The sequence below is a fragment of the Pleurodeles waltl genome, chromosome 4_2, assembly GCF_031143425.1.
Source record: "Pleurodeles waltl isolate 20211129_DDA chromosome 4_2, aPleWal1.hap1.20221129, whole genome shotgun sequence".
NCBI classification, from domain to species: domain Eukaryota; kingdom Metazoa; phylum Chordata; class Amphibia; order Caudata; family Salamandridae; genus Pleurodeles; species Pleurodeles waltl.
This window is the reverse complement of record NC_090443.1, coordinates 1,064,740,857-1,064,846,831: the sequence shown is the minus strand read 5'-3', so window position 1 is coordinate 1,064,846,831 and position 105,975 is coordinate 1,064,740,857. Positions and strand designations below refer to the sequence as shown.

The 105,975-nt window shown below is 48.7% G+C and overlaps 1 protein-coding gene across 1 annotated transcript; it reads left to right on the top strand.

Annotated features, from left to right (window-relative positions):
* Positions 1-7,671: 7,671 nt before the first annotated feature.
* Positions 7,672-69,930, top strand: LOC138293762 (uncharacterized). The gene is given in 5 exon segments (XM_069233103.1): positions 7,672-7,887; positions 14,754-16,681; positions 18,741-18,836; positions 68,149-69,376; positions 69,378-69,930. Coding segments are annotated over 4 exon segments (3,357 nt in total). The 5' UTR covers positions 7,672-7,887; positions 14,754-14,784; the 3' UTR covers positions 69,514-69,930.
* The last annotated feature ends 36,045 nt before the right edge of the window (positions 69,931-105,975 follow it).

The window sequence follows — 105,975 nt, the reverse complement described above, 5'->3', positions numbered from 1 at the left end:
AACATTAGGGCCACCTTTAGTGGAACACTTTGCTGAATTGAACCATCCCACTGTCTCTCTACGCTAGATGGTGATTGAGAAAGTTTATCACAACTCTCGAGGAGGTGATCTAACAAGGGCCCTGAATCTAAGAGCTTTGTAAATGGATTCATTCTCTGAACTCAGTAGAGAATGGCTTGAATGAATATGAAGAAATCTCTAGACAAACTGTGAATTTGGCAAATGGCTGAATTCTCCTTTTTTGAGGTTTAGGTTCTTGGTTCTGCACTGGGGATTAATTTAAATACATTGGTAATTAATCAGATATGTTTAAATACTGGAAGGTTTAGTTTGTTTAATGATTGGTTTAGCTTTTCTATATTTTGGTAATAGAGATGCAGGATTGGTTTGAAATCAGTTTGCTATACTGCGCCCTTAATGGTGGAAGGGAATAGTTTTAATTTGTCTAAATTAGTCTAGTTATTAGTGTTGTCTGTTTGCTCTGAACGTGGTGTTATTGGCATCATTGTCTAGTCATGTTTTCAGTTGGTCCCTATCCATCATATACAGGTTATGAGGACTGCTGGTATTTCACATTCTGTTAAGTCAAAGGATATAAGAGATTGTATGTGTCTTGTACTGATGGGAGGATGGTTTTCCCTCTGCTGTTAAGATGAACTCTTTCGGTTGGTGCGCGGAGTAGTGAGAACAAGTTGTTTTCCTCTCTCTCAGCTGCTGGGCCAGGATGCTTTGTTTTCTAGTTTAAAGGTAACTAATAAAGCCATTGAAGGGAAAAGACACATACATTACTGCGATTGCTGTCCCTTATGTTGGGCCTGGGGGTGCTGTTTACATTCTTCCTCTGCGGAGATTGTGCGCTGGTTTCACATGGAAAGCTGCCTTAATAATGGATGGTTTTCGGTGGCAGCTGGAATTGTTTAACTGAGCGAGCTGAACATCGGACACTTTGTGCAATGAAGGAGCCCTGTAGGCTCTGTTTACATTCCTTAGGTGCCTTGTGTGTGTGCCGTGGAATGTTTACATCTGCTCTTTTAATGGACTGGTGTTGCTCTAAGTGGCACACACATCTGTACTTAAATCGGGCTCTGGTAGGAAACTGAAAGTGTTTAATTGTAATGAGGCGTGCGCACACTGAAGGCTTTGTGTAACGAAGTGGGCGAAGATGTGAAGGTTTTGTTTACGTTTCTTGGTTGAGGCGAGAATGTGCCGCTCGGATATTTAGAACTACTTCAACAACATATAGCGGGTTCTTAAGTGGTACACATATTTTTATTTAAATTGGGCTCTGCTTAATTGATGGAATTACCCTCATTGTTAGTTGGCAGCTGGGACTCATTTGTCACAGTACGTGAACTTGTGTGATTATAAAAGGGTGATTATAAAAGAGGGATTATAAAAGGGTGCTGCTGGAAAGGCTGTGGTTTGCTCTGCGACGCTCAGTCTACTGAAGGCTCACACATGAATGAAGGTAAAATGTGGTTCGGCGTAAGAGGGAGATGTAAAAGTTCTGTGAGGTTTTGGGAACTGTTTTGAGAAGTTATTGGATGTCAATATAAAGAAGGTTATATAGTTATAATATGAGGGCTTGCTTGTCTGCATACGGGGAGCAATATGGAGAGGCTTGTTCCCTTGGAGTGCATTATGAGATGTTGTGATTGAATATTTAGTAATATGGGATTTGTAGGAATGGGATAGTTGGTATTTGTATTATAAGGTTTTAGTGATTGTTGTAAAATATATAAAGAGGATATTATATGAATATTTATTGAGTGGTATTAATAAGTGAGGGAATGAGAGGATATTGTATCATGCTTTAGTGATTGATATTGGTATTTATTGAGTGGTATGTGACAATGTGTTGTGTTTGGTTAATATTTTTAGGGTGTATTGGATTTGATTGGTGACCTGGTATATGAGGAGGAATGATAATTTAAAATCAGGTGAGTAGGTGGTTTTTCTGTTGGTTTCTTATTTATAAGGGTTTGAGTATGATAGATTGGGTTGTTTTTGTGATGTTAAATGGTGCCATGTGGCTTATTATTTTAGATGTGATCTCCTCATAAATAGACAAGTAAAGGAAGTGAAGAAATTTGACGATATATTTAAGGTAAGTTGTGATTAATTTCGTTAGACAATATAGGTGGTTAGGATATTAGTGATGGTTTTTGATTGAGTTGTTGTGGTGTTTTAGGGACTCCCATCGTATTAGTCCTGAAGAAGATCCATTGTGGAGCTGGGATTTGGCCCAAGATATAGAGGGGTCGAAACATCAACGGATATATCATAGTCTGGATTGGTCTCTGCATAGGATCTTTGGAGGATTTAATGAATTGATTTAGACTCTCTGAGAATTTGGAATGGAGTTAATGCAGCAAACAAAAAAGAACCAACCGACTGGTTTTAATGTTTTTTATATAGGTTTTTGATTCAATGGAATATGTATTCTTCTTTTTATCTATCACAAGCACTTTTTCTCACACTATCTGTCCTTCAGTGTGTTGTTTTAGTACATGGGCTGTCCATATAGGATGAATATATTAAATTGATATTTACGTATAAGTAAATAAATGAATATATATATATATATTTATATGAATAAATAGTTTTTTTGCTTTCACCTATGTTGCCTTATGATGTATAAATAATTTGTTTATCTTTCCCCATTAGGGCATTGTTGTATGTAATGATTGTCTGGCATGGGGAGGCAAGGACTTACCTCCACCAAATTTGGACAGAAGGGCCACTGGACTGTGGGAGACACTTAGACCCAGCTCCTGTGTTCCAGGGACCATGCTCGCCAGAATGAGAGGGGACCCAGAGGACCGGTGATGCAGTCTTTTGGTGCCTGCGTTAGCAGGGGGAAGATTCCGTCGACCCACAGGAGAGTTAGTCTTGGATTCCAGTGCAGGGTGAAGGCAGACAGCCCTCAGAGCATGCACCACCAGGAAACAGTTGAGAAAGCCGGCAGGATGAGGCGCTACAATGTTGCTGGTAGTCGTCTTGCTACTTTGTTGCGGTTTTGCAGGCGCCCTGGAGCAGTCAGCGGTCGATCCTTGGCAGAAGTCGAAGAGGGAAGTGCAGAGGAACTCTGGTGAGCTCTTGCATTCGTTATCTGAGGAACAGCCCAGAGGAGAGACCCTAAATAGCCAGAAAAGGAGGTTTGGCTACCAAGAAAGGAGGTTTGGCTACCAAGAGAGGTAAGAACCTATCAGGAGGGGCCTCTGACGTCACCTGCTGGCACTGGCCACTCAGAGCAGTCCAGTGTGCCTCCCACACCTCTGAATCCAAGATGGCAGAGGTCTAGGACACACTGGAGGAGCTCTGGGCACCTCCCCTGGGAGGTACTGGTCAGGGGAGTGGTCACTCCCCTTTCCTTTGTCCAGTTTCACGCCAGAGCAGGGCTGAGGGATCCCTGAACCGGTGTAGACTGGCTTATGCAGAGATGGGCACCCTCTGTGCCCATCATAGCATTTTTAGAGGCTGGGGGAGGCTACTCCTCCCCAGCCCTTCACACCTATTTCCAAAGGGAGAGGGTGTAACACCCTCTCTCAGAGGAAATCCTTTGTTCTGCCTTGCTGGGCCGGGGCTGCCCAGACCCCAGGAGTGCAGAAGGGGTTGGCGGCAGCAGCAGCAGCTGCAGTGGAAACCCCGGAAAGGCAGTTTCGCAGTACCCGGGTTCTGTGCTAGAGACCCGGGGGATCATGGAATTGTCCCCCCAATACCAGAATGATCTTAGACATGTTACATGGCCATGTTCAGAGTTACCATTGTGACGCTACACATAGGTAGTGACCTATGTGCAGTGCACGCGTGTAATGGTGTCCCCGCACTCACAAAGTTCAGGGAATTTGCCCTGAACAATGTGGGGGCACCTTGGCTAGTGCCAGGGTGCCCACACACTAAGTAACTTGGCACCTAACCTTCACCAAGTGAGGGTTAGACATATAGGTGACTTATAAGTTACTTATGTGCAGTGAAAAATGGCTGTGAAATAACGTGGATGTTATTTCACTCAGGCTGCAGTGGCAGGCCTGTGTAAGAATTGTCTGAGCTCCCTATGGGTGGGAAAAGAAATGCTGCAACCCATAGGGATCTCCCGGAACCCCAATACCCTGGGTACCTAAGTACCATATGCAAGGGAATTATAAGGGTGTACCAGTGTGCCATTGAGAATTGGTAAAATTAGTCAGTAGCCTGCAGTGACAATTTCAGAAAGCAGAGAGAGCATAAACACTGAGGTTCTGGTTAGCAGAGCCTCAGTGATACAGTTAGGCACCACACAGGGAACAGATATAGGCCACAAACGTATGAGCACTGGGGTCCTGGCTAGCAGGATCCCAGTGACACATATCAAACATACTGACAACATAGGGTTTTCACTCTGAGCACTGGGCCCCGGCTAGCAGGATCCCAGTGAGACAGTAAAAACACCCTGACATACACTCACAAACAGGCCAAAAAGTGGGGGTAACAAGGCTAGAAAGAGGCTGCCTTCCTACATTGGGGAATTCAAACCTAGAGAAAAACCCAATCATAGCTGGTGCTATATTTTTAGTGGTCATACTACTTAAGGGGATGGCTTCAGGATATCTTTGTAGCATAGTCTACTAGAACAAGGATATACATGTTGCCTCTCGAGGATGGAGTCAGGGGTCCCACCAAATCCATGCCTACCCGTGAGAAGGGAACATCTATGATAGGCAGTGGAAAGAGAGGTGCTTTTCTATTTCCTTCTGGATTAATGAGCTGACATTTTTGTCATTTTTTACAAAACCGGCGAATGTCTGAAAAGACGCCTGGCCAGTAAAACTGACGTAACAAGTACTCTTCCGGCTCTGATGAATGAGCACCTGTGAAAGCTCTGACGAATGAGCTCCTGGGAAAGCTTTGATGAATGAGCTCCTGTAAAATGTTTGATGAATGAGCTCCTGTGAAAGCTTTGATGGAGTGAGCTCCTGTGAAAGCTTTGATGAATGAGTTCCTGTGAAAGCTTTGATGAATGAGTTCCTGTGAAAGCTTTGATGAATGAGTTCCTGTGAAAGCTTTGATGAATGAGCTTCTGTGAAAGCTTCGATGAATGAGCTCCTGTGAAAGCTTCGATGAATGAGCTCCTGTGAAAGCTTTGATGAATAAGCTCCTGTGAAAGCTTTGATGAATGAGCTCTTGTGAAAGGTTTGATGGAATGAGCTCCTATAAAAGCTCTGATGAATGAGCTCCTGTGAAAGCTTTGATGAATGAGCTCCTGTGAAAGCTTTGATGAATGAGCTCCTGTAAAAGGTTTCATGAATGAGCTCCTGTGAAAGCTTTGATGGAATGAGCTCCTGTGAAAGGTTTGATGAATGAGCTCCTGTAAAAGGTTCGATGAATGAGCTCCTGTGAAAGCTCTGATGGAGTGAGCTTCTATAAAAGCTTTAATGGAGTGAGATCCTGTAAAAGCTTTGATGAATGAGCTTCTGTAAAACCTTTGATGAATGAGCTCCTGTGAAGGGTTTGATGAATGAGCTCCTGTGAAAGCTTTGATGAAGTGAGCTCCTGTGAAAGCTCTGATGAATGAGCTCCTATAAAAGCTGTGATGAATGAGCTCCTGTGAAAGGTTTGATGAATGAGCTCCTGTGAAAGCTCTGATGAGTGAGCTCCTGTGAAAGCTCTGATGAGTGAGCTCCTGTGAAAGCTCTGATGAATGAGCTCCTATAAAAGCTGTGATGAATGAGCTCCTGTGGAACCTTTGATGAATGAGCTCCTCTGAAAGCTCTGATGAGTGAGCTCCTGTGAAAGCTCTGATGAATGAGCTCCTGTGAAAGCTCTGATGAGTGAGCTCCTGTGAAAGCTCTGATGAATGAGCTCCTGTGAAAGCTCTGATGAATGAGCTCCTGTGAAAGCTTTGATGGAGTGAGCTCCTGTGAAAGCTCTGATGAGTGAGCTCCTGTGAAAGCTTTGATGGAGTGAGCTCCTGTGAAACCTTTGATGAGTGAGCTCCTGTGAAAGCTCTGATGAGTGAGCTCCTGTGAAAGCTCTGATGAATGAGCTCCTGTGAAAGCTTTGATGGAGTGAGCTCCTGTGAAAGCTCTGATGAATGAGCTCCTGTGAAAGCTTTGATGGAGTGAGCTCCTGTGAAAGCTTTGATGGAGTGAGCTCCTGTGACAGCTTTGATGAGTGAGCTCCTGTGAAAGGTCTGATGAGTGAGCTCCTTTGAAAGCTCTGATGAATGAGCTCCTGTATGAGCTCCTCTGAAAGCTCTGATGAATGAGCTCCTGTGAAAGCTCTGATGAGTGAGCTCCTGTGAAAGCTCTGATGAATGAGCTCCTGTGAAAGCTTTGATGAATGAGCTCCTGTAAAAGGTTGGATGAATGAGCTCCTGTGAAAGCTCTGATGAATGAGTTCCTGTGAAAGCTTTGATGAGTGAGCTCCTCTGAAAGCTTTGATGAGTGAGCTCCTGTAAAAGCTTTGATGAATGAGCTCCTGTGAAAGCTTTGATGGAGTGAGCTCCTGTGAAAGCTCTGATGAGTGAGCTCCTGTGAAAGCTTTGATGAAAGAGCTCCTGTGAAAGCTCTGATGAATGAGCTCCTAGAAAAGCTGTGATGAATGAGCTCCTATAAAAGCTGTGATGAATGAGCTCCTGTGAAAGGTTTGATGAATGAGCTCCTGTGAAAGCTCTGATGAGTGAGCTCCTGTGAAAGCTCTGATGAGTGAGCTCCTGTAAAAGCTTTGATGGGGTGAGCTCCTGTGGAACCTTTGATGAATGAGCTCCTCTGAAAGCTCTGATGAATGAGCTCCTGTGAAAGCTCTGATGATTGAGCTCCTGTGAAAGCTCTGATGAATGAGCTCCTGTGAAAGCTTTGATGGAGTGAGCTCCTGTAAAAGGTATGATTAATGAGCTCCTGTGAAAGCTTTGATGGAGTGAGCTCCTGTGAAAGCTTTGATGAGTGAGCTCCTGTGAAAGCTCTGATGAATGAGCTCCTGTGAAAGCTCTGATGAGTGAGCTCCTGTGAAAGCTCTGATGAGTGAGCTCCTGTGAAAGCTCTGATGAGTGAGCTCCTGTGAAAGCTCTGATGAGTGAGCTCCTGTGAAAGCTCTGATGAGTGAGCTCTTTGATGAGTGAGCTCTTGTGAAAGCTCTGATGAATGAGCTCCTGTGAAAGCTTTGATGGAGTGAGCTCCTGTAAAAGGTTGGATGAATGAGCTCCTGTGAAAGCTCTGATGAATGAGCTCCTGTGAAAGCTTTGATGGAGTGAGCTCCTGTGAAAGCTCTGATGAGTGAGCTCCTGTGAAAGCTTTGATGGAGTGAGCTCCTGTGAAAGCTTTGATGGAGTGAGCTCCTGTGAAAGCTCTGATGAGTGAGCTCCCAGAGGGAGGTCCCCTGATCACACCTCTGACTGGAGGGTGCAGGATGGTTGGGGCACGCAGGGGGCGCTGAAACACCCCAATGGAGGCAGCTAAAGCGCTGGTGATCGGACTTGTTGGCGCTATACAAAGTGCAGCCGCGGTTATGAGGCCCGGAGACTCCAGTGAAGCTCGCCCAGCGGCCCAGGAAGGGCCACAAGCAGCCACCGCGAGGGCCCAGACAGGGGGGGACACGGCGCGTGCGCGGGGTCACGCACACTCTGGTAACTGCTTCCGGACCCCGCGTGCGCCGGAAGCTACGCACAGATGCTGTAAGAAGCCGGGCCCGGGAGACCGTTCCGTGGCTGCTGGTGCTGCCTCTGCCGCCGCTGACCCGGAAGTGATCCCACTGCCAGGCCAGAGGGGCGGGTCCGAGGCCTGTGAGGGTCTGAGGAGGAGGAGGTGAGACTGGACAGGACCTGCTGCTGGTGCTGACTCTGCCGCCGCCGACCCGGAAGCTGAACCGTTTAACTTAATTTCCAGCAGAGCCGGGAGCAGAATCCTCGCGGTAAGGAGGTGAGTCTGAGGAGGGCAGAGGGAGGGGGCAGGACCCGGTGCACTTTAAGGGGGGGTGAGTCTGAGGAGGGCAGAGGGAGGGGGCAGGACCCGGTGCACTTTAAGGGGGGGTGAGTCTGAGGAGGGCAGAGGGAGGGGGCAGGACCCGGTGCACTTTAAGGGGGGAGGTGGGTGAGTCTGAGGAGGGCAGAGGGAGGGGGCAGGACCCGGTTCACTTTTAAGGGGGAGGTGAGTCTTTATTTATTTATTTATTTAATGCGTTTTTATATAGCGCGGACTGTACCCGAGGGTGTCAGAGCGCTTCACAATAGGCAAAGTAGAGATACAAGAGGAGAAGAATTACAAGTGAGCCTGTTACAAAAACAAACGTTACAATACATGAGGCAATAGTGATAATTGTGCAAGTATCAAGATCAAAAAAATACACGAGGTAGCAAACGATACGTTACGAAAGGAAAAAGTGACGTGTGCAGGTTACAAGAGCAAATAAAGTACGAGTAGAGGTAGAAAAAATTGCAATAAATGGTAGACACTCAAAACACTCAAACAATAGTTCCGTTACATGAGGCAGTGGTGGCCGTTGTGCATGTATCAAAAGTAAACAAGATATAAGAGGTAGCAAATGATACGTTGTAAAAGGAAAGGTGCTGTGTGCATGATACAAAAGAGTACAAAATACAGGTAGAGGTATAATACTGCACTAAATGGCAGACACTCAAACACAAAAACGCCCTGGGAAGGCACTTCTATAGGCGTGGAGAACAGAATTTCCTATAATGGAAGGACTTCCTTCAGGAAACAGAGAACTAGAATTAAATTTGGAAGTGTCTTTGAAGGAGGAGAGCTTTGAGGTCAGTTTTGAAGGCCTGGGAAGAGGTGGTGGTCCGAAGCTGAGGCGGAAGTGAGTTCCAGATTCTCACTGCGTTGCCTGAGAAGGATTGGGCCATCGATCTTTCCTTCTTGAAAATGGGAGGTTCATGCAGTAACTTTTCTGCATTACGTGATGGTCTGGAGCCCCCAGAGAGTTTCAGTTTATTCACCAGGTAGCGAGGGGAGGAGGAGTGCAAGGCTTTGTGGGTGATACATGCAGTTTTGTAGATCGATCTTGCCTCTATGGGAAGCCAACGGAGGGTGGATAAAATGGGTGTGATGTGGTCGCTTCTTTTGGCCCCATATATGAAACGAGCTGCTGAATGGGGAATAGACTTCAGGGGGGAAAGGTGGGATTTGGGAAGGCCAGTAAGAAGAGAGTTGCAGTAGTCCAATCTGGAGAGAACCAGCGATTGGACCAGGGTTTTAAGGTCATGCTCCGGGAAGAAGCGACGAATCCCCCAAAGAAGGCGCAGTTGGTGTCGAGCAGACTTTGCAATGGAGTCGATGTGGGAGAGTAGATTGAGTTTTTTGTCGAGAGTGACACCAAGGGATTTTGCGCTCTCGACAATGATGGGCTTATTGTTCATTAGATTGATCTGATCCATCCATGTTTGCACTGGGGGATGAGAAAGTGAGGAGGAGAGGAGGAGGAATTCTGTTTTGGAGGGATTCAGGATCAGTTGATGAGTTACCATCCAGTTTTGAATGGAGTCGAGAGTAGAGCTAAGGAAGGAGAGATCGTGAGTGGAGGCCACCTTGAGGTAGATCTGAGTGTCATCCGCATATAGATGATAGTGGATCCCGGATTTACTCAGGAGATTTCCCAACGGTTCTAAATAGAGATTGAACAGTGTGGGTGCAAGTATGGAGCCTTGAGGAACACCTTGACTGACCGCTAAAGGAGCTGAAAGACTGTTCGCTATTTTGATCATTTGGGATCTATCAGAGAGGAAGGAGGCAAACCATTTGAGCACAGTGCCCTCCATGCCCATTCTCTGTTGAAGAGTGTTAAGGAGAGTGTTGTGATTGACAGTGTCAAAGGCTGCAGAAAGGTCGAGAAGAATTAGAAGACACGACTCCCCTGAATCGAGTATCCGCAGCGCGTCATCAATCACTAGCAGCAGGGCTGTTTCAGTGCTGCAGTTTTGAATGAAGCCGGACTGGAAATTGTCAAGAAGATCATTTTCCTTGATATGGCGAGAGAGTTGTTTCACTACACATTTTTCTGTGATTTTTGCAAGAAAGGGTAGGTTAGTGATGGGACGGTAAGTGTTGAGGTCGTTCGCATCAGCAGTGGGTTTTTTAAGCAGAGGGGTGACCTGCCCAGTTTTGAAGGAAACAGGAAGGGAGCCTTGACTGAGGGAGAGGTTGACCAGAGTGGTCCAATAGGAAAGAGAATTAGTATAGAAGTCAATGGCAATGGCACTAGGGATGGGGTCAAGAGAGTGGTTAGAGGGCTTTGTATCGAGGATGCATTTAAGGAGAGCATCGTCAGAGATGGGGTCAAAGTTTTGCCAAATGGTTAAGGATTTGCGCTCCTCTGTAGGGGTAGGATGAATGACCTGATCTACAAGTGATTTTACTTTTTCGTCAAAGAATACAGCGAATTCCGCTGCTTTCTTTGTGGAATCTTCCAATTTGGAGGTTGGGTGAGAGCTGTTTGGGTTCTTGATGAGGTCGAATAGTTTTTTGGGTCTATTTTTGGCTGAGTCAAGGAGGGATTTGTAGTGCGACGCTTTTCCAAGGAAGATGAGCTTGTGGTACTTGGATCTTGCTAAACGAAGAGTGGCCAAATTTTGAGTGGAGGGCGCTTGTCTCCATTGTTTCTCAAGGGCTCTTAGGAACTTCCTTTCTTGATAGAGGGATTTGTTGAACCAAGGTGCCGAGGGAGTGGGCCTTTTCTTTTCGCTTTGGAGCGGAGCGACACTATTGATTTCGACTGCAAGGACTGTGAGGCATTGGGAGGTGAGTTCGTTAACATCTAGGTCCGGGTCTAGCCTTGGAAGTGATAGCAAAGCAGAGTCACAGAGGGTGCTGAGGTCAATATTTTTTGTGTCACGGAACCAGGAAGTAGCCCTCTTGGGCTGGCCAAGAGTTATAGAGTGTGATAGGTGAATAGAGAATGGGATGAGGAGGTGGTCTGACCAGTCTACATGGATAGGGGTAGCGATAGTCAGCAAGCCTGCTTTAGAAATAACAAGGTCCAGGATTGAGCCTTTAGAGTGTGTTGTTTCTGTGCAGTGTTGGCTAAGATCGTTTGCAGAGAGGAAGGTGGCCAGCAGATTCGCATAGGTGTCTTGAGGCGAGCCCCAATGGACATTGAAGTCACCCACGAAGATCTGATTGTCATTTTGCGTGTATTGGTCGCTGATGCAGTCCGTGAGTTCCTCCATAAACGAAGGGCTGCTACCAGGTGGGTGGTAAATAACATGGAATCTGAGAGGTGCGCGGTGGTGCAATTGAAGCTCAAGAGATAGGCATTCAAAAGTGTGGAAGGAGCTGTTAGGAAGAGCCTTAAGTTGAAGGGAGTTTCTAAAGATGACTGCAACACCTCCCCCAACTTTGTCAATTCTGTCATTTCTAAGTATAGAATAGCCTGTGGGTACCAGGAGATCAAACATAGAGTGAGAGGTATCGTTGAACCAGGTCTCTGTGAGGAAGAGCATGTCAATATTGTGCAAGTTGATGGTATCGGAGATTTCAAGTTTGTGTTTTATTGCAGATCTGCAGTTGTGGAGCAAACAGCGCAGCTCTGACACAACTGTTTTGGTGATGGGGGCACTTGGGCTATGAGGGGTGATAGGGATATTGTACTTATATGAGGGCGCTCGGGATTTAGGTGGGCGAGTGGTTCTGACAGAGGAGATGGTCGGAATAGAGTAGATAACAGGGTTACTGGGAAGTGAAAGTGAAGGAAGGGTGGCATTCGAGTGCTTGTGTGGATTTGCAGACGACAGGCTATGCTTAGCTATAATGGGATGTGGGGGTGAGGTGCATCTCGTGGAAGGGTGAGTGGTTGTCAAAGGAATTGAGGTGTGTGGGAAAGTCGAGATCTTGGAGCTTAAAACTAAAATGGTTGCTTCAAGTTGGGAGATGGCGGTGATTAGAGAGCCTAGCTTATTTTCCAGAGAGAGTGAGGGAGAGCACGGCATGTTGGGTGGCTCGAAGGAAACAGGAGGGGGTGCACTAGGCAGTGTACGGCAGGGAGAGGTGGGGGAACGGGAGGGGAGTAGGGGTATAGGGTTCAGAGGTGGGGAAAGGTTTTGGATGAGAGCAGGAGTTGGTGCATCAGGGGTGAGAGGAGAGTTGTCGTTGTTGGCATTGCAAGAAGGATAGGAATTAAGGGCAAAATTAGGGGGCGATAGGAGAGGAGTGGGGTGGTGGGGCGGAAGGAGAGGAGTGGGGCGGTGGGGCGGAAGGAGAGGGGAGGAGTGTGAGGAGTCATAGGGATTAGGGAGGTTTGGAAGGAAGGGATGGGAGGGGGTTGGATAGGTCCTGGTCGCTAAGTGAGGTGGCTGTGAGGGAGCGGGTATCAGGCAGAGTGGGGGGGACTGGGAGAAAGGGAAGTTGAAGAAAGGAGGTGATTCTGCTCGGACCGAGGGAGGGAAGGGGTTACCCAGGGAGGAAAGGGGGTAGTACAGCATTGCTGAAGGAGAGTGGGGAGGGAGAGAGACGGAATGTAGTTGTGGGGAAATCGGGGAACAAAGTGAGGGGAGGAGTGGGTGGAAAAGCAGAGAGGAGGAGGGAACAAGGGGAACGTAGGGAACATAGACAAGGGGAGAGGGCTGGAGGAGAGGTGGTCTATGGAGGGGGGTGGCCGAAAGGGATAGGGGGGAGGAGATGAGAATGTAGTGCCGGGACGGTGCAGAATGGACGAGGAGCGTGTTAGCTAGAGGTAATGCTGAAGTGAAGAGGGGAGGGGCAAACTGTGAGGGGGGAAGAATAGGAGGGGAGGTCCGAGGGGAGAGAAGAGGGTCGGCCTGTGCCTCCCTAGGGTGCAGCCTGTTGGAGAGTGGGGGGGTCAAGGGAGGAGAAAGGGAGTAATTGGTGGAGCTGGATGGAGAGTCAAGGGATAGCCCGGTCGCAGGGGAGGGGAGTAGGGAAGGGAAGAGGCGGTCAAAGAGAGAGAGATAGGTGTCTTTGGCTTGTATCATAACATTACCGTTGTTATAGAGTGAGAGAGTGAGGGAGCCGTTAAAGCCCGCAGAGGGGGACATTTTTAGCTGTTTCCCATGAGGGATAGAGGAGGAGGAGGTGACTTTAAAGGAATTGTAAAAGCTGGTAGACCAAGAGGGTATGTCGTGCGTGAAGAAAATTAGATCGTTTTTGAGCCCCCCATACCGACCATTGTAAAACTGATCGACAAAAAGGGAATCAGGGAAACATTCAATGGTGTTATGCTTGAAACGTTTTGCTGCAGTTTTGGTCAGGTTAGGAGGGTAGATGATTTTGTAGCAATTAATTCCAGACTTAATTCGAGCGGTGGCCATGTTGGGAAATTGTGGAGGAGGCGGGTGGTGGGGATGAGGGAAGGGTGTTACTAGGACGGTGGTGGTGAGGAGAAGAATGAGTGCAAGAGGGGGGCACAAAATCCAGGCGTCGGGTGACGGATCCTGAGTTATTGAGGAGACGGGAAAGTGAGGCGATTAGGGATAGATTGATACTTCAGAACAAGGCTGATTCAATAAGATAGGACTGCAGATGGAGTGGTGTAAGAGGTAAATCACTGTACTTATCATCCTGAGATATAAACCATATAAAGCACAGCATCACAATAGGTGTCAAACGCATTATACCAGTCTGAGGAGGGCAGAGGGAGGGGGTAGGACCCGGTGCATTTTAAGGGGGGAGGTGAGTCTGAGGAGGGCAGAGGGAGGGGGCAGGACCCGGTGCACTTTAAGGGGAGGAGGTGGGTCTGAGGAGGGCAGAGGGAGGGGGCAGGGCCCGGTGCCTTTAAGGGGAGGTGAGTCTGAGGAGGTCAGAGGGAGGGGGCAGGGCCCGGTGCACGTTAAGGGGGGAGGTGAGTCTGAGGAGGCCAGAGGGAGGGGGCAAGACCCAGTGTACTTTAAGGGGGGGGGGTGAGTCTGAGGAGGCCAGAGGGAGGGGGCAGGACCCGGTGCACTTTAAGGGGAGGTGAGTCTGAGGAGGGCAGAGGGAGGGGGCAGGACCCGGTGCACTTTAAGGGGAGGAGGTGGGTCTGAGGAGGGCAGAGGGAGGGGGCAGGGCCCTGTGCCTTTAAGGGGAGGTGAGTCTGAGGAGGTCAGAGGGAGGGGGCAGGGCCCGGTGCACTTTAAGGGGGGGCGGTGAGTCTGAGGATGGCAGAGGGAGGGGGCAGGGCCCGGTGCACTTTAAGAGGGGGATGAGTCTGAGGAGGGCAGAGGGAGGGGGCAGGACCGGGTGCACTTTAAGGGGGGGCGTGAGTCTGAGGAGGGCAGAGGGAGGGGGCAGGACCCGGTGCACTTTAAGGGGAGGGTGGTGAGCCTGAGGAGGGCAGAGGGAGGGGGCAGGACCCGGTGCACTTTAAGGGGGGAGGTGAGTCAGAGGAGGGCAGAGGGAGGGGGCAGGACCAGGTGCACTTTAAGGGGAGGGGAGTCTGAGGGGGGCAGAGGGAGGGGGCAGGGCCCGGTGCACTTTAAGGGGAGAAGGTGAGTCTGAGGAGGGCAGAGGGAGGGGGCAGGACCCGTTGCACTTTAAGGGGAGAAGGTGAGTCTGAGGAGGGCAGAGGGAGGGGCAGGACCCGGTGCACCTCAAGGGGGCAGTGAAGTTACAGAACCCAGACTCCCCCTTTTGTTTATATTTTTAGACCTACAATGCCTTTCATAATATATCAACTATATACGAGTATTGTGCACTTTTATTGGTTCATATCTTTCTGGTTTATACAAATTAGGGGTTTCCTCTGATCACACTGGGCTTATTGAGGCAGGAAGGAGTATTTTGACCTAATTGTCCTCTGATGACGTTCTCTTTTCTTCCCCTCTGCAGACACTTGAGACTTAAACATCATTATATCGGAATGGGGAGAACGCAGGCTCCAGGAAAGAAAGTGAAAGTGCAGCGGTCACCTCAATCTGTAAGAGCCATACTCCCATCTTCTCCTGTCCATGACGTCTCAGCTTCAAGATCCCGAAATAATGCTCAGATGGACCTTAAGCTGGAGTCCCTTTCAGGGAACCTGTCCCACATTATCCTCTTATCCATGCTGGAGCAGTTGGAAGCCAAACTGGATGACTTGCAGAATACCCTAAAGGACGTACCGTCTAGAGTCGCTGGGTTTATGGAGCAAATCTGGATTGCAAAGAGTCAATATCCCCTTCCAAATGCTGGGGTGTCTTTGGAGATGGTTTGTCCAATGAGCATTAGAGATTGTGCTGTTAGCCAGTCTCCTGCGACACCTCAGCTGGACAGGCCAGGTGACCCAAGCTTGTGTCTTCAGCCAGTGTTTGCTGATAGGCATGCACGAAAGCAGGACTGTAGGCTCTCCTCTCCAACCTATGTTAAAGTGCGCCCAGATGAGTCAAGTCTTTATCTACAACCAGTGTTGCCAGATCGACGTGACCCACTGCAGGGCAGGAGCATGCAACCTGGGTTTTCAGATGTACATGAGTTGCAGCAGGACCAGTACATGCAACCTGGGTTTCCAGATGGAAATGAACTAAAACAGGATTGTACTGAATCCAGGTGCCCTCAGACAGATCATTCAGTGAGATCACTGAATGGAAAGCTGTGTCTTCAGCAGGAATTTGTTGATGGGCAGACACCACAGCAAGACCACAACATACAGCCAGTGTCCCCAGAAGAGAGGGAACCAGATAAGCACCTGAAGCCAGAACCATCCCCTTTGTCTGCTAATAGTTGGGACCAGCAACAGAACTTCTGCCCACGCCCACTATTTCCTGCTGGAGATGAGCCACCGCAAAACCACTGTAAAAAGCCTGTTTTACCAAATGCAAAGGAACCAGATGAACAAGTGCAGGAAGAGTTGATGTGTTTTGATTGCCAAGATCCCCAGGAGAACCAGTGCCTACAACCTGTGTCACCTGATGGAAAGGCACCATGTGAACACTTACAGTCTGGGTTATTGTCTCTTGATGGCTTCGGGTCACAACAAACCCATTGCCTACAGTTAGCATTTCAAGATACCCAGAGTCAACAACACCTGTGCTTGAAACAGGAATTTCCATACGCACAGGGTCCAAATGTGGACTACGAGCTAGAGTCTTTACATCGAGAGCTAGAATCAATGCGTCCTGAAGCACAGGAACCAGATCAGAACTACAAGGTGGAACCACTACACCCTGTAGAGCAGGATTCAAATCAGAATGACAAGCTAGAACCACCCTGGTGTGATGCACGAGGTTCATATCAGAACGACAAGCTAGAACCACCCTGTACTGATGCACATGGTTCATATCAGAAAGAGAAGCTAGAACCACCCTGTACTGATACACAAGGTTCATATCAGAACGACAAGCTAGAACCACCCTGTACTGATGCACAAGGTTCATATCAGAACGACAAGCTAGAACCACCCTGTACTGATAAACAAGGTTCATATCAGAACGACAAGCTAGAACCACCCTGTACTGATGCACAAGGTTCATATCAGAACGACAAGTTAGAACCACCCTGTACTGATGCACAAGGTTCCTATCAGAACGAGAAGCTACAACCACCCTTTAGTGATGCACGAGACTCGGATCGGAACTCCGTACTCGAACCACTGCGTCCTGAATCAAAAGATCAGCATCAGAACTACAAGTTAGAACTGCTCTGTTCTGATGAGCGGGGTCCTTCTGTGCCCCCATCATGCCTAGGACTGGATACAACTACTGCTGATCAGGATGCCCTTACAAACTCAATGGAGAGAGGAAATACAAAATCGCATATATTGCTGTTAAAAGCCTTCCCAGGTATGTGTTTCGGTATAAACGGACACTCAAATGCATACTAACTAGCTTCTCAAAATGCATATTGTCAGATTTCAGTAAGTCTCCGAGGCGAGGAATATGGTTTGGGAGAACCCCCTGAGCGATACTGACCCCCCAGAGTACGAGTACACTGGGTTCAGATGTGTCCCTGCAGTCCCCCCTTGTTTCTAAACGGCACTGCAGCCTTCCTGTGCAGAAACAGCCCTGGTAATTGGACTCTGCATGAGACAAGTAGAACAGTAGCTCTTATCCCTCCTTTTTTTTAATTCACATTCCAGGCGGAAGAACTGGGAATATCGCTATTTATTTGAGGAATCACTGGCAGAAATCAAACTTCATTGTCAGATGCAAGTGATGTGGTATTCCTTGAGAATAGCCAACATGCACAATCTAGAGAGTGAATTGTGTTTCCTGTTACCCAGTTACAATGGGTAAGACACAGCCCTGTCCAGTTCCTAATACAAAAACCAAAGTATGTACTCAGCCTCAACAGCAGAACAGTGATGTGCTTGCCTCTGCAGGGTTCTCCAACTCAGATACACTAAGTGCTTTGTTATGTGTCACCTGTGAGTTCACCCATCCGACTTTAGCTCAGTCCTAACTGTGTTTTTAATTGCTTTATGGGCAGGACAAACATAGCAGTGATCTTCCTTCAACTGCATCCTGCCTTTAGAGAACTCTTTTTACCAATGTAAATGTCATTGCATCATCACTTGTAACATGCTGAGTTAGGGTTTGCATGGCTGCAGTGTCAGTTACAGATTGTGGGTCTAACCATAGCTTGCAAATTTCAGTGGTTTGTCGGCTTTTAGGTCTTAACCATAAATACCATAAATAAATGCACCCTTGTTTTTTAAGTGAATTTCTGATGGTCTTTTTGTATAGACCTGTTAAGGTGTTATAACAAAACCAACTATACCTTCATGTTAACCTTTCTCAGTGAAAATATATTAGGGATAAAACGTTCATTATAAGGATATTGCAAGTCAACGAGGAGTTCCATAACCATATAGAAGAATTTCACGAAGGCAGAGTTCCTTCATAAGGTTTTTGTCAGGCAGTCACCTGATATTCCTGCAAGAGTGAGCTGGAGTGCGAAGCTAGGTCCCCACTCTACCATCTGGCACAATCCACCCGACCCAGAAACAGTCAAGGCAACTCTAGCCCCATGGGGAAGAGGAGAATGGGGAAAGAAAATACTGTTTCTGATTTTAAGCTCTCTGGATTCTGTCCAGGAATTTTTGTTCTTCTGCTACATCCTGAGGCAAGGTACTCTGGTTACTCATATACGTACAGCTATAGTCCCCCTCCCTAAACCTAGAGTGATGTATGGTACCTTTGTGATCTCTCTTCTCACTTGAACCTGCTTTCTCAGTAAGTGTTCTGACAGGGAGTGCGTATATTGACAGAAACTCTGGAAGTGGCAAACCTTGAGAAAGATAGACAGGAGTGGTTATTTTACAGTGACACAGATATGCGAATATTTGTACCACTTAATTGGGCAAGGAACAGGATACATACCACAGTGCTATTGGACCATGCTAGAAACCTGTGAACCGACATTCTAAATGGGGTAGACAGTTACCAGTTAAGGTATCAGAATAAGCAATCATAAATCATGTGTTTAAATTCAGAGTACATAAACCTTTTGGTTTGTCACAAAAGTTATAAAATATGCAGTGAGTTAACCCCCTCACATTTCTTTTCAGGCCTTATATATATCAACACTACATGCAAAATCACGATCGTATGCCAGTAAATATTAATAGATGTTCCCACACAGCATGCTTTCTCAATATTCAGGCTGACTTCTGTTTACAGAAATTGTTAAACGATTTTCATAGTTTCACAGGATGCCCAGTGAAAGTTATAGGCTTCCAGAAGATTCACAGAGGAAAATATTAGGCTTAAAAAAACTAGCTCTATAACTAAATATGAACAAGGACACGATTAGTAAGATAACAAAATTGCCACCATGCACACATATTACCGCCTTTACATCTTCTTTTGTTGTGAAAATGTCTATCTTTTTTTTCCACAGGAGGAGCGAGGCGTGGGGCAGCAAGGCAGCGAGGAAGACGTGAACCCGAAGAAAAGAAAACTCCTACACCGAGGATGCCAGAATGCCCGGAAACAGGTGAGTCAGAAACTGACACAGGATTACCTGCGAGAGGGCTGGAATGTCAAGCACTAGAAAGCGGGCAAACTTAAATAGCTGATCACTTCCACCTCATCTAACATGGCCGTCTCACATCACAAGACCGCTGCCTGCACATAACATCGCCCGGTCTTTGTTTCCAGCCCCAGAGGGCTGCAGAATTCACTGGCCGGCAGGTACAGGGTATGGTCGGTACAAGCCCGACAGTACATCCCCACCCCCCAATAGTCCTGCCTGCAGGGTTTGGTTTGGAAGGTTATCTGTTATGAAAAAGTCATACAAGTCTAGCAGCATGCACAAGACCAGGTCTGTATCCTTTCCAGTCAATCAGATAAGATAATTTGTTACATGTCCTTTTAGAATCCAGGGTGGCTTTAACTTCCAATTCTGGTTCTTTGTTTGTCAACAGGGCTGGTGGTTTCTGTGAGAGAACGGTTCCAGGGGCAACAGGCTTCTATAAATTAATGTGAAATACGGGATGAACACGCATGGTTGTTGGCAGGTCCAATTTCATGGCCACATTGTTTATCTTTTTTAAGATGTTGAATGGTCTGATGTATCAAGGCTGAAATTTTCTTGAACCCTTCACACAAATATTTTATGTGGGAAGGCAAACGTCTTGATCTTCCATTAGTAGTAGACCTGGTTGACGATGTTTATTTGCTTGTGCTTGGTACTGTGTCTTGGCAATAGACATATTGTCTTGTGCCTTGCAATTTATTCTTTTTAATTGGTGTCCCCCCTGACGTTTTGCCTTTGCTGATGCTATGTTTTGATTTGAAAGTGTGCTGAGGCCTGCTAACCAGGCCCCAGCACTAGTGTTCTTTCCCTAACCTGTACTTTTGTTTTCACAATTGGCACACCCTGACATCCAGGTAAGTCCCTTGTAACTGGTACCCCTGGTACCAAGAGCCCTGATGCCAGGGAAGGTCTCTAAGGGCTGCATCATATCTTATGCCACCCTGGGGACCCCTCACTCAGCACAGACACACTGCTTGCCAGTTTCTGTGTGCTGGTGAAGACAAAACGAGTAAGTCGACATGGCACTCCCCTCAGGGTGCCATGCCAACCTCACACTGCCTATGCAGTATAGATAAGTCACCCCTCTAGCAGGCCTTACAGCCCTAAGGCAGGGTGCACTATACCATAGGTGAAGGCACCAGTGCATGAGCACTGTGCCCCTACAGTGTCTAAGCCAAACCGTAGACATTGTAAGTGCAGGGTAGCCATAAGAGTATATGGTCTGGGAGTCTGTCAAACACGAACTCCACAGCACCATAATGGCTACACTGAAAACTGGGAAGTTTGGTATCAAACTTCTCAGCACAATAAATGCACACTGATGCCAGTGTACATTTTATTGTAACATACACCCCAGAGGGCACCTTAGAGGTGCCCCCTGAAACCTTAAGCAACTACCCATGTAGGCTGACTGGTTTTAGCAGCCTGCCACACTCGAGACATGTTGCTGGCAACATGGGGAGAGTGCCTTTGTCACTCTGTGGCTAGTAACAAAGCCTGCACTGGGTGGAGATGCTTATCACCTCCCCCTTGCAGGAGCTGTAACACCTGGCGGTGAGCCTCAAAGGCTCACCCCCTTTGTTACAGCACCACAGGGCATTCCAGCTAGTGGAGTTGCCCGCCCCCTCCGGCCACGGCCCCACTTATGGCGGCAAGGCCGGAGGAGATAATGAGAAAAACAAGGAGGAGTCACTGACCAGTCAGGACAGCCCCTAAGGCAACCTGAGCTGAAGTGACTCTGACTTTTAGGAATCCTCCATCTTGCAGATGGAGGATCCCCCCAATAGGGATAGGAATGTGACCCCCCTCCCCTTGGGAGGAGGCACAAAGAGGGTGTAGCCACCCTCAGGGCTAGTAGCCATTGCCTACTGCCCTCCCTGACCTAAACACACCCCTAAATTCTGTATTTAGGGGCTCCCCTGAACCTAGGAACTCAGATTCCTGCAACCTAAGAAGAAGAGGACTGCTAAGCTGCAAAACCCTGCAGAGAAGACGGAGACACCAACTGCTTTGACCCCAGCTCTACCGGCCTGTCTCCCCCCTTCTGAAGACACTGCTCCAGCGACGCTTTCCCCAGGGACCAGCGACCTCTGAATCCTCAGAGGACTGCCCTGCTCTAAAAGGACCAAGAAACTCCAGAGGACAGCAGCTCTGTTCACCCAAGACTGCAACTTTGTTTCCAAAGAAGCAACTGCAAGACAACTGCGTTTCCCTCCAGAAGTGTGAGACTTGCAACTCTGCACCCGACGCCCCCGGCTCGGCTTGTGGAGAAACAACACTTCAGGGAGGACTCCCCGGCGACTACGAGACTGTGAGTAGCCAGAGTTGCCCCCCCTGAGCCCCCACCCCGACGCCTGCAGAGGGAATCCCGAGGCACCCCTGACCGCGACTGCCTGACTCTCAGATCCCGACGCCTGGAAAAGACCCTGCACCCGCAGCCCCCAGGACCTGAAAGATCAGAACTCCAGTGCAGGAGTGACCCCCAGGAGGCCCTCTCCCTTGCCCAGGTGGTGGCTACCCCGAGGAGCCCCCCCCTTGCCTGCCTGCATCGCTGAAGAGACCCCTTGGTCTCCCATTGATTTCCATTGTAAACCCGACGTGTGTTTGCACACTGCACCCGGCCGCCTCCGTGCTGCTGAGGGTGTACTTTCTGTGCTAACTTGTGTCCCCCCCGGTGCCCTACAAAACCCCCCTGGTCTGCCCTCCGAAGACGCGGGTACCTACCTGCTGGCAGACTGGAACCGGGGAACCCCCTTTTCCATTGAAGCCTATGCGTTTTGGGCACCACTTTGAACTCTGCACCTGACCGGCCCTGAGCTGCTGGTGTGGTAACTTTGGGGTTGCTCTGAACCCCCAACGGTGGGCTACCTTGGACCCAAACTTGAACCCCGTAGGAGGTTTACTTACCTGCAAAAACTAACTAACTCTTACGCCCCCTAGGAACTGTGAAAATTACACTGTCTAGTTTTAAAATAGCTATATGTGATTTATTTGAAAAGTACATATACTATTGTGATTATTCAAAGTTCCTAAAGTACCTACCTGCAATACCTTTCATTTAAAGTATTACATGTAAAATTTGAACCTGTGGTTCTTAAAATAAACTAAGAAAATATATTTTTCTATACAAAAACCTATTGGCCTGGAATTGTCTCTGAGTGTGTGTTCCTCATTTATTGCCTGTGTGTGTACAACAAATGCTTAACACTATTCCTTTGATAAGCCTACTGCTCGACCACACTACCACAAAATAGAGCATTAGTATTATCTCTTTTTGCCACTATCTTACCTCTAAGGGGAACCCTTGGACTCTGTGCATACTATTCCTTACTTTGAAATAGTGCATACAGAGCCAACTTCCTACATTGGTGGATCAGCGGTGGGGTACAAGACTTTGCATTTGCTGGACTACTCAGCCAATACCTGATCACACGACAAATTCCAAAAATTGTCATTAGAAATTGATTTTTGCAATTTGAACTATTTTTCTAAATTTTTAAAAGTCCTGCTAGGGCCTTGTTTTAGTCCCTGTTAGCATTTCTTTTAGAGTTTAAAAGTTTTGTGAAAGTTTGAATTAGGTTCTAGAACTAGTTTTAGATTCTTAAAAAGTATTCCAACTTTTAGAAAGATAATGCCTGGTGCAGATCAGAATGTGGTGGAACTTGATCTCACACCTTACCTCCATCTTAAGATGAGGGAGCTAAGGTCTCTCTGCAAGATAAAGAAAATCCCAATTGGCTTAAGACCCAACAACAGCTCCAGGAGCTTTTGGCAGAGTTTGAAAAAGCCAACCCCTCTGAGGATGACAACCCAGAGGATGAGGATAGTGAACTGGAGGAGAATTCCCACCTTCCAGTCCTAACTAGGGAACCCAGGGACCCTGAATCCCTGATTCCAACTGTGTTAGTCAGAGATGCTGCTTCCCTCACAGGAGGGGCCAGCACCTCTGAAATCACTGAGGATAGCCTCAGTGAAGATGACCTCCTGTTAGCCAGGATGGCCAAAAGATTGCCTTTGGAGAGACAGCTCCTAGCCATAGAAAGGGAAAGACAAGAGATGGGCCTAGGTCCCATCAATGGTGGCAGCAACTTAAATAGGGTCAGAGATTCTCCTGACATGTTGAAAATCCCTAAAGGGATTGTGACTAAATATGAAGATGGTGATGACATCACCAAATGGTTCACAGCTTTTGAGAGGGCTTGTGCAACCAGAAAAGTAAACAGATCTCACTGGGGTGCTCTCCTTTGGGAAATGTTCACTGGGAAGTGTAGGGATAGACTCCTCACACTCTCTGGAAAAGATGCAGAATCTTATGACCTCTTGAAGGGAACCCTGATTGAGGGCTTTGGATTCTTCACTGAGGAGTATAGAATTAGATTCAGGGGGGGGCTCAAAAAACCTCGAGCCAGACCTGGGTTGATTTTGTGGACTACTCAGTGAAAACACTGGATGGTTGGATTCAAGGCAGTGGTGTAAATGATTATGATGGGCTGTACAATTTATTTGTGAAAGAACACCTGTTAAGTAATTGTTCAAATGATAAACTGCATCAGCATCTGGTAGACCTAGGACCAATTTCTCCCCAAGAATTGGGAAAGAAGGCGGACCATTGGGTCAAGACTAGAGTGACCAAGACTTCCACAGGGGGTGACCAAAAGAAAGGGGTCACAAAGACTCCCCAGGAGAAGAGTGTTGAGACATCCAAAAACAAAAATAGTAAAGAGTCTTCTTCAGGCCCCACAAAACCTGCACAGGAGGGTGGGCCCAGAGCCTCTTCACAAAACAATTTTGGGTACAAGGGTAAAAACTTTGATCCCAAAAAGGTCTGGTGTCGTAGCTGTAATCAGCCTGGACACCAAACTGGAGACAAGGCCTGTCCCAAGAAAAGTACCACTTCCAACTCTACTCCAGCTAACACTGGAATGGCTAGTCTCCAAGTGGGATCAACAGTGTGCCCAGAGCAAATCAGGTGTCACACTGAAGCTACATTAGTCTCTGAGGGTGGGGTGGATTTAGCCACACTGGCTGCCTGGCCTCCTAACATGCAAAAATACAGACAACAGCTCTTAATTAATGGGACAAGTGTAGAAGGCCTGAGGGAAACAGGTGCCAGTGTCACCATGGTGACAGAGAAACTGGTTTCCCCTGGTCAATACCTGGCTGGACAAACTTATCCAGTCACCAACGCTGACAATCAGACTAAAGTACATCCCATGGCTATGGTAACTTTAGAGTGGGGAGGGGTCAATGGCCTGAAACAGGTGGTGGTCTCCTCAAATATCCCAGTAGACTGTTTGCTTGGAAATGACCTGGAGTCCTCAGCATGGGCTGAGGTAGAACTGAAAACCCATGCAGCCATGCTGGGTATCCCTGAACTGGTGTGTGTCAAGACAAGGGCACAGTGCAAGGCTCAGGGTGAAAAAGTAGAGCTGGAGTCTGGAAAAAGGGCCCAGCCTACCAAGAGAAAAGGAAAGACAACTGGGAAACCAGCTGCAACACAACAACAAAAAGAGAACCTCTCTTCTCAGGAAGAAGTTCTGCCATCTGGGGGAACTGAGCCTATGGAGTTAGAGCCTTATCAGGTTGAGCTCTTAGGCCCAGGGGGACCCTCAAGGGAGCAGTTGTGTAAGGGGCAAGAAACCTGTCCCTCTCTTGAAGGCGTTAGGCAGCAAGCTGCTGAAGAGTCCAAGGGCAAGAAAACTGGAACACATAGGGTCTATTGGGAAGATGGACTCCTTTACACTGAGATCCCAAACCTGGTGCCACTAGGAGAGTGGTAGTGCCTCAGGAGTTTAGAGAGTTCATACTGATCTTAGCCCATGATATTCCTCTTGCTGGGCATTTGGGACAAACCAAGACGTGGGAGAGACTAGTCAACCACTTCTACTGGCCCAACATGTCCCAGAAAGTCAAGGAGTTTTGTGTCTCCTGTACCACCTGTCAAGCCAGTGGTAAGACAGGTGGACATCCAAAGGCCCCCCTCATTCCACTTCCAGTGGTGGGGGTCCCCTTTGAAAGAGTGGGTGTGGACATAGTGGGTCCACTTGAACCTCCCATAGCCTCAGGGAATATGTACATACTAGTAGTAGTGGATCATGCTACTAGCTACCCTGAAGCTATTCCCCTTAGGTCGACTACTGCCCCTGCAGTAGCCAAGGCCCTCATTGGTATTTTTACCAGAGTGGGTTTTCCTAAGGAGGTGGTGTCTGACAGAGGTACCAACTTCATGTCAGCATACCTGAAACACATGTGGAATGAGTGTGGAGTGACTTATAAATTCACTACACCCTACCATCCACAAACTAATGGCCTTGTTGAGAGATTCAACAAGACATTAAAAGGCATGATCATGGGGCTCCCTGAAAAACTCAGAAGGAGATGGGATGTCCTCTTGCCATGTCTGCTTTTCGCTTACAGAGAGGTGCCTCAGAAGGGAGTAGGGTTCTCACCCTTTGAACTTCTGTTTGGCCACCCTGTAAGGGGACCACTAGCTCTTGTGAAAGAAGGCTGGGAGAGACCTCTTCATGAGCCTAAACAAGACATATTGGACTATGTACTTGGCCTACGTTCAAGGATGGCAGAGTACATGGAAAAGGCAAGTAAAAACCTTGAGGCCAGCCAACAGCTCCAGAAGTTTTGGTATGACCAAAAGGCTGCAATGGTTGAATTTCAACCAGGGCAGAAAGTCTGGGTTTTGGAGCCTGTGGCTCCCAGGGCACTTCAGGACAAATGGAGTGGCCCTTACCCAGTGCTAGAGAAGAAGAGTCAGGTCACCTACCTGGTGGACCTAGGCACTAGCAGGAGCCCCAAGAGGGTGATCCATGTGAACCGCCTTAAGCTCTTCCATGATAGGGCTGATGTGAATCTGTTGATGGTAACAGATGAGGACCAGGAAGCTGAGAGTGAACCTCTCCCTGATCTCCTCTCGTCAAACCCTAAAGATGGGTGTAGGAAAGTACCATCTTGCCTGGCATGTTACCCCCATATTTCACTGTATATATGTTGTTTTAGTTGTATGTGTCACTGGGACCCTGCCAGCCAGGGCCCCAGTGCTCATAAGTGTGCCCTGAATGTGTTACCTGTGTTATGACTAACTGTCTCACTGAGGCTCTGCTAATCAGAACCTCAGTGGTTATGCTCTCTCATTTCTTTCCAAATTGTCACTAACAGGCTAGTAACCAATTTCACCAATTTACATTGGCATACTGGAACACCCTTATAATTCCCTAGTATATGGTACTGAGGTACCCAGGGTATTGGGGTTCCAGGAGATCCCTATGGGCTGCAGCATTTCTTTTGCCACCCATAGGGAGCTCTGACAATTCTTACACAGGCCTGCCACTGCAGCCTGAGTGAAATAACGTCCACGTTATTTCACAGCCATTTACCACTGCACTTAAGTAACTTATAAGTCACCTATATGTCTAACCTTTACCTGGTAAAGGTTAGATGCAAAGTTACTTAGTGTGTGGACACCCTGGCACTAGCCAAGGTGCCCCCACATAGTTCAGGGCAAATTCCCCGGACTTTGTGAGTGCGGGGACACCATTACACACGCGCACTACACATAGGTCACTACCTATGTGTAGCTTCACAATGGTAACTCCGAATATGGCCATGTAACATGTCTATGATCATGGAATTGCCCCCTCTATGCCATCCTGGCCTTGTTGGCACAATCCCATGATCCCACGGGTCTCTAGCACAGACCCGGGTACTGCCAAACTGCCTTTTCAGGGGTTTCACTGCAGCAGCTGCTGCTGCCAACCCCTCAGACAGGTTTCTGCCCTCCTGGGGTCCAGCCAGGCTTGGCCCAGGAAGGCAGAACAAAGGACTTCCTCAGAGAGAGGGTGTTACACCCTCTCCCTTTGGAAAAAGGTGTTAAGGCAGGGGAGGAGTAGCCTCCCCCAGCCTCTGGAAATGCTTTCATGGGCACAGATGGTGCCCATTTCTGCATAAGCCAGTCTACACTGGTTCAGGGACCCCTCAGCCCTGCTCTGGCGCGAAACTGGACAAAGGAAAGGGGAGTGACCACTCCCCTGACCTGCACCTCCCCTGGGAGGTGCTCAGAGCTCCTCCAGTGTGCTCCAGACCTCTGCCATCTTGGAAACAGAGGTGCTGCTGGCACACTGGACTGCTCTGAGTGGCCAGGGCCAGCAGGTGACGTCAGAGACTCCTTCTGATAGGCTCCTTCAGGTGTTGCTAGCCTATCCTCTCTCCTAAGTAGCCAAACCCTCTTTTCTGGCTATTTAGGGTCTCTGCTTTGGGGATTTCCTTAGATAACGAATGCAAGAGCTCATCCGAGTTGCTCTGCATCTCTCTCTTCACCTTCTGCCAAGGAATCGACTGCTGACCGCGCTGGAAGCCTGCAAAACTGCAACAAAGTAGCAACGACGACTACTGCGACACTGTAACGCTGATCCAGCCGCCTTCTCAACTGTTTTCCTGGTGGTGCATGCTGTGGGGGTAGTCTGCCTCCTCTCTGCACTAGAAGCTCCGAAGAAATCTCCCGTGGGTCGACGGAATCGTCCCCCTGCAACTGCAGGCACCAAAAAGCTGCATCACCGGTCCTCTGGGTCTCCTCTCAGCACGACGAGTGAGGTCCCTTGAACTCAGCAACTCTGTCCCAGTGACTCCCACAGTCCAGTGACTCTTCAGTCCAAGTTTGGTGGAGGTAAGTCCTTGCCTCCCCACGCCAGACTGCATTGTTGGGAACCGTGTGTTTTGCAGCTACTCCGGCTCCTGTGCACTTTCCGAGGGAATCCTTTGTGCACAGCCAAGCCTGGGTCCACGGCACTCTAACCTGCATTGCACGACCTCCTGAGTTGTCCTCCGAAGGCGTGGGACTCTCTTGTGCAACTTCGGGTGAGCACCGTTTCACTCCACTTCGTAGTGCCTGTTCCGGCACTTCTGCGGTGCTGCCTGCTTCTGAGAGGGCTCCTTGTCTTGCTGGGCGCCCCCTCTATCCCCTGACGCAATTGGCGACATCCTGGTCCCTCCTGGGCCACAGCAGCATCCAAAAACCCTAACCGCGAGCTTTGCAGCTAGCAAGGCTTGTTTACGGTCTTTCTGCAGGACTCTTCACGACGAGGGACATCTATCCTCCAAAGGGGAAGTTTCTAGCCCTTGTCGTTCTTGCAGAATCCTCAGCTTCTACTGTCCAGTAGCAGCTTCTTTGCACCCACAGCTGGTATTTCCTGGGCATCTGCCCACTCTCGACTTGATCGTGACTTTTGGACTTGGTCCCCTTGTTCCACAGGTACCCTTGTCTGGAAATCCATCGTTGTTGCATTGCTGGTTTTGGTCTTTCCTGCAGAATTCCCCTATCACAACTTCTGTGCTCTTTGGGGAACTTTAGTGCACTTTGCACTCACTTTTCAGGGTCTTGGGGTGGGCTATTTTTCTAACCCTCACTGTTTTCTTACAGTCCCAGCGACCCTCTACAAGGTCACATAGGTTTGGGGTCCATTCGTGGTTCGCATTCCACTTTTGGAGTATATGGTTTGTGTTGCCCCTATCCCTATGTGTCCCCATTGCATCCTATTGTAACTATACATTGTTTGCACTGTTTTCTAATACTATACTGCATATTTTTGGTATTGTGTACATATATCTTGTGTATATTTGCTATCCTCATACTGAGGGTACTCACTGAAATACTTTTGGCATATTGTCATAAAAATAAAGTACCTTTATTTTTAGTATATCTGTGTATTGTGTTTTCTTATGATATTGTGCATATGACACTAGTGGTACTGTAGGAGCTTCACTCGTCTCCTGGTTCAGCCTAAGCTGCTCTGCTAAGCTACCCTTTCTATCAGCCTAAGCTGCTAGACACCCCTCTACACTAATAAGGGATACCTGGGACTGGTGCAAGGTGTAAGTACCCCTTGGTACTCACTACAAGCCAGTCCTGCCTCCTACAATGGGTTAGTAGATGGAGTGATCTATTCAGACACCCTCTCTGACCAACAGGAATCTGACTGCAGGAAGGTCCTGCAACAGTTTGCTGAGCTCTTTTCCCTAACCCCTGGTCAGACACACCTGTGTACCCATGATGTGGACACATGAGACAGCATGCCTGTCAAAAACAAAATTTTCAGACAGTCTGACCAAGTTAAGGAAAGCATCAAAGTGGAAGTCCACAAGATGCTGGAATTGGGAGTCATTGAGCACTCTGACAGCCCCTGGGCTAGCCCAGTGGTCTTAGTCCCCAAACCTCACACCAAAGATGGAAAGAGAGAGATGAGGTTTTGTGTGGACTACAGAGGACTTAATTCTGTCACCAAGACAGATGCCCATCCCATTCCAAGGGCTGATGAACTGATTGATAAATTAGGTGCTGCCAAATTCTTAAGTACCTTTGACTTAACAGAAGGGTACTGGCAAATCAAAATGGCACCTGGAGCAAAATAAAAGACAGCATTCTCCACACCTGATGGGCATTATCAGTTTACTGTTATGCCCTTTGGTTTAAAGAATGCCCTGCTGTAGGAAAGTACCATCTTGCCTGGCATGTCACCCCCATTTTTCACTATATATATGTTGTTTTAGTTGTATGTGTCACTGGGACCCTGGTAACCCAGGGCCCCAGTGCTCATAAGTGTGCCTGAATGTGTTACCTGTGTAGTGACTAACTGTCTCACTGAGGCTCTGCTAATCAGAACCTCAGTGGTTATGCTCTCTCATTTCTTTCCAAATTGTCACTGACAGGCTAGTGACCATTTTTACCAATTTACATTGGCTTACTGGAACACCCTTATAATTCCCTAGTATATGGTACTGAGGTACCCAGGGTATTGGGGTTCCAGGAGATCCCTATGGGCTGCAGCATTTCTTTTGCCACCCATAGGGAGCTCTGACAATTCTTACACAGGCCTGCCACTGCAGCCTGAGTGAAATAACGTCCACGTTATTTCACAGCCATTTTACACTGCACTTAAGTAACTTATAAGTCACCTATATGTCTAACCTTTACCTGGTAAAGGTTAGGTGCAAAGTTACTTAGTGTGAGGGCACCCTGGCACTAGCCAAGGTGCCCCCACATTGTTCAGAGCCAATTCACTGAACTTTGTGAGTGCGGGGACACCATTACACGCGTGCACTACATATAGGTCACTACCTATATGTAGCTTCACCATGGTAACTCCGAATATGGCCATGTAACATGTCTATGATCATGGAATTGCCCCCTCTATGCCATCCTGGCATTGTTGGTACAATTCCATGATCCCAGTGGTCTGTAGCACAGACCCTGGTACTGCCAGACTGCCCTTCCTGGGGTTTCTCTGCAGCTGCTGCTGCTGCCAACCCCTCAGACAGGCAGCTGCCCTCCTGGGGTCCAGCCAGGCCTGGCCCAGGATGGCAGAACAAAGAACTTCCTCTGAGAGAGGGTGTGACACCCTCTCCCTTTGGAAAATGGTGTGAAGGCAGGGGAGGAGTAGCCTCCCCCAGCCTCTGGAAATGCTTTGTTGGGCACAGATGTGCCCAATTCTGCATAAGCCAGTCTACACCGGTTCAGGGACCCCTTAGCCCCTGCTCTGGCGCGAAACTGGACAAAGGAAAGGGGAGTGACCACTCCCCTGACCTGCACCTCCCCTGGGAGGTGTCCAGAGCTCCTCCAGTGTGCTCCAGACCTCTGCCATCTTGGAAACAGAGGTGCTGCTGGCACACTGGACTGCTCTGAGTGGCCAGTGCCACCAGGTGACGTCAGAGACTCCTTGTGATAGGCTCCTTCAGGTGTTAGTAGCCTTTCCTCTCTCCTAGGTAGCCAAACCCTCTTTTCTGGCTATTTAGGGTCTCTGTCTCTGGGGAAACTTCAGATAACGAATGCATGAGCTCAGCCGAGTTCCTCTGCATCTCCCTCTTCACCTTCTGATAAGGAATCGACCGCTGACCGCGCTGGAAGCCTGCAAACCTGCAACATAGTAGCAAAGACGACTACTGCAACTCTGTAACGCTGATCCTGCCGCCTTCTCGACTGTTTTCCTGCTTGTGCATGCTGTGGGGGTAGTCTGCCTCCTCTCTGCACCAGAAGCTCCGAAGAAATCTCCCGTGGGTCGACGGAATCTTCCCCCTGCAACCGCAGGCACCAAAAAGCTGCATTACCGGTCCCTTGGGTCTCCTCTCAGCACGACGAGCGAGGTCCCTCGAATCCAGCGACGCTGTCCAAGTGACCCCCACAGTCCAGTGACTCTTCAGCCCAAGTTTGGTGGAGGTAAGCCCTTGCCTCACCTCGCTGGGCTGCATTGCTGGGAACCGCGACTTTGCAAGCTACTCCGGCCCCTGTGCACTTCCGGCGGAAATCCTTCGTGCACAGCCAAGCCTGGGTCCACGGCACTCTAACCTGCATTGCACGACTTTCTAAGTTGGTCTCCGGCGACGTGGGACTCCTTTGTGCAACTTCGGCGAGCACCGTTTCACGCATCCTCGTAGTGCCTGTTTCTGGCACTTCTCCGGGTGCTACCTGCTTCAGTGAGGGCTCTTTGTCTTGCTCGACGTCCCCTCTCTCTGCAGGTCCAATTTGCGACCTCCTGGTCCCTCCTGGGCCCCAGCAGCGTCCAAAAACGCCAAACGCACGATTTGCGTGTAGCAAGGCTTGTTGACGTCCATCCGGCGGGAAAACACTTCTGCACGACTCTCCAAGGCGTGGGGGATCCATTCTCCAAAGGGGAAGTCTCTAGCCCTTGTCGTTCCTGCAGTATTCACAGTTCTTCAGCCTAGTAAGAGCTTCTTTGCACCAACCGCTGGCATTTCTTGGGCATCTGCCCATCTCCGAGCTGCTTGTGACTTTTGGACTTGGTCCCCTTGTTCCACAGGTACCCTCAGTCAGGAATCCATCGTTGTTGCATTGCTGATTTGTGTTTTCCTTGCATTTTCCCTCTAACACGACTATTTTGTCCTTAGGGGAACTTTGGTGCACTTTGCACTCACTTTTCAGGGTCTTGGGGAGGGTTATTTTTCTAACTCTCACTATTTTCTAATAGTCCCAGCGACCCTCTACAAGGTCACATAGGTTTGGGGTCCATTCGTGGTTCGCATTCCACTTCTGGAGTATATGGTTTGTGTTGCCCCTATCCCTATGTTTCCCCATTGCATCCTATTGTAACTATACATTGTTTGCACTGTTTTCTAAGACTATACTGCATATTTTTGCTATTGTGTATATATATCTTGTGTATATTTCCTATCCTCTCAGGTAAGATACTTTGGCATATTGTCATAAAAATAAAGTACCTTTATTTTTAGTATAACTGTGTATTGTGTTTTCTTATGATATTGTGCATATGACACTAAGTGGTACTGTAGTAGCTTCACACGTCTCCTAGTTCAGCCTAAGCTGCTCTGCTAAGCTACCATTATCTATCAGCCTAAGCTGCTAGACACCCTATACACTAATAAGGGATAACTGGGCCTGGTGCAAGGTGCAAGTACCCCTTGGTACTCACTACAAGCCAGTCCAGCCTCCTACACCTGCCACCTTCCAAAGGTTGGTGAATCAAGTCCTTGCTGGCTTGGAGTCCTTTAGTGCAGCTTATCTTGACGATATTGCTGTCTTTAGCTACAACTGGCAGGATCACCTGGTCCACCTGAAGAAGGTTTTGAAGGCTCTGCAATCAGCAGGCCTCTCTATCAAGGCATTCAAATGCCAGATAGGGCAGGGAACTGTGGTTTACTTGGGACACCTTGTAGGTGGAGGCCAAGTTCAGCCACTCCAGCCTAAGATCCAGACTATTCTGGACTGGGCAGCTCCAAAAACCCAGACTCAAGTCAGGGCATTCCTTGGCTTGACTGGGTATTACAGGAGGTTTGTGAAGGGATATGGATCCATAGTGACAGCCCTCACCGAACTCACCTCCAAGAAAATGCCCAAGAAGGTAAACTGGACTGTAGAATGCCAACAGGCCTTTGACACCCTGAAACAAGCAATGTGCACAGCACCAGTTCTAAAAGCTCCAGATTACTCCAAGCAGTTCATTGTGCAGACAGATGCCTCTGGACATGGGATAGGAGCAGTTTTGTCCCAAACAAATGAAGATGGCCTTGACCAGCCTGTTGCTTTCATTAGCAGGAGGTTACTCCCCAGGGAGCAGCGTTGGAGTGCCATTGAGAGGGAGGCCTTTGCTGTGGTTTGGTCCCTGAAGAAGCTGAGACCATGCCTCTTTGGTACTCACTTTGTAGTTCAAACTGACCACAGACCTCTCAGATGGCTGATGCAAATGAAAGGTGAAAATCCAAAACTGTTGAGGTGGTCCATCTCCCTACAGGGAATGGACTATATAGTGGAACACAGACCTGGGACTGCCCATGCCAATGCAGATGGCCTTTCCAGGTTCTTCCACTTAGAAAAGGGAGACTCTCTTGGGAAAGGTTAGTCTCATCCTCTTTCGTTTGGGGGGGGGGGGGTTGTGTAAAGAAATGCCTCCTTGGCATGGTTACCCCCTGACTTTTTGCCTTTGCTGATGCTATGTTTTGATTTGAAAGTGTGCTGAGGCCTGCTAACCAGGCCCCAGCACCAGTGTTCTTTCCCTAACCTGTACTTTTGTTTTCACAATTGGCACACCCTGGCATCCAGGTAAGTCCCTTGTAACTGGTACCCCTGGTACCAAGGGCCCTGATGCCAGGGATGGTCTCTAAGGGCTGCAGCATATCTTATGCCACCCTGGGGACCCCTCACTCAGCACAGACACACTGCTTGCCAGCTTGTGTGTGCTGGTGAGGACAAAACGAGTAAGTCGACATGGCACTCCACTCAGGGTGCCATGCCAACCTCACACTGCCTATGCAGTATAGATAAGTCACCCCTCTAGCAGGCCTTACAGCCCTAAGGCAGGGTGCACTATACCATAGGTGAGGGCACAAGTGCATGAGCACTGTGCCCCTACAGTGTCTAAGCCAAACCTTAGACATTGTAAGTGCAGGGTAGCCATAAGAGTATATGGTCTGGGAGTCTGTCAAACACGAACTCCACAGCACCATAATGGCTACACTGAAAACTGGGAAGTTTGGTATCAAACTTCTCAGCACAATAAATGCACACTGATGCCAGTGTACATTTTATTGTAACATACACCCCAGAGGACACCTTAGAGGTGCCCCTGAAACCTTAACCAACTACCCGTGTAGGCTGTCTGGTTTTAGCAGCCTGCCACACTCGAGACATGTTGCTGGCCACATGGGGAGAGTGCCTTTGTCACTCTGTGGCTAGTAACAAAGCCTGCACTGGGTGGAGATGCTTATCACCTCCCCCTTGCAGGAGCTGTAACACCTGGCGGTGAGCCTCAAAGGCTCACCCCCTTTGTTACAGCACCACAGGGCATTCCAGCTAGTGGAGTTGCCCGCCCCCTCCGGCCACGGCCCCACTTTTGGCGGCAAGGCTGGAGGAGATAATGAGAAAAACAAGGAGGAGTCACTGACCAGTCAGGACAGTCCCTAAGGCAACCTGAGCTGAAGTGACTCTGACTTTTAGGAATCCTCCATCTTGCAGATGGAGGATCCCCCCAATAGGGATAGGAATGTGACCCCCTCCCCTTGGGAGGAGGCACAAAGAGGGTGTAGCCACCCTCAGGGCTAGTAGCCATTGGCTACTGCCCTCCCTGACCTAAACACACCCCTGAATTCTGTATTTAGGGGCTCCCCTGAACCTAGGAACTCAGATTCCTGCAACCTAAGAAGAAGAGGACTGCTAAGCTGAAAAACCCTGCAGAGAAGACGGAGACACCAACTGCTTTGGCCCCAGCTCTACCGGCCTGTCTCCCCCCCTTCTGAAGACACTGCTCCAGCGACGCTTTCCCCAGGGACCAGCGACCTCTGAATCCTCAGAGGACTACCCTGCTGTAAAAGGACCAAGAAACTCCAGAGGACAGCGGCTCTGTTCACCCAAGACTGCAACTTTGTTTCCAAAGAAGCAACTTCAAGACAACTGCGTTTCCCGCCAGAAGCGTGAGACTTGCAACTCTGCACCCGACGCCCCCGGCTGGACTTGTGGAGAAACAACACTTCAGGGAGGACTCCCCGGCGACTACGAGACTGTGAGTAGCCAGAGTTGCCCCCCCTGAGCCCCCACAGCGACGCCTGCAGAGGGAATCCCGAGGCTCCCCCTGACCGCGACTGCCTGACTCCCAGATCCCGACGCCTGGAAAACACCCTGCACCCGCAGCCCCCAGGACCTGAAAGATCGGAACTCCAGTGCAGGAGTGACCCCCAGGAGGCCCTCTCCCTTGCCCAGGTGGTGGCTACCCCGAGGAGCCCCCCCCTTGCCTGCCTGCATCGCTGAAGAGACCCCTTGGTCTCCCATTGATTTCCATTTGAAACCCGACGTGTGTTTGCACACTGCACCCGGCCGCCCCGTGCTGCTGAGGGTGTACTTTCTGTGCTAACTTGTGTCCCCCCCTGGTGCCCTACAAAACCCCCCTGGTCTGCCCTCCGAAGACACGGGTACCTACCTGTTGGCAGACTGGAACCGGGGCACCCCCTTTTCCATTGAAGCCTCTGCGTTTTGGGCACCACTTTGAACTCTGCACTTGACCGGCCCTGAGCTGCTGGTGTGGTAACTTTGGGGTTGCTCTGAACCCCCAACGGTGGGCTACCTTGGACCCAAACTTGAACCCTGTAGGTGGTTTACTTACCTGCAAAAACTAACTAACTCTTACTGCCCCTAGGAACTGTGAAAATTGCACTGTGTCTAGTTTTAAAATAGCTATATGTGATTTATTTGAAAAGTATATATGCTATTGTGATTATTCAAAGTTCCTAAAGTACCTACCTGCAATACCTTTCATTTAAAGTATTACATGTAAAATTTGAACCTGTGGTTCTTAAAATAAACTAAGAAAATATATTTTTCTGTACAAAAACCTATTGGCCTGGAATTGTCTCTGAGTGTGTGTTCCTCATTTATTGCCTGTGTGTGTACAACAAATGCTTAACACTACTCCTTTGATAAGCCTACTGTTCGACCACACTACCACAAAATAGAGCATTAGTATTATCTCTTTTTGCCACTATCTTACCTCTAAGGGGAACCCTTGGACTCTGTGCATACTATTCCTTACTTTGAAATAGTGCATACAGAGCCAACTTCCTACAATTGGTCTACACACTCTATCACTATGGTTGTGGTTAAAGTTGGGTTCACATCAATTGCCAACATTTGAGGATGATAGCTGTAATTGCAGTGAAAGGGAGTATGACCAGTTGAATTGTTATTGACATTGTTGTACTCAAACTGAGCCACCCAAAGTCAACCATTCCACTTCACTTTACATCAACTGACATCGTAAATACTGTTCCAAATACTTGTTTACTCTCTCCGCCTGTCCATCAGTCTGGGGATGATGGCTGGAGGACAGCCAGACATCCATCTCCAATAGACGACAAAAGGCTATCCAGAAATTTGATATGAACTGAAGGCCTCTATCTGAAATGAGTACAGATGGAAGTCCATGTAACCGGATCATATCTTGAAGAAAGACTGAAGTTAGATCTTTGTATGTGGGTAACATTTTTGAATTGAATGAAATTCATCATTTTAGTAAGGTGGTCAATACCACCAATATAGTGGTATAGCCTTTCAAGGTTTTTGGTAATTTTTCTATGTAGTTTAAATAGAACAGGCAAAGGAGTTAGTAAGCCTGCTAGGAATTGACAAGAGATTTTTCTTTGAGCACAAACAGTGCAATTCTGGATGAAAATCCTTGTGTCTGTGGAGACGGTTGTCCATCTAAAGTATAGTCTTGCCAGTTCTAGAGTCTACTTCTCACCCAGATGTCCTGCCATTGATTGTGTGTGGCACCATTGTAAATCATGTTTCTGTAACATGGCAGTGGTAACATATAAGGCACCCTGTATCAAAATCATTGATGGACTGTCCTTTCTGTGTGTGACTAATGATATTAAAATCTTCCTTTCCTTGTTCTACTGATTCTTGTTGTAGGACGTCTTTGCCTGTGATTCAGCTCCTTGAAACCATTCCCATTGAATGATGTAAGGGCACTCGTAGGGAAATCTATGTAATCATGGCCTAAAAATGGAAGAGCATCTGCCTTGCCATGACTGGAACCAGGCTGGAATGGTATTACAAAATCATAATTGTTAAAAAATTGAGTCCACTGTAACTGTTGTGTAGACAAGGCACAAGCAGAGTTTAGGAATTTTAGATTAATGTGGTCAGTCAGAATAGTAATAGTATGGAGGCATTCTAATAGGTAATCCCTCTGCCTTTCTCAAGCCTTTTTTATAGCAAACAACTCTCTATCACGTACTGCATAGTTCGCTTCTACAGCGTTCAGTTTGTGTGAAAATTAGGCAACTGGGTACAATTCCCCTGTACCACTGTCTCTTTGTGAAAGCAGCCCTCCCACTGCCTCTTGTGAGCATCTGCTTGATGTAAGGTTGAGTAGGATCTGTATGTTGTAAGATGAGTGACTGTATGAAACATTTTTTTGAGATGTGAATTTTCAGCCTGCATGTCCCATTGAAACTTAATACCCTTTCTTAGCAATTTAGTAATAAGGGAAACCAATGTTGAGAAATGATCAATGAATCTCTGATAAAAATTGGCAAAACCCAAATAACTTTGAGCTTCTTTCACACTTTCAGACTAACTCCACTTTACTATAGCTATGACTTTTTGGGTGTCCATTTCAATCCATTGTGAGATTACATATACTGGAAAATTCATTTTGTGCACATGAAACTCACATTTCTCCAATTTAAGGTCTAAAATGTATTCACACAATTTCTGGAGATCATTTTTTACATTCTGTACATGTTCAGTGCGTCATGGTCTGCACGTCGCTTCCCACCGTTGTCTGAAGAACTTGAAGGAGCACTTGGTCTTCTGCTCGTTCTGGACTGACCAAGATAAGGGCGACCCTTTCTAGTAGCCACAAAGCTGCTTGACTGGAAATGCCTAAGCAGACCGTACCCCCCAGAAGGAGTCCCAGAGGGGAAAAAATCCCAAAATGTTTGGAAAAACCTCTACACTGGAACTCCTGAAAAAGAGGAAAAAGGATAATAAAAAAAGGGAAAAATTGAATAATCCCTACCAAGAACAACAGGAACTAGAGAAAAATACAAAGAAACAGGAGCGAGGATCACCACAAAGCGGAAGTGTTTGCAACGCAAGGAAACTTTTATACCAGGAGACAGGAAGTGACAAACAGAAAGCAAGAGTGACACCATCTTGGATTGGGAAGGCCACATAGGAAAGAATAGGAAAAAAGTAGCAGTATAAAAGGAAAAAGAAAAAAGGCATGCTGGGAAAAAAGAACACCAAGAAGAAGACAACATGGACACCAGAACAAGGAAAGAAGTAAAGTGGAAAGAAAAGAAGAAGAAAAAAGGAAGAAAGAAGAGGATTCCCCCCAGGTAAGGAAGGGAAAAATATCAGGAAGACAAGCTGGGAAAGCGGCTTGACGGGGAACACGAAATGTCCTTTCTGGGCCACGCTGCGAGAGAAGATATCCAGAAATGCGGGCCGTGGCAATGCCGTCACTCTGATACTTGGAGCGGCGGCCCGACCGTGGCTCGAAGCAAGGACGCCGCATTAGAGCACGGTGTCACAGTAGGTCCCTGTGAGAAAGTAGCCTCTTTCTAGCCTTGTTACCCCCACTTTTGGCCTGTTTGTGAGTATATGTCAGGGTGTTTTTACTGTCTCACTGGGATCCTGCTAGCCAGGGCCCAGTGCTCATAGTGAAAACCCTATGTTGTCAGTGTGTTTATGTGTCACTGGGATCCTGCTAGCCAGGACCCCAATGCTCATAAGTTTGTGGCCTATATGTGTTCCCTGTGTGGTGCCTAACTGTCTCACTGAGGCTCTGCTAATCAGAACCTCAGTGGTTAGGCTATCTCTCTGCTTTAAAATTGTCACTGCAGGCTAGTGACTAATTTTACCAATTCACATTGGCATACTGGTACACCCATATAATTCCCTTGTATATGGTACTGAGGTACCTAGGGTATTGGGGTTCCAGGAGATCCCTATGGGCTGCAGCATTTCTTTTGCCACCCATAGGGAGCTCCGACAATTCTTACACAGCCCTCACAGAAGCAGGCAGCACCCGCAAAAGTACCTGAACAGGCACTTGGAAGAGGAGTGAACCGGAGCTCACCCAAAGACACAAAAGGGAGTCCCACGACGCCGTAGGACAACTCAGAAGGTTGTGCAATGCAGGACGGAGTGCCGGGGACTTGGCTGTGCACAAAGGAAATCCTGGAAAAGTGCACAGGAGCCGGAGCAGCTGCAAATCACGTGGTACCCAGCAATGCAGTCTAGCGTGGGGAGGCAAGGACTTACCTCCACCAAACTTGGACAGAAGAGTCACTGGACAGTGGGAGTCACTTGGACAGAGTTGCTGAGTTCCAGGGACCATGCTCGTCAGGATGAGAGGGGACCCAGAGGACCAGTGATGCAGTCTTTTGGTGCCTGCTTTAGCATGGGGAACATTCCGTCGACCCACAGGAGATTTCTTCGGAGCTTCTGGTGCAGGGTGAAGGCAGGCTACCCCCAGAGCATGCACCACCTGGAAACAGTCGAGAAAGCCGGCAGGATTAGGTGCTACAATGTTGCTGGTAGTCGTCTTGCTACTTTGTTGCTGTTTTGCAGGCGCCCTGGAGCAGTAAGGGGTCGATCCTTGGCAGAAGTCGAAGAGGGAAGTGCAGAGGAACTCTGGTGAGCTCTTGCATTCGTTATCTGATGAGATACTGTGAGATGCTGGCCTGGCTTACAGTGGGTACCTTCTGGTACTTACACCTTGTGCCAGGTCCAGTTATCCCTTATTAGTAGAATAGAGGTGTTTCTAGCAGCTTAGGCTGATAGAGGTAGCTATAGCAGAGCAGCTTAGGCTGAACTAGGAGACATGCAACGCTCCTACTATACCACTTATATCATATAGCACTTATATCATGAGAAACATAATACACAGAGTTACTAAAAATAAAGGTACTTAATTTTTATGACAATATGGCAGAAGTATCTCAGTGAGCACCCTCAGTTAGAAGGTAAGTAATATACACAAGTTATATGCACACAAACCCAAAATAGGTAAGTAATAGTTAGAACAGTAATGCAGGCAATGTAGAATTACAATAGAATGCAATAGGTAGACATAGGCCTAGGGGCAACAAAAACCATATACTCCAAAAGTGGAATGCGAACCACAAATGGACCCCAGGCCTATAGGAGTTTGTAGAGGGTCGCTGGGACTGTAAGAAAACAGTGAGGGTTACCAAAATATCCCACCCCAAGACCCTGAAAAGTAGGAATAAAGTACCCCTAATACCCCAATACGACACAGTAGTCGTGATAGGGGGATTCTGCAAGAACAACAAACACCAGCAAAGCACTGAAGCCAGATTCCTGGACCTGAAGACCTGCAAAGCAAGGGGACCAAGTCCAAGAGTCACGATAGTGTCCAGGGGGGGCAGGAGCCCAGAAAACCCCGGATGAAGGTGCAAGGAAGCTGCCTCCGGATGGAAGAAGCTTTGGATTCTGCAGCAACGAAGAGAGCCAGGAACTTCTCATTTGGATGGAAGATGTCCCACGGCGCGCTGAAGATTGCAGATGTGTTCCCACGCAGAAATACCGCAAACAAGCCTTGCTAGCTGCAAGGGTCGCAGTAGAGGTTTTTGGGTGCTGCAAGGGCCCAGGAGGGACCAGGATATCGCCACTTGGAGGAGGAGGAGACAGAGGGGGCGCTCCGCAACTCCGAGAGCCCCCACAGGAGCAGGCAGCACCGGCAGAAGTACCGGAGCAGGCACTTGGAAGACCAGAGGACAGCGGTCGACTCCGAGTCACAGAAGAGGGTCCCACGATGTCGGATGCCAACTCAGAGAGCCGGGCACTGCAGGACGGAGTGCTGAGGACCCAGGCTAGGCTGTGCACCAAGGAAGTCTTGGAAGAGTGCACAGAAGCCGGAGTAGCTGCAGATCACGCAGAACACAGGAATGTCGTCTGGCTTGGGGAGGCAAGGACTTACCTCCACCAAACTAGGACTGAAGAATCACTGGACTGTGAGAGTCTCTAGGATGCAGCTCCTGTGTGCCAGGGACCACGCTCGTCATGATGAGAGAGGACCCAGAGGACTGGTGATGCAGAACTTTGGTGCCTGCGTGAGCAGGGGGAAGACTCCGCCAACCCACGTGAGATTTATTTGGGATTTCCAGTGCAGGGTGAAGGCAGACAGCCCTCAGAGCATGCACCACCAGGAAGCAGTCGAGAATGCCTGCAGGATTAGGCGCTACAAGGTTACTGGTAGTCGTCTTGCTACTTTGTTGCTGTTTTGCAGGCGTCCTGGGGCAGTGTAGGAGGCTGGACTGGCTTGTAGTGGGTACCAAGAGGTACTTACACCTTGCACCAGGCCCAGGTATCCCTTATTAGTGTAGAGGGGTGTCTAGCAGCTTAGGCTGATAGAAAAGGTAGCTTAGCAGAGCAGCTTAGGCTGAACTAGGAGACGAGTGAAGCTCCTACAGTACCACTAGTGTCATATGCACAATATCATAAGAAAACACAATACACAGATATACTAAAAATAAAGGTACTTTATTTTTATGACAATATGCCAAAATTATCTCAGTGAGTACCCTCAGTATGAGGATAGCAAATATACCCAAGGTATATGTACACAATACCAAAATATGCAGTAACAGCAATAGAAAACAGTGCAAACAATGTATAGTCACAATAGAATGCAATGGGGGCACATAGGGATAGGGGCAACACAAACCATATACTCTAGAAGTGGAATGCGAACCACGAATGGACCCCAAACCTATGTGACCTTGTAGAGGGTCACTGGGACTGTAAGGAAACAGTGAGGGTTAGAAAAATAGCCCACCCCAAGACCCTGAAAAGTGGGTGCAAAGTGCACCTAAGTTCCCCAAAGAGCACAGAAGTCGTGATAGGGGAATTCTGCAGGAAAGACCAACACCAGCAATGCAACAACAATGGATTTCCAGATGAGAGTACCTGTGGAACAAGGGGACCAAGTCCAAAAGTCACGATCAAGTCGGGAGTGGGCAGATGCCCAGGAAATGCTAGCTGTGGGTGCAAAGAAGCTGCCACCGGATGGTAGAAGCTCTGGATTCTGCAAGAACGACAAGGGCTAGAAACTTCCCCTTTGGAGGATGGATGACCCATGTCGTGAAGAGTCGTGCAGAAGTGTTTTCCCGCAGAAAGACCGCAAACAAGCCTTGCTAGCTGCAAGGGTCCCGGTTAGGGTTTTTGGATGCTGCTGTGGCCCAGGAAGGACCAGGATATCGCCAATTGCGTGAGGAGACAGAGGGGGCGTCCAGCAAGACAAAGAGCCCACTCAGAAGCAAGCAGCACCCGCAGAAGTGCCAGAACAGGCACTACGAAGTGGAGTGAACCGGAGCTCACCCGAAGTTGCACAAGAGAGTCCCACGACGCCGGAGGACAACTCAGGAAGTTGTGCAATGCCGGTTAGAGTGCTGGGGACCCAGGCTTGGCTGTGCACAAAGGAAATCCTCGAAGAGTGCACAGGAGCCGGAGTAGCTGCAAAACACGCGGTTCCCAGCAATGCAGTCCAGCGTGGGGAGGCAAGGACTTACCTCCACCAAACATGGACTGAAGAGTCACTGGACTGTGGGAGTCACTTGGACAGAGTTGCTGAGTTCAAGGGACCTCGCTCGTCTTGCTGAGAGGAGACCCAGAGGACCGGTGATGCAGTTCTTTGGTGCCTGCGGTTGCAGGGGGAAGATTCCGTCGACCCACGGGAGATTTCTTCGGAGCTTCTAGTGCAGAGAGGAGGCAGACTACCCCCACAGCATGCACCACCAGGAAAACAGTCGAGAAGGCGGCAGGATCAGCGTTACAAGGTCACAGTAGTCGTCTTTGCTACTTTGTTGCAGTTTTGCAGGCTTCCAGCGCGGTCAGCAGTCGATTCCTTGGCAGAAGGTGAAGAGAGAAATGCAGAGGAACTCTGATGAGCTCTTGCATTGGTTATCTAAGGAATTCCCCAAAGCAGAGACCCTAAATAGCCAGAAAAGGAGGTTTGGCTACTTAGGAGGGAGGATAGGCTAGCAACACCTGAAGGAGCCTATCAGAAGTAGTCTCTGACGTCACCTGCTGGCACTGGCCACGCAGAGCAGTCCAGTGTGCCAGCAGCACCTCTGTTTCCAAGATGGCAGAGGTCTGGAGCACACTGGAGGAGCTCTGGGCACCTCCCAGGGGAGGTGCAGGTCAGGGGAGTGGTCACTCCTCTTTCCTTTGTCCAGTTTCGCGCCAGAGCAGGGCTGAGGGATCCCTGAACCGGTGCAGACTGGCTTATGCAGAGGCCCATCAAAGCATTTCCAGAGGCTGGGGGAGGCTACTCCTCCCCAGGCCTGACACCTTTTTCCAAAGGGAGAGGGTGTAACACCCTCTCTCTGAGGAAGTCCTTTGTTCTGCCTTCCTGGGCCAAGCCTGGCTGGACCCCAGGAGGGCAGAAACCTGTCTGAGGGGTTGGCAGCAGCAGCAGCTGCAGTGAAACCCCGGGAAAGGTAGTTTGGCAGTACCCGGGTCTGAGCTAGAGACTCGGGGGATCATGGATTTGTCTCCCCAATGCCTGAACAATGTGGGGGCACCTTGGCTAGTGCCAGGGTGCCCACACACTAAGTAACTTAGCACCCAACCTTTACCAGGTAAAGGTTAGACATATAGGTGACTTATAAGTTACTTAAGTGCAGTGGTAAATGGCTGTGAAGTAACGTGGACGTTATTTCACTCAGGCTGCAGTGGCAGGCCTGTGTAAGAATTGTCAGAGCTCCCTATGGGTGGCAAAAGAAATGCTGCAGCCTATAGGGATCTCCTGGAACCCCAATACCCTGGGTACCTCGATACCATATACTAGGGAATTATAAGGCTGTTCCAGTATGCCAATGTGAATTGGTGAAATTGGTCAATAGCCTGTTAGTGACAATTTGGAAAGCAAAGAGAGAGCATAACCACTGAGTGTTCTGGTTAGCAGAGCCTCAGTGAGACAGTTAGTCATCACACAGGGAACACATACAGGGCACACTTATGAGCACTGGGGCCCTGGCTGGCAGAGTCCCAGTGACACATGCAACTAAAACAACATATATACAGTGAAATATGGGGGTAACATGCCAGGCAAGATGGTACTTTCCTACACCTTCTTACCGAGGGTACTCACTGAGATACTTGTGGCATATTGTCATAAAGATAAAGTACCTTTATTTTTAGTAACTCTGTGTATTGTGTTTTCCTATGATATTGTGCATATGATATAAGTGGTATAGTAGGAGCTTTGCATGTCTCCTAGTTCAGCCTAAGCTGCTCTGCTATAGCTACCCTCTATCAGCCTAAGCTGCTAGAATCACCTCTACTCTACTAATAAGGGATAACTGGACCTGGCACAAGGTGTAAGTACCACTTGGTACCCACTGTAAGCCAGGCCAGCCTCCTACAAACTCTACTTCCAGTATCTGTGTGGGACTTGGTCCTGACATTGGGGTTTGTGACACATACTGTCTGTCAGTGTGCTCAGTCATGTGGGGGGGGGGGGTTGGTAATGATAGCTGAAACATGGTCCACGTCTGCATGGTACAGATTGAACTTTTCTGCATTTACTTATTGCCAACATTTAGGCACACAGGACTCCCTTTATGCACAGATTTGACATTAAATTAGTTATCAGGCAGTTGCATCCATACTTCACTTTGTTCACAATTTAACACAGGGGGCAGTGTTACAAGGGTGATATGTGTTTTATTGGTTGAAGTGAGTGAATAGTGCTATTTACAGTGATGGCAAGTCGTAAGGGGTAGGTGTCCTCAAGACCAACATGGTGGCAACCTTGTTGGTACTAACGATGGGTCCCTCTTTTCTTACATTAGTTCATATTGGCTCCTAGCAATGTGTGGTGGCTGATTTTGTGGGATGGTTGCTGTGCAGATTGTTGCAGAGTTACTTCTTGAAGGGGGCCTTGTTCTTTGCTGGGGTTCCAGTGCCATATCTTGGCCTGAGGGTCCATTTGGGCGCTTGCTGTTGATCTGCAGGAGATGAGATGGTAGGCCCTTGGGTTTCCTGTAAGGGTAGTTCCTGGGATGTTTCTGCTGATGGTGTAATCTCATGGTGGGTGTCCGGTGCTGTTGTGGGGGCCTCTTGTCCTGTGTGGGTGTCAGACTGTTTTTGGACCAGCTGCAGCAGTGCTCCTGCCATGGTGGCCATTGTGGCGTTGTGCTCTTTCCACTGCTCCATGGCCTGTTGGTGGTGTTCCTGCTGCACCCTCTGACTGTGCTCCAGGGTGGACACAATCTGTGCCAACCTGTCATGGGTATGCTGGTAGGCCCCCAATACCTCTGATATCACATCCTGGGCTGCTGCATCCACCCTGTGGCCTCCTCCCTGGCCCACTGCCACCCTGGCACTTGCCCTAGCCCCCTGTGCCTGTGTCCCCTGCACGGGTCTGGCAGTACCACGTGTACTGGGGCCCTCGCCTTCCTGCATGTTGGGAGTGGGAGACTGTGGTCTCTGTACTTGTGTTCCACCAGTCTGTGGCCTGGATACACTGGTATGGGGACGCTTGCCCTGGGCTGCTGGTCTTGACTGGGTGGTAGGGGTGACAGTGGTTTCCTGGGTGGGGCAGCTGCATGGTGAGTGTCCAGGACTGTGTTAGGGGCCTGCCCGCTCATCGGTGTCCAGGGATCCTTCACCAGTGTCCTGTGAGGTGGCTCTGTCTCCCTGGGGGGCAGTGGCACTCCTTGTCCTGTCCTTTAGGGTTGCATGGGTTGTGGTGCCTGTTGGGGGACATAGAAATGTCTGTTACAGCTGCATGAATGTTTGGGGTGAAGAGGACTGGGCTATTGTGTGCTGGGGTTACTTTCCGTGGCCTTACAGGGTGCCTTTGTGTGGTTGACACTGCATTTAGCATCGACTGTGGGGTTGCATTGTGGTGGGGAGTGTCGTTCCTTTGTGGGTACTTGCAGGGGTAGGTGACTGTGCACAGGGGGAGGGATGTGGGACTGTTAGTGGGTTTGTGGTCATGAATGGGGGGTGGATTTAGTGGCTGATGCCTGGGTGGGGTGTTGGTTCTGGTGGGTAGGGGTGGAGTGTGGTGTTGCATGCATTACAGGTATGGTGTTTATGGGGTATATGTTGATGACTTACCCAAGTCCATTCCTCCAGTGAGTCCAGTGAGTCCCTCAGGGTGCAGGATGGCCAGTACCTTTTCCTCCCAGTCTGTGTATTTTGGTGGTGTTGGTGGCGGTCCTCCCCCAGTCTTCTGCACTGCGATGTGGTGCCTTGATGCCATACCTCTGACCTTTCCCTGCAGGTCGTTCCATCTCTTCCGGATGTCGTCCCTGGTGCGTGGATGGTGTCCTAATGCATTGACCCTGTTCACAATGGTCTGCCATAGCTCCATCTTCCTTGCGATGGGTGTGTGCTGCACCTCGGCCCGAATATTTGTGCCTCTACCTTCAGGATCTTGTCCACCATGGTCCTTCACTCCCTTTCGGTGAAGCGTGGATGTTTGGGGGGTGACATGGTGAGTGTAGTGAAGGATGTCGGGGCTGAGAACGCAGTGAGGGTGCTCTTCTGTGGGTCGGTGTGTGTCTCCTGTATGCTGGCATTCAATGCCTGCCTCTGGTGCTCTCCGTCTTATTGGCCTGGTTTCGTTGCAAAGTATTGTGTGGTATGTCTGGGGGTGTTTTATGGGGTTGTGGATGTGTGTCAGGTGTGTGGGTTACACGCTTCTCCAATGTGTGCACTTCTTGCTGTTAAGTCCACTTGCCGCCCTTGGCGGTCGGAGCCGCCAATGGTCGTTTGGCCTCCACTGTCCACCGAGGTGATTTGTGCATCATTATTTGGAGGGCGGGATGTGGGTGTGCTTGGTGGTGGCGGGGTGGGGAGGTCCGGGATTCCCGCCGACAGGGTCATGGCGGGGAGTGGTGGTCTGTTGATTTTTGGCAGGGTTGGGATTTTTGTTCATTATATGATGGGTTTCCATTCACCGCCAATGGCGGCATTCTGTTCACCGCTGCCACGGCGGTCGGCGGTGTTTCCCGCCGTGTTCATAATGACCGCCTAAATGTATTAGTTTTACCAGTTTGACTCAATCAGGATGGCTTCAGGTGTGCCACACTTTTGTCGTACGTAAGACTGTTAGCGCTCTAGTTCTTCCTTATAACACTCTGGGAGGCTGCAGTAGGACACAGGGGAATCACCTGGCCCGCTGCTCCTGTTGGAAGTTCATGTTTTACTGAGAATGTCAAACTTCATTCTCCTATGGCTGAGAAAGTTAGCGTGAATTTGCTGAAAATATGCTCTCATTTTAGCTTCTAGAGCACCTTCCATCACCTCTATGAGAAAATCATGAGAAAACTGTTTTCTCTCAAACATGGTTCATGAACTCCCAGAGGATAAAATCACCTAAAATGAGTATGGTAGCAACAACAAATGATTTGTATTGTAGCTAAAATCTGTTATCACCCTTTATATGATTCTCCTTTTTGTTACCCTCCAGACCTGCCATTCACTACAATGTATTTCATCGGGGCTATCATGCATATTGATCCCAAGATGGCTGTCATCACTTCTTGGTTGAAGTGCTGACAGCCAATCAGGTCTCACCATGTGACCTGTGCTTAGGCTCCGCCCAGATATAGAAATTTGGATTTCCTTTAATATCTCAAAAGCTACTCAACAGATTTACACCAAATGAGAAAATTGCTTTCTGGGACAGGAGCTCCCTTACGGCCATATTTGGTATAATTCCGTTCAGTGGTTCGGGCTGCAGTTGTTTCCAAAATCTCTATGGGAAATAAAATGGGAAACACACTTTTTTTACCCCTTCCCCTCTTTTTCTTTGCCCCTGCTTGATGGATCACCCCAAAACTTTCCATGTACAAGAACCCAAAGGACACTTAAAAAAAAAAAAATGTAATGAAGATTCACCTAAACATGCCAAAGATATAGCCAAGCCAAAAACCCGCTTTCCCTATGGAAAGTAGGTCCTAACTATAACTACCTACTGATGACGCCACTAGGTAATATGGATATACATGCACAGTTTTCTGCAAATATTACATTGATATTATCAATGATGTTGTGAAAGATGACATGATTGCCATCATTTGTGGGTTTATTAGCAGTGCATGGCGAGGGGGTGGGTTATAGTTACCTTAGGGCACGAGTTACAGTTACATGAGGTAACTTTAACTATAACTGGTAAATGTGTGTGGTTTGGTACATTTAAAATGTGAGCCTAACTATCACGTCCCTGTAACCTTTGTTTTTTTTAAAGTGAATTTCTGTGTTTTTTTTTAATTCTATTTCCTCACTATAACGTCCCTCAAACCTTTGGTTTTTTCAGTGAATATCTATGCTTTTTTAAATTTACAGTAATTTTAATTACTATCCAACCACAACGGCGCACAGCCTTCGGCCTTACATGGCGGCAGCTGGCCACCTAAGGCCAAGCCTTTATATGCACCCAACAGTGCACGGCCTTCCCTCGTGCCAAGACCTGGCCTGCAGCCAACATCCCCTAACCGCCCAAACCCAAGCTGTGCACAGCCCTTTCGCCATGTGCGGCGGGAGTTAGTCGCAGCTTCTCTGGGTGTGAGAGGGTGTATCTGCGGGTGAGAGTGGCTGTCAGATTGTCTGTCTTGGTGTGAAACTGCGTACATCAGTGTTTTTGAGTGGGTGCTTTATTGTGTGTGTGGGTCTGTGAATGGGTGCATGAGGGTGTCAGTGGGTCTGTGAGTGGTTGCATGAGTGTCTGAGTGGATCTGTGAGTGAGTGTCTGAGTGGGACTGTGAGTGGGTGTGTAAGTGTCTAAGTGGGTGTGAGTGGGAGAAATTGATTGAAAGGGAGACAGAAAGAGAGAAAGAGTTTTTTAGGCTTTAATAACTCATATACTTAGAATGAGATATTTTTGATGGATTTAACAAAAAAATGTATCTAATATATTTTTTATTTAAAAAAAAATGGAAATGAGTGCAGCCTGATTCGAACCCCCATAGCGAACTTCACACTGAGCTATAGGAGCTTGCTTTTTTTTTTCATTTATTTACGGGCTATGTGGGACCGCGAGGGAGCCCTCAAACGCTCCTATGCATTCCCAACTTTCTTATTTAATTATTATTATTATTTTTTGTCTTTAATTTTTTAAAGACCCCATTAAGGTCTATGTGGGACCGCAAGGAAGCTCTCAAGGGCTCCCTGCGGTCCCTACTTCTTTTCTTTTTTTTAGATTTTTGTAAAAACAAATTTGAGTAAAAAGCCCTTTACGGGCTTTATGGGACTAAGAGGGAGCCCTCTGGGGCTCCGCCGCAGTCCCTACTTTTTAATTATTTATTTATTTAATTTTTTTTTTTTTAATTTTTTTTTTTTAAATATTTTTATTTAAAGGCCCTCACGGGCTACCTGGCACTGCGGGGAACGCCCTAAGGCTTCTCCTGGGGTCTGGTTTGACAGCAGCTCCCTGCTGGCTGAAGCATTTCATCTCAGTCCCCGCATTCGCGCAGGGACAGAGATAACACTTAGGATTGTGACAGCGTACCAACCTGAAGGGTTCACTGTGCGTGGCTGCACCTGCAGCGCTGCAGCCAAACCACAGTGAACAGCTGTAGCAGAAGCTGGCCCTGGGGGCCCCCAGGACCATCAGTGGCTCCACAAGGGGGGGCCACATGGCCCCCTTCCAACAAGACCTTAGCCCCGGGGGAGGGGGTGGTCCCTGGGGAGAGGGGTCCAATGGAGACCCCCTTTCTTTTTGTAAACATTTGCCCCGGGGTTGGTGGTCCCCAGGGCAGCAGGGGATGCTCCGCGTCCTGCCTGCTCCAAACATAATGTTGCCCCGGGGGGGAAGAGGGGGGTGATCCCTAAGGCAGTGGGGGGAGGGGTGGTGGCCATCCCGCTCAAAATAAAGTGTAGTCCCAGGGGTGATTGTCCCCGGGGCACACCTGGGGCCACAGGCCCCCCCCCCCCATTAAGTACGAGACTGCCAGGTCCAGGAGGCCACCTCCCACATACTAAAAGAGCCTAGGGGATGTAGTGGTCCCTTGGGCGGGGGGCACTGTAGGAAGGTAGCCTCTTTCTAGCCTTGTTACCCCCACTTTTGGCCTGTTTGTGAGTGTATGTCAGGGTGTTTTCACTGTCTCACTGGGATCCTGCTAGCCAGGACCCCAGTGCTCCTAGGTTTGTGGCCTACATGTGTTCCCTGTGTGGTGCCTGTCTCACTGAGGCTCTGCTAACCAGAACCTCAGTGGTTATGCTCTCTCTGCTTTACAAATTGTCACTAACAGGCTAGTGACCAATTTTACCAATTCACATTGGCATACTGGAACATCCTCATAATTCCCTAGTATATGGTACTGAGGTACCCAGGGTATTGGGGTTCCAGGAGATCCCTATGGGCTGCAGTATTTCTTTTGCCACCCAAAGGGAGCTCTGACAATTCTTACACAGGCCTGCCACTGCAGCCTGAGTGAAATAATGCCCAAATTATTTCACAGCCATTTTACACTGCACATAAGTAACTTATAAGTCACCTATATGTCTAACCTTCACATGGTGAAGGTTGGGTGGCAAGTTACTTAGTGTGTGGGCACCCTGGCACTAGCCAAGGTGCCCCCACATTGTTCAGGGAAAATTCCCCGAACTTTGTGAGTGCGGGGACACCATTACAACCGTGCCCTACACATAAGTCACTACCTATGTATAGCGTCACAATGGTAACTCCGAACATGGCCATGTAACATGTCTAAGATCATGGAATTGTCACCCCAATGCCATTCTGGCATTGGGGAGACAATTCCATGATCCCCCGAGTCTCCAGCACAGACCCCGGTACTGCCAAACTACCTTTCCCGGGGTTTTACTGCAGCTGCTGCTGCTGCCAACCCCTCAGACAGGTTTCTGCCCTCCTGGGGTCCAGCCAGGCCTGGCCCAGGAAGGCAGAACAAAGGACTTCCTCAGAGAGAGGGTGTTACACCCTCTCCCTTTGGAAAACGGTGTCAGGGCTGGAGAGGAGTAGCCTCCCCCAGCCTCTGGAAATGCTTTGATGGGCACAGATGCTGCCCATCTCTGCATAAGCCAGTCTACACCGGTTCAGGACTCCCCCAGCCCTGCTCTGGCGCGAAACTGGACAAAGGAAAGGGGAGTGACCACTCCCCTGACCTGCAACTCCCAGGGGAGGTGCCCAGAGCGCCTCCAGTGTGTCCCAGACCTCTGCCATCTTGGAAACAGAGGGGTTGGGGGTATACTGGACTGCTTTGAGTGGCCAGTGCCAGCAGGTGACGTCAGAGGCTCCTTCTGATAGGCTCTTACCTCTCTTGGCAGCCCATCCTCCTAACCTGGTAGCCAAACCTCCTTTTCTGGCTATTTAGGGTCTCTGCTTTGAGGAATTCTTCAGATAATGAATGCAAGAGCTCATCACAGTTCCTCTGCATCTCTCTCTTCGACTTCTACCAAAGGATTGACTGCTGACTGCTCCAGGACGGCTGCAAAACCACAACAAAGTAGCAAGACGACTACCAGCAACATTGTAGCGCCTCATCCTGCCGGCTTTTCGACTGTTTCCAGGTGGTGCATGCTCTGGGGATAGCCTGCCTTCACCCTGCACCAGAAGCTCCGAAGAAATCTCCTGTGGGTCGACGGAATCTTCCCCCTGCTAACGCAGGCACCAAAAGACTGCATCACTGGTCCTCTGGGTCCCCTCTAATCCTGACGAGCGTGGTCCCTGACACACAGCAACTCTGTCCAAGTGACTCCCACAGTCCAGTGGCTCTTCAGTCCAAGTTTGGTGGAGGTAAGTCCTTGCCTCCCCACGCTAGACTGCAAAGCTGTGTTCCCCATGATTTGCAGCTGCGCCGGCTCCTATGCACTCTTCCAGGATTGCCTTTGTGCACAGCTGAGCCTGGGTCCCCGGCACTCCTTCCTGCAGTGCACAACCTTCTGAGTTGTCCTCCGGCGTCATGGGACTCCCTTTTGTGACTTCGGGTGGACTCCGGTTCACTTTCCTTCCAAGCGCCTGTTCATGTACTTCTGCGGGTGCTGCCTGCTTCTGTGAGGGCTCCCTGACTTGCTGGGTGCCCCTTCTGTCTCCTTCTCCAAGTGGCGACATCCTGGTCCCTCCTGGGCCACAGCAGCATCAAGAACCTCTACAGCGACCCTTGCAGCTAGCTAGGCTTGTTTGCGGTCTTTCTGCGCGGGAACACCTCTGCAAGCTTCATCACGACGTGGGACATCCATCCTCCAAAGGAGAAGTTCCTAGTCCTTTCTTGCAGAACTCCAAGCTTCTTCCAACCGGTGGCAGCTTCCTTGCATCTTCAGCTGGCATTTCCTGGGCTCCTGCCCACTGTCGACACTGTCGCGACTATTGGACTTGGTCCCCTTGTCTTACAGGTACTCAGGTCTGGAAATCCACTGTTGCTGCATTGCTGGTGTTTGTTCTTCCTGCAGAATCCTCCTATCACGACTTCTGCGCTCTCTGGGGGTAGTAGGTGCACTTTACACCTACTTGGGCTATTTTTCTAACCCTCACTGTTTTCTTACAGTCCCAGCGACCCTCTACAAGCTCACATAGGTCTGGGGTCCATTTGTGGTTCTCATTCCACTTTTGGAGTATATGGTTTGTGTTGCCCCTATTCCTATGTGCTCCTATTGCAACCTATTGTAATTCTACACTGTTTGCATTACTTTTCTTGCTATTACTTACCTAATTTTGGTTTGTGTACATATATCTTGTGTATATAACTTATCCTCATACTGAGGGTACTCACTGAGATACTTGTGGCATATTGTCATAAAAATAAAGTACCCTCCTTTTTAGTAACTCTGTATATTGTGTTTTCTTATGATATTGTGCATATGACACCAGTGGTATAGTAGGAGCTTTGCATGTCTCCTAGTTCAGCCTAAGCTGCTCTGCTATAGCTACCTTCTATCAGCCTCAGCTGCTAGAAACACCTCTTCTACACTAATAAGGGATAACTGGACCTGGCACAAGGTGTAAGTACCTCTGGTACCCACTATAAGCCAGGCCAGCCTCCTACATCATGGCGCTGGCCTTTTTGAAAATGTAGTGTGGGCAGGGGTCGGTCCGGGCTCCCGAGTGGATGCTGCTCATGGTGGAGAGGGTGTTGTCTGTCGTGAGGGGGGTCCAGGTGTGCAGGAGTCAAGGGGATTCAGCTGATCCTGGTGGGGGTGTAGTTGGTGGGTTCAATGAGTGTTGGGGTCTGAAACTGTTGTAAATGTCCTTGATCTTCCTGTGGAAGAAGGTGGCCAGTCTGTCGCAGAGCTCCTGAGATGGAGGTATGTCGGTGGTCTCGACTTGTGGTTTGGCGAATTCTTTGATGGCGCTGAAAAGTTCTGTAGTATTGTGAGAGGTGGAGTTGATACGGTCCTGCAGGACATCCTTCCTGGTACACCTGATCAGGCTGTGGTGGGATCTTGTGGTGGCTTTGAAGGCTGCCAGGTCTTGAGGGGATTTGTTGTTTCTTCACTTCTTCTCCAGCCTCCTGAATGAGCACTTTGATTCCTGGAGTGCGGGGATGAACCAGCTGGCTTTTTTGAACAAGTGTTTCCCTGTAGTCATTCGGAGAAGGGCCAGGGTGTTGGCGCAGTTGGTGATCCATTTGCTGACGTTCTGGGCTTAGGTGTTGGTGTCTGTTGTGTCGGTGGAGGAGAGTTGCCGAGGGTGTTGGAGAGTTGCTCCTCTGAGATCTGGTTCCATTTTCTGTAGGTGGGGCATATTGCACGGGCGTGCGATGTGAGCGTGGAAATGGAAAAATGGATGTAGTGGCAGTCAGTCCAGTGTAGTAGCGTTGAGTCGCTGATGGCGACTGTAGGAAAGTACCGTCTTACCTGGCATGTTGCCCCCATTTTTACTTGTGTGTCAGTTTGTTTTTGCCTGTCTCACTGGGATCCTGCTAGCCAGGACCCCAGTGCTCATAATGGTGGCCTGAATGTGTGTTCCTTGTGTGGTGCCTAACTGTGTCACTGAGGCTCTGCTAACGAAAACCTCAGTGCTTATGCTCTCTCTGCCTTTAAAATTGTCACTGCAGGCTAGTGACCATTTTCACCAATTCTAATTGGCACACTGGAACACCCTCATAAATCCCTAGTATATGGTACCTAGGTACCCAGGGTATTGGAGTTCCAGGGGATCCCTATAGGCTGCAGCATTTCTTTTGCCACCCATAGGGAGCTCAGAGAATTCTTACACAAGACTGCCACTGCAGCCCGAGTGAAATTACGTCCACGTTATTTCACAGCCATTTTACACTGCACTTAAGTAACTTATAAGTCACCTGTATGTCTAACCCTCATTTAATGAAGGTTAGGTGCAAAGTTACTAAGTGTGAGGGCACCCTGGCACTAGCCAAGGTGCCCCCACATTGTTCAGGGCAATTTCCCTGGACTTTGTGAGTGCGGGGACACCATTACACGCGTGCACTACATATAGGTCAATACCTATATGTAGCTTCACAATGGTAACTCCGAATATGGCCATGTTACATGACTAAGATCATGGAATTGTCCCCCCATGCTAAATCTGGTATTAGGGTGCCAATCCCATGCATCCCCGGGGCTCCAGCATGGACCCTGGGTACTGCCAAACCAGCTCTCTGGGGCTTTCACTGCTGCTACCGCTGCTGCCAACCCACAGACAGGCTTCTGCTCTCCTGGGGTCTGGGCAGCCCAGTCCCAGGAAGGCAGAACAAAGAATTTCCTCTGAGAGAGGTTGTTACACCCTCTCCCTTTGGAAATAGGTGTGAAGGGCTGGTGAGGAGTACCCTCCCCCAGCCTCTGGAAATGCTTTGAAGGACACAGATCGTGCCCTCCTTGCATAAGCCAGTCTACACCGGTTCAAGGTTCCCCCAGCCCCTGCTCTGGCGCGAAACTGGACAAAGGAAAGGGGAGTGACCACTCCCCTGTCCATCACCACCCCAGGGGCGGTGCCCAGAGCTCCTCCAGTGTGTCCCAGATCTCTGCCATCTTGAATGCAGAGGTGTTAGGGCACTATGGAGGCCTCTGAGTGGCCAGTGTCAGCAGGTGACGTCAGAAACCCCTCCTGATAGGTGCTTACCTCTCTAGGTGGCCAATCCTCCTCTGAGGTCTATTTAGGGTCTCTCCTGTGGTCTTCTCTTCAGATAACGAATGCAAGATCTCACCAGAGTTCCTCTGCACTTCCCTCTTTGACTTCTGCCAAGGATCGACCGCTGACTGCTCCAGGACACCTGCAAAACTGCAACAAAGTAGCAAGAAGACTACCAGTGACATTGTAGCACCTAATCCTGCTGGCTTTCTCGACTGTTTCCTGGTGGTGCCTGCTCTGAGGGCTGTCTGCCTTCACCCTGCACTAGAAGCCAAGTAGAAATCTCCTGTGGGTTGACTGAGTCTTCCCCCTGCTACCGCAGGCACCAAATTTCTGCTTCACCGGTCCCATGGGTCCCCTCTCATCATGACGAGCATGGTCCCTGGAACACAGGAGCTGGATCCATGTGACCCCGACAGTCCAGTGATCCTTCTGTCCAAATTTGGTGGAGGTAAGTCCTTGCCTTCCCACGCCAGACAGTAATCCTGTATACTGCGTGAACTACAGCTGTTAGGGCTTCTGTGCACTCTTCCAAGGATTCCTTCGTGCACAGCACAGCCCAGGTCCCCAGCACTCCGTCCTGCATTGCTCAACTCGCTGAGTTGTTCTCCGGCTTCGTGGGGCCCTCCTTTGTAGTGATGAGAAGACCGCCGTGCTCAGATTTCCTGAACCCATGTTCAAGTGCCTCTGCGTGTGCTGCCTGCTTCTGCATGGGCTCTCTGTGTTGCTGAGCGCCCCCCCCCCCCCCCCCCACTGTGTCCTCATCCAAGTGGCGACCTCCTGATACTTCCTGGGCCCAGGCAGCACCCTTTTTATTCAACTGCGACCTTTGCAGCTAGCAAGGCTTGTTTGCGGTCTTTCTGCGTGGAAACAACTCTGCATCCTTCAGCACGCCGTGGGACATCTTCTGTGCAAAGGAGGCAGCCATTTTGCACCTTCATCTGGGGTTTAGTGGGCTCCTGACCCCCCAACCCCCGGACACTTTCGTGACTCTTAGACTTGGTCCCACAGGTCCTCAGGTCCTCAGGTCCAGGAATCTGTCTTTGGTGCTTTGCATCCTGTTGTGGTCTTCGCAGAATCTGCTATCACAACTTTTGTGTGTTTCTGGGGAAGTAGGGTAACTTTACTCCTACTTTTCAGGGTCTTGGGGTGGGGTATCTTTGACACCCTTAGTGTTTTCTTACACTCCCAGCGACCCTCTACACACTACACTAGGCCTGGGGTCCCTTCGTGGTTCGCCTTCCACTTTCAGAGTATATGGTTTCTGTTGCCCCTAGGCCTATTACATCCTATTGTATTCTACAGTGTTTGCACTACTTTTCTAACTGTTCACTTACCTGATTTTGGTTTGTGTGTATATTTTGTGTATTTTACTTACCTCCTAAGGGAGTATGGGCCACATGTAGCAACATTTAGAATTGCGACACGCAATTTGTGAGTCGCAATTCTGAATGTTGGATGGGCTCCCTAACACCATCTGCGATTCGCAAGGGGGTCGGAAAGGCCCACCTCATGAATAATCATGAGGTGGGTCGCAATTTGCGACCCCCTTGCGAATGGCGGCCCTCACAGAGATGGTGGCCTGCTGCGGACAGCAGACCAGCATGTCTGTGACTGTTTTTTATTAAAGGAAAACGAAATGCATTAAAAAAACGAAACGTTTTTGTTTCATTTTTTCAGAGCAGGCAGTGGTCCATAGGAGACCACTGCCTGCTCTGAAAAAATTTTTGCAGTGACATTCTCAACGGAAGGGGTCCCATGGGACCCCTTCCCTTTTGCGAATGGGTTACACCCATTTGGAAAAAGGTGCAAATTGCGATTGGTTTGCGACCGCATTCGCGGTCACAAACCAATCCTGCGTTGCGACTCGCAATTAGGAAGGGAACACCCCTTCCTAATTTCGACTCGCAAACGTGTTTTGCGATTCGGTAACCAGGTTACCGAATCGCAAAACGGGGTTTGTGCATTGCGATGTGCTTTTTGCACATCGCAAGCAGAGAAATTTGCAGTTTGCGACGTGCAAACTGCTTGCTACATCTGGCCCTATATCTTTTGTGATATTGTTGGCACATTGTCACTAAAATAAAGTACCTTTATTTTTAGTAACTCTGAGTATTGTGATTCTTATGATAGAGTGCTATATGATATAAGTGGTATAGTAGGAGCTTTGTATGTCTCCTAGTTCAGCCAAAGCTGCTCTGCTATAGCTACCTCTATCAGCCTAAGCTGCTATAACACTACTAATAACGGATACCTGGACCTGGCACAAGGTGTAAGTACCACTAGGTACCCACTATAAGCCAGGCCAGCCTCCTACATTGGTGGTGCAGCGGTGGGATATGTACTTGTAACTGTGTTACCACTTTGTCATTGGTGCTTTTCATAAGAAAAACATATTCCAAATACTTCAACATATACACAGTTAACCTAAACAGTTTAATTTTCTTTCTAAAACCTTTCTTATTAGTTTCTAAAAAGTTTTGAAAAGTTTTGAAAAGTTTGAAAAGTTTTCTCTGTTCTTTAAAAAGTTTCTAAACTTTTTTCTCTCTGTCTTAAACTCTTTCTTTACAATCATGTCTGCAGTAGAACTTACTCCCACAGTTGTTCAGGCAACCTATGGTAGTTTAAACTTTAAAAGTTTGAGGGGTCTCTGCATAGAAAGAAGTTTAAGCATTGGTAAGAACCCTACCAAAGATGTTTTCCTTAGCCTTCTCCTAGAAAGTGACCAGAACTAGTCTGGCCCAGCCCAGGATGAGGAGGTAGAGGAGGGGGGTATCCAGCAAGAATTAGGGGAGGGCCCTGACGACTCTGGGGAGTGTACATCCAAGGACCTGCCAGCTAACGGGCCACCTAGTGACACTGGTAGTGGGAGGGGGTCACATCCTAGTAGGGAACCTTTCACTCCAAAAGGCCAGGTAACTAGGGTTCAGGTAGTTAGAGACAGGTCCACTTCTGCCAATTCCCATATCACCTCTGTGTCTCAGAACTCCCAAGCCTCCCATCCTGAGGATAACACCCTAGACAGGGAACTCAGAAAGCTGAGGTTGGAAAAGGCCAGACTGAAGCTAAGACAGCAGCAGTTGGCCTTAGACAGTGAATCTCTAGATGTAGAGAGGGAAAGACCGAAGTTGGGGTTAGTTCCCATGGTGGTAGCAGCAGTGTTTTTAATAGTAATCCTGTAAGAGAACAAGATTCCAGAAACCTGCATAAGATAGTCCCCCCTTACAAGGAGGGGGATGACATTAACAAGTAGTTTGCTGCACTTGAGAGGGCTTGTATGGTACAGTTGGTCCCTCAAAGGCAGTGAGCTGCTATCTTGTGGCTATCTTTCACTGGTAAGGGTAGGGATAGGCTCCTTACTGTCAGAGAAAGTGATGCTAATAATTACAACGTATTGAAGGATGCACTCTTATATGGATTTGGCTTAACCACTGAACAATACAGGTTAAAGTTCAAAGATACCAGAAAAGATTCCTCTCAAGACCGGACAGACTTTGTAGACTGTTCAGTGAAGGCCTTGGAGGGTTGGTTACATGGCAGTAAGGTGACTGACTATGAAAGCATGTATAATCTAATCGTGAGAGAGCATATTTTGAACGATTGTGTGTCTGATTTGTTGCACCAGTACTTGGTAGACTCAGATCTGACCTCTCCCCAAGAATTGGGAAAGAAGGCAGACAAATGGGTCAGAACAAGAATGAACAGAAAAGTTCATACAGGGGGTGGCAAGAATGGCAAGAAGAAGGATGGTAAGTCTTCTGACAAGGGTGGGTACAAAGATAAAAAGCATTCTGAGTATTCATCAGGCCCACAAAAATGGGGGTGGTGGGTCCAAATCCTCTTCAAACAATCCCAAAAAGCCATGGTGTTATTTATAGAAAAGTAAAGGCCATTGGGCAAGTTATTCCACCTGTCCAAAGAAAAACACCAAGGCTCCCACTACCACACCCCCAACTGCGTCCTCTAGTGCCCCTAGTATTAGCAGTGGTGGTGGGAATGCTACTACAAATAGCCAGTCAAGGGGTGTAGCTGGGCTCACCATTGGTAATGTAGTTGGGGTTGGTCTTGTTAGGGAGACCACAGAGGCTGTTTTAGTCTCTGATGGTGGTATAGACGTTGCCACCTTGGTTGCTTGTCCCCTTAATATGGGTAAGTACAAGCAACTTCCCCTAATAAATGGTGTTGAGGTTCAGGCCTACAGGGATACAGGAGCCAGTGTCATTATGGTGATTGAGAAACTGGTTCACCCTGATCAACAGCTACTTGGTCAGCAGTACCAAGTGACTGATGCTCATAACCACACTCTTAGCCACCCCATGTCTGTTGTGAATCTCAACCGGGGGGAGGGGGAGTTATTGGTCCAAAGAAAGTTGTGGTAGCCACTGATTTACCTGTAGACTGCTTACTAGGCAATGATTTGGAAACATCAGCTTGCGCTGAAGTGGAGTTGGAGGCTCATGCAGCAATGCTGGGCATTCCAGGGCATATCTTTGCTTTGACAAGGGCTCTGGCCCAGAAGCAAAGAGGACTGGGAAGCTTGGATCCTGGAACAATAGACCAAGTGCTCCCAAAAGCTAGGGGTAGAAAGGGTGAATCCTTGCCCACTATCCCTCCCTCTCCAGAAGATTCCCCTTTTGAGGAATAGGAATCCTCTCCCTGTGCAGAACCTACACCATATGAGCTGGCAGCAGACACTGCTGAGCTTTTGGGTGCAGGGGGGCCTGCTGGGGAAGAGCTGAGTGTGGCACAGCAGACCTGTCCCACACTAGAGGGTTTAAGACAGCAAGCTGTCAAACAGCAGAATGGGGATGTCACTGATAGCCGTAAGGTGTATTGGGAAGACAACCTCCTTTATACTGAGTCAAGGGACCCTAAACCTGGAGCTTCCAGGAGATTGGTCTCTCCCTTTACAGTATAGGGAGTTTCTTCTAACCTTGGCACATGACATTCCTTTGGGCATGTGGGCCAGACCAAAACTTGGGACAGACTTGTTCCAATGTTTCACTAGCCTCACATGTCAGGGGACACTAAGGAGTTTTGTAGCTCCTGTGTGACCTGCCAAGCCAGTGGCAAGACTGGGGGCACACCTAAGGCCCCCTTAATTCCACTTCCTGTGGTTGGGGTGCCCTTTGAAACGGTAGGGGTTGATATAGTGGGCCCCCTTGACCCTCTAACAGCTTCAGGCAATAGGTTTATCTTTGTGGTAGTGGACCATGCCACTAGGTATCCTAAAGCAATTCCCTTAAGGACCACTACAGCTCCTGCAGTGGCAAAGACCCTCCTGGGAATCTTTTCCAGGGGGGGCTTCCCTAAGGAAGTGGTGTCAGATAGAGGTAGTAACTTCATGTCTGCATACCTCAAAGCTATGTGGAAGGAGTGTGGTGTAACTTACAAGTTCACTACTCCTTATCATCCACAGACAAATGGTCTTGTTGAGAGGTTTAATAAAACTCTCAAAGGTATGATTATGGGACTCCCTGAAACACTCAGAAGGAGATGGGATGTCCTGTTGCCATGCCTTCTTTTTACTTACAGGGAGGTACCCCAAAAAGGAGTGGTCTTTAGCCCCTTTGAACTCCTCTTTGGGCACCCTGTAAGAGGTCCCCTTGCACTTGTGAAGGAGGGTTGGGAACAACTTTTAAAAGCTGCAAAGCAAGACATTGTGGACTATGTACTTGGCCTAAGATCCAGAATGTCTGAGTACATGAACAAGGCCAGTAAAAACCTTCAGGCCAGCCAAGAGCTCCAAAAACAATGGCATGACCAGAAGGCTGTTCTGACCCAGTACCACCCAGGACAGAAGGTGTGGGTATTGGAGCCTGTGGCCCCAAGAGCACTCCAGGACAAATGGAGTGGACCCCATCTCATTGTTGAAAAAAAGGGGTGAGGTTACCTATCTGGTAGACCTGGGCACTGCCAGGAGTCCCCTTAGGGTGCTCCATGTCAATCACCTCAAACCCTAATATGACAGTGTTGACTTAACCCTGCTCATGGCAACTGATGAAGGGCAGGAAGAAGAGAGTGACCCTCTCCCTGACCTCTTCTCCACCACTGAAGCGGATATCTTAGTGGAGGGAGTGGTATTAGCAGATTGCCTTACTGCTGAGCAGAAGGACTACTGTGTAAATCTCCTAGGCCAATTCTCTGACCTCTTCTCACTGATTCCAGGCACAACTACCTGGTGTGACCACACAATCCACACTGGAGACAGTTTACCTGTCAAAAGTAAGATTTATAGGCAGCCTGACCATGTCAGAGATTGCATAAAACAAGAGGTACAGAATATGCTGGATTTAGGAGTGATTGAGCCTTCAGAAAGCCCTTGGGCTAGCCCAGTGGTGCTTGTCCCAAAACCTCTGTAAAGATGGTAAAAGAGAAATGAGGTTTTGTGTTGACTACAGAGGTCTCAATCAAGTAACCAGAACTGATTCTCACCCTATACCCAGGGCAGATGAGCTAATAGATACACTGGCTTCTGCCAAGTATCTAAGCACTTTTGATTTAACTGCAGGATATTGGCAGATTAAATTATCAGAAGATGCTAAACCTAAAACTGCATTTTCCACCATTGGAGGGCTGTCAACATCAGGACAGTGCGCGCTCTACGGGTGACAAAAATGCAAAGACCCAGTCTTTATGCAAGAGCATAATTCATGCATTGTGTTTATATGCAGTATATTAACCTTTTGCATTGCGGAGTTCAACCTTGAAAAACACTATTAATGATGTTTGCATAACTGTTCATTTGCAAGGGATTGCTGCAGGCTTATTGAGTGTGTCAGGGTGTGGTCCCTTTCTAAAACCTTTTAGAAGCTTTCCCTGCAGCATGACCGGGTGTGGTTTATGGGCTGGGTGTAGGAGGCTGGCCTGGCTTATAGTGGGTACCAAGGGTACTTACACTCTGTGCCAGGTCTAGTTATCCCTTATTAGTGTAGAAGAGGTGTTTCTAGCAGCTGAGGCTGATAGAAGGTAGCTATGGCAAAGCAGCTTAGGCTGAACTAGGAGACATGTAAAGCTCCTACTATACCACTGGTGTCATATGCACAATATCATAAGAAAACACAATATACAGAGTTTCTAAAAATAAAGGTACTTTATTTTTATGACAATATGCAAAAATATCTCAGTGAGTACCCTCAGTATGAGGACAAGTTATATACACAAGATATATATACACATACCAAAATTAGTTAAGTAATAGCAAGAAAAGTAATGTAAACAGTGTAGAATTACAATAGGTTGCAATAGGAACACATAGGTATAGGGGCAACACACACCATATACTCCAAAAGTGGAATGCGAACCACGAATGGACCCCAGACCTATGTGAGCTTGTAGAGGGTCGCTGGGACTGTAAGAAAACAGTGAGGGTTAGAAAAATAGCCCACCCCAAGACCCTGAAAAGTAGGTGTAAAGTGCACCTACTACCCCCAGAGAGCACAGAAGTCGTGATAGGGGGATTCTGCAGGAAGAAAAAACACCAGCAATGCAACAACAGTGGATTTCCGGACCTGAGTACCTGTAAGACAAGGGGACCAAGTCCAATAGTCGCAACAGCGTCGAGAGTGGGCAGGAGCCCAGGAAATGCCAGCTGAAGATGCAAGGAAGCTGCCACCAGTTGGAAGACGGATGTCCCACGTCGCGATGAAGCTTGCAGAGGTGTTTCTGTGCAGAATGACCGCCAACAAGCCTTGCTAGCTACAAGAGACGCGTTAGAGGTTTTTGGATGCTGCTGTGGCCCAGGAGGGACCAGGATGTCGCCACTTGGAGGAGGAGACAGAGGGGCCGCCCCGCAACTCAGGGAGCCCTCACAGAAGCAGGCAGCACCCGCAAAAGTAAAGCAAAACACAAACGCTGTGGGATAGCGTAACTGGATGGACGGAATGCGGAACCAATCAAACATTCACCCCCAGTCACAGATCTGGGTTCAATCCATCCATTATTTTGCTCACCATGCCACCCCAGTTTGAACCCAGCCATATGCAAATCAGTCTTGACCCTGTTCCTCATGGGAACAGTCCAGCCCGAACTGCCAGGCCAGGTTCTCCCTGGACCGGAAACAAGCATCCTGGGACCGGTTTCGGGGTAGCACCCCTCATCAGCCAGGTTAGCTTGAATCCAGTAGCACAGTGAGCCCGGGACCCACGTCTGGGCATACCCGGCGCACTTAGGGCGGTAAAAGCAAAGCAAAACACAAATGCTGTGGGATAGCGTACCTGAACAGGCACTTGGAAGGAGAGTGAACCGGAATCCACCCGAAGTTACAAAAGAGGGTCCCACGACGTCAGATGCCAACTCACCGAGCTACCAAGAGAGGTAAGAGCCTATCAGAGGGGGTCTCTGACGTCACCTGCTGGCACTGGCCACTCAGAGCATTCCCTTGTGCCCCAGCACCTCTGAATCGAAGATGGCAGAGGTCTGGGACACACTGGAGGAGCTATGGGCACCTCCCCTGGGAGGTGCAGGTCAGGGGAGTGGTCCCTCCCCTTTCCTTTGTCCAGTTTCGTGCCAGAACAGGGCTGGGGGATCCCTGAACCGTTGTAGACTGGCTTATGCAGAGATGGGCACCTCTTTGCCCATCAAAGCATTCCCAGAGGCTGGGGGAGGCTACTCCTCCCCAGCCCTTTACACCTATTTCCAAAGGGAGAGGGTGTCACACCCTCTCACAGAGGAAATGCATTGTTCTGCCTTCCTGGGACTGGGCTGCCCAGACCCCAGGAAGGCAGAAACCTGTCTGAGGGGTTGGCAGTAGCTGCAGTGAAGGCCCCTAAAAGGCAGTTTGGCAGTACCCGGGTTCTGTGCTAGAGCCCCGGGGGATCATGGAATTGTCCCCCCAATACCAGAATGGTATTGGGGTGGCAATTCCATGATCTTAGACATGTTGCATGGCCATGTTCGGAGTTACCATTGTGAAGCTACAGATAGGTATTGACCTATGTGTAGTGCACGCGTGTAATGGTGTCCCCGCAGTCACACAGTCCGGGGAAATTGCCCTGGACGATGTGGGGGCACCTTGGCTAGTGCCACGGTGCGCTCACACTAAGTACCTTTGCACCTAACCTTCACTAAGTGAAGGTAAGACATATAGGTGACTTATAAGTTACTTAAGTGCAGTGAAAATGGCTGTGAAATAACGTGGACGGTATTTCACTCAGGCTGCAGTGGCAGGCCTGTGTAAGAATTGCCTGAGCTCCCTATGGGTGGCAAAAGAAATGCTGCAGCCCATAGGGATCTCCTGGAACCCCAATACCCTGGGTACCTGAGTACCAAACACAAGGGAATTATATGGGTGTACCAGTGTGCCAATGTGAATTGGATAAAATAGTCACTAGCCTGCAGTGACAATTTTAGAAAGCAGAGAGAGCATAACCACTGAGGTTCTGGTTAGCAGAACCTCAGTGATACAGTTAGGCACCACACAGGGAACACATATAGGGCACACATTATGAGCACTGGGGTCCTGGCTAGCAGGATCCCAGTGACACATGGCAAAACAAACACACATACAGTGAAAAAATGGGGGTAACATGCCAGGCAAGATGGTACTTTCCTACATGGATTCTTACCTATACTTAAACCTCTATCCAGGCAGAGAACCCTCAAACTTTTGTAGTTTGCACTCTCATAAGTTGCCTGAATAACCTTTGGAGTGACCTCTACTGAAGATATGATAGAAAAAGGTTTAAGGACAGTGAGAGAGAAAAAGTTTTAGAACTTTAGAAAGCACAGAGAAAACTTTTTCAAGCTTTGGAAAACTTTTAGAAAGTTCTCTGAAACTTTTTAGAAACTTTTAAGAAACTTTTTAGAAAAGGAAAATTACACTGTTTGGTCACTGTGTATATTTTGAAATATTTGGAATATGGTTTTCTTATGAAAAGCACCAATGACAAAGTGGTAAAGCAGTTACAAGTACTTATCCCACCACTGCACCACCAATGTAGGAGGCTGGCCTGGCTTATAGTGGTACCAAGAGGTACTTACACCCTGTGCCAGGTCCAGTTATCACTTATTAGTAGATTAGAGGGGTTCTAGCAGCTTAGGCTGAACTAGGAGACATGCAAAGCTCCTACTATACCACTTATATCATATAGGTACTATATCACAAGAAACACAATACTCAGAGTTACTAAAAATAAAGGTACTAAAGGTACGTAAAATACACAAAATATATGCACACAGACCAAAATCAGGTAAGTAATACACCTAGAAATATAGCAAACAAAATAGAATGCAATAGGAGACAATAGGCCTAGGGGCAACACAAACCATATACTCCAGAAGTGGAATGCGAACCACAAATGGACCCCAGTCCTAGTGTAGTGTGTAGAGGGTCGCTGGGACTGTTAGAAAACACTAAGGGTGTCAAAGATGCCCAACCCCAAGACCCTGAAAAGTAGGAGTAAAGTTACCCTACTACCCCAGAAAGACAGTAAAGTCGAGATAGGTGATTCTGCAAGAATCACAACTGCTACCAAAGCACTGAAGACGGATTCCTGGACCTCAGGACATGCAAAAGAAGGGGACCAAGTCCAAGAGTCACGCAAGTGTCCAGGGGGGGTAGGAGCCCACTAAACCCCGGATAAAGGTGCAAAAGGGCTGCCTCCGGGTGGAAGAAGCCCAAGATTTTGCAACAACGGATGATGCCAGGAACTTCCCCTTTGGTGAGAAGATGTCCCATGGCGTGCTGGAGGTTGCAGAAGTGTTTCCACGCAGAAATACCGCAAACAAGCCTTGCTAGCTGCAAGAGTCGCGGTTGAGGATTTTGGGTGCTGCTGGGGACCAGGAAGGACCAGGATATCGCCCCTTGGAGGAGGAGACAGAGGGGGCGCTCAGCAACTCAGAGAGCCCCCACAGAAGCAGGCAGCACCCGCAGAAGTACCGGAAAAGGCACTTGGAAGATCTGAGGACAGCGGTCGGCTCAGAGTCACAGAGGAGGGTCCCACAACATCGAAGTCCAACTCAGCGAGTTGGGCAATGCAGGATAGAGTGCTGGGGACACTGGCTAGGCTGTGCACAAAGGAAGCCTTGGAGAAGTGCACAGAAGCCGGAGCAGCTGCAGATCACACAGGATTGTCGTCTGGCGTGGGGAGGCAAGGACTTACCTCCACTAAACTTGGACTGAAGGACCACTGGACTGTGGGAGTCTCTTGGATCCAGCTCCTGTGTGCCAGGGTCCACGCTTGTCGAGATGAGAGGGGACCCAGAGGACTGGTGATGCAGAAGTTTGATGCCCTCGTTGGCAGGGGGAAGACTCCGTCAACCCACAGGATATTTCTTTGGGATTTCCAGTGCAGGGTGAAGGCAGACAGCCCTCAGAGCATGCACCACCAGGAAGCAGTCGAGAAAGCCGGCAGGATGAGGCACTACAATGTTGCTGGTAGTCGTCTTGCTACTTTGTTGCGGTTTTGCAGGCGTCCTGGATCAGTCAGTGGTCGATCCTTGGCAGAAGTCGAAGGTAGAAGTGCAGAGGAACTCTGGTGAGCTCTTGCATTCCGAATCTGAGGAATAGCCCAGAGGAGAGACCCTAAATAGCCAAGAAAGGAGGTTTGGCTACTAAGAAAGGAGGCTTGGCTACTGAAAGAGGTAAGCACCTATCAGGAGGGGTCTCTGACGTCACCTGCTGGCACTGGCCACTCAGAGCTGTCCATTGTGCCCCAGCACCTCTGAATCCAAGATGGCAGAGGTCTGGGACACGCTGGAGGAGCTCTGGGCACCTCCCCTGGGAGGTGCAGGTCAGGGGAGTGGTCATTCCCCTTTCCTTTGTCCAGTTTCGTGCCAGAGCAGGGCTGGGGGACCCCTGAACAGGTGTAGACTGGCTTATGCAGAGATGGGCACCATCTGTGCCCATCAAAGCATTTCCAGAGGCTGGGGGAGGCTACTCCTCCCCAGCCCTTCACACCCATTACCAAAGGGAGAGGGTGTAACACCCTCTGTCAGAGGAAATGCTTTGTTCTGCCTTCCTGGGACTGGGCTGCCCAGACCCCAGGAGGGCAGAAACCTGTCTGAGGGGTTGGCAGCAGCTGCAGTGGAGACCCCTGAAAGGCAGTTTGGCAGTACCCAGGTTCTGTGCTAGAGACACGGGGGATCATGGAATTGTCCCCCCAGTATCAGAATGGTATTGGGGTGACAATTCCATGATCCTAGACATGTTACATGGCCATGTTCGGAGTTGCTATTGTGACGCTACATGTATTGACCTATATGTAGTGCACGCGTGTAATGGTGTCCTCGCACTCACAAAGTCCGGGGAATTTGCCCTGAACAATGTGGGGGCACCTTGGCTAGTGCGAGGGTGCCCACACACTAAGTAACTTTGCACCTAACCTTCACTAAGTGAAGGTTAGACATATAGGTGGCTTAAAAGTTACTTACGTACAGTGGTAAACGGCTGTGAAATAACGTGGACGTTATTTCATTCAGGCTGCAGTGGCAGGCCTGTGTAAGAATTGTCTGAGCTCCCTATGGGTGGCAAAAGAAATGCTGCAGCCCATAGGGATCTCCTGGAACCCCAATACCCTGGGTAGCTACGTACCATATACAAGGGAATTATATGGGTGTACCAGTGTGCCAATCAGAATTGGTAAAAATGGTCACTAGCCTGCAGTGACAATTTTAAAAGCAGAGAGAGCATAAACGCTGAGGTTCTGGTTAGCAGAGCCTCAGTGATACAGTTAGGCATCACACAGGGAACACATACAGGGCACATATTATGAGCACTGGGGTCCTGGCTAGCAGGATCCTAGTGACACAGGCAAAAACAAACATACAGATGAGTGAAAATGGGGGTAACATGCCAGGCAAGATGGTACTTTCCTACACTCCCATAATAGTGTACATGACTGAGTCGGGGTAGACTTCAGTCCCCATTTAGAATGTTCCAGTTCTTATCAATGATCCTTTTATGTCATTGGGTCTTGGGGTGAAGTTTCCCTATAAGTACACAGCCTAGAGCGAGCGTATCCCAGGTCCCTGCTGTGGTTCATTCTCTGCAGTGATTGCTTCTTGTGAAGCACTTGACTCACTACGTCACTGCACTTCCTGTGAGCGGTCTAGCTACCATTTGTGTCTCAAAGTGAACTGTGACTGTCCTTGTTAGAACATACGTTTTTACTGAATTGTATCTGTCCCCCTTTCCATATTATGACTGCAGCTTTTTCAAGAAATATTTCCCATGTGTAATTTTCCGTCTTCTTTTCATTCTGCAGCACAACAATCACACTTTGAAAGTATGGATGGGAAAGAGAGCCATAAAAGTTCTGGAGGCAAGAAGAACTTTACTCAAAATATCCACTTAAGAAAACACCACAGAATGCACATGAGGGAGAGACACTTTGCTTGCAATGTGTGTGAAAAAGGATTTATCAGTAAAACACTTCTTGTGAGGCACAAAAAAGTACACACCAGCCTCAGGCCATATCCCTGCACCAGGTGTAAGAAGTGTTTTACTCAAAAGGCAACTTTTTTACAGCATCAAAGAACACACACAGAAGAGAAGCCTTATAACTGCACTGCATGTGAGAAGAGCTTCACTCGAAAGAAAACTTTTCATGAGCACCAACTCATACACACAGGAGAAAAACCTTATAGTTGCACTGTGTGTGAGAAGAGCTTTACTCATAAGGGAACCCTTGTACAGCATCAAAACGTACACACAGGAGAGAAGCCTTATAACTGCACTGTGTGTGCCAAGAGCTTCAATCAAAAGTCAAATCTTCTACAGCACCAAAGAATACACACAGGAGAGAAGCCTTATCGCTGCACTGTGTGTGAGAAGTGCTTCAATCAAAAGGCAAATCTTCTACAGCACCAAATAACACACACAGGAGAGAGGCCTTATCACTGCACTGTGTGTGAGAAGAACTTCAATCAAAAGTCACATCTTCTACAGCACCAAAGAGTACACACAGGAGAGAGGCCTTATAGCTGCACTGCGTGTGAGAAGAGCTTTACATTTAAGCAAAGCCTTTATCGGCATCAACGCATACACGCAGGAGAAAAGCCTTATAGCTGCACTGTGTGTGAGAAGAGCTTTACATTCAAGTACAGCCTTTATCGGCATCAACACATACACACAGGAGAAAAGCCTTATGGCTGCGCTGTGTGTGAGAAGCGCTTCATTCGAAAGTCAAATCTTCTACAGCACCAAAGAACACACACAGGAGAGAGACCTTATCACTGCACTGTGTGTTCCAAGCGCTTTAGTAATAAGGGAACCCTTGTACTGCATCAAAGCGTACACATAGGAGAGAGATCTTATCACTGCACGGTGTGTGCCAAGAGCTTCACTCGAAAGGACATTTTTCATCAGCATCAATGCATGCACACAGAAGAAAAGCCTTATAGCTGCACTGTGTGTGAGAAGAGCTTTAAATGTAAGCAAAATCTTTATCACCATCAACGCATACACACAGGGGAAAACCCTTATTACTGCACTGTGTGAGAAGCTCTTCAATCAAAAGACACATCTTGTACAGCATCAAAGCATACACACAGGAGAGAGGCCTTATCACTGTGCCAGGTGTAAGAAGAGCTTTACTCGAAAGGCACATCTTCAATTGCATCAATGTTAACGCACCGGAGAGAGGACTTACTGCTGCACTGGGTGTGAGAGGAGCTTTACTCGAAAGGCACATCTTCTGCGGCACCGAAGAATGCACACTGAGTACCTTAACACTGCACAGTGTATGCCAAGAGCTTTACTCTAAAGGACATTTTCTAAATCACCAAGTAATAATACAAACAAGATCGATCCCTTTTCACTGTAACCATCTTTTGTCCTGTTTAACCTAAAAAATCACTGCAACTCTGTATTTTGTCCTTTCGACATAATTCACTGTAACTATCTTTTGACCTGCTAGCCCCATAAACCAAAAGAACTCTAGATTGTATACTGTTGATTCTGTAATGCACAATTTACAGGTATGTTGTAACTTAGCAGAGGCTTACGGGGAAAAATGCTTAATGGGTAATTCGAGTTGTTAGATGAATATTTAATGAGTCACATATGTTTTCTGTGTCCATAGCAGATTAGCAGGGTCCACTTGTCCTCCACATTTCCACAACAGGCAGTTGGGAGCTTCCATTTATTAAAGGCAGTTCCCAAAATATCATAAATGGCTGTTTAGTCCAGAATAATCTTGCACACTCTCAGGAGTTTAGTTTCCTGCTGAACTCCCTCCATGCTGTTCCTTTCCTAAACCCCCTCTCCTGGCCCTGCCGATACTCTACTGCCACAGTCGGAGGTGCCTGGAGGTGGGCCCTGTTGAGCATCTCCAACTCCTGAGGACAAGAACTATTCATGATAAATAAGACTGCGTATTGAGCCCTCTTGAGTGACTGATACTCTTTAGATGGTGTGTTAAAGGTCTTTCCATGGCTTAACAAGACCTTGCTGTGGCTTGGTTAGAGGCTGCAGCTATTCCTACAAGGGTCACTCTAATGCTACCTAAGAACCCATTCCGATCATGAATCTTTCATCTCCAAGGTACAGAGATGCAGCTTACCCCAGGTCCCCCTGTACAGCCCCCATTGTACCTCCTGATATATCTGTATTAGTACCCCGTGTAGTCCAGCCATCTGCTCTGAAGAGATTTAATGGAGACAGAAAAGTCCAAACCTACTTAACTCAGGTGTAGTTTCAATGTGTGATATCCCAGTCCGGGGAAGAATGATTAATTTCCTATTTGGGAGGAGACGCTGCTTTATGGACAGAGCTATTACAGAGAGAGGATAATTCTCTTGTATAACTGGGATAACTCTAGATCTGAATTTGAGAAGATTAATGATCAACCATGTTGTCAGCTGACCGAGTACTGCTGGATTTTCAACAAGACAATCAAGCACTTCTGGCGCATTTCACCTAATTCAGTTGGCTGGTGGCAGAGACCGTGTGACTAGAAGAAACAAGGGCAGGTGTCTTTTTTTATCACGTCGTAAGGACAAACTGAAAGATGTTCTCTGTCAGATTTAACCCATAGCTAACTGTGACCGGATGGTAGGGAAGGAATCACTCCGACAGAATTCCAAGTGTAAAAACAAAGAGGTTTTATTGAAATAATATGGATGAAGCAACCGCAGGTATGTGTTTCTGGTCATTAATTGCTGGGTAGAAGGTGGTGAGGGTTTGTCTGTAGTCAGGTTTTCACTCTCCTCTTCTCTGTTCCACTTCCGTAGGGATTCCCCGGGAGGTACATGCAGAAAGAAGAGAACAGAAGTGGTAAGTGGACTAGGTATTCCTGTTGTATGGTAAGTGTTGAGTTTCTTATCTTTTTATCCTCACTTTCTATTCATGATACTAGTCATTCCAGTGTTTCTTTTATATTTAACATCCTTTCTTTCTATGGTTTTGTTCTCTCCCCCCCCATAGTGCTCGTGATCCTGTGCGTGATGATTTTGGTGATTTAGACTCTTATTGTATTCTACGGTGTTAGTGATAAGTGAAGTTTTCAGCCCTCCCTTCCTTCCACTCCTTTTTCCCCCCTTATTGTGTTGCGTTTGTGCCCTCGTTCGACTCTCACTCTCTCTCTCTCTCCGCTGTTACTCAGGTTTAGGCTCGTGATCCCACGCACCTGTACTGCCACGCTTCTCTGGAGGTGTGGCGGGCTGCAGCAGCTCGTCCTCCCGGCTTCAGGATGTCCGATGCTCGTCCCCAGCCGTCACCGCCAAGATACGAGTGCTTCCCCTGCCTCCGTGTAGTCCTTTGGCTCCGTCCTCTGCTCACGACGTCTGTATGGTTGTCGTCCGTCTCCTTGTTTTGATAGGATTTCACTGGTCCTTGATCGCCTCCAACTCCTTCCTCACAAACCCCGGATACCGAGAACTCCGGTAGCGGCGATTTTAACTTCCTGACATCCCGCCGCTTGCAAACGTCCAGCCAATCACGGGACGATAAACTGGGCTGCCCGGGCCCACCAGTGGCAGTGTCAGCACAAGTGAAGTCCGAGTATGGGTCGAACAGGTTCCGGCCCGTCACATACACTCCCCCTAGAGAGCGGCCTGTCGAGCCGCACAGAGAGTGGATAGCGGGAGAGAAAATCCGCAGTCACCATTTGTTTTCCGGGCAGATATTGAATCTGAAATGAGAAAGGCTGTAGGGAAAGAAACCATCGGAGAACGCGGGAATTAGTGTCCTTATTATGGGCAAGCCATATAAGAGGAGCGTGATCAGTGATTAGGGTAAAGGGGCTGCCAGATAGATAGTATCGGAGAGATTCCACAGCCCACTTTCTTGCCAGGCATTCTTTCTCAATAATCGGATAATGTGTTTCACGGGGCAGTAATTTCCGGCTGATGTAGAGAATGGGGTGGGTTGTCCCATCCTCTTGGGGTTGTGACAATACAGCCCCAAGGCCCACGTCGGAGGCATCAGTGAGTAACACAAAGGGCTTTTTGAAATCAGGACAACATAATACAGGTTCAGAAATAAGAGCAGCTTTAAGATGGTTAAAGCTTTGCAACGCAGTCACTAAAGGGGACCCCAGGGTGTTGGGATAGGATTTCTTTAACAATTCCGTAAGGGGTTCTGCTACTGTGGGGAAGTGAGGAATGAAATGTCTATAGTAACCCACCAATCCCAAAAAAGCCCTAACATCTTTCTTTTTCTTAGGGAACGTCATATTGGAGATAGCTTCTACCTTTTCGACTTGGGGAAAGATCTTACCCCCCCCTACAACGTAACCCAGATATCTGATGTTCGTTTGACCTAGTCAGCATTTCTCAGGATTGGCAGTTAACTGTGCATTTCGTAAACCTGTAAAATGGTATTGAGATGGGTCATGTGTTCTTCCCAGGAATTGCTATAGATAACAATGTCATCCAGATAGGCTGCGGCATATTGTCTAAAAGGTCGTAAGATTTTGTCCATGAGTCTTTGGAAGGTGGCAGGAGCTCCGTGGAGACCGAAAGGGAGGACTGTAAAGTGGTACAATCCCGAAGGGGTAGCAAATGTGGTTTTCTCTCTATCTTCTTTCCTTAAGGGTATCTGCCAGTACCCCTTAGTAAGATCTAAGGTAGATAAGTATTTGGCCTGACCCAGTCTCTCAATGAGTTCATCAATTCTCGGCATAGGATATGCATCAAAATAGGTTACATTATTGACCCCCCTATAGTCTACGCAAAACCTGGTACTGCCATCTGGCTTAGGTACCAGTACTACAGGCGAACACCATGGACTGGTTGACGGTTCTATAATTCCTGCTGCTAACATGGCTTGGACTTCTTTTTCGATAATCATCTGTTTGGCTTCAGGGATGCGGTATGGTCTCTGACGGTGAACCGTATTTGTTTTAAGGCGGATGGGATGCTGGACTAGGGGGGTTCTCCCTGGATATTTGGAGAAGACATCATGATTGTGTCGTACTAGGTGAGTTAGTTGGTTGTGATAAGACCCAGTAAGGTCAGGATTGATCCAGGGTAAGGACGGGTTAGGGAGTTCAGGTTTGGTTAGGGTGGGGTATGGAATGTCTTCATTAATGTCAGTATTGATGTACCGAATGTTATGGTCCTCTGTAGGATCTAACCATTTTTTAAGCAGGTTAATGTGATAAATCTGTTCCCTGCCACTTTCTTGGGGTATGGACAATTTATACTTGGTGGGGTTAATCTGAGTTGTCACTTCAAATGGCCCTTGCCATCTGGCCAACAACTTATTATCTGTGCTAGGGAGTAACACCAGTGCTTTGTCTCCTACTGTCAAGGTTTGTACTGTGCTTCGGGTATCATATAGTCTTTTCTGTTTTTCCTGGGCCTCTCGCAAAGCAGTATGGGCTTCTTCCCATATCGTATGTAAATTCTCTCTTAACTCCCGGGTATAGGTTAACAAATCTTTTACTTCTTCCTCCGTATCCTCCCATTGTTCGGCTAACATATCCAACAATGTACGAGGTTGGCGGCCGAACAGTAATTCGAATGGGCTGTGACCTAGGGACGCATGTACATGTGTACGGATGGCATATAAGACTAACGGTAACTTTTTCTCCCAATCTTTGCTTGTGTCTGATATACTTTTTCGGAGGAGGGATTTAATAGTTTTATTGTATCTTTCTACCAGTCCATCGGTTTGCGGATGGTAGACTGAGGTACTAATTTGTTTGACCCCTAATAAGTGGCATACTTCCGCCATCAGTCGGGACATAAATGGGGTCCCTTGGTCTGTCAATATTTCTTTCGGGAAACCCACCCTCGAAAAAAATTCAATCATTGCTTGGGCAATGGTTTTAGTGTGTATACTGGGAAGAGCTATGGCCTCCGGATACCGTGTAGCATAGTCTACCAACACAAGTACGTATTGCCTACCCCGAGTGGAGGGCGTGAGGGGGCCAATGAGATCCATCCCAACTCGGGTAAAAGGGATATCAATAATCGGAAGGGGTTGGAGTGGAGCAGGGATTTGGGAGGAAGGGTTTTATAACTGGCATGTGGGACATTCCGCACAATGTCTACGTATTTCACCATAAACCCCGGGCCAATAAAACCGTCTAAGTACTGCCTCTTCAGTTTTCTCCCTTCCCAAGTGTCCTTCCCCGTTATCCCCATGTGCTAGTTGTAATACTTGTTGCCGATGACTTTTGGGTACCACTAACTGAAGGTCATTTCCCCGGGTGGGTGTGGGATTGCGATACAGTAATCGGTTACGAACTATGAACCTGGGACCTACCCCTTGTATTTCCCCAGACTGCGCCTGTTGCCATGCGTGTTTTAAGGAGGGACCCTCATTCTGATTCTGCCGGAAATCTCCTGTAATCATACAAATTCTCACAGTTGGAGTAGAATCTTCATTGGACGGGAGGGTTTGCAAATATGAGTGTCTTTGCTCTCTTTTTTGTCTTTTACTGAGGTTAACTCGAATCCTTCCTGGTCCCTCCGGCATGTCTCCTTCGGATGCTTCCACCCACCAAGACGTCAGCATGTGTTCTTGCCCTGCTCGCTCCAATAAGGAGGACAAATCCACATAGTCAGTACCAATGATTATGTCCTCCTCTAGTTTGGAGAGTACCCCGACTCTGAGGTCCTCTGACCGCTCTCTCCATTGCAATTTTATTGTAGCTAAGGGATAGAACCGCTGATCTCCATGTACACATGTGATTAGGACTTGTTGCCCTTTTTCTATTTGTCCTGGCAATACTAGATTTCCTCTTATCACGCTTTGACTACAACCGGAGTCAATGAGGGCTGTTGTTTTCTCATTATTGACGACAATGGGAAGGATATATTTGGGTTTGTCTCCTCCAGACCAGAACACCCTTCCCTTAGTCAGCCCTATCTCCATGGGTTCTTCGGTTTCCTTCTTATGCGGACAATTACGGGCAATATGTCCCCACTCTGAACAACTGTAACATTGGGGTCCAGGGCCCGCATTTCCGGGTAGCCCTGGGCCTGTGGCGGATGATCTATCGGTACCATGTGTCATTACAGGTCGCTGGAGAGTATTTCTCGATATAGTTGGTCGCATAGGAGGGGGGGGAACCCGACTAGTGGTAGCACGGAAGTCTGAACCTCTATGATAAGCACAGGCAAGATCTACCGCAGTTTCGTTTGTTAGCCCAGGATGTTGTCTTACCCAGTTCCTGGCGGTAGGTGATAAAGCATCCAAATACTATTCTAATACTATGACATTCAACATATCTTCTTTTGTGTTTTCCGTGGGTTGTAACCACCTCCCGGCAGCATGTTGAACTCGGTAGTATAAGGTGCGGGGGTTCTCCTGATGCTGCCATTTCGTCTGTCTAAACTTGGTACGATAACTTTCAGTATCTAAGCCCACTCGTTCTAGAATTGTCTTTTAATGTCCTTATATGGCAAGGTCCCACTTGGATTAATGGCTTGGTATGTGGTTTGTAATTTTCCAGTGAGCAGGGGGGCGATATATTGACCCCATTTGTCCTCAGGCCAGTTAGCGGTGCTGGCCACTCTTTCAAAGTTTGTGAAAAAAGAGTCCGGATCGTCCTGCTCCTGATACTTTTGTAACACACTACTGGGCACCGTAGGATGTACTTTAGTATGGGCAATGGTATCAGTGAGCTTGCCTAATGCGGTTTCATGTACCAGCTGATTATTGGCCATAATTGTTGCCTGGCTTTTAAGTGCGGTCTGCAACGCCTCTCTTTCTTCTTTGGCTTCTTTCATTTGTTGCTCCCATATCATTTGGAGATGCCGTTGCCCTTCAGCCAACTGGGCGATAACATCAGCTATTGTCGTTTTCTCCTCCATGGTGGCGGTTTCCTTCAAGTCCCACTTCTGACACCACTTGTGACCGGATGGTAGGGAAGGAATCACTCAGACAGAATTCCAAGTGTAAAAACAAAGAGGTTTTATTGGAATAATAAGGATGAAGCAAGTGCAGGTACGTGTTTCTGATCATTAATTGCTGGGTAGAAGGTGGTGAGGGTTTGTCTGTAGTCAGGTTTTCACTCTCCTCTTCTCTGTTCCACTTCCGTAGGGATTCCCCGGGAGGTACATGCAGAAAGAAGAGAACAGAAGTGGTAAGTGGACTAGGTATTCCTGTCGTATGGTAAGTGTTGAGTTTCTTATCCTTTTATCCTCACTTTCTATTCATGATACTAGTCATTCCAGTGTTTCTTTTATATTTAACATCCTTTCTTTCTATGGTTTTGTTCTCTCCCCCCCCCATAGTGCTCGTGATCCTGTGCGCGATGATTTCGGTGATTTAGACTCTTATTGTATTCTACGGTGTTAGTGATAAGTGAAGTTTTCAGCCCTCCCTTCCTTCCACTCCTTTTTTCCCCCTTATTGTGTTGCGTTTGTGCCCTCGTTCGACTCTCACTCTCTCTCTCTCTCCGCTGTTAGTCAGGTTTAGGCTTGTGATCCCACGCACCTGTACTGCCACGGTTCTCTGGAAGCATGGCGGGCTGCAGCAGCTCGTCCTCCCGGTCTCTGGGCTTCAGGATGTCCGATGCACGTCCCCAGCCGTCACCGCCAAGATACGAGTGCTCCACCTGCCTCTGTGTAGTCCTTTGGCTCCGTCCTCTGCTCCCGACGTCTGTATGGTTGTCGTCCGTCTCCTTGTTTTGATGGGATTTCACTGGTCCTTGATCGCCTCCAACTCCTTCCTCACAAACCCCGGACACCGAGAACTCCGGTAGCGGCGATTTTAACTTCCTGACATCCCGCCACTTGCAAACGTCCAGCCAATCACGAGACGATAAACTGGGCTGCCTGGGCCCACCAGTGGCAGTGTCAGCACAAGTGAAGTCCGAGTACGGGCAAACAGGTTCTGGCCCGTCACACTAACAAAATGCACATATCTTATAAATCTCACTTTATGATTACACCAGAGGCCTCATAACAGAAAAGGAGACTGAAGAAATTTTAAGAGGAATTCAGGGTACACAGAAAGAGATCGCGCTTGTAAAAACATGATTTCAGGTGGCAGCAGCTCTGACCCCATTGAAGTGAAGCTTTCAATCTTTTTCTAACAAAGAAAAAGATGCAAAGCATTGAAATAGAGAGTGCCTAGATTGTGTTAGGAAATAATACTTTGTAAAAGAGTGTCAGTAAAACCAAAAGGTGAAATCATTGGAAGTGACAGAAGGTCAGTGGTCATAGTCAATGCTGATGTTTGGACAGAAAACTGCAAACCTTGATGCAGGATGAATGGGGTTCTCTCAGGGAAGTCCCTTGTCCTTGCTCAGGTAGAGCCCAAGACATGAAGACACTCATTTATCTCTCAATGCTCCAGTCTCCTGTCCTGATTTGTACTATGATAGATTCTGGGACTACTGGTCACTTCTTTGATTTACAGATGGTGAAGGGGCCGGCCAGACCAGTAGTGACCAAAGAAACTTCTGAACAAGTAACTGCTGGTGATGGTACAGAATTAACATCAGAATCTGTAGCTGCATATACTGTCACAGTGACCCTTAAGTACATGGCTGAAGATGAAAAACCCAACGTGTGCACCTGTTTGAATGTTATTGCTTCCTCTCAGTATGGATTTATTTTAGGAATGCCAGTGGTAAGCACTCACAACCCTAGTATAGGTTGACACTCAAGAACAGTTTCTTTTCATTTAGACTTTTCTTTACACTTTTGTTTTCATAAAGAGACTCCACTTCCTATTTCAGATTCATGAGTCAATGCTTTGGTGCAGCCATGCTGTGGCCACACTACCAGAAATGGACACTTGCCTGGTATCGAAGCACAGTTTTCAGGTGTATTTAATGAGGAAATAGATGAGCTATTTCCACCCTAACAACAGCCTGACCGTCAGTCAGGTAGACCTGGTTCCTGGACCTGCTATTCCAAATGATAGTATCTGTGCATTCACTGAACCTGGCCAAGGACATCTCCAAGCTACGTGGATAAATATTTAGTCAGTGGTGTTATTAGACCTATTGGTTCTTCTGCACCTTCCCCTTTTTTTATGTGTGCGTTGGGAATGATATTGTTTTCACGTGGTTTCCAGGACTTGTGCCGTGCAAGGGACCACAGCTGCCTCATGTTGATTAGGAGACAACAAGGTAGAAAGGCCCAGGGTATCTGACAAGCGAACCTTCCTATCTGTGTGTCCTGATTCTCAAGTTGCTACAAGACAAGGATATTGGCCCTCATTATGACTTCGGCGGTCTATTTCACACCCGCCACATGACCGCCAGTGTTGGCAGTCATCAGACTGCCATATTATGGCTGCTGGCTGCTCACCGCCATTATTTGGCAGAGAAGCTGCCAGCAGCCATACTGGCGGTCTGCGGTCTAGTGGAGCTAGCTCCTTCGCCACGCCACATGACCACAACACGCCCCCCGTATTACTACATTGTAGATGGCGTGGTGGTGTTGTGTTGGCGGTGCACTGGTGGCGGAGCAAGTGCCATGGACCCCATTGAGTGTTGTGTGCGTGAATTGGGGGAGGGTGTGAATGGAGGGGGTGTTGTGTGTGTGTGCAAGTGTCTGTGTGCTTGTGTGAATGCGTGTATGCGGGGGGTGGGGGAGTGTGTATGCGGGGGTGTGGGGGTGTTGTGGCTGTGTGTGCAAATGAGTGAGCATGGAGGTGTGCGTGCATGTATGCAAGTGTGTTGTGTGTGTGGATGGGGGGCGGAGGGGGTCAGAATAGGGATCGGGGGTACAGAATTTGGGGCAGGGGGTGTTCAGAATTGGGATTGGGGGTACAGAACGGGGGAGGGGGTGTTGCTGCTTGGGAGCTGGAGGACTTCTGATGGAGTCGGGGGTGGGGGGGCTCCTACATGGAGGGGGTGTTGGGGAGTCCTGCAGTGGCGACAGGAATTAGTATTCCTGTCGCCAGTATCCTCACCGCCAGGGGTTTCATGACGGGGCTGCTGCCACGGAATCCCTGGTGGTAAGGATGCTCAAAATACCAGGGGCGGTGTTAGGTGGACTGCCGGGTCGAAGGTGGTCAACATTTAGCCAGGTGGTCCCACCCCCCTGGCGGTACAGGTGGTGAACTGGCTGCAATGCAACCAGTTCACTTGTGTGGTCATGATTTGGCGGTCCTGCACTGCCACGCTGTCGGCAGTCTGGTGGGGCATAAGGACCCCCATTGAGTTCTAACCCAAACTGTACTGTGGCCCGTGTGATCCCCTTTATGTCTAATGTCTTTCTTTGACCAGAAATAAGTCTCCCCTTGGAAATAGAAAGCACTCCTCTTGCCACACTATCACATTCAGTCCCTTTTGACACACTCCCAACCTATACCACTGTTTTCATAAGGCCAATGCCACAACAATATAGAAAAATATACACCAAGGTCCCATATACTGCATTGCAAAATATAGTTTTTATTTGCCATTATCTCTACAAAGTGTACAAAGCAAATACCAAAGCTTGCACAATATGCTGATTGTTAAAAAGTGCATTAATGTCCAGACATTCCACCTCCACCCCAACAATTATGATGCAACTTAAAATTAAACAAGAACATAAAAATAACAGCAAATAATATAAAAAGGTAGAATCTTGAAACACCATCAAATACATCAGTGCAATGGTACTGGACTGTTTTCTTATTCTGTCGGATACAAGATGTAATATACAGATAAAATTCAATAGTATCCAGTTATTTTAACAGATTGAGAATAAATGTTGCGTCAACGCATTTCAGTGGTTTTCCTGATGTCCTACCACCTTCCTCAGGATGAAACAAAGATAAACTCTCCCACAGTAAGATCCAAAGACTGTAACCTGAAATGAAAACATATATCCCTGTGACGGGCCGGACGAGGCCGGCCCGCACGAGTCCGCCACTGGTGCTGACTCTGCCACTGAGGACCCGGAAGTCCTCGGCCGGCTCCCCAATCCTGGCGAAGCATGGAGGTCATGGCGGGAAGACGGACGGTTAAAGAACCCGAACTCGGGTTTTCAGGAGGGCGCTGCGAGCAAGAAAGAAGACGGAGAGGAGAGAAAGACCAGGAGTACAGAGGAACCCAGGAGCTCGAGGTGCCGAGTGTCCCAATCGGGGACGAGAGGAGGGTGAAGAGCCGCACGACGGTTGGCCCGCTCAGGAAGAAGACGAAGAGTCAGTCTCCGGGAGGCGGAATCCATTGGCCTGGCACGCTTCAGGAGAAGCGTGGCATAATCAGGTGCGTGTTAGTGGCTGGGACAGGGGTAGGGAGGACGGGAGGAGGAATTAAGGAGGGATTGGGGGAAGAGGGGCTGCACTTTATCAAGAAATAAAACTGGCAGGGAGGGGGCTGCACTGTAAATAAAGGACACGGGCAAGGAGGGGCTGTATAATAAAACAAAAATGAGGCGGAGAGGAGAGGAAACGAGCAGGAAAGAGTAAAAAGGAAAAGATAGACAAGAAACAGAACAGGTATTGCTCGTGAGAACCAAGAAAGAAAAGTAAAGGCAACCTCCTGTTAGAAAAGGGAAAGCACAGGAGAAGCGCAGACAGAGAGAAGAGAGAGAAGGAAAGATACAGCAGCAGGAGAGGGAAAGCCAGACAAAGAAAAAGAACCCCCCAAAGGAAAGTACCAGCACTTACCGAAACCTTTCTTCTTCTTTCCACATGTGCTTCACGCGAGACCTGTTAAACAAAGAGAGAAGAGAGTGAACTGTGAACCACTACCCGGACAAGACGCATAAAGACTGTATGAAATACCCAGGAAGCCACTATCAATAACCAATAAAACAACCACTAACAAAGCATCAGACGCAGCCTTGCGTACTTCTTTTCGCCATTCCTGCAACAAACCCCATAAAAATCAACATTTCTTGAGTCACTTTTCTCCACTGACTTGATCACAAAATGCCAATAATGAATTACCTTTCTATACACAGAATGTTAACATTTTCCTAATCTCAGTTACACCCCCCAAAGATTCAATTCAATCACAACCCACAATAAGAAACCCCGATCATCTGGTTATTGTGTCTCCCATATTATGCTGGCAACGCTCACATAAAACCCACAGTGTATCTCCATCTTACATGTCACCATACTTTCCACCATTCTAAATCCTCCGTATTTACCATCCATTCTTCCACCTTACCGTCACTCAGTATCACTATCTCTTAACCCCTAGGTTGCCTTGGACGAGATCACCTCGTCCTACACCCGGGAACTGGGGGGAGCGCTAGCGCTCCCCCCATGTTCACCCCACCCACCCCCCCAAGGCAGGGATGGAAGGGGAAGCCCTTCCCCTCCCACCCCCGTGACGTCAGCGCGCAATCGCGCGCTGATTTGTCACAGGGCCTCCTCCCATCGCGATCGGAAGAGAAATACTTTGTATTTCTCTTCCGATCACGTGGGGGAGGCCGAAAGAGGCCTCAAAGGAAAGGAAAGTTATTTCCTTCCCTTTGAAGTCTCTCTCTGCGTTTTGGCAGCCCGATTGAAAGCAATCTGGCTGTCAAAACGCCCACTAGACACCAGGGATTTTATTTTTTATTTTTGAAACTGGCATAAGATAGCGACCCCTTGGGCAAGGGTCGCTCCCAGGGGGGGCATTTTTTTGGAAGGCCTTTTCTGCCCCTCCTGGCAGCAGATCGAGGGGACAGAAACCTCTAGGCACCAGGGATCATTTAAAAAATGTTTTCCTTTTTGTATGTTTCTGTATTTTTGGAGGTGGGAAGTGACCCCTTAGGCAAGGGTCGCTACCCTAGGGGGCAAATTATATTTAGGCCATTTCTGCCCCCCCTTGGGGGCAGATTGTCCTATTTTTATGAGGCCAATTTGCCCCCAAGTGGGACAGAAACCACTAGACACCATGGAGTTTTCTCTTTTTACGTGAATTTCACGCAAGGGGAGCGAACCCCTTAGGCAAGGGTCGTTTCCCTGGGGGGGAAATTTATTTTAGGCCATTTCTGCCCCCTTGGGGGGGCAGATCAGCCTATTTTGATTAGGCCGATCTGCCCCCAAGGGGGGCAGAAATCACTAGGCACCGGGGATTTTTTTGTTTGTTTGTTTTACAAATGGGGAGCGACCCCTTGGGCAAGGGTCACTCCCCTGGAGGGGAAAATTGTATTTAGGCCATTTCTGCCCCCTTTGCGGGCAGATCGGACGATTTTTGCTACGCCAATCTTTTTTTGCGCCAATGTCACGCAGGGGGAGCGACCCCGAAGGCAACGGTCGCTCCCGGGGGGGGGTGGGTTTGGGCGAGTTGGGGGCAAATTTATTTTAGGCCATTTCTGCCCCCCCGGGGGCGAATCGGCCTATTACTAGGCCGATCTGCCCCACGGGGGGCAGAAACCTCTAGGCGCCAGGGCAATTTTTTTGTTTTGTTTGTTTGTTTTTTTAGAGATGGGGTGCGACCCATTAGGCAAGGGTCGCTCCCCTGAGGGGCAAATTGTATTTAGACCATTTCTGCCCCCCTTGGGGGCAGATCGGCCGATTTTAGATCAATCTGCCCCCAAGGGGGCAGAAACCACTAGGTACCGGGGATTTTTTTTTTGCGCCAATGTCACGCATGGGGAGCGACCCCGTAGGCAAGGGTTGCTCCCGGGGGAGGGGTGGGGGTGCAAATTTATTTTAGCCCATTTCTGTCCCCCCGGGGGCAGATCGGCCTATTGTTATTAGGCTGATCTTCCCCCGGGGGGGCAGAAACCTCTAGGCGCCAGGGCAATTTTTTTTTTTTTTTTTTTTTTTAGAGATGGGGAGCGACCCATTAGGCAAGGGTCGCTCCCCTGAGGGGCAAATTGTATTTAGACCATTTCTGACCCCCTTGGGGGCAGATCGGCTGATTTTAGGTCAATCTGCCCCCAAGGGGGCAGAAACCACTAGGCACCGGGTATTTTTTTTTTTGCGCCAATGTCACGCAAGGGGAGCGACCCCGTAGGCAAGGGTCGCTCCCGGGGGGGGTTTGGGGGGGTGGGGGGGGAATTTATTTTAGGCCATTTCTGCCCCCAGGGGTGGCAGAAACCTCTAGGCGCCAGGGCAAATTTTATTTTTGTGTTTTTTTTGTTTGTTTGTTTTTTTAGAAATGGGGAGCGACCCATTAGGCAAGGGTCGCTCCCCTGGGGGGCAAACTGTATTTAGACCATTTCTGCCCCCCTTGGGGGAACGCTAGGTGGAAGGAAATTTGTGGCTCCTCTCAGATTCCAGAACTTTGTGTCACCGAAATTAGAGGAAAAAGTGTTTTTTTAGCCAAATTTTGAGGTTTGCAAAGGATTCTGGGTAACAGAACCTGGGCAGAGCCCCACAAGTCACCCCATCTTGGATTCCCCTAGGTCTCTAGTTTTCAAAAATGCACCGGTTTGGTAGGTTTCCCTAGGTGCCGGCTGAGCTAGAGGCCAAAATCTACAGGTAGGCACTTTGCAAAAAACACCTCTGTTTTCTGTCATAAAATGGGATGTGTCCATGTTGTGTTTTGGGGCATTTCCTGTCGCGGGCGCTAGGCCTACCCACACAAGTGAGGTATCATTTTTATCGGGAGACTTGGGGGAACAAAGAATAGTAAAGCAAGTGTTATTGCCCCTTGTCTTCCTCTACATTTTTTCCTTCCAAATATAAGAGTGTGTAAAAAAGACGTCTATTTGAGAAATGCCCTGTAATTCACATGCTAGTATGGTCACCCCGGAATTCAGGGATGTGCAAATAACCACTGCTTCTCAACACCTTATCTTGTGCCCATTTTGGAAATACAAAGGTTTTCTTGATAGCTATTTTTCACTCTTTATATTTCAGCAAATGAATTGCTGTATACCCGGTATAGAATGAAAACGCACTGCAGGGTGCAGCTCATTTATTGGCTCTGGGTACCTAGGTTTCTTGATGAACCTACAAGCCCTATATATCCCCGCAAAAATGGGGTATGTCCCAGTAAAATGCCAAATTTGTGTTGAAAAATTGGGTTTTCTGATTCAAGTCCGCCTGTTCCTGAAAGCTGGTGATCTTAGCACCGCAAACCCTTTGTTGATGCCATTTTCAGGGAAAAAACCACAAGCCTTCTTCTGCGACCACTTTTTCCCATTTTTTTTTTAAAAAACGACATTTTCACTGTATTTTGGCTAATTTTTTGGCCTCCTTCAGAGGCACCCACAAAGTCTGGGTACCTCTAGAATCCCTAGGATGTTGGAAAAAAAGGACGCATATTTGGCTTGGCTAGCTTATGTGGACAAAAAGTTATCAGGGCCTAAGCGCGAACTGCCCCGAATAGCCAAAAAAAGGCCTAGCACAGGAGGGGGAAAAGGCCTGGCAGCAAAGGGGTTAACACACTCACCACTTGTAGGAGGCTGGTCTGGCTTATAGTGGGTACCAAGGGTACTTATACTCTGTGCCAGGTCCAGTTATCCCTTATTAGTGTAGAAGAGGTGTTTCTAGCAGCTTAGGCTGATAGAAGGTAGATATGGCAAAGCAGCTTAGGCTGAATTAGGAGACATGTAAAGCTCCTACTATACCACTGGTGTCATATGCACAATATCATAAGAAAAAACAATATACAGAGTTACTAAAAATAAAGGTACTTTATTTTATGACAATATGCCACAAGTATCTCAGTGAGTACCCTCAGTATGAGGACAAGTTATATACACAAGAAATATATACACAAACCAAAATTAGGCAAGTAATAGCAAGAAAATAATGCAAACAGTGTAAAATCACAATAGGTTGCAATAGGAACACATAGGTATAGGGCCAACACGAACCATATACTCCAAAAGTGGACTGTGAACCACGAATGGACCCCAGACCTTTGTAAACTTCTAGAGGGTCGCTGGGACTGTAAGAAAACAGTGAGGGTTAGAAAAATAGCCCACCCCAAGACTCTGAAAAGTAGGTGTAAAGTGCACCTAATACCCCCAGAGAGCACAGAAGTCGTGATAGGGGGATTCTGCAGGAAGAACAAACACCAGCAATGCAACAACAGTGGATTTCCGAACCTGAGTACCTGTAAGACAAGGGGACCAAGTCCAATAGTCGCGACAGTGTCGAGAGTGGCCAGGAGCCCAGCAAATGCCAGCTGAAGATGCAAGGAAGCTGCCACTGGTTGGAAGAAGCTTGGAGTTCTGCAAGAAAGAAGAGGACTAGGGACTTCTCCTTTGGAAGACGGATGTCCCACGTCGCGATGAAGCTTGCAGAGGTGTTTCTGTGCAGAATGACCGCCAACAAGCCTTGCTAGCTGCAAGAGATGCCTTAGAGGTTTTTGGATGCTGCTGTGGCCCAGGAGGGACCAGGATGTCGCCACTTGGAGGAGGAGACAGAGGGGGCACCCAGCAACTCAGGGTGCCCTCACAGAAGCAAGCATCACCCGCAAAAGTACCTGAACAGGCACTTGGAAGGAAAGTGAACCGGAGTCCACCCGAAGTCACAAAAGGGAGTCCCACAACGCCGGAGGACAACTCAGAAGGTTGTGCACTGCAGGAAGGAGTGCCGGGGACCCAGGCTTGGCTGTGCATGAAGGAAAATCTGGAAGAGTGCACAGGAGCCAGAGCAGCTGCAAATCACGGGGAACACAGCTTTGCAGTCTAGCGTGGGGAGGCAAGGACTTACCTCCACCAAACTTGGACTGAAGAGTCACTGGACTGTGGGAGTCACTTGGACAGAGTCGCTGTGTGCCAAGGACCACGCTCGTCAGGATGAGAGGGGACCCAGAGGACCAGTGATGCAGTCTTTTGGTGCCTGCGTTAGCAGGGGGAAGATTCCGTCGACCCACAGGAGATTTCTTCGGAGCTTCTGGTGCAGGGTGAAGGCAGGCTACCCCCAGAGCATGCACCACCTGAAACAGTCGAGAAAGCCGCAGGATGAGGCGCTACAATGTTGCTGGTAGTCGTCTTGCTACTGTGTTGTGGTTTTGCAGGCGTCCTGGAGCAGTCGTGGTCGATCCTTTGGTAGAAGGTGAAGAGGGAGATGCAGATGAACTCTGAGCTCTTGCATTAGTTATCTGAAGAATTCCCCAAAGCAGAGACCCTAAATAGCCAGAAAAGAAGGTTTGGCTACCAGGTTAGGAGGATTGGCTACCAAGGGAGGTAAGAGCCTATCAGAAGGAGCCTCTGACGTCACCTGCTGGCACTGGCCACTCGGAGCAGTCCAGTGTGCCAGCAACACCTCTGAATCCAAGATGGCAGAGGTCTGGGGCACACTGGAGGAGCTCTGGGCACCTCCCCTGGGAGGTGCAGGGGAGTGGTCACTCCCCTTTCCTTTGTCCAGTTTCGCACCAGAGCAGGGCTGGGGAATCCCTGAACCGGTGTAGACTGGCTTATGCAGAGATGGGCAGCATCTGTGCCCATCAAAGCATTTCCAGAGGCTGGGGGAGGCTACTCCTCCCCAGCCCTTCTCACCTTTTCCAAAGGGAGAGGGTGTAACACCCTCTCTCAGAGGAAGTTCTTTGTTCTGCCTTCCTGGGCCAGGGCTGCCTGGACCCCAGGGGGGCAGACACCTGTCTGAGGGGTTGGCAGCAGCTGCAGTGAAACCCCGGAAAGGCGGTTTGGCAGTACCCGGGTTCTGTGCTAGAGACCCAGGGGTTCATGGAATTGTCTCCCCAATACCAGAATGGTATTGGGCTGACAATTCCATGATGTTAGACATGTTACATGGCCATGTTCGGAGTTACCATTGTGACGCTACACATAGTTAGTGCCCTATGTGTAGGGCACGTGTGTAATGGTGTCCCCGCACTCACAAAGTCTGGGGAATTTGCCCTGAACAATGTGGGGGCATCTTGACTAGTGCCAGGGTGCCCACACACTAAGTAACTTTGCACCCATCCTTCACCAGGTGAAGGTTAGACATACAGTATAGGTGACTTATAAGTTACTTATGTGCAGTGGTAAATGTCTGTAAAATAACGTGGACGTTATTTCACTCAGGCTGCAGTGGCAGGCCTGTGTAAGAATTGTCAGAGCTCCCTATGGGTGGCAAAAGAAATGCTGCAGCCCATAGGGATCTCCTGGAACCCCAATACCCTGGGCACCTCAGTACCATATACAAGGGAATTATATGGGTGTACCAGTATGCCAATGTGAATTGGTAAATTTAGTCACTAGCCTGTTAGTGACAAATTTGGAAAGCAGAGAGAGCCTAACCACTGAGGTTCTGGTTAGCAGAACCTCAGTGAGACAGCTAGGCATCACACAGGGAACACATACAGGGCACATACTTATGAGCACTGGGGTCCTGCCTGGCAGGGCCCCAGTGACACATGGACTAAAACAACATACATACAGTGAAATATGGAGGTAACATGCCAGGCAGGATGGTACTTTCCTACACAACCCCCTCCCCCAAACGAAGGACAATAAGACTACCCATGACCTGATGAGTCTTCATTGCCTAAGTGGAAATATCTGGAGAGTCCATCTGCATTGGAGTGGGTACTCCCAGGTCTATGTTCCACTGTATAGTCCATTCCCTGTAGAGATATCGACCACCTCAACAATTTAGTGTTTTCACCTTTCATTTGTTTTAGCCAAAGTAGAGGTTTGTTGCCTGTCTGAACAATAAAGTGAGTGCCAAACAAGTATGGCCTCAACTTTTTCAGTGCCCAGACCACAGCAAAGGCCTCCCTCTCAATGGCAGACCAACGCTTTCCTCTTGGGGTCAGCCTTCTGCTGATAAAAGCAACTGGTTGATCCTGGCTCTCAGAATTCAGTTGTGATAAGACTGTCCCTACCCCTAATTCAGATGCATCAGTTTGAACAATGAATTTTTTGGAGTAACTTGGGCCTTTTAGGACAGGTGCAGAGCACGTGGCCTGTTTCAGCTCCTCAAAAGCTTTGTGACAGCTAGCTGTCCATAATACCTTTTTAGCCATCTTCTTACTAGTAAGATGATTAAAAGGAGCTGCTATGGAGCCATAGCTTTTTATTAAATCTCCTGTAATATCCAGTGAGGCCTAAGAAGGATCTCACCTGGGTCTGTGTTGTAGGGGGAACCCAATCCATGATTGTTGGGATTTTCCCCTGAAGTGGTGCAATCTGTTCTCCACCTACCAGGTGTCCCAGATAAACCACCTTTCCCTGCCCTTTCTGGCACTTTGACGCCTTGATAGTGAGGCCTTCCTTTTGCAGGGCCTCCAGAACTTTCCAAAGGTGGACCAGGTGCTCATCCCAGGTGGAGCTAAAGACAACTATATCATCTAGATATGCTGCACTAAAAGCCTCCAACCCTTGCAGGATGGTGTTCACCAACCTCTGAAAAGTGCCAGGTGCATTTTTCAACCAAAAAGGGCATCACTGTAAATTGGTAGTGCCCTCCTATAGTTGAAAATGCAGTTTTAGGTTTAGCATCCTAAGCCAATTTGATCTGCCAATACCCTGCAGTCAAATCAAAGGTGCTTAGATACTTGGCTGATGCCAGTGTATCAATGAGCTCATCTGCCCTGGGTATAGGGTGAGCATCAGTTTTTGTTACCTGATTGAGACCTCTGTAGTCTACCCAAAACCTCATCTCCCTTTTTCCATCTTTTGAGTGAGGCTTTGGTACATCCACCACAGGTCTCGCCCATGGGCTTTCAGAAGGTTCGACCACTCCTAGATCAAGCATTTTCTGCACCTCCTGTTTTATGCAGTCCCTGACATGGTCAGGCTGCCTATAAATCTTACTTTTGACAGGCAAGCTGTCTCCAGTATCAATTGTGTGTTTACACCAGGATGTGGTACCTGGCACAATTGAAAAGAGGTCAGAGAATTGTCCAAGGAGATTTATGCAGTTGTCTTTCTGTTCTGCAGTAAGACAGTCTGCCAAAACTACTCCTTCCACTAAAGCATCCTCCTCGCTGGAGGAGAAGAGATCAGGGAGAGGGTCACTCTCTTCTTCCTGTCTTTCATCTGTTGCCATGAGCAGGGTGAGATCAGCCCTGTCATAGTAGGGTTTTAGGCAGTTGACATGAATCACCCTAAGGGGACTCCTGGCAGTGCCCAGGTCTACCAAATAGGTAACCTCACCCTTTTTCTCAACAATTAGATGGGTTCCACTCCATTTGTCTTGGAGTGCTCTTGGGGCCACAGGCTCCAATACCCACACCTTCTGTCCTGGTTGGTACTGGATCAGAACAGCCTTCTGGTCATGCCATTGCTTTTGGAGCTCTTGGCTGGCCTGGAGGTTTTTTACTGTTCTTTTTTATGTACTCAGCCATTCTGGATCTTAGGCCGAGTGCATAATCCACTATGTCCTGTTTGGGAGCGTTTAAAGGTTGTTCCCAACCCTCCTTCACAAGAGTGAGTGGACCTCTTACAGGGTGTCCAAAGAGGAGTTCAAAGGGGCTGAAGCCCACTCCTTTCTGGGGTACCTCCCTGTAAGCAAAAAGGAGGCAAGGTAACAGGACATCCCATCTCCTTCTGAGTTTTTCAGGGAGTCCCATTATCATACCTTTGAGAGTTTTATTAAACCTCTCTACCAGTCCATTAGTTTGTGGATGATAAGGTGTGGTGAATTTGTAGCTTACACCACATTCCTTCCACATTGCTTTCAAGTATGCAGACATGAAGTTTCTACCTCTGTCTGATACTACCTCTTTTGGGAAACCCACTCTGGAAAAAATTCCCAGGAGGGCTTTTGCCACTGCAGGTGTTGTAGTGGTCCTTAGAGGAATTGCTTCAGGATATCTTTTGGCATGGTCCACTACCACCAAGATAAACCTATTGCCTGAAGCAGTAGGAGGGTCAAGGGGGCCAACTATGTCAACCCCTACCTTTTCAAAGGGCACCCCAACCACAGGTAGTGGAATAAGGGAAGCCTTTGGAGTGCCACCAGTCTTGCCATTGGCTTGGCAGGTCACACAAGACTTGCAAAAATCTTTAGTGCCCTTTGACATCCTAGGCCAGTGAAACAAGGGGACAAGTCTTTCCCATGTTTTGATCTGGCCCAAATGCCCAGCCAAAGAAATGTCTTGTGCAAGAGTTAGGAGGAACTCTCTGTACTGCAGGGGAATGACCAATCTCCTGGCTGCTCCAGGTTCTGGGTCCCTTGCCTCAGTGTACAAGAGGTTGTTCTCCCAGTAAACTCTGTGTGAGTCATTGGCATCCCATTTTGCTGCTTGACAGCTTGCCGTCTGAGACCCTCTAATGTGGGACAGGTATGTTGTGCCACACTCAGCTCCTCCCTGGCAGGCCCCCTCCACCCAAAAGCTCAGCAGTGTCTGCTTCCAGCTCATCTGGTGAAGGTTCTGCACAGGGGGGTAATTCCTCTTCCTCAGAAGGGGAATCATCTGTAGAGGGAGGGGTAATGGGTAGCTGTAGGAAAGTACCATCTTGCCTGGCATGTTACCCCCATATTTCACTGTATATATGTTGTTTTAGTGTATGTGTCACTGGGACCCTGCCAGCCAGGGCCCCAGTGCTCATAAGTGTGCCCTGTATGTGTTCCCTGTGTGATGACTAACTGTCTCACTGAGACTCTGCTAACCAGAACCTCAGTGGTTATGCTCTCTCTGCTTTCCAAATTGTCACTAACAGGCTAGTGACCAATTTCACCAATTCACATTGGCATACTGGAACACCCTTATAATTCCCTAGTCTGTGGTACTGAGGTACCCAGGGTATTGGGGTTCCAGGAGATCCCTATGGTATCTGCCAGTTGGTGAAGTGACTCTCACCGGGTTGCTGGTTCCTTGTAGGTTTCTTTGGTTTCTTGAGTTGTGCCTCCACTCAGGAGGGAGATCTTGGGTTATTTGCGAAGGTTGGAGGTCCTCTGGGTCTTTTGAGGTTGATTCAGTGGTCAGCTCCTCCTCAGTGGCGATTGTCGGGACTCTGGTGCAGCAAGCAGAGGTCTTGGACCCTCTTCTGGTGCAGCAGGTCCTCTGTTCTCGTCCTGTCGGGTTCTTTGGTGCTGTCTTCTTTTCTTCCTGATAAATCTGATTTCTTGGTGTAGGGGAGCCCACTAAATACTGAATTTAGTAGGTGGTTTACGGTTAACCTGGTAGTGTCCAATGGGAAGGGTCACTTCCCTAAACCTCATTGGATATTTTCCTGCTAGCCAACATGGAGGACAAAGAAATAGGGAGTGTAGTGCTTTCCTCTTATCTAGTTTCTAAGCACTAACATAACACAACAGAAATGCACTTGTGAGGTCAAAGAAGACTTTTATTGTTGTTAATTCTTCCCCAACCCCAATTTTTATGAATGACGAATTAGTAGCTTTCAAGTCCGCGTTAATCAAACAAAATATATCAGTTTGCAATATACACAGCAAGTTATATTTATAAGATATTGAATGCAAAGCAAAACAAATACTTCACCGTGTGGGAACTATCTACAGCTTCATCTTTCTAAGGTCTGCAAGCTGATGACCCCTGTCAGCCGCGAGAAAGAGAGATTCATCTACCCACACGGGATTGCTGGCAGCCTGCGCCAAGCTCCAGCACGAGGTCCGGCAGATTCGAATCTGACTCTCTGCAGCCTGTTACATTCGTTACAAAGGTGTGCCCCCTCCTCTCAGACCTGGGAAACTGAGCAAGCCTTTTGGAGACTGGCCAGGTCTCCAAGACTACTCCTGTTCCCAAGCTCAAGCGAAGAAAAAACAACACCCATGTACTCTCTCTTATCATGTCTAGTCTACTGTGAGAAAAACATCTTGGTTCTCTGGTGCAAAAACACAGCTTGGAAAAATACAGCTTGGATTCTCAACTGCAATGTCTAACTCCACGTTAAAGGCAATGGGCAGCTAACCTAAATATCAAATGCAATGTCTAGTGTCATGTCAAAGCCAATAGGCATCTAAGCTGAATACAAAATGCAATGTCTTATATCATGTCAAAGCCCATAGGCAGCTGAGCTGAATACAAAATGCAATGTATAATATCATGTCAAAGCCAATAGGCAGCTGAGCTGAATATAAAATGCAATGTATAATATCATGTCAAAGCCAATAGGCAGCGGAGCTGAATATAAAATGCAATATATGATATCATGTCAAAGCCAATAGGCAGCGGAGCTGAATACAAAATGTAATATATGATATCATGTCAAAGCCAATAGGCAGAATATCTAATAGCATGTCAAAGTCAATAGGCAGCTAAACTAAATACATCATGTCAAAGCCAATAGGAATGCAATGTCAAAGCCAATAGGCGGCTAGACTGGATACAGCATGTCAAAGCCAATAGGCAGAATACAGAATGTAATGACTAATGCAATGTCAAAGCCCATAGGCGGCTAAACTGAATACAGAAAGCAATGGCTAATGCCATGTCAAAGCCCATAGGCGGCTAAACTGAACAAAACATACCATGTGCTACTGGTGAACATTGAGCAACTAATATGCGCAGTGGTGAAACACAAAGTCATTGGTCAAAACAAAATTTAACAAATGGCAGTACAGGGAGTCATCTTCGCCTGCAAGCCCCTAGGGGTGGTGCATGCTCAGTGGGACCACTCCTCCTGCCCTTTGTGTGTTTTCCTGTCTTTGCTTCCGCCAAAAGTGGGGATGGACAAAGGGGAAGCCATCTGTTGCAAGCAGCAAGCCTGGGGACTGGAGTTTCAAGGGTGTGAGTACTGTGTGACTACAGTGGTAATGCAAGAGCTTCGCACTTTTCCTAGTTCAGCCTTGGCTGCTCTGCCTACAGCTACCTCTAGACAGCCTAGCTTCTAGACACTAACTACATTTCACTAATAAGGGATAACTGGACCTGGTATAAGATGTAAGTACCTGTGGTACCCACTACAAACCAGGCCAGCCTCCTACATTGGTGGTGCAGCAGTGGGATAAGTACTTACAATTGCCTTATCACTCTGTCACCGGTGCTTTGCGCAGGAAAGTGTACTCTGTACTTGGAGCTATACAAAAATATACCTAGTACAGGATCTTTTCACTTGCTTTCTAAAAAGCTACAAGTTAGGTATAGTAGGTCTTTTTCTTTCCTTTCACTTTACTCTAACTTTTCTATCACTATGGCCCTCATTACAACCCTGGTGTTCGGTGTTAAAGCGGCGGTAATACCGCAAACAGTCCGGCTGGAAAAAAGATGGAATCACGACCGTGGCGGAAACCGCCAACATAAACAGCCACTTTAACACTCCGACCTCCACGGCGGTACAAACAAACAGCATGGCGGTCACCGCCAACATACAGGCGGAAGACAATGTACCGCCCACACTGTTATGAGAGGCCAATCCGCCACCTTTTCCGGGGCGGATTCAATGCAAACAAAAACACGGCGGAAACAGGACTTGGAAGGGGAAACATTCACCTCTACACAACCCACGAGGAAACAGGACGCCATGGAGCCAGAACTCCAAATCCTCCCTGCGATAGTCTTCCTGCTCCTCTACCAGGAGCACGAACGACGGCGGCGACGACGACCACGGTCAATACTGCACGTACAACACAGGGGAGGGGGGAGGGAAAAGAGAGTGACACACACACGCAACACCCCCACCCTCACCCACAACAACATACACACTAATACATGCTGCAACATTACATTTACACCCCCCAGCCTCCTTGGAAGAACGCAAGGACAAAAGGAAATTATTGTAACCATTGTAATCAATAAAAATCTATTAGTCAAAACTTGAAATATAGTATAAACAATTATGTACACCAACTATACAAGTCCGGATAGTGCACCATTCATAGTCCATGGACCACTGGGCCTAAAATGCATGGGCGAGGCCCACACTCGATACCAGACTCAAAACGGAGAGAACACTGCTGGGGCATCAGATCGAAATGAAACAGGCACCTCAGGGGGAAGGGAAGGGGGGGGCACCTCAGCCGGATGAGTACACGACGCCAGCTCCACGAGGGGGCCCCCTGCCCATTGATGTATCCTTGTGATGATATTAATTGTGTTTGACCAATGACTTTGTGTTTCACCACTGCGCATATTAGTTGCTCAATGTTCACCAGTAGCACATTACATTCTGTATTCAGTTTAGCTGCCTATTGGCTTTGACATGACATTACACATTACATTTGGTATTTAGGTTAGCTGCCTATTGGCTTTAACGTGGGGTTAGACATTGCAGTTGAGACATTGCAGATGAGCTGTGTTTTTCCGAGCTGTGTTTTTCCAAGCTGAGTTTTTTCACATGATAGACCAAGCTGTGTTTTTCACACCAGACTAGACCTGATAAGAGAGAGTACATTTGGTGTTTTCCTTTCTGCTCAGCCTTGGGAAAAGGAGAAGTCTAGGCGATTTGTCCAGTCTCCAAAGGCTTGCGTAGTTTTCCCGAGTCTGAGAGGAGGGGCACGCTTTTGGAACGATGACTCTGGACTACAGCAGAGTTAGATTGAATCTACTTTGACTTCATACAGGAACTAGACGTCAGTTGCCTGTCTCCCGTTTGGGTAGGAAATCTCTTTCTCGTAGTTGACCAGAGTCATCAACTTGCAGACCCCAGAAAGATGAAGCTGAGTTATAGTCCCCACAGGCTTGCCCTACGGTGATGAATTTTGACTTTTATGCTTTGCTTTGAAGTTATGCTATAATATAATCACATGTATTTGCAGTGTACATTGCAACTGAGAAGTACTTTGATATATTTTGCTTTCATTGCTGCGACTACTTTTAAACGTGTGCTGTCAATCTACTAATTTAGTCTCTCAAGAACCTCGTGGTGAAGTAATAATAACAATAAATGTCTTCTTTAAACTCAGAAGTGCATTCCAGAGAGGTTCTGTAAGCTTGGTTATGAGATAAGAGCAGGAAAGCAGAACAATCCTGGGGAGTGCAAAGCCACAGTCTCTCAAGTCTCTCCAGTGCGTAGTTTGCCCACTGCTCTATCCTGGGGAGTGCAAAGCCACAGTCTCTCAAGTCTCTCCAGTGGGTGGTTTGCCCACTGCTCTATCCTGGGGAGTGCAAAGCCACAGTCTCTCAAGTCTCTCCAGTGGGTGGTTTGCCCACTGCTCTATCCTGGGGAGTGCAAAGCCACAGTCTTTCAAGTCTCTCCAGTGGGTGGTTTGCCCACTGCTTGGTCCTGGGGAGTGCAAAGCCACAGTCTCTCAAGTGGATGCCTTTCTCTACTGGTTCTGGAGGGGGCTTTGTGCCCAGAGTGCTTCATCCTGCCAAGGACTGAGGTAGTGGATGCCTTTCTCCACTGGTTCTGGAGGGGGCTTGGTGCCCAGAGTGCTTCATCCTGCCAAGGACTGAGGTAGTGGATGTGACACTCCACTGACGGTGGTGCAACATGCAAGCTGGCCAGGCTCCTGGAACTGACCACCAGCCTCGTACAACTGACCACTGGGAATGGCAGCCATGTCTGCGGTGGTGCCACAGGCTCAGGATGTTGTGGGCCGCTGGCGGTGCTGGCGGCAGTGTCAGTAGCGGCGGTGCTTGCGGCGGACTCTGTGGCATCAGTGCTTGCAGCGGACTCCATGGCATCGGTGATGGTGGCGGGCTCTGTGGCATCGGTGCTGGCGGCAGGCTCTGTAGAAACGATGCTGGCAGCGGTCTTTGTGGCGGCAGTGCTGGTGACGGGCTCACTGACTGCGGTGCTGGCGGCGGGCTCAGTGTCTGCGGTGCTGGCGGCGGTGTCTGTGGCGGTCTTGTCCGCCGTGCAGGTTGGCGTCGACGTGGACCTGCCTTTGATTTTCTGGCCCTTCAGCACCTTGGATGGTGGCGCAGCTGTTTTGCCACCTTCCACTTTTGTGTTGCCTGAGCCCTTGGTGGCGGGTGATTTCGCCTTCTACCTCCAGGATGTGGGCAACTTTTTCAGTTTTGGAGGTGGCGGAATGTCCTTGCCCTCGCTTCTTGGGACACTGGCAGCCCTGTGGCTTGGCGCAATCCAAAATCCCGCTATTGCTGGCACCACTGTGCCCGGTGATGTGGTGGCTGAGGTGCTGGGTTGGGACCTGGAAAGGCGGGCCCTAGGGGACGCACGGGGGGAGGTGAAGGCAAGAGGTCAAGGGTTGCCAGGAAAAGTTTTTGACACACTGGGACGGGTAGATGGAGGGGGTTTGGGAGTGGAGGAAGAGGTAGTGGTTGTAGGAGGTGTACGTTTGCTGACTTTGGGTGAAGGTGCATGGGCTGGAAGCTGTTGTGAGGTGGATGGCTGTTGGGTGGGTGTGTGACTGCGTTTGTGTACTTTGGGAGGTGGGCTCACAGACACACTGGGAGAGGACACAGGATGTGTGAATGGTAGTGGGGGGTGAGTGCACATGAGCGGTGTGTGGTGATGGGTGTGGCTGAAGATGTAGTGCATGCAGATGTGAGTGGAGAAGAGACAGGGAGGGAGGAGGGAGACGTGGAGGAGGGGGACACAGTGCAGGCAGTGGATGTTGGTATGTCTGCATGGGTATGATGCTTGTGTGAGTGCCTGTGGGATGTGTGGTACTTATGTTTGCCTGAGCCACCCTTGTGTGTTGAGGTGTGTGCATACTGGTCTGATGGTGTGCTTGGGATAGGCTGAGGTACTGAGGATTGGGTCTGGGTGGAGGAGGTTGGAGGGGGGAGGCTGGACACCGGGACAATGGCTGCCATCAGTGCAGAGGCCAGAGCCTGAAATGCTCGCTGTTGGGCTGCCTGGCCAGAATGAATGCCCTCCAGGTATGCATTGGTTTGTTGCAAATGCCTCTCTACACCCTGGATGGCATTCAGAATGGTAGACTGCCCAACAGTGAGGGATCTCAGGAGGTCAATAGCCTCCTCACTGAGGGCAGCAGGGCTGACTGGGGCAGGGCCTGAGGTGCCTGGGGTGAAGGAGATGCCCACCCTCCCGGGTGAGCGGCCACGGGACACACGCTGAGGGGCTGCTGGGAGGGCGGTGCTGGTGGGGGAGGTGGCTATACCTTTAGATGCGGGGGCACAGAGGGGCCTGCCACCGCAAGGGAGCTCCCGTCAGAGGAGGAGTCGGTGTCGCTGGTCTCTGCTCCTGTCCCCGCCGTGGAGCTCCCCTCACCCTCCGTCCCACTGGTGACTTCAGACTCTGTTGTCTCGCCCTCCAGGGCCATGTGGGATGCAGCTCCCTCCTGCTCCAGTGGCACTGCTCCTCCGCCTGATGATGCTAATACACACAAGAACAGGGAGACCCCAAAGGGGTCACAGTCATAGGCCCACGTTCCCACCCTTGCCCTTACGCACATACACTAACCGTCCGCTCATCCAGGCCTCAGTCCCCCCCCCCACCTGTATCATCCATCCACACCACTCCAAACAGGCATTGCCCATACAGCATGCTCACAGTGTACTCACCTGTTTGTCTGGAGGACCGTAGAGTAGCTTATACTGGGGGAGGACCCCATCCACTAACTTCTCCAACTCCTCCGAAGTGAAGGCAGGGGCCCTTTCCCCAGACACATGAGCCATCGTCGCTTCCAGACTGAGGTCACAGCAGCACTTGCAGTGTAGGTCCTCTCCTGTCGAAGGTCAGGTATCAAGTGAGTGAACAGAGAGAAAATGGCGGTCACGTCCACGGCGGTGCGTACCGTCACCGCCGGCGTACATCGTCATTGGCTCCTGGGACCCATAGCGCCCAATGTTACCCAAAGCAGGATGGCGCCGCGGTCTTTGACCCCCTACCGTGGTTGCCTTACCAGAGTCCAGTCCTCCTGCTACTCCTGCAAGGCCCTCAGGATGCAGTCTGCGCCACAGCTCCATCTTCCTTGCAATGGAGGTGTGCTGCACCTGTGCTCCAAATAGCTGTGGCTCTACCCGGACGATTTCCTCCACCATGACCCTTAGCTCCTCCTCAGAGAACCTGGGGTGTCTTTGCGGTGCCATGGTGTGGTGTGGGTGATGTGTGAGGTGGTGTGTGTTGTGATGTGTGAGGGGATGTGTTTGTGTGTGTTGTGTGAGGTGCGTGGATGTTGTGTGAGTGATGGTGTTGTGTGCCTTTGGATGCTAGTTTGTTGATGGTGGTGTCTCTCTGTGTGCTTCGTTCTCAATTTTTGTAGGGGTTTGTGGGTGTGTGTTTTATATTGTATTGGGTATGTGGGAGTGGTGTGTGTATGTGTCTCAGGTGTGTGTATTTCGAATTGTCCAATGTGGTGGTGTTTTGGAGATGTGTGTGTATTTTGAGCGCGGCTGTGTGTACCATCAATGGAATACCGCGGTTGAAAGACCGCCGCGTGGATTCATGGGTCGTGATAGTGTGGGCGGATTCTTGTTGGCGTGACAGTGTCGGTTTTGTTTTATCCAGTTTATTACTGACCTTTGGTGTGGCGGACTTGTGGCGGATTCCGAGCCGTGGGTCGTAATACCTGTAGCGGAATTCTGCAGCCGCGGCAGTGTGTTGGTGTTCTTCTGCACGGCGGTAAGCGGGATTTACTGCCAATGTTGTAATGAGGGCCTATGTCTTCCTCTGAGGCCACCCCTAGGGTTATCAGAATTACTTATGAGAACCTTAACTTTAAAAGTTTGAGGGAATCTCCTTCTCTAGGAAGACCAGGAGCCGTCTAGGGGCCAAGAGGAAGAGAGAGAGGTGGATTCTAGCCCACAACAATCAGGAGAGTGTCCCGAGGATGTAGGGTGGGTCCTTCACATAATCTTTCCCCTTGCAAACCGCCTAGTGAAGCTGGCAGTGGGAAGGGGTCACACACATGTAGGGCCCCTGTCACACCTAGAGGTCAGGTCACTAGGGTTACCAGGGATAGGGAAAGATCTGCCTCCGTTCATTCCCATGTCACCTCAGTCTCTGACATGTCCCACATCCAGTCCTGAGGATAACTCCCTAGACAGGGAACTCAGAAAGCTGAGATTGGAAGAGGCTAGACTGTGGCTGAAACAGCAGCAGTTAGCCACACATAGAGAAGCCTTAGCTGTGGAAAGGGAAATACAGGGGTTCGGGTTAGATCCCCATGGTGGCAGCAGCAACAGTAGTTTCAGGAGTTGTGGTGTTAAAGAAAATTCCACTGATTCTAGAAACTTACACATAATGTTCCCCCATACAGTGTGGGGGGTGATATCCAAAAGTGGTTTGCTGCACTTGAGAGGGCCTGTAAAGTGCAAAGGGTCCCTCAAAGGCAGTGGGCTGCCATTCTTTGGTTGTCCTTCTCTGATAAAGGGAGGGACAGACTACTCACTGTTAGGGAGGAGGACTCAGACAAATACAACATTCTGAAAAAGGCACTCATTGATGGTTTTGGGCTCACCACAGGGAGATACAGAATCAAGTTCAGGGAAACCATGAAAGAATCTTCACAAGATTGGGTTGACTTTGTGGACTGTTCTGTTAAGGCTTTAGAAGGTTGGTTACATGGCAGTAAAGTGTCTGACTATGAGGGTCTATATAATCTGATTTTGAGAGAGCATATTCTTAATAGTTGTGTGTTTGATTTGTTACACCAGTACCTAGTGGACTTGGATCTGACCTCTCCCCAAGAATTGGGTAAGAAGACAGACAAATGGGTCAGAACAAGGGTAAGCAGAAAAGCTTATACAGGGGGTGAAAAAGAAAGGAAGAAAGATGGTGAAAAATCTCAGGAAAGCACGAGGATAAAAGTAAACATGAAGATCCTTCTTCAGGTCCACAACACTCTACTGGGGGTGGAGATAAAACCTCTTCTTCTTCCCACTCTACACACAATAAAAAGCCTTGGTCCTATTTTTGCAGAGGTAAAGGCCAAAGGCCAGGGGGTGGGTCCTGCCCAGGTAAAGCCCCTGAGCCTGCTATCACTACTGCGCCCACTTCAACTTCTAGTGCCCCTAGTAGTAGTAGTAATAGTGGTGGGACTACTGGCCATAGTCAAACAAAAGGTGTAGTTGGGTTCACTTTTGGGTCCATTATAGAAACTGATGTAGGTGTAGAAACCCCCAAGACAGTTTCTGTCTCACCTGGTGGCATTGGCCTTGCCACATTGGCTTCTTGTCCCCTTAACATGGATAAGTACAAACAGTCAATTAAAATAAATTGTGTTGAGGCCCAGGCCTATAGGGACACAGGAGCCAGTATCACTTTGATGACTGAAAACCTAGTGTCACCTGCACAACACCTCCTTGGTCAGAAGTACCAGGTTACAGATGTCAATAACTCCACTCAGTCTCTTCCCTTAGCTGTAGTGCAATTCAGTTGGGGTTCATTACTGACCCAAAGCAGGTGGTGGTGCCACCTAGCTTGCCTGTAGACTGTCTCTTAGGTAACAACCTAGAGACAGAAGGCTGGGCTGAGGTAGAGTTTAGGACCCATGCATCCATGCTGGGTATCCCTGAGGAATTGCTTCCTCTCATTTCAAGTGAAATGAAAAAGCAACGTAGAGAAGGAACCCTGAAACCTTAGGATCCTCCTCGCACCACAGGTAAAAATGGTATCGAAGTATCTATTCCGCACCCTACCACTAAGAATACCATTCCCTTTGGAAATAGGTGTTACAGGAAATGCTTTGAAGGACACATTTGGTGCCCTCCTTGCATAATCCAGTCTACACCGGTTCAGGAACCCCCAGTCCCTGCTCTGGTGTGAAACTGGACAAAGGAAAGGGGAGTGACCACTCCCCTGTCCATCACCACCCCATGGGTGGTGCCCAGACCTCCTCCAGAGTGTCCCTGGGTTTTGCCATCTTGGATTCCAAGGCGGTGGGACACTCTGGGAGCAACTGAGTGTCCAGTGCCAAAAGGTGATGTCGGAGCCCTCCCCTGATAGGTGCTTACCTGTGTAACTTACCAATCCCCCTTTCAGTTCTATTTAGGGTCTCTCCTCTGTGTGTTTATTCAGATTCAGATTGCAAGACTCCAGCAGGAATTCTCTGCATTCTTTACTTCACCTTCTAGCGGCGAAACTGCATCTGGACCCTCAAGGAACTCTACAAACTGCAACAAAGAAGCAAAGATGAATTCTGCAAAATTGTATCTTCAGCTCCTCCCAGCAACTGCAACTGTTTAAAGGCCGTGCATTCTCTGAGGACTGCGTGTCTTCAGCCTGCACCAGAAGAATGAAGGAATCTCCCTTGAAGTGAAAGAGTCACTTCCCTGCTTCAGCAGGCACTCCTCTGCAGCGACAACCGGTGGCGTGGGTCCCCTCTCCTGACGAAGTGTGTGGATCCAGCTACACGGGTGGTGGGCTGAAGTGGTCCCGATGGTCCTAAGGTCCAGCTGTCTAACTTTGGGGAAGAGCTTGCCTCCCCACGCAAGACAGTACCCCCGTGCACCATTTTTTTGCAGCTGCCAAGACATGTGTTCGACCTTCCACGAAGTTCTTCGTGCACAGCAATGCTCCGGCCCCCAGCACTCCTTCCTGCGATGCACAGAGTCCTGCGTGGTTCTCCAGCGGCATGGGATCCCTTTGTGTAGTGCTGAGTTGGCCTCCATTTGCACCTTCTTTGTCCCCGTGCTGTGGGACTCCTGTGCACACTGCCTGGTCTTCTGAGGGCTCTCTGAGTTGCTGAGATTCCCCTCTTCCTCCCCCTCCTGGGTAGAGGCCACCAAGTGCCTCGTGGTCCTGTGCAGCGCCATTTTCCACTAACCGCGTGCTTTGCATGTGCCAAGGCTTGTTGGAAATGCTTTGAAGGACACATGTGGTGCCCTCCTTGCATAATCCAGTCTACACCGCTTCAGGGACCCCAAGTCCCTGCTCTGGTGCGAAACTGGACAAAGGAAAGGGGAGTGACCTCTCCCCTGTCCATCACCACCCCAGGGGTGGTGCCCAGACCTCCTCCAGAGTGTCCCTGGGTTTTGCCATCTTGGATTCCAAGGTGGTGGGGCCCTCTGAGAGCATGTGAGTGGCCAGTGCCAGCTGGGGACTTCAGAGACCCCTCCTGATAGGTGCTTAACTGGTTATGTGACCAATCCCCCTCTCAGGGCTATTTATGGTCTCTCCTCTGGGTGTTTCCTCAGATTCGGATTGCAAGACTCCAGCCAGAATCATCTGTAACCTTTACTTCATCTTCTACTGATGGGTCAACTGCTGACCGCTCCATGAACCCTGCAAACTTGCAACAAATAAGAAAAGATGACTTCAGCAAGCTTGTATCTTCAGCTCCTGCTGTCAGAAGATTACCCATTAAACCAAACTTCCACACGAGCAGATGGCTTTTACCCAACTCCTTCCAACAGATGCGTGCTCAGACCTTAACTGATTATCTGAACACTGCATCCGCTAGGGGGAAATGGGAATAGTAATAGAAAAAGAGAGACGGCCTCCCGATCCAGTTCCTGCCTGTTTTTTCCCACTTGAAGATAGGATATTCTGCATGTGCTTCTGTAAACTAGCACCTTTCTTCTTTTGGGGATTTCTTTAAGGGAAGGACCTGCAGTTGTGTGATAGGAGCATAAATGATAATAACAGACACAGCCACACTCAAACAGTCCATATACAAATCAGTCTTTCAGTTGCGAAATGATCCTTTATTAGAAGGCATCAGCATAGGTCCATGGAGTGATCAACGTTCCTTACTCACAGCCATCGTACTCAAATGGATGAACATCTTTGCATAAGCAAGCCAACACGTGTTTCGTCACAAGTGACTTTTTCAAGGCTGCAAGGTATATACAAACAGTTATGGTAATAAATACCCTATCAAAGAACGTTCCAGGATGATAGCATGTTAAAATGGGTGTGAGAGTACAAATGGTGAATCATGTGTCAACTGAAGAGAAAAGGTGGTAAGTTGCCCGTATGCCAATAAAAAGGGAAGTAGTGAGAGAGATGATCATAAAAACACACCTATTATATAAGTAAGAAAGTCAAAGAACCCAGTGTCAGCATACCCTGAGTGACATAACATAGTAGTGATGGCGGAGGAAAAGTGTTACAAATCAAATATTGTATTAAATCCCCATCACCAACATCAGGGAGTTATCTGGAGTTTTGTTCCCTCACAGATTTTAGACTTATCATGGTCTCACATAACTGCCACTTTTCTTCCTTGTGACTACCATGAAAGAGTTACTCATAACCATATTTCTGAAACATATTCCATCTTCTTTCTACATATCTTTGGTACTATCCGGGCCGCGCCTTTGCTTTGAGGTATGCTTTTCTTCATTCCTCAGCTATGATACACTATCCCCAAACTGCAGAATTCGCCTTTCTCTCGCCAAGCGCGGGGCAGTGTTGCGGACTCTATAATTTTGTAGTTCTCGAAGGTGCGTTGGGTGGGGGGACAGGCCTACAATGCCTGGTGTGCGTGTGCTCAACTATGAATAACTTAGAGAAGGAGTCTGCACCAAAAACAGTAGTATGAAGCCGCTCAATGCAGTCTTTCACTTTACCAGTATTTGTAGATTCCGGGACTCCCAAAGCCCATGGATTCCAAAGCCTCATTTTTGGCTGCAGTAATTTTGAGAACTTTTTCCATGTTGAGTAGTTGGTCACTTCAAGTTGTCAGCATGTCTTCCACTGTAGACAGTCTTTGTTCCACTTCTCTAAGGTGACCATTGTGCTGCTCAGGTGTATGTATGATTGAGTCCATTCTAGCACACATAGGGCCTCATTATGACCCTGGCGGTCTTCTGACCACCAGGGTTAATGTGGCGGTATTACCGCCAACAGGCTGGCGGTACATACCGCCACATGAGATTGGCAGGTTGGCTGCAGCCAACCTGCCTCTTCTCCACTCATACCGCCATGGCGGTATGAGCCACCGGGCCAGAGATGTCTATCTCCAGCCCGGCGGCCGACATAGTACCACCCATGGCATTATGAGCCGGCTTACCACCATGGTTTTCGTGGCATTAGCAATGCCACAAAAACCATGGCGGTAGGCCCTACCGGTGACTGGGAATTCCTTCCCTGTCACCTGTAGGCGGCTCCCCCCCAACACTTACCTGACGACCCCCCTCCGTCCAAAGTCAACCACCATCCACCTGATACACAAACTAACCCCCCCACACCGCTCTGATACACTCACCCACCCCGCCCCCTCAGATCCACTCACTCACCCCCACCCCCTCCAATACATTCACACAACCCAACCTCCATACACGCACACACCCGCAGACACGCATACACCACACAACTGACCCCACCCCCACAGCCACACATGCACACTTCACCCCCACCCCCACTACATTCACAGCACACCTCACCGCACCCCCCTCCCCACATACACGCACAAAGACACCCACACACACCACTCATACACCATTCACTAATACTGTCATACACGGATTCATACACACACTGGCATACAAGCATTCATACATGCATACTTCCAGACATACTCACACGCATTCTTACACACAATCACACTGACATGCAGACACGCACTCACTTCACCATTCTTACACACATTCACTCACACGCATACAACCACGCAAACAACACAACACACATAGTCGCATTCACACACACTTACACATTCATTCACACACTCAGACACACACACAACAGCCCCCGCCCTCCCACCTCCCTCCCCCTACCTTGTCTGGCGTGGAGATCGTCTGGCAAGAAAGGGGAAGCCAGCAGCGCCCTGCCAGCGGAACACCGCCAGGCTGTATTACTGGTCATAATACGGCTGGGGGAGTCCTTCTGGCGGGGCAGTGCTGGTGTTAGCAGTGCCAGCTTACCACCGTCCACCACCATGAGCACTGCTGGATTTCTGCCCTTATTGTGGCAGAAGTCAGGCAGTGCTCATAATATGGCAGACGGATGGTAGCCGCTGTGGCGGTATGTTGGTGGGCGTCACCGCAGTGGTATGCGGTATTTATCGCCAATGTCATAATGAGCCCCATAGTGTCAATTTTTATTTCAATGGATGTTAAGCTTTGCTGCATGGCTGTCAGCAGTGCTCTGTGTCCGTGGGTTCATCTGATAGAGAGTCTTTGGTGAGGGACTGGTCTGTGCAGCTGTTTGGCAGGCGTGTGCATCTCTGAGCATCAAACTACAGCTAGGTCTGCCCCCCCCCATCTGATTTTCCCATGGTTCTGTTGTTTTGTAGAGCATCAGGGATGCAGCCGCCAGGAAGACTACAATGTGTGATGTTTTAACACGCACTAGGAACGTGCAGTGCAGAGCTTGGGGCTTCGTGGAATCTTATGCGTAAGTGTTGTGATATGCGCTGTAGGTCACGCACCCACAAGGTGGTTGTGATGGCAATATGGTGCATCGGCACCCTATGATGAAGAGCAGCGAGGATCCAGAAGCAGTGTTGTTAGATTGGCACAGGGTAGTGCAGCAACACAGTCCTATCTTCGCCACAGAACTCCCTTCTGGGAGGCACAAGCACACTCTGGTAGCTTGAACAGCGTCCAAGCTCCTACTAGTGTCCCCGGGAGGCACATGTCAGCAGCAAAACTCACTCAGGCAAAAAGCAGCAGTGCCACCCTCATTACACAGTTACAGCAGTACCTTTTCCGCTTGCACTATGCGGCTAAAAGAAAAGAAATACAGGTCTGATGTATAAAATCATCAGTTTCCAATATGGTGGTTCCAGTATAGAGTGGATGACCTGGAGAGTCCGTACTTATTTGTGGATCAGGGACATTTCATCCGTGCGCCTTGGGGGGTGAGGTTTGTGCTGCGCAGGCCGTGTTGGCTCTGTAGGGTGCACCAATGGGCTTCCTACTTCACTGATGTGGCTCCAACTCAGGTCTGCAAGATTGGGAGATTCTGCTGGGACGCAGTGAGATTGCTTTGTTTCAGTCTGCTCGTTAACAGTGTGAGGTCTGCTCAGGACCTAGTGGTACTGGTGTGTGGAGATTAGCGATGGGCCATCCAACTCGGCCCGTGTGTCATGCGATGTAGGAAAGTACCATCTTGCCTGGCACGTTACCCCCATTTTTACTTGTATGTCAGTTTGTTTTTGCCTGTCTCACTGGGATCCTGCTACCCAGGACCCCAGTGCTCATAGTTGTGGCCTGAATGTGTGTTCCCTG